Source organism: Plutella xylostella, chromosome 9, assembly GCF_932276165.1.
Source record: "Plutella xylostella chromosome 9, ilPluXylo3.1, whole genome shotgun sequence".
NCBI lineage: Eukaryota > Metazoa > Arthropoda > Insecta > Lepidoptera > Plutellidae > Plutella > Plutella xylostella.
The window spans coordinates 6,114,103-6,248,321 of NC_063989.1; the positions used below are offsets into that span (position 1 = coordinate 6,114,103).

Here is a 134,219-nt window from a genome sequence, read left to right on the forward strand (position 1 = left end):
AATGATAGTATTACATTTACAATGGGTTTTGGTCTAGGTTGTTACAAAAACTCTTTATAAAAACCATTACCGGATCACATCTAGTATAAAAAATATAGGATTATACCGTTACGATATTTATTACGAATCGCTGTTCAAATATCAATAGCGTATCCCCCAACAAATACAGTGCGAAATATATTTTTTTCTCTTTGAAAGATTAAATATTGGGGCGGTTTCATAGATTAACTGCGATTTTGGGAAACAAGAAACCAAGTTTACCGATATTTGACGACCTGTCAGTTGGTCCGCGCATAAGTTTAGAAATAACAGAGGGATGATGGGAAGATGATTTTGATTCTGTTGAGTTTTGTTCAACAAAAGTTTCAATAGACTCCGCCGGGTTCAGTTTGTTGTTTATCGCTAATACAATAACTTCAAACTTGGCGGTGTGTGCCAGAGAAGTTGTAACAGTTATAGTCGTGTGAACGAAATTTAATTATCGTCAACGATATTCGTCAGTTTTGCTGTTCAAGTCTGCACTACATTATTCCGTCATTCTTTCGTCATTATGAGTGCATTTCGGCCTTCAATGTTTTGAGTGACGTGCCATGACGACTTGTCAGGGTCTCACAATGCTCGTATTGTCCAGACACAAGTCATGTTAAAGGGTTACGGACGCTACGGTACCCTAAAGGTTAAAATCACAATGCAATTTTCGCAATCTTATTTTGTAACAATATCCTTACGGTTGAAGCGTTTAGCTAAAACTTGCACACAATGCAAGCGTTTCAGGTTCTAATCTTAACATTCTTAACACTTGTTAATTCAAATATTACTGTCACATTTTTCAACTTCATAACTATTATCGATAATCAGATTACTTATGGTCAAAGTTTATCCAAGAAAATATCGGAGAACGCACAACTACAAATGTTTAAAGAATTATCACTTAATCCTTTAATCCGTTTCAATTCACATGACATTATACTATGTATTTATTATTATTTTAAGCACTAACGATACTACACTAGCGTTTTATCAGCTACGTAGTTGACCTTTGGCCAGACCGTCGCATTCCCATGAACTTGACAATAGTATTCTTCGGACGGAACTGGTTTTAAACGCGGAAGTTCAATCTCACGCAATTCCAGTTTTCGTCAAAAGGTTGCGTCTAACACTGCTAGTTCTTGTTAAATCTCAACATCTGTCGCTCTGACTGCGTCTTTCACTCTTTGTCGCACATATTTGTCACTAAGGTCTTTTGTCAGCATTTTCGCTGGTAGCTCAGTGGTGGCACTCGGTTGCATCCGAGTCTTGTAATTATTTAACACCTGATAGTGCCAGGAGTTCTTCCGTGTAAATTAATATTTATATCCTTTAGATTATTTTGGATTTCGATGCATGATACATGAAAATGATGATAATATGCATATAATTGTATAATAATAAAATACTTTGTTGTTTTTATTTTTCACACAGGGGAACGAATCTTGAGGCGCAAAACTTAACAGCCTCTACCACCGCACTGAAACTGTACGGACTAATATGATTTATGAATTCAAATGTGGTGATACGGCTCGTAAATTTGTTCAACAGCCATTGATATTGCTGAGCTAGTATCAAATACAATAGAAACGGACTTTTGTTCGAGTGCACAAGCGTATGCCGTAAAGACATTAACGTGTTGAAAATTTGATTTATGTCTGCATTTGTTTTGCCGACTTTGTCTTTCGATGTCGGATTGGCTTAGTTACCTTTTTTAAACTTTCTTTTAGCTGATATGAAGCTATTAGGTACAATTTAGGTGCAAAATATAATGTTGTTATTTATTTATTTGCTACAATTAGGTTCGTAAAATCTATGTACAATTACAATTTAATATTTATATATATTTTCTTTTCACTTTCTTATGTAACATACTCGTACCGCTCGTACGTAAGTATATGAAAAATGAAATTGAGAGTGGTTCTTAAAAATTCAACTTCTTCAACAGGTTTTATTGGTATTTTTTTCTGTGAGTGTTGCAGGGCGTATCATAAGTAACACTGGGTGTCACCCTTGCGAATACCACCCAATGGCAGAGTCTTAAATTCTCATCTTTATTTTGGATCCCCCGTTCATCCCTTAGGTTCCGTTACAAAAAAAAACACAATTCGGGGTCTTGCGAAAGGGTCGCGAATTATAGTCCTAGCTTTCTTAACCAATGTAAAGTATTCTCAATGGATATTGCGAGAGCTTTAACACGAAGATAAGATATTTTAATGCCGAAAAATATACCTATAATTATTTTATAATAATCATAATATACATTACAGCTACTTACTACCGCTTTATCGTTATATCGGACATCATACAGAAAATCTCAATATGTAGATATTTAACAAACATTTAAGAATGTTTATTTCCAACTATGTAAATCATTATTTAAAATATATTTTAAATATTTATCCGTAGCGTGATAAAAAAAATACATTCTCACGAGCAATAATGCCTTGTAAGCAGATACCTTTTGCCCTCAAGTGTTGTTGCATAAAGGGATATGTCTTGTTCAATTAGTTAAAATTGCAAGTAAAATTATTCTAATGCCTTTTGACGTTTTGTTTATGCACTTCTTTGTCCCTTTGACAGGAACGTTGCCTACGGTATCATCTAGTAAAGGACCATTTAATTGTAGACTCTACTACCTTAAGAGGAGAATCTATTTCCAGTGTTCCAATTGTATCTATATCTATGTTACCTATTGTTGTATCTATTTTGAATTCTCTTTGTATTTCCGGCACGACTTTTTTAAATATATTTTAATTGGGTCCCTTCTGGTAAGGATTTGGTCTTGGTCTGCGCAGAGCAGTAGTTTTTTTTGTTAAATCCGACACGCGGTTTTGGCTGAATTGATCCGTAAAGAGCTCCCGCTGGTGATCCATCACGGTGACGGATGGCAAATATTTTGATGTTGCGCTTCCTACAGCCGCAGTTAACACCGCATATCCGCTTATACTATTGTTAGCTGTCATACTATCTTGTATTACTTTCAACTAGTGTACCTATCGTGAACTTGTTTTGAGAATGATTATCGGAATCAAAATTTGATGCACCTAATGCGTTTTCGTTCGCGTTTCGTTTTGACTTCGCGATAGGACCTCAGCATTGCTTTAAGGTGGACATGGAGCCGACTATTATTTTCTTGCCTTGCTTTTCCTGCTGCTATAAGGACCCCAAACTAGTTTTATTTTATATTTTTACTGGAGTATCATTAATCTATAATGTGCCAGTCATAGTTCTCATAAAAGTCAACGGTGACGTAAATGGGGCGAAATGGGAGTCTGATGATGTTAGTTTTTAGTTCAGTTGTACGCATTATTGTAGCAATTCCATCCATTAATTTTAGTCGTCGATCGTTGAGTGTCGGTTATTGAATTTACGCCCTATATAATTTAATGAATGTAAAAAGTGACAGATTCAATTTCACATTGACAACACTATCAAGCTGACACGGCACGATACCATTATCGGAGAAACAAAAAAATACCGATAGGTGTGAAATAATTATATATAATATTTTATAAAATGAAGCCAAATTAATTAACCTAATTAATTAGATAGGTATGTTAAACAAAAGAATGTCTGCAGAAGTTAAAATCAGACATTATAGTAGGTACATAACATCTGTAGGTTTTTTTTAATTTAAACAATCAATAAAGCTTTATTTTACTGAATATCGCATTTTATACTTCACTCGTGATCTCATAACACGTGCTTCTAACAACGCATTCGTCGCTCTCCTGCCATTTCCATTGAACAATAGCATAGCAAGGGTCCGAACAGAAAGCACAAATCATGAATAAGGAACGGTCCATATCTTACCTACTTATAAATAATGTTTTTTAAATCGAAAAGTTTGAATTTATTTTATTTCATGCCTGTTTCACAAAGCCTGGATGAAATTCCGTTCATAGATAAATATCCTGGAGATAAAACTTACGATATGACGGCCATACGGATCGCGACCTATCATGTGATATGTATATTGGAAAGTATAACTGACTGGTTAATTCGCCTTACCTCGACTAGGTCAATAAAGAAAAGACTGAAACAGTAGAAAAGCGCCCTATTCATTTTGAAATCCATAAATAAGGTTACGCACACACTGCGGCATATTTAAAATGCACTTGAGGCGCAGGGGTTGTCACCCACGCATGAAGCCAGTTGCAGTCACCCCCTCTGTCGCAACCTACATCGTGAGGGACTACCCTTGCTCCTAATCACTGCACTTTATTGATCCGTGAACACTTACTTGTACTTACTGTAGCTAGCCTACCGCGTTTAGAGAGAAATCCTAACACGGACTCGGGGCCTTACACAATTTAGGTCCTTTAGAATTTAGAGTCTGTATCATATAATAATAATAATAATTTTATTTATTTTTCAACCAACATTGATCATATGACTATGCGATTGAAATTCAGGTGTTTCTAATACAGATGGTTTTGGTTCTCTCTCACGTATCGATTGATTTCTTTTTACTCTAGCGAGCGTAAAGAAACGTCATCCAGATACGTCAAAGTGCAATCATAAAGTGCAAGATATATTCCCGTGCCAAATCGATTGATCAGTTCCTATCGTAATTCTAAATGTACGACGACAACCGTAGCAAGATCTCGTCACTATGGATGTCGCTCAATAAAGAATATCATAATTCTATTGCGTACCGCGTATCATCACTCTTTGATTTATATTCGTAGAAAGAAGATATAATTGTGATTGAAAGTTGAAAAAAACTTACGGAGGGAGCTGCGAACATAGCAATTACAAGCACATGTAATACGAAGGGAGTATGCAATCAAGTAGTTTCATTGAGGAGGGTTCTATTCTCTCTATTCTAGAGGGTTTTCTAGTCCCTCTGCACTTGAATATGTGGGGTGAATAATGTCTTTAGTAAATTGTAATGAACTGCATCGTCATGATTTGATTTGGCTGTAGGTATGTGATTACTGTGGGCTTCAAGCCTGACTTATTTGTATTACCAACATGAGAAAGTACCCAGCCAGGGTAAAATTATTTATTGGCCCAAAGACAGATCAATGTACCTACTCAACATACCTATCTAATCTATAAGACAATCTGTATACTTACTCGTAAGATTTTACAATGTAGTACATACATATCTAAATTTATTTGATCTAATTTAAATTTCAGAACTATAAAATAAAATGTACAAACGTATTTCTCAAAATCGTCTTGGCAGCCTTGGCACTTCTGTTTGATCACCTGATAAATCGTGTGACATTATTAGTACGCATATCGTTAAATTATATTTTTGGCGCAATATATACGCTTCTGCCAAAAATCACATAGGCGCTGTTTACTGGTAAATATGAGGGTTGTGATATTTATCGTCAGACAGACACTCCATGATTATTTTGCTGTGATGGCCTTATTATGTACTATGTAGTACATATTTCTACTCATATTTTTCATTTTGTTACATAATTTGTTGCTCACGTTTCTGTATAAAATAGTATTGTCGCGTGCGTATCTAATATCTTGCCACTATCATCATGTAAATCTTGTATAACATTAGCAATTAGTTTAAAGACCTCACTTGATGTTTCGTTGGTGGCCACTAACCGCGACTCGTGACAGTTTTTACACGCCACTGCGCCCGGAACCACAGAAATTGAATAACCACGTTTTAAAAAGCCAGATGTTACGAAACTGTTAAGGAACACTGTGTCCTACCCCCAAATTAGATTTTAATTGATTGTAATATTGTACTGCATTAGCATTTAATAATCCATCAGTCTGTCAAGGTTGAAGGGGTATGTTGATATTAACGGAATCGTTTTCTATTCGGTAAAATTTATAAGACCCTGCAAACGCAGAAATTATGTATAGCAAGCCCACTGGAACTAAAGTATGTGTTTTGGCTGTAGTAAGTACCTGTGGTGCATCTTTGAACTATTGACCTTAGCTTTACCTGACTTCATTATTTCTATCGATATGTCAGAGTCTCGTGAAGTGACAGATGGTGTTTTCTCCGTAATTTCCTTCATTAATCGTAGAATAATAGCACACTATGACCTCGCGGAACTCGCGCCGACGAAGGGAAAATCAAGGCGTTTTCGCTTTTACCATAATTGCAGATTGAATCGCAAGTTCCTTGCCTGCGAATAGTACCTTATGGGAAATTATTTAGTTTATAGAAATCACTTGTTCTTAATTTTATTCCATTTCTTTGGTTATTCATATATCTACCTAGGTAGTTTCTTTCTATTCTAATCTCTAATTGTTCATAAATACAACAAGCAATTCGGTATGTTAAGTAATTTTATGGTGATTGTTTTTATAATTTTAAATTGAAGTATGTTGGAATTTGAGACACTAATTTGAATATTTTTTATTTTACTGCTCTCGTTAATTTAATAAAAAATAATTAAAGATCGGTTCTTCGACGATTTTATGACGTCATTCGCTACCATGCAGCGGCTGACGTCATCAAGATCGTAACTCTGTGAATATTTACACTTTAGATTGACAGAAGTGACATTTAACAATTGAACATTTTCATTCTCTTTGGTTGTCAAAGTCAAAGTCAAGTCAAAGTCAAATTTTTTTATTCATCGTACAAATATAAAATTTTCTGATGAACGTCAATTTTTACAAATTACTCTCCGTTCGGATAAGGGGGGGCTCTTTCTGTCTAAGGAGAAGAACGGAGGCAAGAAACTCCTGAGCCATCTTTTCAAAAAAAGACTTAAAACTAGTTGGTATACAATACATATAAGCTTAATAATTATTATTATAATAATATGAGCAGAGCTAACTACTTATCACAGCCATGCATTAACGTCCTCTAAGTAATCATCAATTTTATAATAAGCTTTTTTACTGAGTTTCTCTTTAATGTAACACTTAAACTTATTCTCTGGCATTTGAGCAACTTCTGTTGGAAGCTTATTATAAAATCTAATGCAGTATCCTAAAAACGATTTATTAACTTTCGCCAGACGCATCGCTGGAAAAGCCAGCTTATGCTTGTTCCTAGTATTAATGTCATGATTACTGCCAATTGTATCAAAAGTTGAAATATTCTTTCGTACATACATTAAATTGGCAAAAATGAACTGACATGGAACTGTAAGGATGTTAATTTCTTTAAATAGTTCTCTCAATGAATCCCTGGAACCAAGTTTGTATATAGAGCGGATGGCTCTTTTCTGTAATACAAATATAGTTTCAATATCAGCGGCTCTACCCCAAAGCAAAATGCCATACGACAATAAGCTGTGGAAATAACTAAAGTAAACTAATCTGGCGGTTTCAACGTCGGTCAGTTGTCTAATTTTCCGTACAGCAAAAGCTGCGGAGCTCAACCTTCCAGCCAATTTGGCAATGTGAGGTCCCCACTGCAACTTTGAATCTATAGTCATACCAAGAAAGACAGTATCATTAACTAGGTCCAATTTATTCCCATCTAGAATAATGTTAGTATCGCATTGTCTAACATTCGGCAGTGTAAATTTAATACATTTCGTTTTCTTAGAATTCAATAAAAGATTATTTACGGTAAACCAATCGTGTATGTCAGATAGAATAGAATTAATTTCATAAAAATTATTTTCACTTCTTTTAACTTTAAAAAGCAAAGAAGTATCGTCAGCAAATAAAACTATATTAGTCAATTTTTCAACCATAAAAGGCAAGTCATTAATATAAATGAGGAATAAAAATGGTCCTAGAATAGATCCTTGAGGGACGCCTATCTTTACATGAGCCCCCTGTGATTTAGTATTGTTAATATCGACCCTTTGTTGCCTCTTGTCTAAATATGAAGCTATCAAATCTAAAGCCTTTCCTCCTATTCCATAGTATCTCAGTTTCGAAATTAAAGTCTGATGGTCTACACAATCAAACGCCTTCGACAGATCACAGAAGACTCCAATAGCATCGTGATGGTCTTCCCAGGCGTCAAATATGTGCTTAATTAACGCAGTACCGGCATCGGTTGTTGATTTGCCTTTTGTAAAACCATACTGCTGGCTATGAAACAATCGCGCTTCATTGAAATGCAAAAGCATCTGATTGAGTATGACCCTCTCAAATATTTTACTCAAAACTGGAAGAACCGAGACAGGTCTGAAATTTGCAGGGTCCTCCATATCCCCACTCTTGAACAAAGGTATAATTTTACTCAATTTCATAAGATCTGGGAACACACCTTCAGCGATACATTTATTAAAGATGTTAGCCAAAATTGGGGCGATTTTATTAATAATAGAAAGAACAAATTTAACTGACATTCCCCACAAGTCTTCAGTTTTCTTCATATTTAAGGACTTAAATGTTTTTATAATAGTTAATGTATTAATATATCTGAATTTAAATTCCTTATCGGTTGAAGGTGCGTTCTCCTTCATCAGGGTTTCAGCTAATGTAGCTGAAGAATCTAGGTTGCAAGTAGTCTCTAAAGGAATGTTCGTAAAAAACTCTTCAAAGACTCTCGCCACCTCGTCATTTGATGTTATTATGTCATTGCCTACCTTTAAAGATAAATTAGTCTCGCGTGTTCGATTCTTCCCCGTTTCGTTATTAATAATATTCCAAATGGCCTTAGATTTGTTAGCCGAGTCTTTAATCTTGTTATTAATAAAAATTGTCTTCGCACAGTGACAGACACATTTGTACATTTTGCTATATTTCTTCACATAAGATTGAAAGTCAGGGCGGAGTATGAATGTTTTCATCTCATACAGATCATATAATGTCGCCCTGCTTTTGCGAATACCATCTGTAGCCCAGTCACAAAATTTAATTTTATTGTCTATCAAAACTTCCTTCGTTTCAAAATTACTCTCAAACTCATCAGCTATTATCTTAAATAAGTTAGTATACATCTCATTAGAATTGCAATCTACTTTAACCTTCGGAAGTTTTTCGTCTAGTTTCTTCAAGTAATTGTCAATTTTCTTTGTAGTAATCGGTCTGCATCTCACCTTAGTTTTATTTGTCTTGTCAGTGTTTACTAAGGTAATGGTCTGCCCACTGTGGTCTGACCTCAGACAATTTATCACACTACTGTCTTTAAACTCACAGTTACAGAATATGTTATCTAGACAAGTGGCCGACGTGGATGTAATTCTAGTTGGTTCCAGAAAGACATTAAAAAGATTAAATGATTTAAAAAGTAACAGTAATTTCGACCTATTAGGAGAGTCACCTAATAGGTCAACATTAAAGTCACCACACACTATTACTTCCTTTTTACTGTTGGAAGCTAACCTTAGAACATCCTCCATGACAGTCTCAAAGGTAATGAAATCACCAGTAGGTGGCCTGTAGGTACATACTATTATATACTTGTTTAGCTCTGCACATGAAATTTCTATATGGTGTTTAACAGAAAGAGCAACTATGTCCTTTCGTTCTTTACATTTACAATTTTCTTTAAGAAATATAAGTGACCCGCCATGCTCGTTGCACTTTCTGTTAAAACAGCTTATAAGTTTGTAATTTTTCAATTGGAACATCATTTTATTCTCGTCTAACCAATGTTCTGTGATACATAAACAATCAATGTTAAATTTTTCCGAAAATAGTTCTATTTCTAACAATTTAGAAGAAAGACTCTGAATATTCTGATGTACTAATTTAAATTCATTCTTAAATGTCTTGTCCTTTAATAGTTTTGAGCCGAGAGAGCAGTGAACTGAATCAATCTTTATATCAACGCTATGATGCTCTCCCGTTGTCTGAGAATCTAATTTAAATCTACTGTACTATTACTATTATCAGTATTACTACTGACGGTGTCAATAGGGACACAAGTTTTCTTCGTTATAATGCTTATAACTGAGTTAATAAGATGAGCTACTTCTGTAGCTAGACGTCGTTTCTGATTTGAGGACAAAAATAAACTGTTCCAAGTCAACTTAAAATTATCTACGTACAAATTAGTATCAAAGAAATTGATACAATCAGATTTACAACATGCATTGTACATTGTTTTATTTAGGCTACATGTCATATAATTGCATTTGTCAGGCAGTGTGCATGAGTAAGGAAATGCACAAACAAATACATGTTTTGTAGGAAGGCCTTCTAATATAGCAAAACTTCTATGTATGTCAGACTTTGACACCCCTAAACTATTTCCCACCATAATAAATATAGTTGTTTTGTCAGTGTGTGACCTCTCTGAAATCAATTCAACTATTTGTCCGAATGTAAGTTCTGGGTAACAATAATTAACAACTTTTCCATTTACATGATTACCCAACATGTGCCCGAAATCCTTGCCAAGCCTATCGGAATATATAACTGTGCTGTAATCCTCGCTTGAATTGATACTACTTGTAGTAAGCCTTGTCAAGGAAGTGGGTGACATCTTAGGTAACTGCTTATTACCTACTATTCTACTAGCTGCCTGAGCATAGGTGGGTTTCCTATGAAATTTCTTAGTGGAGGCCTGAAAAACATCTGCTGCCGCCGATCCGCTCTGGATGACCTCTGAGGATGGCGCGGCCGTCGGGAGGCTGGTGGTGGCCGCCAGGAGTCTGGTAGTGGCCCTCGGGAGAATGGTGGTGGTCCCCGAGAGTCCGGTGGTGGTCCTCGAGAGACCAGTGGTGAGTCCAGTGGTGGCCAACGGGATGCTGGTGGTGGCCGCCAGGAGTCTGGTGGTGGCCCCCGGGAGGATGGTGGTGGTCCCCGAGAGTCCGGTGGTGGTCCTCGAGAGACCAGTGGTGAGTTCAGTGGTGGCCAACGGGATGCTATTTGTGGCCTCCGAGGTGGTGGTGGTGGCCTCCGGAGATGCGGTGGAGGCTTCAGCAGGTGAAGACTTCTCCGGCAGCATCTCAACCCGAACTAAGCCCACACTTCTCAGCACCAGCAGCTGGTTTTCATACTCCACAGTTCTCTGGTCTAGGGCAGACTTCAATGTGGCCAGCCTAGACTGTAGCATAGCCATGTTGAACTCGCACTCTTGGTTGTTGTCTGCGAGTTTCTGGTTGTAGTCCGACATCTCTTCTTCATATTTATTCACCAGTAGTTGTAGTCTCACTCTATCCTTTTTCAATGGAAGGTACGTCTTATGCTTTTTCAATGCTCGCTCAGACTTCCTAATATATTTATTTATTTTTATATATTTTTTAAGCCTGTTTGCACCTTTGATATTGATTGATTTTCTTGGAGTGGTGAGGTCTATTGTTGGCATAGGGGTGTGATGTAGGGTGACTAATTCATCGTACAATGCCATTGTCTTATTTGTTTCTTCGCTTGCATGTGCTTCATTTATTTGCTGGATTTCTGTGTGTGCTTCAGCCAGTTGATGCTCCAGGCTGCAGATCTTTGTCAAGGCAGCTTCATATAAATCCTGACACTCTGTGTTTGATCTCAGTACAATCTCCAGCTCATCACATTTGCCTTGTAAGTCTTGGTATTGGATGTCCATTTCAGCGATGACATTCTTTAAGTCGGTGTTCTTTTTCAAAAGGGAATCAAATTCCTTTTCGTTGTCCTCCCGCTCTGCCATCAGTTGGCTTGAGAGGTCACGAGACGCCTTGAGATCCTCCAAAGCTGTCCTCAGCTGGATCTCCAGGTCACGGCTCTGCACCTTCCGGGTTGTCATCCTCGACATATCTGAAACCACCCGGGGTTACCCGTTAGTATCTTGATAGGTAGAACCGAGAAGATGATTATCCAAGACACAAAATAACCCTCTTTAGGTATAACTTGATCAAACCAGATACCAATAGGTTATAATAATTATTAAGTAAGTATATTGTAAGTCTATGTAAAAATGATCAAAAGGTAACTTATTTGTTAGTTATCATAAACAATGTAGTCATGAACACAAACTATAGGTGGGGAGGGAGTAATATGCATAATATGTTACTTAAATGAATAGGTACTCAGTGGTATTATTGACTTAGAATTATGTAAACTTTCAACCAAAAAACTTTCAGCCAAAACACAATCACTTGATCATTATTCAATGAAGTACTAATAGCAATTAAGTAGGTGGAGACTATGATATAGTAAGAATAGGGAATAAGGGATACAAAAGCTAATAGAAAGTTTGAAAATTAGAAATGTGTACGGAACGACTGAAGACGTTATAGTTTATAGTTAGTCTTCATTGTAAATAGTTCATTTTATTTGTAAACAGTTCATAGAAATAACTAGATCAAGTAGTTAGTTCAATTACGCTCGCGAAGGTTCTGGGCGCTAAATACTTATAGTTAAGTAGTTAAGTACTTATTGTTGTTCGACTACCTGCCTACCTTTGTAATAATAATAAATGGTAACCTCGAGTATCTCTGGAACTTACGGGAAGATCGCTCGCCCGGCCTATATAAAGAGACGTGTCCGGCGAGTAAACATAGTCAGTCTTATAGTAACAGCAAAACAGTAAACAACATACAGTCCACTAGTAACAGCCTACAGTGAAGATCTCCAGAGACACTCGAAGTTAACAGTGAACAGCAATACCGGTGTTTTCTTTGGAAGACTCTACAGGCTAACAGCTACCTCAACAGTGGCATTTCCTCATCTTCTTCAAGAACCAACAGGTGCACCCGCCACTTCCTTCGAACCGTACAGTTATAGTTTCCCAACGGTCGAGGTGATCCGCACATTTGGTCCTTCGAGCCGGATTGAAGACACAGGAATGCCTGTAACGAGGTCCACGACAGGGAGGCTACAGCGCGGCGGCCTAGAACAGAGGCCTACAGAAGAATCGTCGGCCGCCGGCGCCACCGCCTCCACCGCCACCGCTACAGACTCCGACATGCACACGCCGTCAACCGCCGTGACAGCATCGACATCGACGGGTGTGTCCATCGGAGTAACGCCGCCGCCCTCCACTGCCGCGAGGGTGGTAACAGCTGCTGCCGGAACGCCCTCCCCACCGTCATGCATTCGGGCTACTCCGCCAGCGTCTACAGCAAGATCGAAGGCCAAGTCATTGAAGGCACGCCGCATCGCTGAAGCGAAGGAAGAATTAGCACGTCGTCGAGTTGAAATTGCCGAAGCGAAAGAAGAAATAGCACGTCGTAAAGCTGAACTCGCCGCCGCCCGGCTCGCAGTTATTGAAGCTGAATCCGACACCGACGACGACGACGGCAGCATCAGTACCGAGATGGGGAGTACACTCAAGGTCGACACGTGGCTCGAAACACAGCCGCACGACGTGGCCATCAAGAACGAGCCTCACTCCGCGTCAGCAGCACCACCGCCAACCGAAGCTGCTGCCACCACCTCCGTCGACCCTGCCTCCACTGCCACCGTCCCTGTCGCTCAGCTGCGGGAAAGCGACTCTGTGGGCCTCACCGCCCTCGCCGAGGCTATCGCTCTGGCTGCAAGAGCCGGGGCGACACCGCTACCGCCTCTGCGTCACATCAGCGAGCTACCGTACTTCAGCGGCGCACCGCACGAGTGGCTACAGTTCAAGACCGCCTACTATGAGTCTGCCGCTTCACTCGCGCCCTGCGACAACATGGGGCGCTTACGACGATGCCTGAAAGGAAGAGCGAAGGAAGCTGTCAGCCGCCTGCTCATCACCAGCACGACGCCCGAAAACGTGATGAAGTCACTTGAATTGTGCTTCGGGCGCCCAGACAGCATCGCGCTCGCCGAGCTCCAACGTCTGCGGGCACTACGCCGGCCTGTGGACAACGCTACAGAATTCTGCTTCTTTGCCAATGAAGTAAGCAACATCGTAACGGTACTGCAAGAGCTGCACCGCGACCGCTACCTCAACAATCCCGAGATCACGCAGCTCACAGTCGAGAAGCTCACCTCCGCTCACAAGCTTCGCTGGTACGACTTCTCCGCCGCACAGTCACCTGAGGAACCAGACCTGCTGAAGCTCAGTCGATTTCTCACTCGGGAAGCTTACATCTGCATGCCGCACGCACACGAGAAGACGCCAAGCAGTGCCTACGAATCGAAGAAACAGCAGCCGCCGCACCGCGCACAATGGACATATGCAACAACAGAACAGAAACCTACGTGTCCAGTGTGCTGCAACAGGGGCCACAGCCCAACAGAATGCCGCAAGTTCGTCGAGAGTGACGTCGACTCACGCTGGCACCTAGCGAAGCAGAGAAGGCTCTGCTTTAGCTGTCTACGCTACCGCAGCAAGACGCACCGATGCAGAAAGAAGAAATGTGATGTCGACGGCTGCGAGAGGTTACATCACCGACTGCTACACTTCGTGCGCAAAGAGCCAGAAGCCAATAAAACGGAAGCAGTCGCCTCTACGTGGACACCGAAGCGAACGAATGCGTATCGTAAAATAGTAAAGGTCCAAGTCTCCGGACCGGCGGGAGTGGTCGACACATGCGCGCTCTTAGACGACGGATCTACAGTAACGCTCATCGACAGTCAAATCGCACAGAAGATTGGAGCCAGGGGGCCCATAGACCCTCTCTACATAGAAGGAGTCTCCGACACAAGCGTCGACGAGTCCGCATCGCGTCGCGTCTCACTCACTGTCACGGGTGCGAGCGAGACGCACACAGTCAACGCACGCACAGTACAGAAGCTGCACCTCGCCGCACAGCGTGTCACCGAGCAAGACCTCGCCGGCTGCCCTCACCTGGAAGACATCAAGCACGAGCTGAAGGACACAGGCATGAAGCCAGGCCTGCTCATCGGACAAGACAACTGGCACCTGCTGATGGCGGCGGAAGTGCGAGCGGGACAGCGACACCAACCAGTGGCTTCACGCACACCACTGGGCTGGGTGTTACACGGTGCACACACACGCACACTGGGACAGCGTGTGCACTACGTCAACAACATCGTCAGCATCGAAGACAGAATGGATGAGCAGCCGAAGAGACACTTCGCGCTCGACTCACTGACGATCACACCGAAGATACTGAAGCTTGACACTGAACAGCGAAGACTCCAGGACCCCACTACCTGGCACGGCGGTCAAGGTCGGAAACGTCGTCATGGTGGCAGACGGCAACCTACCGCACAACACGTGGCCGAAAGACGTGGTCACAGTTGTCTACCTCAGAGAAGACATCGCACGAGCAGTCGACGTCCAGACCAACGGAAGGACCTTCAGAAGACCGACCAAGCAGCTGGTGATCCTGCCTACAGCTCCAGTCGTTCCGACCGATGATTTCAACGCCCTTCAGGCGATGACCGGCGGGAGAGATGTACGGAACGACTGAAGACGTTATAGTTTATAGTTAGTCTTCATTGTAAATAGTTCATTTTATTTGTAAACAGTTCATAGAAATAACTAGATCAAGTAGTTAGTTCAATTACGCTCGCGAAGGTTCTGGGCGCTAAATACTTATAGTTAAGTAGTTAAGTACTTATTGTTGTTCGACTACCTGCCTACCTTTGTAATAATAATAAATGGTAACCTCGAGTATCTCTGGAACTTACGGGAAGATCGCTCGCCCGGCCTATATAAAGAGACGTGTCCGGCGAGTAAACATAGTCAGTCTTATAGTAACAGCAAAACAGTAAACAACATACAGTCCACTAGTAACAGCCTACAGTGAAGATCTCCAGAGACACTCGAAGTTAACAGTGAACAGCAATACCGGTGTTTTCTTTGGAAGACTCTACAGGCTAACAGCTACCTCAACAGTGGCATTTCCTCATCTTCTTCAAGAACCAACAGGTGCACCCGCCACTTCCTTCGAACCGTACAGTTATAGTTTCCCAACGGTCGAGGTGATCCGCACAAAATGAAAACAACAAAGTTTGAAAATGACAAAGTCTAAAAGTGGGTTAAGGAAGTGTGAAAAACATTTCACGTATGCAGCAAACTAATGAATAATTATTAAATAATTTAGTGATTATGATTTTAAATGAGTAATACTAGTAAAAATATGTAATTTTAACAATACTCCCCTGATAGATATCCGTTGGCAAATTCGAACTTTGACAGGACGGTGCCGCTGCTTCAAATATCCGAGTCCCGTAAGTGTTTTATTTCAGGGTTTGAAGGCTTGTCTTCATTTGCACAGCTGTATAACACTATATTCTTTAAGTTAACACTAGTTTTATACGTAATTAGACATTAAATTTAGTAATATGAAAATAAATTAAATCAGCTGTTTTTTTGACACCCGGTTCGTAGGGTTGCCAGGGAGAAAAAATCCAAAAGTTGAAACTTTAACCTTGCGCAGCGTCTTGAAGGACAAATTATATTTTCATTTTTGATAAAATAATCGGAATCCTTGAATATTTTATATTTTTAAGAATGAGACACTAAGAAGATAATATCTCGAAACGGTTTTGGAATTAGCATCAATTTTTTTTACTTAACATACCGAATTGTTGATCTCCTATAAATTGATACCCCGGTAATAGATATCTTAAATAGACCATCCGGTAGAAGAGTTACGAATCTATGATTGACAAAGAGATACCTTGTGAAAAATTCCTCCACTTTGATCAAAAGAAATAATCAATTGAACAATAGTCGAATCGATAATCGCTGGAGTTTCTCCGCCTGAGTGATCCGCTTCCTCGTATAAATTATCAAGATAATCGGTATCCCTACACAGTTGGAGTTATTGACTCGTGACTAATATTTTTTTTAAAGAAAGTCGAAGAAAGGTCGTTCGATCGTAAATTGTAGTTAGTTTTGGGTCGTAAAGAAATCGGGCCCAATTTCAAATAGTAGCTATAAGTTATTTATGGTGCAACAATTGCGGTGTGTGATTGGGGGGTTTAGAAATGGTTGACGAAATTTTGGTTTGCTCTATTTTGAACACTACCCATCTTTACATCTTTGCTCGCTTTCAATTTGGTTCAAATGCATGCACGGGTGAATACGTTGCATAAGTATGAAATATATATTTTTTAACATAATTTGGGTTTTCAGTGACTGCTCTGAATCTTATATTTAATATTTATTTTTACATCGAAGAAAACGATGATTTCATGAGTGAATGAAAGTGAACATTAGTTACGATTATGAGGTCAGAGCCCTGAAATAAACTCTGACGCTATCATTAGTACCTATATTTTAATACACATTTACAAATATTTACAATTATAACCTGGTATGGGTATTTTTAAATGTACTGATTATTGGGTGGAATAAATTACAAAGGGACATCAATCTGAAGTCAGAAACAACAGCTAACGGACCCATATTGTAAGTAGCCTAACTAGTAAATATAAAATATTTAGTCCTAACTATTGGTATAGTTTAGTTTTTGTTTTATGTAATTATATAATAGCCACTTGATACATAGGTAGGTACATGAAATAAAACGCAGAAAACTACGAAGTGGAAGATGAAAAATCGCTAGCAAATATTGAAGAAACAAATAGGTCATAGTCATGCTAAAAATATGCAAGGTGAAGCATTTTCTTAGCGGATTATAAACAAGAACTATCATGTTTACTTTAAATCTAAGCGTTGAGAAAAATTTACATAGTTTTTTCAGTTTGTTTTTTTAAAGGCTAGAGGTTGAAAACTTTAAAACAGAAGCATAAAAACATGTCGCTTGAGTTAGTCTTCCTTTGTATAGAAAATATGAGTACTACATTGTTTATACAATTGTTATTTCTGTTCGCGAATATTGTAGCCTCTTACTTTTACTCGTCATTAATATATTTATTTGCTATGAGAAATATATAAAATATCTTCGTAATTAGGTACATGGGTGTCTTCACTCTTGCCTAAAGTAGGTACAATTAGGTACTTTTTATTTACATATGCCGATTTTCTTATAAAACTGATGTCGGCTTAATCGAACATGAATAGGTGACCAATACTCAAGAACATATTCGTTAGTTCAGCTCAACTCAATGGATGCAGCCGTAAAAGCTATCAACGAGCGCTTTTAAAATTGACCACAAGTTTTACAGCTCTTTCTGTAAAGGAACATCGCGCTTTCGGATTCTTTTGTACCAATTCTATCGGTTTTACGACGTCGTAAGATTGTCAGATGTGAGGTTAATAGTTTTCGTTATTTATTTTAACCACGGTATCTTTTAACCAATGTACATTATGTGTTTTGTAAAAATAATGAAAATAAGAACCAGTTTCATAAATTTTAAATAATTTTCTGTCAATTGATATTCATTGTTTCAAATACATTGATTACCTCTATAAAGTAGATGCAACGAAATTACTTATTCCAATAACCGGTATTCCGCAAGGATGCTGACTGGGTCCTGGTTTACTCCTACAGATTGATTGTTTGCTTGTCCTTCTCTCACCTAAGTTTTGCGAATACATAAGAAAGAGACCTAACTAAATGGATAAACTGTGGGTTGCCCGTGGGTGAAGATTCTAGTTAGGTCCAAAGACTCCAAAGTTAATAATATTATATTCAATGAGGTAACTAAAATACACTAACTTTTTGAAATAAGTATTTAAAACAATTACTTATCACAAACTTTCTAATAAAAAAATATTTGCATTGAATTCAAATTCGAAAAATTAATAATGTCTATCCTGTCACAAGGTACCTACATTGTATATTACAAGAGAAATCATGTTCCGATAAGAGACTATCATCAATGTAGTGCACCTGTCGTATTCGACGGGAAAAAAAAAAACTAGGGCCTATCTATAAGATGAATGTTAAGGAAGGCTAGTTATCTCGTTTGACGAGGTGCAAGGATCTACTATGGGGCAACCGGTTCCAGTTCCAGAGTTGGACTGGACCAGCCCAGGCGTGGGCGAAGTCCACATTTTCAAAATAGCCGGGTAATGTATGGGGAGACTAATTAAATTGTAAAGCTTGTTACGGTCTTAGCGTAGGATGTGAGATTATAGGGTAAAACGTTTTGTTCATGCGACGACTACCCAGCAGGCAGCAGCATAAGCAAGGTACTTTAACATCGAGGTAGAAATAATCTATGAAATAATTAAATTCTTTAGTTATAAAGTTATTTGTAGTAGTAATGTTATATAATATTTTAATTCGTTTTTTAATATTTACTGCACTTAAAAATGGACTAAAACATTTTATGGCTAACAATTTACAATCATTTTTAAAGTATAACGTTTCACATGATGTAACAGTGGAAGGATATACCTATGATATGAATACCACTTGAATACCGATACCCGGCTGTAAGATGCAACTGCTATCATCTATCTAGCGAGATACGGTGAACGGATAAAGTTGGTGAGCATTGAATCTAGGTCGACGAACTGAGAAAGCTATTTCGCAAATCTTATATACTTTCTGCGTGATACTGATAAGCTTTATTACAAATAATCTCTATGTAAATTATAGTAAGTATACAAAATTTCTAAGTAACTGTTATAAGCTCATAATAGTCATAATACTTAATGAAATAAACACAACCCGACATGGAGAGTATCATTGTAATAAAACCGAGTACGCTCATACAGATGCAATTCCAGCCCATTCTAATTTGACCTCTAGGTTTCTGTGTGGACCTCAAACAGTACTTACAAACCAAAGGGTGATAAAGACAAGATGATGGAGAGGGGTCAGGTAATTCTGGTTTTAGTTTCAAGCCGTGCCTTACTGCGATGTTACGATAAGAATTTGCACGACTCTTGAGTTCACGGTGAGCACTAGCTCCTAGAGTCTTTGGTGAATAAAATTCTCTAGTAAAATTAATTTAATTTAAGATGTTGGTACTTAGAGGATTATTTTTACTTGTTAGGTCAGGAATTTCCGTAAGCTAACACTTTGATATACTCACTAAAGACAAAATAATGTAAAGCTAAAATAGGAATAGCTTTGATGGATACAAAAAGACTAGAGAAATCTTAAACAAAATGTAAAAAAAAGAAATGGCCCTGTAAATAAAGTATTTACTTCTGTAAATGTAAATAGGTACGCACGAGTCCGAGTTGTTCTGTGGTTCAATAATGTTCTTGCCCTCTTACCTCAAGTATATATTTATCTGTTCATATAGTATTTTCCCATTATAATGCTTCCTCAGTCCTTAATATAAGCAATGCAAGCCAGTAGGTTAATGGTAGGGAAAATGGTGCTCTAGATTGTTACTAAATGAAGCCGATGGGAAATGCAAATCGCCTCAGGGACTGCTTCCCTATATTCACTGCGCAGTGAATGAATGATCAATTTCTCCATAGCCTGTTTAAAGCAGAATTTTGTAGGTTAGTCATCGTGTACAATGGCAGCAAAATTATGGAAGAGAATACATAAAATCAGCACAACAACCTTAATTTATCACCAAAATTAACCTGAAAGCATCTGCACCGGCCGCACTCTTGATAACAGAGATAACGCTAGCACACGTTACCTGGCTTGTAAAAGAATATCGTTTCCCCTCCTCGATACTGTCGGCTTTATTCAGTCTGCTGCTCGGTACGACGCGGCCCGGTCGCGCCAGTTCGCCGCTCGCACGCACGAACGAACCCGAACTTGAAATCGAATTTCAAATTCATAATTGGAATATCTAGGACTGTGTTCCATAAGCGGACAGGATGCTTAATAGTGACATTTCGTGACCAGCATTGTGATTCTCAAGAACAATAGTGCGGTGATCGGTTATACTCATTCATCTTGTAAGGAAAAGCCGTGATATTTCTTATAAACAATAGCTTACTTAAGTTACCGATGTCTATCGATAGCTGTGAATGACTTGAGGAAGTCGTTTCTAGTTCCGATATGATATACCTGCTAAATTGAATTCTATTGTGAAGTAATTGTACTACGACGGAAATAATAGTTTTAATGGTTTTGCTAAATTCAGTGTAACAGACAATTATCTGGTAACCTTGCTTGAGGTTAAATGATCCGTAATCAAGACCTACCTACGTAGGTAATGTTTGTTGTACCTGCAAGCCAAATTATGGTGGCATTGATCCAAATTGCGCTGGACCGGATGGCATTATAGATGTGATACAAAATAAGCCATCAACGTTCAAGATCCACATTGAAGTTGATTTTCAGAAGTGCTCAACAGACACGATGACTCGTACCTCTATAAAATAGAAACAATGCAGTTATCCTAATGAACATACAGATTTGGAAATAGATAAAACAACAATTCTAAGTGATTGTAATAAAACTAATAAAGATGACGATGCTGGCCGTGAAAAACTTCTTCATGCCGGAGAAGAGGGTGGACTCCCCGAGGTTCTCGCGGATGCCGGAGGCTCTCATGAGGTCCATCCGGCGCCGGTCGCTGCGGGTCAAGAGGACCAAGTCCTTGGTCCTGGTCAGCGAGAAAAGGAAATCTGGTGAGTGGTAATGTATGACCAACCGACTAACGATTAAATTCATTATTCTTAACTACAATGTGGCAGATCCTAAAGGCATCAGATTTAAAACTTTTAGAATTTGACACTGGTATAAAGTAAAATTATTTATTAATTTTTTCAGTGTCACAATTAAAATTTGTGCCTTTTGATTCAGCTCTAATGCTTTGTTAATTCTAAATTTCTAGATTTTATTGACATTTCTATATAGGTATAGGTATAATATAATGCTGATTGCTCGTCGTCAACAACGAGGTAGATACCCAAAACTCAGATTTTTTTTAGATTTTAACAAAAAGTCGATTGCTAACATTGCTTAACAAGTTAATTATTTCATAATAGGCAATCAATGAAATCGATTTCGTGATTTACTCATTCCGCGAATTAACATTGACTGAATCAGTTAAGTGTACTTTACAGGCAAAAAATCTAAGATCTTTTAAAAAGTATTGTTTAAACAGTTTTTTTTTTTTATGAATAAAACATTATGAAAATGCAGTTTAAAGTTAGCAGTCTTTAACTTCTACACCACAATGCAGAAGTGTGGTGTAGAACTGAAAACGTATGTTTTGTAATTTTCGTAAATTACTCTTCCTATTTCTTTTGGGTATTTTTACGAATGTCGTAAAAAGTTACGACCTTATTAGCTACGCTACAATGTATGTTCTTCCATTTATCTACAGCCATTTCTGGCACCTGAGGCCAAACGGAACGACTCCGACTTACAAATTTATTGCTATGTACTTACTTATTTCTAAAGTAAACGGCATGCAAATTTTTCATGAAAACGTGAGTTAATCCTTGAATAAATTTTAAGTTTGAAGATGCTCTTTGTTTCATGGTCTAACTACTCGTTCATGTTATTGTTCTAACAAATGTTGTGTGGGAATCTCATTATGTTTACATTAAAGATCATGATCCGTCACTACCGCCATGCGCTTCTACTTATATATTATTAGAAAAAAATTTGTTTATCATAGTTCTGCTGGACGACCTACTAAAAGCATTGGTTTACGACAGATGCCCTAATTCCCATGCTGAAAATATGGGTACACCAAAAAATTCCGAACACTTTTATTCGAAAAATACTGAATTTGGAATACAATTTACGGAATATTGCAATTTGCGATAGTGATTATTTAAATACCGAAATTTTATTATAGGTACCTTTTTTATAAACAATTTGTTTCAATTAGTTTGCTATAAAAAGCTTAGCTGTCAACTAATTAATTATCGGGCCGGAAATGTAACGAATATTTTGCGGTCGCTTGACTCCACTTCACCTGGTGAATAAATAGTGATGGGAACATTCACTTTATGGAACATAATTATCAATTTATTTGTAAATAGTTTACGTCTATTAGGATGTATGTAAAAAAGCTGTGATAGACACAATCATTTAAGTGGTACATACAAAAAAAATATTTGAACTAAAAAGTTTCAAGCCCAAAATGTTATATTTAACTAAATCAAAATTATAATAATAATTATTAACAATCCTTACTTAAAAAAATAGCATCCTCTTTCTTCTAACTGCCTAAACCGACAATATTAGAATATCTGTTTCCAAAGCTAACAGCCACTGCTATGTCTGCTTCCTCCCACCCCACAGGTGTGCGGGGGCCCTAATTAGCCAGCACCTGGCGCGTGCCGTGCGCCTAAATGTCACACTTGACGTTACAATTACAATTAGAATCGGACCCTAGTTGCCGGACCATTCTCGGCTGACCTCCGTGAACTTAACGAATCGCGAGGAATTTTAATTGATTGGTATGAAGTCGCGTGGCGCGGCGAAAGGTGTAAGTGTAGCGGTTAGGAAGTTATTATACTTTAGTGCTAGTTGGTAGTCGGTTATCGTGGGTAAAAACGACAATAATTTAAATTAGATATGTTGTTTTGCCTGCCTTTCAGGTCTTCGGTGATAAGTTGCTTCATCCGCATGTGTATCCTCAACAAGAATAATCGATAGACCTCTGTGTGATCTTGCCATTAAATATTTTTTAACTTTCTTTGACTGCATCCTAATGTAAATGAATTATTATTTGTTTTAAAATAATAATTAATTAAGTATTTAATAGGTACTTTACTAATTTTATTTTATCAATAGGAACCTGTCATCAGAACTAATAGTTGAGGTCAGTCATAAATTCATAATCATTATCATAATTACCTGATAGTTAAATTTTATCTAAAAGATGCGATATGCACTAATTTGGTTACTACTCTTTCATAATACGTATTCTATTGTTTTATTATTATTATAGTCATATTATATCATTAGTGTTTCATTACATAAAAAAATCTCCGTATTCTTTAATAAAATATGTCTCGTGAGAAGTTCTTACATAAAAAAACAAACTAGTGCTACTAAAGCAGAAGAGCATTTGAAGTTCCTGAGAAGCGATATTTCTATTAATACTGTTTCCTCCTCAAAATTATGCGGTTTCCTCTATGAGTCCGGTCTGTAATTTTATACGACGTGCAGCTTCCCTTACACTCACATTAATTTTATGCAAACTCATAGTTTCAATCCCTGTATCCTTATTTCGCAATCTGCTTGTATTCATGAGGTACTTTGTCTCTACTATCTATGTGTAAAATATAACATGAAAACGAGTTTGTTTGCTGTGTATCTATAGATTATTTTTTTTATAAAATAAACAAATTCTGCATGAATTTAGAACATAGTTTTTTTCTTCAAGTTTTAAGACTCGGTACGTGAGTAACGGCGAGACTTGGCCATAGCTAATTCATAATACGCCATGACTGCAACTCTTACCTCCACCTACATAGCCTGCATTGTCATTGACATTGTTTTTTACAGATTTCCAAAAATGGGAGGTTCTGTATTGTAGTATGTTTTTATGTAAATGTTGTTTATTTAATTTTTCAGAGGTAGTCTCTTGATTATTTTATCTAAATTCCCGTTTCCTGAAAAAAACTATAAAAATATCGGATAGACGTGTACAATCTTTATAGCTAGCCGATGCAAGTTCTATAATTGCGTCCTGTTTTTGTGTATAGATAAAATATCTATCTATCTGTCTATATCTTTTTGTTCAAATTATAAAGAATTTAATTATACTTCAAACAGTCACTTTTTAATCTGAATATGTAAAAATTATACTGCTGTTAGAAACTGTTTTCGAAGTGACTAGCCAGTGGCCATGGGCCCGGAGGGATCCAGTTCATAACATTTGGCCACACTCCAAATGTGGAAAATTGCATAGGGACTTCACACAGCTTTTAATTTATATCATGCAGTACAGTTTTGACCTTCACATTGGAATAAAATTATTAAACAGTAGATTTAAGTAAAAGGTTTTCCCGTAGGGATTCTGAAATAAAAAAAATATGTTAATCGGGTATTTTCAAAAAAAGAATAAGTAATTGAATTATTCAAATAACAGTCTTCCAAGCCAAATGTCATTACATCAGTATCACTGACGTGACGAATATTCCAGAGTCAACTAAAGCTGACCCATTTCTCGACCGAATCAGGTCACTGCACAGATGCAATTGGATCCACTCCAGTACGTCCACATTATCGTAAACAGGCAACTCAGTAATAGTTTTTGAAGGCCCGTAATATTTTCACAGAAATAAAAAGAGTGTTTATATGAGAGTCGCTTTTATATCTTTCATGTCCTTTGAAGCCGTAGATTTAATAGAAAATATTTCACAGTGCTTATTTAGCTGCAAAGGAAGCATGAAAAGATGTTTTAACATATGCATGAAAGGTGAGGAATCGCGTCATGCATTATGTAGAGTTTAAGGTTCAAAACTAGACAAGTGAAGGCATCAGTTACAAGAAAAATACGACAGAATTCGCGTCGGAGGACCTTCTCTGCCTCTTTATTTTTTCATTTGGCACACCTCGATCCATTCCTCCCGAAGCAATCTAACTTGACCTAAAAGTGTACCCGAGAGCGTCATTCCCGCCCTAAGCTGGCAGCGACCGCAATATTTCTAGAACCTTTTCAATATCGCGGGAAGGCTTCCACCCAGCTTCAATAAATTATGGGCAGCTTGCGCCTTGGGAGTCTGAGCTGCATCGTAAAATCCTTGGACTTTAGCACCTGTGCGTTCCTCCATAAGGACTAAGGCATTCATGAACGATAAGTGTCAACTCTGATATTCCTGGACGGCTATGGGTTTAGTAGCTTCTTTTTTTGCAGTCTAATTATCGCTCCGTACATTTTTGAATAAACGATCGCCTCTGAATAGCCGCATAATTGCTTTGAGCTTAACCGCGTTTACATTAAATTGATTAAAAATTGTCTTCACAACGTATTTTAGTGTTTTTTTTTACTTTCAATAAAATATGCATTTACTTTGTTAACTTTATGACCTTCCTCATTTACATGAGCACCTTACGTTTTGATTACGCACACCTAAAAATAAATTTGTACGTAAATGTGATGTCAGCGATAAATGCAGTCTGCACTCTCACTGCTGGTTTACTAGTCATCAATATTATGCTGTAATTGACATTGAACAAGTGAATTTGGCTGTAAATGAGTCACGATTATAGATCAAGGTGGTTCATCGGAGGTTCAAGGGTAATGAGATTATAATGCAGTTGAAAAATATATTGAATAGCACTTATGTGAAAACATAAATAGGTATCATTTAATCGACGACGCTTGTTAATTCGTACCGTCACAAGTCAGTGCTTCTCTAAATACACATAGACAAAATTGCTCTAAAAAGCTCTTAAAATTCACAAAAAGCCTTTATTTCCGTTAGCACCGTTTCGTCCATTATCCACCGACTGGAGCCATTACAGCTGTATGTTCCAATTTTAAAACTTTAAAACCAGAGACAGCCGGAAGTGGTCCGTATTGTTCTAGAGGAAGTGCAGAGCTTTACTGCAAAAATGGGTCACCGGTACCAATCGGAAAGCCATTTGCGGAGGGCAGCAGGCGGCAGGGTAGTGACATCTGACCTATTTACTCAACTAGATGTTCCACGATTAGAATCAACAATCCAGACTGAAATTCTATGAACTGAATCTCTATATAAATCACTTGATACAGAACTAAATTTATCTCGGGTACATTTATTATATTTGCGAAACAAGCGTCACCGCCACCACATAACTATGTCCTTGACTTAGTATTATGTGAAATTTTCATAGGTACACCTTTTATCAAGATAATTTATATCTTAAGTCATGTATAAACATAAAACTTCTTGGTAAGCCAACATGGTTGTAAGTTGTTGTGATAAATGGCATAAATCGCAGCGTGCAATTTCAATTGGCAACCCTACCCAGCGATCCTAACAGGACGCGCTCCAATCAAGCGGAACGAGATATTATCGACCTCTGCGATCAGCGACGCCATCGCCCCAGCACTAGATCCCACTATCGGAACACTAGTGATGTGCACTGACCTAGACTCGATAATTATCGCTATTGTTCTAACCCCTATTCAATCGCGAGCGTTTGTTGACCGCTTATTGCTGTTGGATATCAATTGTTTGATGGTGTTTTGTTTTTTTGGTTCACTTTAGGGCTATAGTTTGATTTCAAGATTATTTAGTTATTAAAGTAATTAATTCTGCCGGTTTTACGTCATATAGCTATCTGCTTTCACATATTATTTTAACATTGCAAATAGAAATACACTTTGTGTGACCTTCAGACTGTTGATACTGATAACTGATAAGGTATAGAAAAACTCTTATGACAATGCTTTATAGCTTTATTTGTGGCTGTGCAAATATTACTATCTGCATCACAGTGTGTTTTAATTGCCTGTTGTCGTGTGTATAGTGATTTTATCTTACACCTGGATCCTGGAATACTAATTAATGATTCCTCTTATTTAAATTAAGTAATGAATATTTTAAATTAAATCTTTATTGTCGTAATTACAAAAATTTACAGTGTTAGGAATAAAAAAACAATAACCTAATCTAATATAACTATTTTTAATTGTATTTCTATTGCAAAAAGCTACTAAGTATAGGCCGCGAATGGCACGTGAGTATTTGAGGCAGCACCGCCGCCGCCGCCGCCGCCGCGGCAGGAAACGGAAGTCATTGTTTAGCTGCGCGCGCGCAACTCGAATCGTAAAATCTCACAAACCCATCGGGCACGTGCTCTCCACTTAATATCGATGAAATTATTTTTGAGTCATTGTTGTGAGCTATTTCCAATATCTACATATTGCACTGTTTATTTCAATTTGAACCTCTTTTGGTTCTCGGATTAACAGTCTATCCAAAATGATCAATGGTTTTTTTTTCAAGGTTTCGTGAATTGGTGGTTTTAAAAACTTATATACATATTTGATTACCCTGAACTCCCAATTCAAATGCAAATCAAATCAAACGTTACCGGCCTGTGGTAAAACAAGCAATGTTTTCATACAAATACAATAACATACATTTGACTAACAAAGCTTAGACAAATCGCTCCATTTCATCATTTTAATGGCGGCAAGGGCTTAGTGATGACAACATGGAATATTTCATCGTGTAATTAATTGAGCTCCCTGGGATCCAAATTAAAGCTAGTGTGAGTTTGTCATTATCATTATGATGTTAGATCGGGTTGCGCTATGAATTATCTGATAAGGGAAACATAAATGAGAAACAACATATTTCATTCAGGGTAGCACCGATATGAAATATGTATGTATGTGCTATGATGTGGTATGTAATTGAATATTAATTACTTTCCTGTCTTGAATCTTACCATGAAGTTTTTGTGTAGAATATAGTTAATTGTAAATTAAAGCTAAATCAGTTAGTATCTAGATTTTATGTTATTTACGATGCTTCAGCTTTTAATTTTGTAATTGTATACCTAATAAACTTCATTGAATTTAGTACGAGTACATTCAGTGGAAGAGTGAAACTAGCCAACGAACGAAACGAGCCAAAAAACAGAATCATTGTTTGTTTTTTAAATAAAATCTTACCCAACGGCTCGCGTGACAATTTTTTTGGCCGAAATTTCGAGTAATCTCTTGACAATTGCGGTCTTTCGTCTATGCCAGTCAACCTAACCACGAATTCAATAGCAGCAAACAAATTTAAGAACATATCATTAACCGTGCGAAAGAGTTCCCGCTGGTTCCACAAAAAATGTGGGCGTAGCCGTGGTTAGCGCAAAGAAACGCGCATAATGACTTAATAATGATCCTTCAAACCGACAAATTCACGTATCGGAAAACATGCAATTATGCCGATTAAAATATTATGCCGAAAAGGCGGTGCGAAAGGAGTGTGAGCGGCCTCCTGCATAGGGATGGGGGCAAATAGCATCGAGGTTTTAGTTCGGTGACTCTACACTCTATTTATTTATTTATTATAGATACACCAACAGCGTACATATATACTCTACTATACACGCTTAACATAAATTTGTGTTAGTGTAAAAACTGAAAGTCATTATAATACCACATATTAACTAATTATCATAGTTTTTTATCAATCTCTTAATATATTAATTTCTACGAATTGTTCGTATATTAATTCTGAAGTCCTAAAACAACATAATACGTATCAGTCAAATTATGAGTACTTTAATGGTTTATCTAATCTATAATTCCATGTAATGATAAAATCTTACAACAATTGATATTTAAATTTGAGGGTATCGAACCCAGGGCTTCTTGGTGGTGGTGGTGGTGCTCTACATGACAGAGGCAGCTATGGTTTCAAATAGCCACGTAATTATTTCTTATATCACTAACCAGCGGCTTTTCGTAGTTTGGTATCAGTAATGTATACAAAAGGGGAAAATTCAAATCTTTTAACAACTGTATAATGGATGGGATATCGATAAAATTACTATCGATTTCCAAGTCAACAGTATCGATACATTTCGCCCTAAGATTAGGCACGTCGCAAACTTCAGACGTTGATCTATTCGCAAGGCAAGGGGGTGTTCACAATGGAGCCGGCAGATGTTCAGCAGGTAAATCGGAGCAGAACAGCAGATGCAGGGGAACAATTGGCCGATTCTCCTTGGATTTTGTGATCGTTTTAATTTAATTATTTTTTCGCGTGCTTTAGTTTTCGTTCGCTGACGTCTTGGTTGGTAGTTTACATTTTAGTTGGTACTTAGTTGTTTTTTTCTAGATTTACTAACCATCCATTAATACTAAAAAAACATAGTGCACTCATATATATTGTGTGGTGTGGTGTATTTAGATCTATGTTATATCTATAATATCGCTATATGAGTATTACATTACACGCGGAACCAATTCTGTTAGATTTACAAATGAATTTACAGTATAACAAATTCTATTCGTTTAATTTATAAGAGTACCTAACTATATATAAAACTGTTCGGTACAAAATACTCAATACAGTATTATGAATCACATTTTATTCACAGGACATTGGTCAGCGAGGGTGTGTTTGTTTTATCGATCGAATGCCAGAAATGGCCTGATACGGCGTGGCGTGACCGTCACATTTGGCACGGCGATCTCTCACGTAAGGTCACACATTATGTCACGCGATTTTGTGGCAATGACTAGGTTTCATTTCCATTTGAGTTGGTAATTTATTATTATTATTAACTGTATTTTTGCTAGACAGATTTATTTGCATTATTTGTGTTGTACCTTTAAAACTGAAGAAGAAGAACCTATTATGATATGAACACATACAATACAATGTATGGTAGACTAGAAAGTGATTAGGTACCAAGATCGTAATTATAAATGCTTCAGGTGCTCTATAATGTAATTTAATTATGTATTATTTTGATAAAAGACAGATAAAATCTTACCAGCATTTTATCTTTTTCCTTCAAGATTTCAAAGAGACAATCTAAATTGTTTTGCGTAAGCTGAAAATACACAAGACAAGAAGTCAACAGTCCGTAAAATACAGTCTTCAGAATTGTTTAGAACGTCTACTACTACGGTACTTATATTTTTTCATTTATTTATCACTCTACTAATGTCAAATACTTGGCAAAGTTATGTAAACTATGTTCATGTGTGTTATTTTTAACTTAATACAGAGAAGCAAATAAGTACCATTATATACTAATTTTTATACTCCCGTGTATAGTTAATGATTAAATTTTATAAGTTCACTTTACTATTTTGCATAGACAACGTCATCTAAGTTAAGATATTTGGGTATGGAGATGTATAACATCTAGGTACATTGATGTTCTTATTTAAATGCTTTATTTTAGTAGTATAAATTATAAATACACTTTATAAATGACTCGTCGACAGTTAAATGCAACATTACACTAATTATCGTATTCGCCTTCTATTTTTAACATGACTTGTCTGACTGCATCAAATGAGCTTTGCTCATTCCAATTTAACCCTTTTTCTCTTTGATACAAGTTTCTTATTACAGTAAGTTTTCCAGAGTGCATATCTGCTGCCGTCTTGTCAGATGATGATGTCTCCAACCTAAGCTCTGCATTTAATTTAGCTTTTCTTGTTTATTAATAAAGATGATTTTCCAGTGTATGGAAAGCAACATTAAGTTTTGCAGGATGGCGCCTAAACTGTCTTGTTCAAGGAATCATGTCGGCCGAGCGAAGAACTTGATGGACTCGCGGTTAATTGGCACATTATCCAGCCGTTTTGATTGCGTTTATTTACGTAACATTACAGTTAGAATTTACACATTTACTAACTTATTTACGAATTACCTACAGCAAGCGGCAAAATTTTACTGAATATCAATAACAATGTCATATTTTTCTTATATTATGTGTCTTATAAACGTATGGGAAAACATGTAATTAAAATAACCTTTATCAGTAGAAGCATTCTCTATTGTGTCTCTTGCCACAAATAACTCTTATTCTATTCTGTTTCTCACAGCGATCTCTTCAAACAGTCATTCATATACAATGATTTCCTTTACATTGCACTCCAGAACGCAACTTTTATACGTTTTTCTATCATCCTTACAAAGCCTTCGGAGGTTGATCGTAATTATTTCGTACAGCCGTCGGCCTTCCCCGTATCCCCTAAACAATTTACGTCATCCGTGATTCAGTGCTGCCACCTACAATGCTTAATCCTATTATTCTTTACCCCTGACCTCTGGGTCTTTCATTCGCAAGGTCTTCTATTCAAGTGGGTGGACATTGTTATGCCAAAATCAGACAGCCTCTACGACTATTCCTAGTTTTAGAAATTGCACGCCATTCTGCGACTTTATTTAATGGTGGTTTTCAATTTACATATCATAGAATTTTGATGAATTTCTTAATTGTCATGTTTCTTACTTTAATTTTTTTATAATAGAAGTCTATCGTGCTGAATTCGTATATCGTGTATAAAATGATGATAGGGATGTATGTAAGTACAAGTATAAGTACATAAAGTTTAAGTATTGGTTATTCCAAATTCAACGAAATTAGGTAGGCACTTCGCAACTCAAAAAGGTAGCCATAACGGTCCACCCACGCGCGCGGACCACTCCAGAACCCAACAAAAAGAAATCATCTTTGTAAAGCAATTTGTACACAAATCCGAGCCAGATGCCCCGTCACGCTCCATATTATATTATTATACTGTATGTCTGTCTGTTTGTCCATGTCAATAGAGACCGATGGACGATTCATAGTTATGAATGGCGGATTATTTTGAAGGTATAAGAAGGAAGTTTTTTTGGCGCTCCCAATTTTCAGTGGCGCAATGGTCTTCAATATTTTTTTTCTCTATTCGTCTGACTACTGATATTTTTGTTCATACCGTAGGAACAGTACCCATTTCATCTAACTCATATTTTTTCCAGAATTTTAACATAAGCCAACCAAATTACTTATATTGGTACATACATATATCAGTAGTAGTAATTCTAGACGAAAACGTTACCGAAATTGTATATCCCACTAAAAGCTTTTCGCGGGGTCTTTCAAGAGCAAACAAAATCACAAAGGACAATCAGAACTAACTTGCGAAAAGTCTTTTGTTTGCGCCGACTATCAGGTTACAAACAAAACAGATGGTCTGATTAAACGGAATTAGGCTGGATATAAGGGGTCTTTCAAAATATTTCTAGATAAAGGTACATTTTAATCACATTCTTCAAAGAGAACCGTTTATTCTTATAGACCTCCAGTCACATTTTATCAAACTTAGCAAAAGCTACAATAATAATGACATTCGTTCTTACCAGCGCAACAATCGATTTCCTGAATCTCATGTTATTGTTTCTCTGACCTTACAACTTAATCCATGCTTGAAGGCAACGGCTAAGGCGGCAGAGCATGACCATTGATTGAGCACGCACAATGGGAAGTGGGGCTTCCTTCCTCCACAGACCATCGAGTCTTAGCTGGCTTCAGCTCGGGCTGGAGTAGTAACCTGGTCAAAGTGCATTAAAGTGCAGCCAAATGTAACCTGTTTTTGGAAATTGCGTTGTCTTTTAATCTATAGAGTTTAGAAGACCACAGAATGTGATGGTTTAATGGAGCTTGTATCTCACATTAATCATTTGAAGAAATTCCCGGCAATACCATGATAATGTTTACAATTTTATTCTACAAGTAAGTACATAGAATACTACCTGGAGACTGTGGAGACCATAAAATCTTCATAGGTATATCTTATTGTGGGAATACCAGAGACGAAAATTGCAAACCTAAGTACGGAAGAACATCGTAATCCCTTCCCGAATCCCAAGACAGGCTGGCTTGAGCCAACTCAGCTTCGCAGCCATTGTCCTGGCTAAGCCGCCTCGAGGTGGGATTATGTTTCCATTTCCCGCTTCCCGTGGGGATCCTGATATGATTTAATGTAATTGAACTGTGTTCTTCACTGCTGTTGTCCTATATCTTGAAAAAACAAAAACAAGAGGACGAAAAACACAATAACCTACTTCACATATACATTGCTTTTTGAAGAGCAATAAACACGATACACGCCACTTCGGGACAACCATTAAACACCTATTTGAAGTTTAACGACACCTATAAAAATCATAACACGCTCTCCTATGGGCGGTACTGGAGTCCCATGAATAAATACGATCTTATTAATAACCCTTGTGCGGTTCGCGATTAGCTGCGACTTGTAAAAGACCCTCAACCCTTACATTCTATTATCTGAATAGCCATAAAGTTAATTTACGACGGGAATCGAACGTGGATCTTGAATGGCTCATCCAGAATGGGCGCGGAGGCAAACAGTCGTTAAATTGGTCTTGAAAAAGTGGATGGAGCAAGCTTCAAAGCGTGTACAGTGGAGGACACCTTAAATGTCTAATGTGTCTCTTATGATGTTGGCGATGCTTGTTCAGGATGGTTTAAAAGAAAGTGGTAAGTGTTTTATTTAGAAACTGCCACTGTACCAAGCGAGGGATATTGTCATATTGAGTCGTGCGCTCAATACCTACCTAAATTGAATGTTGAAATACTTCTATTGCTTTGAGCCGGTAATGCAATTTTGTTTTTATCAACTATTTAAGAACTTTTACATAAGCATGTTACTGCTACTAATGCCTTAATATATTTCTAATTAATTTATATAAGTGATCTCGCCCATTCTGTTTAAGTAATAGTTTTTTTGATTTTCCAAATTTGCACTAGGTAAATTTGCTTCCGTCTTGACTGGGGCAATGAGAGAATCGCATTGCATTAACATTATTCAATCTACTTATAACATAATCATTAGCATTTATGCGTAAAGTGTCCTAATGTCTTCTTTTATGCATGACATAACATTCTTACGTGTCGTTTCGTTTCACTTGTGTAATAGTTTGCGAATATATAATTTAGACTTCCGTATTTGTGAATCTGTCTATCCTCGGTTACTAACTTAAGTATAGTGCAGGTCCGAATTTCGGGTAATTCCGATTTTTGCCAATTTCTTCCAAACGCAGCCATACTTTGAACCGTGGAACCATTCATCTTGATGGCAACTTAATCTTCTACCTTGCTTGGGTTGTTCCACGGTTCAAAGTATGGCTGCGTTTGGAAGAAATCGGAATTATCCGAAATTCGGAATAACCCATCTGCACCTTACTTACTAGTTATTTTGTTAAACTTGAACATCTTGATTCATGACGCTACGAACTGAAATTGAGAGTCGGTAGTGTACCTGTATGTCTAAAATGCAACTATAGGCGCGAAGACAGGAGGGTAGGATTTTTTAAATGTAATTATAATAAATATTTTTAACATAAGACTATATTGATGTCATGTATTGCCATCACTCGTTAATGTCTATCAAAATAAATAAAACTAATATCAATGCTGAATTCCTGAAGGCTTTAAATTGAATTTAAGCAATGTTAAGAAAGATAGTGGTAAATTTAAAGCCTTCAGAATCGCTACCAGTATACGTAATTAATTATTATAATTAATTAATGATAACTGATGAATCTGATGATGATAAACCTTAGTCATGAGAACGAGAGCAGAGAATTTACAAATAGCGCCAGCAGATGAATGTAGAGAAATCCATGTGAAGACTTCCAACTGTTATTTATTTGCACAAAACCTAGTTAATTATAAATAGGTACCAAAAGTGTGTTAATTAATTTGAAGAAACATTTGTCTTCAAACTCTTTAAGACGTCAATACGCGTACCTATAATGTATAATTAGTCAGCACTGTAAGATCATTAGTTTATTTTGATTGTAATTTATAAACTTCAGTCAATCGAAAATAGTTGAAATAAATGTCATAAATATAAGTAGTAAGTAGTTACATAATGTATATTATGAATATATGCCTAAATTTTCTAGGTAGTCTAGTACTAAGTACCTACATTAAGTCCGAAAATAGTTAGAAAGCCAACAAATGCTTCGAAACAATTTATTTTCTTTTGGAATTCCTAGATTTCTTTTGCCTTTTTCTTTAATAGTAAAGCGATGCTTTTTTCTCGTTTAGCCACTTTTTAAGCCCAACGGCAGCCAAGTTTCCTGAAGTTATGTAATATCGCTCACAATGACATCTAATGGGTATCTAGCTTGAGACGTGACCGATTTAAATTTCTTTATGGTACAATCGTGTACACAAGTATTTAAGGTTTTTGGTACTTCATCTAGATTCTAACTATTTTATTCTCGAGTCATTTCTAATTACTAAATTCTTAAATTATACCTGCTCTTCCGCGTATTTAGAGGAGTACTTTTTTCATGTTATGTATAAGTGACAGGTCGAGGAAAACAACGGTTTTCCGTACCCTAACCCTAGCTAGTACATGTCCGTACCCACACATTAAATCTGTCAATCTTCTCTTCCTCTGCCCAATAGTCAAAGGACCGAGGTAAAGCACATGACACTGACTTTGGTATTCAAGTTGATGTAGGTTGATATTGAATGATATACATAATATTTGATACGTTTTACTTAACTTTTCATACTTTTGAGAAAGTTTTCATAATTCCTTAAGTATTAAGTACTTACTTATTTTTCTTTTTATCTGTGCACAGATATGGATAGCAAAACCAAGTCTTGGTGACCATGATCAATCATGCTCAACGATTTTTCATGTTTTTGCAATATCTGGTCCCTCTTTTTCTGAACGTTAATGCTTTTTCTTATTAGGTACTTATACTTATTCTAAAAAGTTTATTCACCCTGTCAAAGTCGCAAAATGGTAACAATTTATAAAATATCGTAAGCTGCCATCTACACCACATTTTTGTAAACCTATTTTATACGCTAGATGGCGCAACCGACTCGCCAGTCGCCACTTAACAAAAATGTTGTATTAATTTGGTTTCTCATTTGTTTCAGATTCATTTGTTAACAGTCAAGAATGGACGGCTTCCCGAGGGGTCACAGAACTGCGGGTTGGTGTCCTGGGATCCCCGGACAGTGGCAAATCGGCGCTGGTACACCGATATCTGACGGGGGCATACATGCAAGAAGAAAGCCCAGAAGGTATAGAATTAACTGTAGGAATATATCGTAAAAAATAAGGGAACTTTATTATTATTAAATCTGTTGTCGATGTCATATTAGGTATATAAAATAAATTGTATTTCATAAAAACGTGTGAGCGTTTAGCGCACTATGCTTAGGTGTTAGTTCTGCTACTCGACAACAGATGTCGCTCTATAAGAATTGTAAATAGAGTACCTTCACTTCAGTGAAGATGGCGCCACCGGTTAAATATAAATAAATTCTCCTTTTCAGGTGGGCGATTCAAAAAAGAAGTTATTATCGACGGACACAGTTACCTGCTTCTAATAAGGGATGAGGGTGGATCACCTGAAATGCAGGTAAGATTTAAAACTGACTATCTTCATGAGTACTTACTTAACTATTTATTACTTCTGAGAAATTCTGTAAAAAGCTTATTATAAACAATAGTACCTACCTAAGTACCTATGTTATAGGTACTACTATGGTAGTCTACGCAACACACATAAAACGATTGACAAATAACAGACCTCGATAAGGAAAACAGGATAAAACCATTAGGTAGGCTGGTACGATGTGCAGGGGTGGATTAGATTAAGAGATAGGAAATACCTACATAGGTACGTACAGACATAAATAAAAAAACACATCAATACCTTATATTTACATGTCGGTAGAGGCAGGTAAATTGTACGGAGCGGAGTCGGAATAATTTATATTTCAAAATGCATTACTTAACGCATAGCATAATATCACTAAATCCTTATTCGGGCTGTCGATAAATATTTTTCATTGGTTCTGTTCAAAAAGATATTATTTATTTTGCTCAATTACCTAAGGGCAAGCCTTCAAATCCACCCACTCCCACCTAAAAGGACCTACCTAGGTCCTAACCTAACGACCTACTTTCAAAAACCTACATTCATACAATTTCAGCACTATCCTTCACAAATTGATTCATCATTCTGTCTGTACCAAATCAGTTATTTGAGATTTCTAGCTCTACGTTATTGGATGTCTGAACAAGGCTCTTCACCCCCGCTGTTCTTGTTTGCGCGGCAAACCACGGCATCGGATTACCAGTTCAATTATCGAACGAGAGCCTCCGAGTGACGGCAAGCTGTGCTGTGATTGGTCCGCGATGTCTGGCCGGCCGGCTGACAGTTTGAATTGCAAACGTTTGAAAGATATTCGATCTGCGTTCGAAAACGGATTGAAAGCGTCGTTCCGGGTGACCCCAGTGTACAGCTAGGGTTAACTAAACGGTTTAAAAATTTACTTAATCGCAATGGTAGGGTTGGTACTTGGTACTTACATTTTCTAAAGTGAGTCTACATTTTCAACTAAAACACAACGGTACGGTAGAGCATAGTGGTACGGTACACGATTAAGAAAGTTTTTAAACTGAGAACTATTCTCTAATGACCCGCGCACTTAGTCCCAAGACGTGAGGCTATTCCGACCTCCGACTCCACTAGTCACGTAACTTTAAGGTCGGGGAACCAGCTTGAGCGTCTTGCGTTTGCCTTGTGTTTCGCTATTCTACGCAATGTTTAGATGCACTTGCAGCCTATTCATTCATTCAAAGATTGACGGTATGTTAGGTAGTTTGACAAGGCACAAAAGTGTTCATAATATGTACCTATATAGCTTCACCTACTAATGAAACTGACCGTAACAAGCCATGATCTACTTAGTCAGGGTTTCTTCTCTTATCTTGCGCTTCCCAAAATTCGGTTAGATCTTAACCATCAAGGCAGCTGTCGCACAGTCGCATGCTACTACAAATCTAATAAAATAAAAGCCGCCCAAACAGACTATCATAGCAGGTAATCCAATAAACGATAATTTTCCCCATTTAACCCTATCAGAGTGACCTGGGGCCGCGTCAGGCCTATTTTTAGCCGACACGGGTGGGTCGGGGTCAATCTGTCCCAGCATTACGATTAACGAACCCCACACGATGTGGTTAGTTATGCAGACCACCATATACCACCTGACCTTATCAAAAGAGATATTTTTGGTTTTATGTTATGGCCTTATTCTTACTGAAATGTATTTTTGATAAATGGGAAAGATACACAGTCGATGGTAGACGCATGGTAGACGTTATAGTTCGATGTAATAGATAGTTCAAATTGAATATATTTCAATAGCGATTGCTATTATAGGGCCAGAGAATTACAAGACGAAAAGGTTTGTGAAGAAGTCTGAAATGTCACGATTCATAGGGGAGGTACCATGCCAATCTAATATACCTACATACTATACCTACATATATGTATTGTACACCCGACATTATACTTCCCACCTCGGGAAAACAGATGGGAAGCTATAATGTCAGAGGTAGCAGTGTCATTGTTTTGACTTCGATCATTGAAGCTTTGCTTTTGCACGTGCCGATATTCTGGTCAATACATTGGGTATATTGGGGAAATATGGACCTTTGACGTCATAAACACTTTAAAATGCTTGTGTCTGGCAAAATCATTGTTGAAAAAAGTTGTTAAGATAAGATAAGTACGATAAGAGTAGAGCAGACTAAGCTTGCCATTTGCGTGTTTTATAATGACCTATAACCTATAACATACAAGTTACATCCATTGAGGCATAAAAGCTTCCAACGGCCAGCTAAAACAACCCAAAAGCTGAAAAAACACACGCGATGGCGACCACTTTTTTTTAAACTCAACCCTTTCTGACCTTTTCCGGTTTAGTACTTTTTTCTGACGGCGCTGCTATTTTTGTATCGTAACCTTTAGTTTAAAACGATAAGTAATTTCGTAATTTCTAGAAAAACTATAATTCAGAACACTGCGTTATGCCTAGATTACATCAACATCCATAAGTAATTTATAACTGTACTGTACCTAATCCAAAAACATCTTATAAGTTACAATCCCTGAAAGCTCAATCTTTCGGTATGAATCTATTAATATTTTCATTTAAGTATAAATCACAATTCACAGCTCGTTTATCTCCGTTTTAATATTCCACTAGGAAACGCTTCACAAACAATGCAGAAATAGCTTGAATTTTAAATGCTTCGTACAAAAACTGGGAATTAGGTCAGAGAGCGTTGCAATTACTCGCCTCATCCTCATCATAGTGCAATATTGTTCGCGGCAGGACACCGGCCTGAAAGCGATGAATACGCTTTGAATGGAACCTGACGGTAGCTCACCCTGTACCACGGTATCCACACAATTTTCCTCAACGAGGATGAATATAGCGAAATGCGGCAGAGCGATAGGGATGGGTAGTATTTGAAATGCGTTTTTCGAATTCATAGTAGTAGGGTGATATTCTACTAGACGCGCTAGAATGGAATTGGATCTAAGTCACGCTTTTGTTGAAGCAATCGCATGATAAGTCGGATATGTATTACGTCTTTAGTTCTGATCATAGAATAGTGGCGGACTCGTGGTGCTTTGGAGATATTATCATGATTCTTAATGTTTAAATAAGATATTGTGCATTGATAAATAAGACAGTATACTTAATACTTCTGAAAAACAAAGCGATTTTCATAAGCGTCTTAAAGGACAACTTAATCTACGAAAGTAATAAAAGATAACACAAATCAAAGGCATCCCCCAAATGGAATGGCTGCAAAAGGTAATTAAGTGAAAGAACCTACCAATTTCACGAATCAACTACAAGCTACGTAAATGTGAAATATAGATGAGACGGTCCGTTTCTCCCCGCTCTCCCCTTTTGATGTAAGGAATATTCATGCATACTTCATGACATAATTCTAGTTGATTACCTAGGGTAGCCTCGGCTGTACGGATGCGTCACTGGAAAGCGTTTGAAATGTTCAGGATTTTACCTTATGCACAAAGAGCGGTGTTTACCATTTTTCATTGATGTTCAGAAAAAAATGTAGAGCCATTTTATCTGAATTCCATTAAATATTTTTCTGTCAAAAAAACATTAGTTTTTCGACATTACAGTGTAGCAGAATTAATAAAATATCCAATGCGTGTTACGTACCTATACTACGTACTTACATTGATCGACGCTTATAAAAACAAACTAGAAAAATGTAAACTGCGGAAATGTTCGATCAATTAATCCAGCCGCCTCTAATTGACGGAAGCTTGTAAAAACAAAACTACGAAGCTCGTTCGAGCTTTCACATAGATTTAGGAATTCAACCTTTTTATAGACACGGCAGCGCAGTCAGGTACTGGCAGCCTGACGATCGATGATGGGTGAAAATTTAGATGACCCATGCTCTTCGTGCATGTATTGTATGAGTAGGTAAAAGGTTATAGGTCGTTAATTCGAATAAAAGGCAATTTTTCGTCCATTGTCCAAATGTCCAGGTTATTTGGAAATATCAAGACAAAATTTGCCTTTTTAAAAAACGAGAAAATGTAGGTAGGTATTTGATTAGTACCTAAGTACCTTTAATTTTCCAAGGTAGGGTAAACGTGCAATTTGTGTACACGTTACGTTTATGTAGGGGTGAAGCGATCGCGTGTGGCGCCTATTTGGCGACACCTTAGTAGATGTACGCTCGATAAATATAATGTAGTACCTACGAGTGTTTTATTACGGGTAAATGGGTTTCCAAAGCAGTTTCTTTTCAATAATGACGTTGGAAAAATGTAGTTAAATAAACATGTAACGGCATTAGTTAGGGTGCACCAAGTCGGAAAAGAGACAGAGTAACGTATCAACTCAATTTCTGAAACATCTAATCTAAAAAATGTCAACGAATACGTTTTACGATTGAACTTTCCAACTCTTATTAAACTCTCATAACTTTGTTTTGTTATTTTATTATTTAAGTTTCTTTTGCTGCCGAGGGTCCAGAGTTTAATGATAAATTTATAAGATTTATTTTCAAATTAATTTATGGACTTCATTCCAGTGTCCAGATATACATATTTTGATTTACTTATTCAAAACCATAGAGTACCTACTGTTAAATTTATGTGTAGTGTAGTAGGACTTATTTGTAAAAAATATACATACCTACTCAATTCTCGTAACTTGGCATAAAGTTAAATCATTTTCCGACAACAAAATTATCTAGCTATCAAATTAGGTAAATCAAAATTTGTGTCACCTACCTACTGATATTAAGTCAGTAGTAACACACTTTGCAGTAATTTTACCGTAAAACAGTTAAACCTTAATTTCGAATGTAAACCTCATACTGCCTCTTCTATCGAGGTCGTTTTGTTTTGGTTCAGAACTGAGTGCGATGCCCTTTCAAATCGCAAAGTCATAGTTCCCCAATCCGAACGGGCTTAGACGAGAAGACGAGATGAGAAATCTTGTTACCTTACTCTGGCTTTACCTTTCTTTAAAGTGAACAAGTTCATGGCCTATGTTTCATTCCATGTTTCATTACATTAGTTAGAGAGATAGTTTAGGATTGGGCGAATGTACACATATAGGTAGATACCTACATATTTGTTACTTTTGTACTAACTGACTGACTGACGATAACAGATCAAAGTTGACCTAACTACTCGAGTCAATCTACGCATGTGCATAATGCAGGCAGTTTAAATGCTATGTTCCTACACTGCAGCAATAATTATTATAGGTACTTACTTAGGTATTTGTACATAAGTAAGAGGATCTTTGCGACTTATTCTTATAATAATATCAACTTTATAATCTGGTAAAAGTAATTAGTTTGTGGCCGCCGCTCTGCCCACTGGCGTCGTGGACGCGGCCATATGATTTGATGTTGATCTTGAATACCTACGTCACTCGGGGAGGATCATTTCCTGCACCCCTGATAATGTGGTTAAGTATTAATATTGCCGTAGTGGCTTCCGCAGCATATAAACTACTATCATGTTAATATTAGTTTCTCAAAACTCATTGCAAGTTGGGTAACTTCGATGCAGGTAAACCAATATCGAATGTACGATACACACCCACTTATAATATTTACTTCGTGAACGTGCCCTCATAACGTCCCAAGGTAATAAAGTTTGGTTGTATTCTACGTTCCTTCCTCATGTTATATCAAGAAGAGAACTCATGATAGGTAGATATAGAGGTTAGTATAATTTAATGTTGGTGTTAGATTAGGTTGTTTCAGTTTTAAATTTCGTAGCATCGTAACATTAAATTCTAAAATCTCTGAGTTATAAATCATACAGTTACTGCTATCTATTCAAACTTTCGAACCTAGAGGTTATATGAAGTACTTACCTATGTACCAACGAAGTACCTAGGTACCTACCTTACCTAACTACCTAGCTATTAGCTACCCACTTCTACTTCTAACTGTTTAAGTATACTTAACTAGTACCTACAAACTTATAAAAGTCACATTTCATGAAAGTGTGCTTTCTGGTTTCCTGTTAATAATTAACTAGCTTTGCCAACCACAAAGTTTCAGTAAAAATACTGAAATATTCATGACTCACGTCCATTTCTCGTCAATGTTTCTTCTACGGTATGTACCTACCCATATGTTGGTGTATGTTCTACGTAGGTAGGTACCTAAGTAAGTATTACGAATTACAATAGTAGAATACGTCAGTACCGTATTAGTCTAGGTCTATGCTATACATATAAAGCCGAATACTCGAAATAGGTACCCATATAAATAAATAGTATTTATTTATATGGGTACTACTATAAATAAATATAAATAAATATAAATAAAAAATAATATAAATACTAATAAGTTTACCATACTCCATACATATCGACTGCAGCATTTAACATAGTCGTAAGTGAAAAATCGCTACTTTTCAGTAGAGCCGTTTTAAGTTTTAAATATGACTAAAATAGTTCTAAAATTTACATTACTCTATCTATCTTAACCAAATTCGGCATGGTGACTTAGTTTTAAATGAGCCACAAGGTAGTAAGATAAAAAGTTAGTATTTTTGATAGGAAAGGTGAAAAAAGGCACATGTGACAATATTAACCGTCAAATCCCAGATTAACTTTGTCGGAAGAGTTAGATCCAACAATGTTAACTGGACTTAGTATTGTAAATTTTGTTGGTAGTGGTGTAACGGAACATAGTCCGTCCGTAGCAGACTTATACATTATTACAATATTTATGTATAGATGGGCGAAATTTTTATTATAAGCAAAATAAGACTATACGCTGGTTGGAAAACACAACCATACCGAGATGTAGAAATGCCACACTAGTGCCATCTATTGGGTTAGACTCGATGACGCATTTCCTTATATGGTAATGTTCGGGGGGTGTTGTGTCGTTCGAATCGACAGATACCTAGAATAAGTACAAGTCTTATTGTTGACGCTTAGAGTTTAAAGAGATATCATACTAGATTCGGTTATATTATGTTTCAACCGTTTATACGGCTCTGTTAATTATTGTTTGATTATTGAAATGAATGACGCCATAGTGATAAGTTATTATTATGAGGATCAGATTTGCACAACACTAATTTACGCGACACTTTACGTACTACGCCTCCTTGACGCTCAACTGAGTATCTTTTAGTTCTAATTAATCGAATCAGGACTTGAAATTAGTAAATACTAGTTAAATAATAATAATATTAATTATCAATAATTATAGAACAATAGTCCATCGGTTTATTACCTTAAAAATATTTAATAGTTGTGTTATTGTCTAGCTCAGTGGCGCCACCTGTAGTCTAGGATCTTGGGGATGGGGTTGAATCGATAAAGTTCGATGGATGAACCGGAAAAGAAAGAAAAAAAAAGAAAAGGGAGTCGATGGTCAGGAGAGGCTATAAATAGATTTCGGGAAGAAAACTCGCCCTTGGTCTTCCCGCGGGATTTCGTGTGATAACATCAAGCCTTTGCATTTTAGAGTTTTATTTAAAGGGAAAAGGGGATAGAGAATGTATTTTTATAAGTGTGTGGATACGGTGGATTGCAGCTTCGACCAGCCGGCGGCGGCGCAACAAGGAACCTCAGCTAAGTGTCGATTGGATTTTATAATAACCACTATTTCGAGGTATCACAGCATATTATTATCTATATTCCACTCCATTCATAATATCAAAATATCTATTTATTTTGTTCTGGTTTCAAAATTCGAATATTTCCATAACCTAAAAATCCACTTGTTCCCCATTATTAATTGTTCAGCATCTTGGCCATTTTGAAATTGAAGGCTGCTAGGGTACCTAGGTTTATTAGGAGAGACCCAAGGAAACCACCTTTTACTTCATCAATCAGCCTTAAAGATTCTATTACATAAAACAATCAATTTACAAGCATAAGTACATTCGACTATGGGAAAATTACCCCACTTGTTTCATCAAGCTATGTTTGTTTACCTGGAAGGAATAAACTTAGTTACTTATATCAATATAGTACAGATATTGAATAGTATGTTCTATTGAGATGATGGCTAATGAGTCAAGTATTTAAGTATGTTACTTTTACTCACAGCAATCTATCTACCTGAAATTGTTTCACCCAGCAGTCTTTGCATACCCAGTAAAGAACAGTAATTAGCATAATACAGACCATTAGGTGTACCTATGTTTCATTGTGGTGGATCATAACCTATGTTCCAACATATTTGGTTTACAACCTTACTAGGCTTGCACAACAATCTGAATAAGTACCTAAGTAATAATAATGGATGATTCATCAGATATATAACATAATTATGTGGAATCCTATTCAGTGATAAGTGCTTGCAATTTAAGTAAATCTATTAGGTAACATATTAGATCATTCTGAAATTGTTTAGGTTACAAGAAGATTCATATTCCTAGGTAGTCGGTACTTATTTACTTATCTCCTGAGATACACTATATAAACTTATTTCTACCAACTCCATCTAGTTCTCATGTAAGCATGTACTTATCTATTCAGTCTTGAAACCAGAATGAAGAATATGCTTCAGGTTATTCATATTAAGCTATGAATCTATTTAGCAAAATTATATTCTTATTTGAATCAGCATTCCTATTTAGTACTTAAGTAATTTAAAATCTACAGCTAGCTCAACCTACTTTGATTCTCTAAGAGTGGTTATTATAAACATTACTTATTACTTGTATTCTTAATATTTGAAATGATTTTAAACATTTTTCCACCGGGATGAAAATTGGCCGGACCATATTTTCATAAAATACTATGTTTCTACTTGAATAATTATTGTGTGTACTTGTGTGATTCACTAGTTTAATGATTCTCTATGGTTTTATTATGGGTTTAGCTACACTTGGTAAATTCAGGTATTTGAAGTATTGTTTATCATAAAAGAAAAAACCATACTTAACAATTAGGCAGCAACAAAACCAACAAACATTTAAGTGTTGTATTGTTTGCAAAATAAATCTACTTTCAAAACATTAGTTCAGAACTAAGAAACCCAGATTCTTAATTTATACTTACTTACTAGGTACTTGATACTAGGAACATTGTGTAAAATGTGGGGTTGTATAAAATGCATTTCATCTTCAAACCACTTAGATGCTAAGCAGTTAGGTTTAGACTGTGGGAGAGTAGGTTATTGAATTGAAAACATGCTATCCTTTTGTATCTCATGTGTGGTGAATGTTATTGATGTATAGTTAGTGGATCTAGGCCTCTTACTCATTGATGTGATAGATATGATTTTGGTATTTACTTACCCACCTAAGTATGTAAAGTTTGCTTTATTGGAATTCAATAGGTATTTACTTCAGTACCTCAATTACTAGTTATGTATCAGAAAACAGAATAGAATTCATGTAATTTAGTAAGTATTCCTTTTATTCAATGGTTATATTGGCCATAACTTGTACCTGACTGACTGTGACTAAGACAATTCTTATATATTCAGCAAGTTAATGATAATTTATAATACTTAAAAACCTGCATTATACCCTTTTATTAATATAAATAAAGATTGATTTTGCTTTGGAAAAGATGTTAAGAATATTAAACAAAATTAATAAATAATAGGGTCAATGAGTCAGTTGCCGACCTAGTTGAGCACCAACTTTACTTTTACTAAAGTGATCTACTTGTCTGATTAAATAAAATAAATACCTTCAATTAGATACTTATACCCGTAGGGTCAATGTGTTGGATGGCGGCCATAGGAGCACTAACACTATTTTAAGTTAACTGAAATATTTGGAAAAGATAAAATAAATATTTCCATAGTGAATATTCATGCAATTTTACTTTTGAAGGTTAAATGGATATCATTGGCTATATATTATTGACTGTGACCATGACAACTTTTACATATGAAGTGATTAGTAATAATTTATTATACTTATTATCCTTCTTTAATTCTGCTAATATTAATAATTATTGATTTGGGTTTGGATAAGATGTTGATAATATTAAACAAAATTTATAATTAGGGTCATTGAGGCGATTGGCGACCGTAAGAGTTTCAACTGTATTCTATTCTAAATAAAATTTACTAAGTTTGGAATAAGATAGGAAAATATTTTCATAGTACATGAGTTACTTACTACCGATAAATAAATTGAAATGACTTCTTATCAGCTTGGGTAAAGGAAAGCAGTTGCTGAATTGGATTCTTCTTACAAACTGACCAATATACATACCATATACAGGAGGAGATGATGACAGTTAGTTATTAATAAGTAATGTTGAGCTTGACTGTGATGAAGTTAATTAGAGGCAGGGAAACCACCTCGAACAACTTGTAGGTACCATGGTAGACACAAGCCAGCATCGATAAAATATTAATTGTCACATAACTCTGAGATCTACAATATAGAGATACATTTGAGTGATTGCTCTTGACACAAGCTGAAATGGGAGATAGTAATTATATTCTAATTATGTCATTATTGGAAGACATTGTACTGTGACGATACACATGAGTAGACTCAGGAAATATCCGTGTCGAATAAATGTATAAGTAGACTCAGGGAATATCCGTGTCGAAAATACAAGAGTAGGCTCAGGAAATATCCGTGCCGAATAACTATTACACATTATGGATACATAAGATATCCGTGCCAAATAACTATTACACATTATTAAGTAGACTCAGGAAATATCCGTGTCGAATAAATGTATAAGTAGACTCAGGGAATATCCGTGTCGAAAATACAAGAGTAGGCTCAGGAAATATCCGTGCCGAATAATTATTGCTTATTATGGATACAGAAGTAGGCTCAGGAACTATCCGTGCCGAATAACTATTACACATTATTGATACATTAAGTAGACTCAGGAAGTGTCCGTGTCGAATAAATGCATAAGTAGACTCAGGAAATATCCGTGTCGAATAAATACTTAAGTAGGCTCAGGAGATATCCGTGCTGAATTGTGAAGCTGAATAAAATATTATTAACATCATCTGGATCCCAATCAATAGATCCTTTCCTAGGCTTTGACTGACTGACAAAAAAAACAGTTTGAATAGAGCCAGTGGGCTAGAGAAGGTAGATGGGTCTGGTGGACAGATCTGGTCGTCCTTCATAGGGTGTGCGAGGCGGGGCGCACCTTCTATTCAAATTAAAAACCCCTTTTTTATAGATAATTTTGTATATATTTAAATTACTTTTGTTTAATTAAATCATGTATGTTTTAAGAAATAACTATTGCTTTAGCTTTGTTCTGTTGTCCTAACAAATAGATAAACTAGGGATTATGAACTAGGGTTCTAGGGATTAGTGCTAGGGTAGGGATTCTCTCAACCTCCTAAAAGAACTTGAGTTACTTCGGAAATGTAGAGTCCTAACCGCTAGACTAGACGATCACGTATTGGCCAAACGAATAATGCAAAACACGTATACCGTTACAAGACTTCTCTTCAGTTCGTTTCAGTTTAGTTAGGGCGAAAAATACGTCTCAAATAGGTAGGTTAGAGTCCGAAGCGTCACTACAGGGGGGGTATATTACAATTGATATGCCGTAGACCAGGATAGGGTGATCAGAATTATTAGAAACAGGATCGGGTTATTAGGAACGTTATTTTATTTGTGATTTGCATTATTCAAAAACTTAAAAGGCTTTTAGCCTACAATTGTTGCCGTGAAACGGAAGGAGATTGAGAGAAAACGTTAATAGGAAAATCATATGTGTAGGCGTACAATAAAATAGGCATTTAGAGAAAAAAAAAAACAATTAAAAAAAAAATATTATGTGTACACTTAGGTAATACATTTTGTTTGAACCATTTAAAAGGTCAATAACTGGTAACTTTACCCTTTACAAAAAAAAAAAAACTTAGCATAATATTTGTATACTTGTATACATTTTGCTTGAAACATTTGAAGTGCCGATATGTGGTACTTTTACCCTATTGTATACAAATTTGTTGCATTCAAACTTAGTGTGCTTAAAATACGTGTAGGTTGCCTACAAATGCATTAGTAAAACAATCAAATAGGTTATAGGTAGCGTCCTGTCATTATTATTTTGGTAAAGACATGACATTGTGATTTAGAAGCTGCGCACACTTTACATGGTTCATTTATACCGATCTTACCATGGTGCACTTGAAACTGGTAGGTTTGGCGCATGGATGTTGCGTCATTTTCTGTAATTATTTCATTAAATTAATAAAGGAAAAGGGGTACCTATAATAAAATAAAGTAGGTACCTACTAAGTAAACGAGAATAAACTAGTAAGGTCAAAGACCGTTCGAAGTTAGCGTGGTAGGTAGCTATAACTAACAGATGTTTTGGTGAATGCAAACTTTAGTAAGTACCTAAGTACTTGTTTACCTATTTTTTTTTTTCTACGACTACGATTGTTTAGGGAATAGATTTTTTGTTATTTATACATACATATACACATATTATAGGTAGATAGTAGACACATTTTAATAAGTGTCAGTTTCACAGCGGCGGATGAGATATATCTACTCATGGCAAATTTATTTTGATTGTGTGCATCCGATTTTAGGTTTAATTCCAAGTGTACTGTCTGTCTACTGTTATTTTATACTTCTACTTACCTTTAAATAAAAGGTAAATAAGGATACAACAGGAAGAAGTTAGCTAGCTGTATTTGATGTTCGAACCTGATTACCTGTAGATAATAGATATCAATGATTAATTGCAGTTCAAGAGTTTTAACACAGGTGGCGTTGGTATACATATTAAAATATTTTGCATTGTATAATTTTCTTACTCATTTATTTAGGTAGTCCGTTATGTGGGTTTAATTAAACCATAAAGGAAGAGTGTTGTTATAGGTTTGGTGTATGTTTATATGCTGATATATTTATACTTTCAACGCTAGAGAAAGGGGTGTAATGAGAATTAGTTATGTATGACAAATAAATTTTGCCAGCATAGAAAATATAGGATTAGTGTTGGGTCTTATGTCAAGGTGACTTTTACCCACGATAGAAGGGGATTGGTGTCATGAATTTGGTATGGATGTAGGTGAGTTCTAGGTACCTGACGTGTAGGTACCTTACGGACAAAGGAAAGGGCTGTTATAAGTTTAGCGAATATTATTGTTATGAGTTTTGTGGATTTTAGTAATAGTATATTCAGCTTTCGTGGGGTTAACTGAATATGTACCTATATGGTTACCGCATTCGTGTCGACAAAATTAAAGACTGTTTTGTACAGGTTCAATGACCTTCATGTATGTACCTATTTAATTAGGCAATGATAGGTAATGTTACTTCTTATTGTAGTGTCAGTGACAAACAGCTGTCCAGCTCCAGTGATTGTCACTAAGGTGTTTGTCACCGTGGTTAAAAGATTATGTAGTGGGATCAGTTGTCGGTGGCTGTTTGCCGATGCCGGAGGCACTGTTCGTGTGTTGGGTACAGTGGATATGTCACTCCTTTCGTTGTACCTACTTCAATGGCATGTATGTAGTAGGTATGCGTTTTGCTAATACGCAGGTATAGGTAATTAGGTATATAATTGGAACTAGGAGGGGGAAATCGATACCTAGCATGTGGAGAAAGAGAGGTTATGATATTATGATCTTATGTTTCTACATGTATGTAAATACTTAGCTGGCTACACTACCGAATGTTGTGGTGGATAGTGACCTTGACTACTGTCTCGAGTTCGATCCTCGGGTTTTTGGTGTTCAATGTGTGTTGTGGTGTTAAATTTATGTGCATGGAGATTGTGGAGGTGGCTCTCTGTTGTTGGGGAATTGGAGGAGGTTCGTGTCCTGCAGTGTATACCTAAATACAGGCTGCGCGTGAGTGCGTGCTAGCTACATATAGTATAGGTACTGGATTGCTAATTGCGTGTAGGTGCGATTGAGTATGGATTGATATTGTGAATAATGTGCACTACATTAGGGATATTATGAGATAGAGGAATGATAAGATTACGGTGTAAATAAAATGAGCTAGTGAAGGAAACTATGTTCGTATTTACATACTTACTTATATCTGATTTTATCAATGTGTTAAATTAGGGTGGCTTGGGTTCATCGTCATCATCGGCCGTAACATCATTAGATTAAAAGTTACACACAAATAGGTATTCATAGGGTTACTTCAATGTCGTCATCACATATAGGGGGTGTTTAGGACTGTTCCCAGGAGAGGAAGCTGGAAGGCATAAGATAGTGGGGGTGAGCCTAGTGAATGTATGTTACAGTTCCTTAAAAATTGCTTGATTAGAATGACAGCTGTCAAATCCATACATTTTATTTGTCACTTCTTCGCTTTCAAGGGAAACCCAACTTTATTTAGCAGGCATAAGTCAAAGTCAAAGTCAAATGGTTTCATCATCAGCCAATAATCGTCCACTGCTGGACATAGGCCTCTCCCAAGGAGCGCCACAACACTCGGTCCTCGGCCTTCCTCATCCAACCACTACCCGCCACCCGCCTAGGGTCGTCGGTCCGGCGGGCAGGAGGGCGTCCCACGCTGCGTTTGCCTGTTCGTGGTCTCCACTTGAGAACTCGTCTACCCCAACGGTTATCGGTTCTTCGGCAGATATGACCAGCCCACTGCCACTTCAGCTTGCATATTTTGACAGCTATGTCGGTAATCAAATGGTTTAGTCGACGTAAAATTTTACAATTATTTGTCGATAGTCATCTACCAGGAAGATCTGTCAATCAAACGTGGTATATTTTAAAGGGCTCATGCTATATTTTATAAACTATAATATGTGTATTAGATTATAATGATGTGTTAGATTATGATGGCCAAGATTCATAATCATCGGGCGGTTCAACATAATATTAGGTAAATGTCACAGAATAGGTATCCTTAGGGCTGCTCCGATTTTATAATCATCATCATCATCATCAGTAGGGGGTGTTTACGAATAGGTGACATAAGAGAGTGGGGGTGTCTCTTAAAGTGAGTAAATATGGGCTGCTCCAATTTTATAATCATCATCACCATCAGTAGGGTGTGTTTAGGAATATGTCACATAAGAGAGTAGGGGTGTCGCTTAAAGTGAGTAAATATGGACTGCTCCAATTTTATAATAATAATAATAATCATCATCATCATCAGTAGGGTGTGTTTAGGAATAGGTGACATATGAGAGTGGGGGTGTGTCTTAAAATTAGTAAATATGGTTTAAAAATGTAGGAATGTTTATGAATGAGAGTGTAGTGAGGTGATTGAATTGAGTCAATCAATACTATAAAATAGGAAAGACGGTCGTGATGTGAATGTGGGTTAAGTATTGTTCTGTTGTTACACACGTGGGGGTGAGAGTATTCATCTACAGGAATAGATAAGAGCTTAGGTTATTTGACAATTTGAATGCATTTCTCGACATCAGAACCAAGAGGGCCGATGTCCACTTTTTGCGAAAATCACTTTTTAAGAGATCTTTTATCAGTTTTTTGTCCTCTTTCTTTTAGTCTAACTGACATATCTCTATCTCTTTTCATTTAAAAGTTCAATTTCTTAAAAGTGGTCGCATATCCACAGTACACTGGAACCATACAGACTGTTTATACTTTCAGACGTTATGGCTGTACAAATATGAAAATAATGATATTTTTTACGGTCGGTTGTAAACAACAGTCCAGAAGTACTTGCAAATAGTTGATCTCATATCAATAACGTACCCTTTTGTCCAAATAAATATCACTTCTATGCGGTCACATTTTCACATCAGACCTTATGGTTCGAAACATATTCAGTTAAGTTCATAAAACCCCGAATTAAAAAGAGACAGCACTAGTTTTTTCACAGAGTATGAGCGAGACAAAGCATAATGCCATCAAAAACATAACTTGGAAAAAGCCTCGCAACCGTAAAAAAATTGTGCGTTTCACGTACTTAATACCAAGTAAGTTTATTTTATCAGTTTCTACTAAAGGGATCTCCTATTTTAAGTTATAAGCAAAAATCTTGTAAGTCTTAAATAATTAGATTGACTTGAAAATCGCATAAAAACACTATATACCTCACAACTAATACATAATTATGAGTTTATTAAATCACATTGCTTAGTGCGATTGCCAAGTCAATCTGGTAGCTAGGTGGAAAATCTCTCCACCTACCTACCTGATTGACTTACTTTAAGTAATAAGCCCACCGATTTTACTTATCCTTGTTGTGAGATATATAGAATTCATATCTTATCTATTCATTTAAGACATACAAGATTTTTATATTTAAATGGTCCCTACGGTACGATACTTTCAAAAAAGCCGTACGTTTCTGAGGTCTTGGGATACCTAAACATGCAGATAAGAAGGAGACAGGATAAATAATAAAGTTGCAATTTCCTTTTTCAAAATAGGCGGCAAAGGAAGGAGAAGTGTTCACAATTTCTATCTTTAAGGTTCGTCTGTCTGGCTGGTGAAGTAACTACGAATTCTACAAGCGAGTGAATTTTATTCTTCAGGGATTCACTCCTTGCCCGGGCCTTCAGCTCCTCAGCCTTCCGGGTGCCTATTCAGTCAGGTGGCATGCGGCCGCTTAATTCTTAGGACGCCGGCTAAGCTCCCGATGAATGTTGTCCGGTTCGGTGGATAGACTCAGGGAGCCGATTCGTCGGCTGGTGCCAACAGTAGGAGCTCGCAAGGATAGGGTCTGCCTTTGTGAGGCCGGACATAGGTGGGCTGAGGTAGTGAAGATGTTTGTGCGGCCTATTCTAGGCGGGATCTTACATGATACGCGGCAGACGGATCACAAACTCCTCTACCGATTTGATCTTGTGGTCGCGGGTGATGACGTCAATTCTAACGTACCATTCAGCCCCGACGATAGTCCTCAGAGTCAGGTTTTGCTGTACCTGGAGCCTCTTGCAGTTGGTCGTCGAGCATAGTAAGTACGCCGGAGCGGCGTAGTTAATACAGAAACGCATGTATGTTTTAAAGATCCCCAGCTTCGTGCGCAGAAGGAGTCGGGAAGCCAACATGGGACAGAGCATAGCCCATTCGGCCTTCGTCTGGTAGACTGTGTTGACCGCTTGCACACTCATGGTGAGCGTGCGCTCAATCGTCACCCTCATGTATACTTGACTGAGTTGATTAACTGAGGATTATCAGACGACGAAATTACTTCGGGGTTGCAGCTTCTTAGCCGGCGTGCAGGTGTGGCTGGACAACATCGCAGTGCCCACGTTGACCACCATGCACCACTTTTCCAGCCATTCCGGCAGGTGATTCAGTTTTTGATACGGTCAGGTTTGCTTTCTGAGATGAGACGAACTACACACTTTTAACCAATAAAACCACGTCGTCTCCAGACTTGCTCGCCAGTGTTAGGATATCATCTGTTTAGGCCACGTAGAGTCAGGCAGCTGCTCTGAGGAACTCTAGATCTTGCGCAGGGTGGAGTCGGCGTCCTAGACTAAAACGTAGAAACAGCGTTCGTCCACGAATGAAGCCGCTGTCTGCACAATTGCCAGCGACGTGGTCGTCTGAGACAACTTGTACAGCAGTTCTGCATGCCACACACGATCGAACGAATGTGTTCGGCCCTTGTAGCGTTCAAAACCATAAGATGCAGGAAGCGCTCAAGCTGCAGCGTTGTGGACTACTGTGGAAACCAAACTGCTCCGCACGATAGCGTGATGGAACGATAGCTTCGCGGGTATCGGCAGTCCTTTCTGGTTATCGGTAGGATGATGATTTTCCTCAGTTTCCAGTCCAGTTAGTCCGGGGAAATGTTCTAGGCCTTTACTAATGAATTTACAACAGCTTGTCGATAAAACCGTATTTTTTCTAAAGATTTCCTAGTGCAGTACGGTCATAAATATAACTAATTAATGCTGGCAATGATGCTACCTATTGCCCGTTTTCTTTTGGACCACGACTTACAGGGCCACCATTTGTTTTTGTCGTTTTATTATTTATACATACCTGTTTTACAATTTCTATTTTTTAAATAAAACCTTCAAACATTTCTAATTTCAGAACCAAAGAGTCGTATATAACACACATTTGGGTCTTTTGTTTAATTTTCTTGAATATAATAAATAATTTCAGAGCCAAAGAGTCGTATATTACACAAAATTTGGCCATTTGTTTCATTTTCTTGAGTATAATTTTATTTCAATTCGAACCAAATAGTTATAAATAAAGGTATACCGTAGTTATTTTTTATTTTTTAGAGCCATTGAATCTTATGTAGACATATGCAAGCCAAAATACAACTTAAATACTATTTTCCCCGAACCATACAGTCTGTTGTTATAATAGGTATAGGGATTTTTTTAAAGTGATGTTCTATTTTCTTGAACCAAAAGGTCCGATGTTAACAACGGCTTTGATTTTTAGTCTAGTGTTTTTAAAATCTATACAGCCGTAAGGTCTTTTATTGACGTGAGCCTTTAAGTTACTATTTACAGTCGAAAAATGGGGCTGATATCCATACTCAAAGACACAAAACTTGATTTTGTCGCTAATATAGCATAGGAATTGTTTTCAAATGAAACGCTTTTGTATTTTCATTAACTAGCCGAGCGAAATAATGTATTTGGACTCCAAAACAAACATCTGTATTTGTTTTATACTGATTTAAAAGTTTATTTTAGCTCTACTGAAAAGTTGCAAAAATGGACATCGGCCCTCTTGGTTCTGATGTCGAGATTTTAAATTTGACTGTCTTGGAGTGAACGAATGTGCCTAACTTACCTAAGTATTTCATCAACATAGATAAATATTTTAGAGTTGTTTAATTTTGGGGGTGATACACCATTTAAATCATTGGTACTCAACCTTTTTTATGTAAGGGCCACAAACACGTTTAAGTCATTGTACGCGGGCCGCAGGTTGAGTATAGCTGATTTAAATTCTCATTGCACTCCTTTAAATAACTAATTGATTTTGTAAAGGATTTTGGGTTAAACTAAAAGTTATGGATTGGAATAGGATTATTGTTATTATGATTAGTGATTAGGAGAGTGGATAAATTCTTAAATCAAGGGGGTGTGTTGTGTACTTACACAAGAGGGATAGTAAATAAGTTTCTACTTGGATTTAAGTTTAGGTACAGGTTATCTGAAGGTACAGTGATGATGGTCACACCGTGTAACCGTGTCATTTATTCATTGGCCCTGTAAATTTTATACTTTTGGGCGCGCTAATGTCGGTGACTATACTTTGGTATGGTAATGAAATGGAATGTAGTTTTGGAGTACTTCTTCCTATACTTAATAACTTTACCGTGATAGATTACATTTTATAATATATATTTTTTTGTGAAGGTGATAAGTGATGGTTTTTAAATACATACCTACTGCTGAACAGTTCGGATAAACTACTGATAGGCATATAAGACATTTGCCGAGCTTCTATAAGGGGGCTATCAAATGAGTTATCTAGTAGCATTGCTTATTGGATAATGATATCTTTGTCGTTTTTATTGTCTCGACCGACTAAGACTTTCTGCGATGGTCTACAGTGCGGGCTTTCAACGATCTCATATTTGAGAAGGGAATAGTGTGACTTTGGATCTCAACTCAAATATTTTTCATTAATGAGTTATTATTGATTTGCATAAATCACAAAGACATTGAGGAGGAACTAATTTAAATTTCACTCAATGCGCCGATCGTTCTAAGAAAGTACTGTGAGACATATAGAGCGTCTGGTGAGCTTCTATAAGGGGGCTATCAGATGAGTTATTCATTAGGCTAAAAATACAAGCCTCTTGAATAATGATACTTTTGTCGCCTTCGCGGGAGTGCTGGTTTGGTGGGGCGATATTAATCTGCAGTGGGGGATTCGAAGTTGTTCCGTGTTCGAGGTAGCGAAGGGCACAACGACTGTTATCTCGAATACTTTGTCTACGCTTACCACTGGTTACAATTTTAGTGTGCCGTAATTTATTAATTAATATTTACGTAACTAAGCTATAATTAAGAAGTACTTCCAGAGATGCATTTCTTTTCGTTAAAAGTTTCGTTCAGTTATTTGTTTTTCTTATAAACTTTTATCCTGTTGTCACTATAGCTTACAGGTTTACATAAAGCTAGGTAGGTTTAGTAAATGCTGAAGGTGATAAGACCCAGGGATTCTTAAATTTACCTTACAAAATTCTGTTGATAAAAGTGTTGTGAAGGTGTTGAAGTGGAGTTAATCCAAGTAGAAAAGTAAAACGATTCGGGTAAACCACTGATAGGCACATAGGGCATTTGGTGAGCTTCTATAAGGGGGCTATCGAATGAGTTGTTCAACAGGACTACTGATAGTGTAAGCCTATTGGATAATGATACCTGTGTCGTAGATGGTGTCTGCTTGACTGGACATTCGGTGAGGATCTACAGTGAGGGCTCTAATCGATCACATATTTGAGAGGGGATATGGGTCTCAACTCAAGTATTTAGTTTAACTTTGTTACTTAGGTTCTTTTCTTAATTGCAAAGACATTGGGAAGAAAACAGTAAGCAATTCACCCAATGCATCGATCGTATGGAGAAATCACTGAGAAACATATAAGGCGTTTGATGAATTCTTATAAGAGAGTTATCAAATGAGTTGCCTGATAGGATTGATTATGTGCACGCCTGTCGGGTAATGACACCTTTGTTGTCCTCATTGGGTGCGCTGGCCGAGTGGGTGGCATCTATCTGCAGTAGGGGGCCTCGAACTCGTTGCATATTCGAGATAGCGAAGGGTACAGCGACTGTTACCTCGAATATCCTAGTTTTAATATTACTAAGTGACAATAAAACACTGGTTACAATACTATGAATTAAGTAAATTTAATATGAGAGTATTGGGGTTTATCACCTTCACTAAGATATAGAGTTATCATTGTCTATCAAGTTAAGTAGGTAAATTTTTATCCAATTGCATTTCCTAAAAATTTAGGGGGTGGTTGTAACGAAACTTATTTGTATTGTAAGGTTCTGATATTAGTTTGTTATTTTCATGTACCGTTATTCATGTATAATGTATAAGTCTTAGATAGGTAAATTTTTATCCAATTGCATTTCCTAAAAATTTAGGGGGTGGTTGTAACGGAACATAGTCCGTCCGTAGCAGACTTATACATTATTACAATATTTATGTATAGATGGGCGAAATTTTTATTATAAGCAAAATAAGACTATACGCTGGTTGGAAAACACAACCATACCGAGATGTAGAAATGCCACACTAGTGCCATCTATTGGGTTAGACTCGATGACGCATTTCCTTATATGGTAATGTTCGGGGGGTGTTGTGTCGTTCGAATCGACAGATACCTAGAATAAGTACAAGTCTTATTGTTGACGCTTAGAGTTTAAAGAGATATCATACTAGATTCGGTTATATTATGTTTCAACCGTTTATACGGCTCTGTTAATTATTGTTTGATTATTGAAATGAATGACGCCATAGTGATAAGTTATTATTATGAGGATCAGATTTGCACAACACTAATTTACGCGACACTTTACGTACTACGCCTCCTTGACGCTCAACTGAGTATCTTTTAGTTCTAATTAATCGAATCAGGACTTGAAATTAGTAAATACTAGTTAAATAATAATAATATTAATTATCAATAATTATAGAACAATAGTCCATCGGTTTATTACCTTAAAAATATTTAATAGTTGTGTTATTGTCTAGCTCAGTGGCGCCACCTGTAGTCTAGGATCTTGGGGATGGGGTTGAATCGATAAAGTTCGATGGATGAACCGGAAAAGAAAGAAAAAAAAAGAAAAGGGAGTCGATGGTCAGGAGAGGCTATAAATAGATTTCGGGAAGAAAACTCGCCCTTGGTCTTCCCGCGGGATTTCGTGTGATAACATCAAGCCTTTGCATTTTAGAGTTTTATTTAAAGGGAAAAGGGGATAGAGAATGTATTTTTATAAGTGTGTGGATACGGTGGATTGCAGCTTCGACCAGCCGGCGGCGGCGCAACAAGGAACCTCAGCTAAGTGTCGATTGGATTTTATAATAACCACTATTTCGAGGTATCACAGCATATTATTATCTATATTCCACTCCATTCATAATATCAAAATATCTATTTATTTTGTTCTGGTTTCAAAATTCGAATATTTCCATAACCTAAAAATCCACTTGTTCCCCATTATTAATTGTTCAGCATCTTGGCCATTTTGAAATTGAAGGCTGCTAGGGTACCTAGGTTTATTAGGAGAGACCCAAGGAAACCACCTTTTACTTCATCAATCAGCCTTAAAGATTCTATTACATAAAACAATCAATTTACAAGCATAAGTACATTCGACTATGGGAAAATTACCCCACTTGTTTCATCAAGCTATGTTTGTTTACCTGGAAGGAATAAACTTAGTTACTTATATCAATATAGTACAGATATTGAATAGTATGTTCTATTGAGATGATGGCTAATGAGTCAAGTATTTAAGTATGTTACTTTTACTCACAGCAATCTATCTACCTGAAATTGTTTCACCCAGCAGTCTTTGCATACCCAGTAAAGAACAGTAATTAGCATAATACAGACCATTAGGTGTACCTATGTTTCATTGTGGTGGATCATAACCTATGTTCCAACATATTTGGTTTACAACCTTACTAGGCTTGCACAACAATCTGAATAAGTACCTAAGTAATAATAATGGATGATTCATCAGATATATAACATAATTATGTGGAATCCTATTCAGTGATAAGTGCTTGCAATTTAAGTAAATCTATTAGGTAACATATTAGATCATTCTGAAATTGTTTAGGTTACAAGAAGATTCATATTCCTAGGTAGTCGGTACTTATTTACTTATCTCCTGAGATACACTATATAAACTTATTTCTACCAACTCCATCTAGTTCTCATGTAAGCATGTACTTATCTATTCAGTCTTGAAACCAGAATGAAGAATATGCTTCAGGTTATTCATATTAAGCTATGAATCTATTTAGCAAAATTATATTCTTATTTGAATCAGCATTCCTATTTAGTACTTAAGTAATTTAAAATCTACAGCTAGCTCAACCTACTTTGATTCTCTAAGAGTGGTTATTATAAACATTACTTATTACTTGTATTCTTAATATTTGAAATGATTTTAAACATTTTTCCACCGGGATGAAAATTGGCCGGACCATATTTTCATAAAATACTATGTTTCTACTTGAATAATTATTGTGTGTACTTGTGTGATTCACTAGTTTAATGATTCTCTATGGTTTTATTATGGGTTTAGCTACACTTGGTAAATTCAGGTATTTGAAGTATTGTTTATCATAAAAGAAAAAACCATACTTAACAATTAGGCAGCAACAAAACCAACAAACATTTAAGTGTTGTATTGTTTGCAAAATAAATCTACTTTCAAAACATTAGTTCAGAACTAAGAAACCCAGATTCTTAATTTATACTTACTTACTAGGTACTTGATACTAGGAACATTGTGTAAAATGTGGGGTTGTATAAAATGCATTTCATCTTCAAACCACTTAGATGCTAAGCAGTTAGGTTTAGACTGTGGGAGAGTAGGTTATTGAATTGAAAACATGCTATCCTTTTGTATCTCATGTGTGGTGAATGTTATTGATGTATAGTTAGTGGATCTAGGCCTCTTACTCATTGATGTGATAGATATGATTTTGGTATTTACTTACCCACCTAAGTATGTAAAGTTTGCTTTATTGGAATTCAATAGGTATTTACTTCAGTACCTCAATTACTAGTTATGTATCAGAAAACAGAATAGAATTCATGTAATTTAGTAAGTATTCCTTTTATTCAATGGTTATATTGGCCATAACTTGTACCTGACTGACTGTGACTAAGACAATTCTTATATATTCAGCAAGTTAATGATAATTTATAATACTTAAAAACCTGCATTATACCCTTTTATTAATATAAATAAAGATTGATTTTGCTTTGGAAAAGATGTTAAGAATATTAAACAAAATTAATAAATAATAGGGTCAATGAGTCAGTTGCCGACCTAGTTGAGCACCAACTTTACTTTTACTAAAGTGATCTACTTGTCTGATTAAATAAAATAAATACCTTCAATTAGATACTTATACCCGTAGGGTCAATGTGTTGGATGGCGGCCATAGGAGCACTAACACTATTTTAAGTTAACTGAAATATTTGGAAAAGATAAAATAAATATTTCCATAGTGAATATTCATGCAATTTTACTTTTGAAGGTTAAATGGATATCATTGGCTATATATTATTGACTGTGACCATGACAACTTTTACATATGAAGTGATTAGTAATAATTTATTATACTTATTATCCTTCTTTAATTCTGCTAATATTAATAATTATTGATTTGGGTTTGGATAAGATGTTGATAATATTAAACAAAATTTATAATTAGGGTCATTGAGGCGATTGGCGACCGTAAGAGTTTCAACTGTATTCTATTCTAAATAAAATTTACTAAGTTTGGAATAAGATAGGAAAATATTTTCATAGTACATGAGTTACTTACTACCGATAAATAAATTGAAATGACTTCTTATCAGCTTGGGTAAAGGAAAGCAGTTGCTGAATTGGATTCTTCTTACAAACTGACCAATATACATACCATATACAGGAGGAGATGATGACAGTTAGTTATTAATAAGTAATGTTGAGCTTGACTGTGATGAAGTTAATTAGAGGCAGGGAAACCACCTCGAACAACTTGTAGGTACCATGGTAGACACAAGCCAGCATCGATAAAATATTAATTGTCACATAACTCTGAGATCTACAATATAGAGATACATTTGAGTGATTGCTCTTGACACAAGCTGAAATGGGAGATAGTAATTATATTCTAATTATGTCATTATTGGAAGACATTGTACTGTGACGATACACATGAGTAGACTCAGGAAATATCCGTGTCGAATAAATGTATAAGTAGACTCAGGGAATATCCGTGTCGAAAATACAAGAGTAGGCTCAGGAAATATCCGTGCCGAATAACTATTACACATTATGGATACATAAGATATCCGTGCCAAATAACTATTACACATTATTAAGTAGACTCAGGAAATATCCGTGTCGAATAAATGTATAAGTAGACTCAGGGAATATCCGTGTCGAAAATACAAGAGTAGGCTCAGGAAATATCCGTGCCGAATAATTATTGCTTATTATGGATACAGAAGTAGGCTCAGGAACTATCCGTGCCGAATAACTATTACACATTATTGATACATTAAGTAGACTCAGGAAGTGTCCGTGTCGAATAAATGCATAAGTAGACTCAGGAAATATCCGTGTCGAATAAATACTTAAGTAGGCTCAGGAGATATCCGTGCTGAATTGTGAAGCTGAATAAAATATTATTAACATCATCTGGATCCCAATCAATAGATCCTTTCCTAGGCTTTGACTGACTGACAAAAAAAACAGTTTGAATAGAGCCAGTGGGCTAGAGAAGGTAGATGGGTCTGGTGGACAGATCTGGTCGTCCTTCATAGGGTGTGCGAGGCGGGGCGCACCTTCTATTCAAATTAAAAACCCCTTTTTTATAGATAATTTTGTATATATTTAAATTACTTTTGTTTAATTAAATCATGTATGTTTTAAGAAATAACTATTGCTTTAGCTTTGTTCTGTTGTCCTAACAAATAGATAAACTAGGGATTATGAACTAGGGTTCTAGGGATTAGTGCTAGGGTAGGGATTCTCTCAACCTCCTAAAAGAACTTGAGTTACTTCGGAAATGTAGAGTCCTAACCGCTAGACTAGACGATCACGTATTGGCCAAACGAATAATGCAAAACACGTATACCGTTACAAGACTTCTCTTCAGTTCGTTTCAGTTTAGTTAGGGCGAAAAATACGTCTCAAATAGGTAGGTTAGAGTCCGAAGCGTCACTACAGGGGGGGTATATTACAGTGGGAGGTTCAACAATGTTCACTGAACTTAGTACTCTAGATTTTGTCGGAAGTGGGAAATCCTGCTATTTTAAGTGGACTTTATATTCTTTACGATGTCGGATTGATGCTTTCCTGAATCAATTTTTCTATGAACATTGTAGATTTCCATTATTTTGTTTCTATTTTCTAAGATAAATTTTAGTTATCAATTATAATAATGCAACGATAATCTGCTTATAGTCGCAGTTTTTTAAGGCATGCGAAGAACGGGAAATTCGGGAAACTTCGTCACATATTCTCCTCGGCCATTCCTCAGAGCCTGAAGACAAAAGTGTTCAGCCAGTGCGTCCTGCCAGTGAGGACGTATGGTGCAGAGACCTGGACACTGACGGTAGGACTGGTCCACCGATTTAAAGTCGCTCAGCGTGCTATGGAGAGAGCAATGCTTGGGGTTTCTTTGATAGATCGTATCAGAAATCAGGTTATCCGTCAGAGGACGGTTACCGACATAGCTGTCAAAATATGAAAGCTGAAGTGGCAGTGGGCTGGTCATATCTGGCGAAGAATCGATAACAGTTGGGGTAGACGAGTTCTCGAGTGGAGACCACAAACAGGCAGAGGGAGTGGGACGCCCTCCTGCCCGCTGGACCGTAGGCGGGTAGCCGGTAGTGGTTGGAGGAGGAAGTCCGAGGACCGAGTGTTGTGGCGCTCATTGGAAGAGGCTGCAACTGAGATTTACCAACTCCTCAATGAGTGGTAGTGTTGCGGTACAGTGCCAGGCAACTGGAGCGGAGCGGTCATAGTTTCTTTGCATAAAGACAAAGGCTCTCTCCAGATCCGCAACATTCACCGTGGCATCAGCCTCTTAAGTATCGTTGATTCTGTATGCAAAAATTTTAATTGAAAGGGAAGACAGGGAGACAGAGAATAAAAAATCTTGGATGTGTGGGCATGGTATTTGTAGAAAGGGAATGGGATTTGTGGATTAAGATCTTATCACTACGAAATATCACAGATAGGTCCTGGCTTAACAGAGTTCTGTGCCTTCTTAGATTTAGGGAAGGCTTTTATAGTAAGTAGGAATGATTTTGTGGGACACAATGTCCGTTTATGGAGTGGACAGCCAATTGACGCGGCACTGGGATCCCTTTAGGAACTTTGGCTTGCGTTAGGATAAATAGAGCCTTCACTGACTGGTTTAGCATCCACAGGGGTATTAAGCCCTGCTTAATGTGTGCTTCGCCTTGGCTGTTTAATCTATTTAAAGAAAGTTATCTTAGGGATATAAAAGATGATAAAGAGGATTGCGAATCGAAAAGTTACTTCTTAAGTGCACGCTGTATGCTGACAATTAAGTCTTACTATCATCGTCGGTAGAACAGCTGCAAAAATAAGTAACTTTCCGGTATGTTGTTGAAAAATGAAGGGAATGAAAGGCAAAAGTAATGATGTTTGAAAGAGATGAAACAGTGACTGAGTGTAAGATCACGATAGAGAATTAAAGAGTACAGCAAGAGAATGAGTTTGTATTGTTTGGGTAGCCTGTTAACGAGAGATGTAAGGGGGATATTGAAAGTGAAAGTGGGAAATCAGATAAATTTATTGGAGCCTGGAACTCTGTAATGAGGACTAGGAGGAGTAAGAAAGTGTCTCAAAAAGCTCGTTTGGATGTTCATGTGAGCGTTGTTCCCTACGTTGATGTAATTTATTATTGTTATCACTAAAGATCTAGCATATATTGCAGTTGTACAGTAAGAGGCTGAGAAACCTGCAGCTTACAGTGCACGTGACTGCACTAGTTCATCTTCAAATCCATTAGGAATTTTATTGACGGTTGTTATCCGAAAAACAACAAATAAAATAATAAAATATCGGTACCTATAAACATACAGAATGTAAAAGCAATGCTCCTGAAATCATGAACCACGTGGTCCTTCAGTCCAACTAAAAAAGTCTAAGGGACATAGGTACCTACGCAAATTATCATTTTTTTCAGTTTACCATACAGAATTACCTACTCTGGAATATTATGTATGGGATTTTGAAAGATGTGAGTGTTAAATTAAAGTAAAATATTTTTATAAATACCAGAGCTTTTAACTGTTTTTGAAAAATCTGCCCTTAAAAGAGGCCTTTCTTACTAGGCCATGGTCACATCAGCAACTACGTATCCAAGCAGTCTATGGAAATGTATGGTATTAGCGACGATGCCACACCGTCGCCAAGTGAGTTAGGTACCATACATTTCAATACTTACAGCTTGGACACGTTGCTGGTAACGCGGTCAATGAGGTTCTAGTGAGGCTGGGCTCTAACTTTTATAGAGAGCCGGTCGAGATTTTACAACGTTTACAGAAAATAATGGTACAATGTACCACATCCAACTCAATAGTTTAACATTATGTACAAATAACAAGGTTGGTTCTTCCATATCCAACAATCACAAGGGAAAGAAGAACAAATAATAAAGTCGGTAATACCATATACAACAGTAGTACTTGAAACGCAAGCAAGTAACAATGTGGGATGTGGTACATCCGACGCAAAATTAAAATGATGCGCAGTTAATACTGTTGGATGTGCCGTTTGCTACAATGTTACCTGTTCAGTACTGTTTATACAACTACCATGCGAAAATTTTAATAAAATATTAATTGTTAAAAAAAATACATTGTATTAAGCAAGCATGTTAATGTGAGATGCTATAAAAATATATATTTGTTTAATTGCATCCGTTTTAATGGAACATGTTTGTACACAAGTCTTCAATTTCTGTCATACATTGTCTTGAGATCTTTACCCGTTCCTTGATACACAAAGTCTGCCATTATTTAGAGCAAGACATTATAGTTTCATTTTTTTTATAAATTAATTGGTCTTAAAGACCACATAATAAAATTGTATCACGCAACTTGGGCTCATCCCGCTAACATGGCGGGAAGTGGTAGATACGACCGGCCGCCCCGCTTGCCCGCCCCGGGAACAGTGTCGCAACATACTTACCGACAGTGTTAAGCGGTCGCCATGAACAGATCCGACTTTTTTCCACAAGAAAAATCGGGAAATATTCATAATTAAGAGCTGAAACTTTCCTAACACCTTCCTTATTGATATAATGACCTTCTAGTGCAATAATCTGAAAAATGGCCAAAAGTCAGTTACGACATTGTTAATTGCTACAGTCGATATTATGTCAATGAAGTGAAGCATTCATTCATTCATGTCTTGTTGATAATATTCGCTAATTCATTCATTCAGTCATTTAGAGTTGCTATCATAAAACCTAATGTAAAATGTATTATTATAGAGTTGTTTGAAACGAACCCGGTGGATAATAGTGTACTTATTTGAAAAAAAGATGAATAAAATATGTTTTTAATTATATACCTACCTATAATATGCTCTTTCCGACGATAACCATAAGTAAAATATTTGTTGAACCATCCGGCCGCAGGGTAAAACAAATACGGGGGCTTTTCGTCTAGAATTAACTCGTAATTTGGAGCACCGGAACCGCGAGCTCGACAATTTAATTAGACCGGGCGTTATTAATTCCCTTTTCCTTATAAATGTAGCGTTTTCCTATCGTGTTTTATAGAAGAATATTTTGAGAAAAACATACGTAGGTATATGTTTATTTTTTTCTTATTCTTTTTTACACTGTATATAACTATGATATAAATAACAAGTTTATGAAGTAGTAACTCAACTATCTCGCAATATTTTCTCAGCTCACTATCAAAAGAATGACCAGATTTTAGTTAAAATATATCTGTCGGTCACGTTCTGAATGCTCGTTGAATAGGATCAAAGGCACGACTGGGGTCATGTTTCTAACTTAAAAAACACTACGGTGTCGTCAACCTCGTCTATGTTAGTACCTCAGTTTGCTAAAGTCTTATAAATAAAGATTCACCTGAAGAATATTGACGTAGTAAATGTTATTGTAAACTTAATGAAACACAGATAGGGTTCATTGCGGAAATGACGTGACGTGCGTGACCGCAACAAAGACAAAAAGCAGGATCTCTTATTCTGGGGTCCCGGGAAGGTATTGTATTTCTTTCGATAGAAACAAAAGAAAGCAGAGATAGTTGCAAGGGTCACGTTTCGGCTCGAGTTACCTGCTACTACGCTATTCCCGGAGGTACTGTTCGCTTCGGAGCTCAAAACACTAGTAACAATACACGCACAAGCGGTACAAGTCTTCGTATGTAGATGCGCCTTCCTTTGTTCAAAATAACTTACCCATTCTCCCATTCCCTATCATGCGTGGACTAAAAACCTGTTTCGAGTGCATATCTACACATATATAAACATTGGTACTTATTGTTGCAAGTATAGGTACTCTGTAGGCCACTTGGAGGTGTGTGGGTGGAATTAGTGTAGGATGGACATTTACGGCTTTTACAGTCAGTCTCCGAGAGGAACTTCAAAGTCAACATATTATTGACTATTAAGTGGCTTAAGCATATAGACCTACCGAAAAACACGGCACCGGGTAATGACCAACGCAATTTCAAACACAGGAAATACATTCATAATAGTTTCGTTAAAAATATTTAGTAAGTACTTACTGCAATGTACCGGACATGTTATCGAATCGTAATCGTCACGGATGTGCAAATCGTTTAACTGGTCCAATGTCCTCTAATGATACCCTAGTGCGAGATTGCAGGGGAAATTGGGATTATAATTTAATATCATGATTATTATTATTATGTCTTAGTAGGTATAGTGTGGTCAGGTAGATATTTTTCTATCGAAAAAATCTAGTCAAAATCTGTGCATCACATCGTTCCTAATTTTTTTATGTATAAAAATATATTAACAATAAAAAATGTATACTTAAATGTTATTTTTATTTTTTACAGTGAAATACAGAATTTTACACGCATTCTCGGGCAAACCGTCATAGTTGGTGAAACAGCAGCAGCTGCACGCATAATTTCTGGGTACATCGATTACTTCCCCGTTTCGCTTAGTACGAGCGGTGTTCATGCGTGGCGCGTGGCAATCGAAGATGAAAGTAGTTTTAAAAGCCGTGATTAGTAGCACAAGATGTATCATTGGTGAAAATTTATATCTTAGTAGCTCGTTCGATATTTTCTCTATGACGGTTATCGACCTTTATTTGAAATTTTGAAATGTCTCAGTTCATAAGTCGTCTGCGTTTCAAGGTCTTGAAAGCTCTACTGGTCGTACATTGCCCTTTGACCTAAAGTATACATATCTGTTATCATCATCTCCAAAGTTTTTGTTCAGGCAACTGAAGATAATGGGCAAGCAATTTACAATTTTTGCTTCTTACATATTTATAATTATTTGGAAAATACGATGTGCCCTTAGCTAGTAAATATATCTACCTACAGCTTAAAAACCTCCGAGTAATCTAAGCTCGCATATTTGCACCCTTTTGCAAGCGAGTAAAAATGCATTTGTTTCCATCTCACACAGTGTGCAGATAATCCCTTAGTAAGAGAGAAATAGATATACACGCAGGCTTCACTCACCTAAGCATTGAAATCGCCCGCCCGCCCAGTCGCTTTCAGAGTGCCGCCCTGAGCATACAACGCGTTTTTCAGCTTTATCAGTGCCCATATATTAAATTTCTGCTCAATTTGTAGTGCAATTTTTACCAAGTTAGTATAAACCCCTCCAATTGTGTTGGATTATATTAGATAGTGTCCTGAAATAATGGGTATGTTAATAATTGTCTCATTAAGTAATTGTTTATGCAAGTGTTACTATTTTTCTTGGGATAGAACAGTTAACAAAAACATAATCATATTTTAATGTATGTGAATTTTGTTAAACCCTATTTTCACGGTCATGAAATCTTCAGATTTGATAAAACCTATGTAATGAAAGGTAACAATAAACATTTATATTATCCTTACGGTTAACACAAATGGTCAATCGATGTCAATGTTGTTCGTGATGCTTTTATAGTATCAATCATATTGACTGTACAAAAGTTGGTCATTTTTGATTATACGGTCCCGTTGACTTGAACTTTCAATGACCCAAGGTAAGTATGAAATAGTAGGTTCCTAGCGGACTCACTCAGGTACCGTACCTGTTAGTAAATTTAAATTTTATATACACGGCCTTACCAATTATGTATCAATACATACAAGTGTATTCAGTGTACAGATAATTTATTAAGGCCTCTACGTTAACTGATTTTAAATTAATGTTTCATAACAATCATGTAAATGTGTTAAGTCATAATTTCTTCCGTAGCTTGATACTGATCAAAAATAAAAGTGTAAGTTACATCATAAAACCTGATTTTCTTGTTTACATGGAGTGATAAACATAGGTATCTAATGTTATGAAAAGGTTCACGTATTTGGACGCATTTGATCACTTATTGACGGGTGATGGTACATTGTACCTACCCGTCAATAAGTGATCAAATGCGTCAAAATGCATGAACCTTTTCATGTTGTTCGGTTACCAGCTTGCCGTATATGAGATGATGACGTATCCCCAGTAGGTACCTATCTCTACTCAACATGGCTATTGTTATTTAGAGGATGGGGTGACACCCGCCTACACACATCTCCTTCACTGAAGTGGAACCTTTGAAAAGAATATACATACCATACTACCTATTATAACATTCAGATGTACAGTCAGCTTCATTAGTAGCTATGCACTTTGATAACTCATCTAATATATTTTTTTTAAGTTCAGTTATGCTACAGTTTATCACTATTATGTAGATAGTAACTATATTATTATCAGTTAAACTCATCGCTCCTTTTGTACAGTATCAACATAACTCAAAAATCTGCTTTATGGGAAGTCGCCAATAACTAAAGTGGAGTAATAAATAAGCTATTTTAAAATCTATTTTTAGGTGTGTCGTTTAGTCGAAACGTACTAAAGGTGCGAGATATATTTTGTAGATTACAATTCAACCCCTTCATTGTAACCGCCATACCTGCAAATTCCCCGGACATACTGTAGTTTACAACTGTACTATAATATTATTATATAAACAAGGCTAACTATGACTTCTGACTGTGCATATTTCTTGAGCAATAAGAGTGAAATTCTAACTGAAACTGTTGTATTTAGGGTCTTTTCCAGTGTAGGCTTATGATATGCCATCGCTCTGCTGTCACTACCTGGGGGTGCTTCTTTCTTCACCCCTGTATTATTTTCCAATCTCAGTGTTACTACTTTAGGCGATTATAAAAACGTGTACAAATAATTGGTATATTTCTGGGCTACCATCTATTAACATATTTTTTCATTTGTTTCAGTTCACGGCTTGGGTGGATGCTGTAATCTTTGTTTTTAGTCTTGACAACGAGATCAGTTATAACACAGTCGCTAGCTACTTTAACAAAATGTCTCACTATCGAAATTCCTCTGAAATTCCCATCATATTGGTGGGAACACAAGGTGCGTATATGTATAGTGATAAATGCTATCTCTATGCTATCTCTAATAAATATTATGTTTACTGATTGACATCACTATTACATACTACTACCAAACCAGTCAAAATAAGATTGCATAAGATGGGGTTTTATTATGAATAATACATCTTATAAAATTACGCATGAGCTAGTTAGCAGATTATTTCCTGTCTAGTTTTAACGATCGGCTACACTCTTTCAGATTCCATAAGTGAAAGTAGTCCACGCGTCGTGGATGACAACCGAGCCCGCAAGCTGTCGAACGAACTGCGAAGATGTTCCTACTATGAAACATGTGCGACGTACGGCTTGAATGTCGAGCGTGTCTTCCAAGATGGTAAATAGCTGATTTATAATCCGATATTTTTTATTTACCTGACGTCATCGTGATCGTTATTTTCGATGAACACACGATAACAATTGGTACGATAGAATGCTGCTACATTCTGATTTGATTTAGGTACAATGTACCGGTTATCTTGATTGGAATCGACATGCCTGTTATCTTGAAATTATATCGACGGGCTTACTTTTCTCCGTACAGTTAGGAAGGTAGGAAGTAATACTATTTATCAATGATGTGCACAAATAGTATCGGTAAGTAGTTACCTATTTATAAAAGTTTAATTTATTCGTGGGCTTCTAAAATGTCTTTCTGTTATAAAAAAAAAACTTTATAAAATATACCTACGTTTGTCTATTTTAATTCCATTCAAGAATGTTGATAAAATTCTAATAATTTTATCAACATCTTTCAATGGAATTAAAACCAGACATAAGTATATTTTATAAAGCATTTTTCAGTATATCAGTAAAATTATAAATACTAGGTATAACTAGATAGCTACTATTTACAAAATAAATGAAATCTTAATCTTACTAGGTATGCTCTATTGGGAAATGGTTTTGTTCATCGCGGCATCCGATCGGCATATCGCGTGGCGTGGGGGATTGCTCGGCGCGCAGTGGCAACACCGCCATCTTGCCGGGTGGTCGTTCGTTTCGTTCATTCTTCCCCATTCCCGTTTTGTTTACAAATTTGACAGATGTGTTTTTCGTTGTTTGCTCACAACGACGCGTTGGATTTTTGCATTGCAAATAGTGTAATCGTAGTTTTGTGAATGGAATTATGGATAGAACACTTATTTTCAAGTCCAACCTATCGCCGATATCGAGTTTGAGGCGTCGAAGCTCGTGCTACAACATACAAAGAGCAGAGGAACGCGATCGAAGACAATCGGCAAAGTTCGAAATCGTGTCTAAAAACCAATATTCTAAATGTTAGTGCTGGTGTTATGGTGTTTACAGGGTGATAAATTAATAATTTATGAATAGTTAGTGGTTCTAAAGTGTGTGTGTTTGTTTGCAGCGTGCCAGAAGATAGTTGGTTCGAAGCTGTCGGCATCATCCCAGTGCTTGTCGGGAGGCTCCCGACCCGTCACCCCGCAGCCTCCCATCGCCAACTCCCCAAGTCACAACCACTCCACATTCCTCTATAAGGTAAGACACACTCTCGTTACATCATATTCACTTAAATACCATGCCACAAAGCCAATGATGAATAGCTACAATGTGTGTTGAATTCGGTGATGTTATGTGAAAATTGTTACCTAATTTGCATGTTTTGGTGATCAAGACCATTATAATAAATTGGTATTTCTGCCTTTGACCCCATAAATGCCAGAGTAGATAGGAATAAAAGTCCTTTTTAGTGTATAAGTAATGATTTGGGCAATGCTATGTGGGATGTCTTTAGCATTTGAAATGTGATGAAAATACTAGATATGAACTAGATTCTATCACTGTTGTGAATAGGTCAAATCATTTACAGTACAAGATACAGCCCATGCTCCTGAACTACTGTTTCTTGAAACTAAAAACCTGAATCCTCTGGATGTTTTTTGGCATATTTTGATTACAAACTATAACAAAACTGTCCCTCATCTGTTAAGCTTCTTTATAATATTGAAGTATTCTCAATAAAGCAGCAATAGAAACTCATGCTGTTTTCAGAAACTAAGTACATGGATTATAAATTAATTTTTGCCAATGTTATAAGAAAAACTGTGAAACTCTAGTAAACATGATATGAAATAGGATAGCCACCTTTCTCAAAATAATGCTGGGAATTTAGTTTTGATAACCATATCATGCATTGTTCAATTCATACAGTTTATAATTTATAAACTAAATAGGTTAGCACCTAATGTACTTTATGAGAATTTCTGAGTAATGCTTACTCTCTTAGAATTGGATATTCAATTCAGTTAACTGAAATTTTGTGAGATATCATTTTGATATCAATAGATATCAGATTTTGTAGAGTTTGATAACAATATAAATTTGTGACAGGCTGTCTAAAACACAGCAAGTTTTGCATGTGCCTCTGCACACTATCTGTAATTTTAAGTAAATGTTTATCCAGCATTATAAGTTCCTATATCATGCAGTTTGGAAGAAACCAAACCATCATTGGAATACATCTACACTACAATAGTGCAACAACTTGACTTTTTTTTTTTTTTTTTCACACACGGCCATCCAACCCAAGCTAGGCAGAGCCTGTGTTATGGGTATCGGACAGCTGATATATCTACACCAATACATAAATAGATACATATTAAATATAAATATCAACACCCAAGACCTGAGTACAAATATCTGTCTTTAAACAAATATCTGCCCCAGCCGGGAATCGAACCCGGGACCTTCGGCTCAGCAGTCAGAGTCACTAACCACTACACCAATCGGCCGTCAAACTATCTTTGTATGAAATTTACAAGTGAGAAAATAAATATAGCTTGTTGCATATTATAAGTCCTGAAAACAAGAAGAATCCCTTTAATAACTCTATAAAAGAAAGCAAATTAATTAATGTAGAGTTAGAATAGTATTGATATAATATTGACAAGTACAATTTCAATTGAAATATGAACAATTATCAATACCAATACCAATCTAAATCTTATGAGCTTAAAATATCAGAAACAAAATCAGATGTACTCAACCAACTTTATTTTATTACAGGATTCGCTACCGCGTGGACACCACACACTGTCATCATCATCACATCACCTGCACCGAGGCGCTCAGTCCTTCGACGCATCATCAAACAGCAGCGGCATCTCGTCCACACACGTCGTGGAAATACACAGCGCAAATGGATCGGACACATCATCAAGATGGGGCAACTCCCTCGGCAGCCATGGCTCTTCATCAGGGCTCGTGTCTATAGCCACCGAGAACAATAATGTTAAATTCACCGCACCCCACTGCCTCGATAACTTGCAGCCAGTTATCAAAGACCCTAAAGATCTGCCCACTCCATCGTCGACACCCACAACGTCACGGAAGTCTCGGCGGAGATCTAACCTCTTTACTCCATCAAAGAAAGGAGATGATAGACTGAAGAATGGGGAGCTGGGCTCAGGAAGGGCCATCCCGTTGAAACAGGGTTATCTGTACAAAAAGAGCAGTAAAGCATTGAATAAGGAATGGAAGAAGAAATATGTGACGCTATGTGATGACGGGAGACTGACGTATCATCCAAGTTTACATGTAAGTTGATTTCATATTTACAATTTTATATCGGAATCAGAGCCGTACTTTTACTATGTTGAAAATCTGCAATACACTGTATATGTTTATGTTTTTTAATGTCCACAAATTCACCATTTGATTATACCGGAAATGTAGATTATAATATAAAGCTTACCTGGAAAACTGTATGACATAATTAATAATACTGTTCTTTAATTTATGATTATAGCCAATTCACCTTAATCGCGTTCAGTATCTCGACCTGATAGCGTAATCATATTTAGTTTCTCTTTACTCGAGCTAGCTCAAGCCTTGTCAACTAAGTAAGATAAAACCCCGAAATAAAATCAAATTCTACGAAAAAAATTGAACCAACTTCTCGGATATTCATATTTCCGCTCTAGCCAGAAACGCCAAAAATGCAAAGTCTTATAACTTTGATCGTTTATTACAAACTAGCTGTTCCCGCGAGCTTCGCTTCGCCTTAAAAAGATTTCCCGTGGGAATTCCGGGATAAAAAGTACCTTATGTTCTCTCTCAGGGTCTAGACCATATGTATACCAAATTTCATTCAAATCCGTTCAGAAGGGCTAGTACGGGGCGCATTTCTTAATAGCGCCCTGGCCCTGTAGCACGGGGCGCTGTTAAGACGTGACAAGAGTTCTCCGTCGCGCTCGCTCTTGAGGCTGCGCGATGTGAGTGAGCGCGATGCAAAACTCTTGTCACGTCTTAAATGCGACCCGTACCAGCCCTTCTGTGCTACACTGGCAGTAGTTTTGGCGTGAAAGAGTAACAGAGAGACACAGTTACTTTCACATTTATAATATAAGTAAGGATGCTCATTTACTCCTACTCTAATTCCAGGACTACATGGAGGATGTGAACGGCAAGGAGATATCCCTGCAGTACGTGACAGTGAAGGTTCCTGGCCAGAAGCCGCGGGGGTCTAAGTCCATCATCACGACGGTGCCGGGGTACAACGGGTACAGCAGTCTCGATATACACGACAGCATTGGAGGACTTTCGCTAGGCAAGTGTTTTTAGTTGTGTATTTAAGGATAAGAATAGAAGAAATACATATAAACAGAATATGATAAGTTTAGTTACTGTAAGTCATGAAGGATCTTTGTGATGAAGACCGATTTCAGCTAAATAACAAATTACGTAAGAAATTAAATTCACGTGACCCACGTGAGACAATAAATAATAATTGTTTACTTAGTGAATTGTTAAAAGCTATTGTTACATTTAAATCACAATATTAAAACTAAGAGGTGCACATAAATATTTGCATCACTCATTGTTTGAATATTATGATGATGCTAGCTAGAATACAAAGGGGGAACTAATTGCTGCCATTTTAGGTACAATATTTTATACAGTACCATTTATGATTGTTATTGTAGTAATCATAAATCAGAAACTCACCTATGCAAAATAAAATAATGACAGCTGATGATCCCCATATCAAATTAATAGTACCATACTAGTCTTTCTCCCATTAAATTTCATAATAATCTATAATACACACCATACATAAACTCAAATTTTAATAATTTCTTATTTCTCCCATCCTCAGGATACAAAGACAAGCCAACCAGAGCAACTGACAAAGCGCTCATGTCAGCATTTGACGCTCTCAAGGAGCCCGGCACCCAGACTAGACAGACCCTTGGGCCTGAGGAGCTGACTTCCATGGTGGGGTCAACGAATGGCTCGGATAAAGACACACCGCATGTGAAGAAACGACACCGGAGAATGAAAAGCAGCGGGGTGAAGAATGGTGATGATGGTATGTGGTATTGATTATTCTATTTTATGTATTTGTGTACGCCATACGCATCAGCATACTGCCAAATTATCTCCATTGGTATCTGTTTTCTATCTCTATGGTCTCTATTTTATGGGCCATAAAGTAGATACCTCTAGAATCCTGAAAACGTTGTATTTGTTTTGATGATGATGATGATTGTTTTATCAAAATTTTAATACCAATTATTCTCACCAGATGGCGAGAGCGCGACGTCGTCAGAGTTCACGATAGTGAGCCTGGAGGGCAAGAGATGGCGCTGGGAGGTGGGGGGCGCGGGCGGCGCGGCGGCGGCCGAGCGCGACGCGTGGGTCGCCGCGGTGGAAGCACAAATACTAGCCTCGTTGCAGGGACGGGTGAGTGTTCATCTAGTTTGCTAGTGTACTAATGGATGGCGCTGATTATATTTTATTTTGTTACAAGCCCAAATACTCATGTGCTCATGGTTCCAGTTATCGTATGTTACAATTTATATAAATCTAATAGGTTTGAGAAAGGTAGTGCGGACGAAGCCAAAGAAGCGAACAACGATAGCGTTTAATAAAATATGTAACATGACCTATGTAATATCTAGTGACGAATCTAATGAGTTTTCGCCTTACAGACGTCCCGACAGCCGGCCCCGACCGGCGCGAACTCGACGGGCGACGTGCGCGCCACCTACTACATCCGGCGCGTGCGCGGCAACGACAAGTGCTGCGACTGTGGCGCCCCAGGTACGATATTTACATTTGAACTAAAGAGAATCAGTAGTGTAGTGGGTGTTTTGTTACCTATCGAGAAGTGAAATGGACAAGGCAAATTTGTATGGCGCGGTGCTAGTACACATACTTGCCGCTAGGCGGCGAAAAAGCTGGCTCTCGAGGCCCAGAACTATTCTTGAAATTAGACTGTTATAGTGAAAGCGGTTCCAGCTAAATTATGATAGTATGAATTTCTTCAAGTAAACATAAAATCACTTTTTGTAAAGTCCATGCCTAAGCCTCTGTCATTCTTTTAAAAATCATAATAGGTATAGTGCCACAAACTTATCTGTTCCGGTGAGAGCGAACTAAATTGGTCCATATAATCTATGTCAATATGAAATTCATTTAGTAAGTAATGAGGTATGGACCAATTTAGTTCGCTCTCACCGGAACAGATAAGTTTGTGGCACTATAACTATTTGTTTGTGGCGCACTCATATAAATTTAAACTTCACCTACGCTTATTGTCTATGATACGGAACAAAACATAGTCATTTAGTCATGTTCCGTTTCACCGAATAATTTATCCGTCACAACGATTATTAAAATGGAATAAGGTTAGATTTTGTTTGTTTCAATGTTTTATTTTATGAAACACTTAGGTAATATCAATAACATATGCTTGTCTTTTTTTTCATTACTTATGCGTGTTTTCTTGTCTTTCTTCAGACCCAGACTGGGCGAGCCTGAACCTGGGCGTGTTGATCTGCATCGAGTGTTCCGGGATACACCGCAACCTCGGCTCGCACATATCCAGGGTGCGCTCGCTCGACTTGGACGAGTGGCCGTAAGTTATTATACTGTTATTCTTTTGTATCTTTTCTTTCTTATTTGTTTAAAAAAAAAAGATGTCTGTCATGAAATGAAACGGAATGTTCTTTATTCTACGTTATTATGTATATTATTTGTCGATAGGTCATCATTATAGTCTACCACCTTCATTTCACACGTGACATTACATTACGGTTATGGATAATTGCAGCATTGATTTATCGACATATTTATGATTTTGGAATGATTACTATTGGGATATAAACTGACTGTACTGTTTTATATTTATAAAGAGCGCACAGCGCTATAATAGCCGCTTATAAAGTGCCATTTTCTTTACAGTGTGAATGAAACTTTTTCAATACAGTCATAGTTGCCTATCAGCACTTCTTATATTGCTGATAGAACATTAACCTTCCTATTCACCTATCTACATTAAGTACATCTATGTATAACTGGTATTTCTCTATTCCAGTCTAGGCTACGTGAGCGTGATGGTGTCGCTGGGCAACGCGCTGGCCAACTCGGTGTGGGAGGCGGACCCGCGCGGACACATCAAGCCCATCTCCAGCTCCGCCCGCGAGGAGAAGGAGCGGTATGTACATGTGCATAGAGGTGCTATTGTCTTGGCCAATGTGTGTACAGATAGTAAAAGAATGACATCAGTCACCCCAACGCAAACGCAAAAGCACCTTGTATAGTTAATTTAACTCCGCCGCCCCGATGGAAACGTAAAGTTTACGATCAATGTGTTTTCTTTGGGAAGTGACGTGACGTGATCAAAACTAAGCTACACTTAGCGATGTCTTATAAAATTTTATTCCGCGTAAGTAAAGTTCTGTGTAGTATTTAGTTAATCTAATTTATCAAGATTTTTATGGGTTTTTATCATGTGCTCTTGGTAATGCCATTTTATAAGAAAACTATTATCTTAACTTTACGTCATTATTGATAATAATCCTTTTATTCTGAAAACCAACAAACGTTATAGAACTACAGATAAGCACAAGCACAGTCAGAATTAAGATAGACAGTTTGGATAAGATTATAAAAATAATTCTTTGAAATAACCAACAAACGTCATTGGGTAGTTGAAGATTAAATTTCAGACTAAACAGACTTGACGTATGAAGCATTAATTAATGACGTAGGTTCTAAAGGTATAGGTTAAAACCACAGTCAACCAACATGTAGGTATTGTACAAGTTGTGATAGTTGGCATCTATATTATGAAATATGTTGTCTGGCATACAAAGTGGTGCCTCTAGCGGAAACGAAATAAAACTTGTCAAAGAACGCAGATGACTAGAAAATAACACTTTTTTCTTATAACTTCCCTTCCCTTCGCGGCCTGCGTCCCACGCCTAGGCATATAAGCTCTATAATGTAGCTTATCCTGCCAGGCGCGGATCCACCCATATGGGCAAGATGGGCATGCCCATCACCTAAATGACTTGCCATATCAAATCACGGGATTTTAATTTTATAAATTAGTTATTTTATCACTTTGGAGGTATGGCTGTTTTTTTTAGGGTTCCGTAGCCAAAATGGCAAAAAAACCGGCCAAGTGCGAGTCGGGCTCGCGCACAAAGGGTTCCGTAGTTAAATCAACCTATCTCAAAAACTATAAGAGATACTTTGATCAAACCAAAAATCGTTGAAAGAGTTAATTAGCATGCATCACCTCTATTTTTTTTAGAATTTTATACCCCGTAGTTATAAAAATAGAGGGGGGGGGACATACTTTTTACGACTTTGAGAGCTGATATCTCAAAAACCGTTCACTTTAAGAAAAATGTTTTTTAGAAAACTTTATATCATTTTAAAAGACCTTTCCATTGATACCCCACACGGGTATGTACATCGAAAAAAAAAAAGTTCATACAACACATATTCCCATCAAATTTCATCACTGTAGTACTTATAGTTTCCGAGTAAATCGGCTGTGACAGACGGACAGACGGACAGACGGACAGACGGACATGACGAAACTATAAGGGTTCCGTTTTTGCCATTTTGGCTACGGAACCCTTATAGTTTCGTCATGTCCGTCTGTCCGTCTGTCCGTCTGTCCGTCTGTCACAGCCGATTTACTCGGAAACTATAAGTACTACAGTGATGAAATTTGATGGGAATATGTGTTGTATGAACCGCTACAAAAATATGACACTAAATAGTAAAAAAAAGAATTGGGGGTGGGGCCCCCCATACATGTAACTGAGGGATGAAATTTTTTTTTTCGATGTACATACCCGTGTGGGGTATCAATGGAAAGGTCTTTTAAAATGATATAAAGTTTTCTAAAAAACATTTTTCTTAAAGTGAACGGTTTTTGAGATATCAGCTCTCAAAGTCGTAAAAAGTATGTCCCCCCCCCTCTATTTTTATAACTACGGGGTATAAAATTCTAAAAAAAATAGAGGTGATGCATGCTAATTAACTCTTTCAACGATTTTTGGTTTGATCAAAGTATCTCTTATAGTTTTTGAGATAGGTTGATTTAACTACGGAACCCTTTGTGCGCGAGCCCGACTCGCACTTGGCCGGTTTTTTTTATAGTTGTAATGAGATGATTTCGGGTTATGCTATATAAGTACTTAAATTTTTTTCCACCTGGAAAGCTCTCCGGATAGTCGTTAAAGAATTCAAAAACCATAAAATTTTCAGTAATGCCAAGAGTCTGTGTTACGGCTAATAAAAATAAAATTGTATAAGTGTTATTAAGTATGTATTGTATAGATACAACGAGACTATTTTGATCTCCATAAATCAATCTTTCAATTATTATTTAAAATATTTTATGGCAAAACGGACAGAATTTAAGTTTTTTTGAAATCCTTAATTTTGACCCCTAAGATGTGTGGAAAAATTACCCGAATAATTACTATAAAAATAACAAAATGATACGTGATATGTAATTATTCATTTTTAAAGTTTTTGGGGTTTTAACAATTTATAGGTAAGATGCTCCACATCATTAAAATTTCAAATTTTGCAGCCATTTTTAAATCACCGCTCGCTCTTTTGAGTTATGAATTTCTGAAAATCCAGCAGTTTTTTTTTATCTTTTTGTTTTGTATCTTAAATAGCTATGCAATGCAATAGGATCTGACAAAAAGTTATCTATGGCTTCTTTTAAGTAGACAAAATTTCCCAAATTTAAATATACAGTGTAAACTCTATATAACGACACTGAAAGGACTCTGCATTTTATGGCGTTATAGAGAGTTGTCGTTAAATAGAGAGGAGAATTTTTTCTTTGTTTTCCCATATTGTGGACATGGTAGAACGACAACATAAATTTTTGGCAACATCACTTATCTTATATTCTCTCCCGTTTCTATTGCGGGTATCAGTAAAACTTTTTCGTCAATACACAGTGATTTTCTTTTACTAGCCATGTTTACAGTTTGAAAGTTTGTGAGCAATTAAGAATATGATAACGTACTTATAGACAATCCATGATCCCTAATTCCCTACTTATTAGTCATGGTCAAGCAAGATCAGTCTACACGTGCAAGCAATCCCAATTTGTAAACAAAAGAACCAATTTCTTAGAAAGTTCGGTATGCGGGATGCCCACAGTCAAGTTTATTGCAGGCTAGGATAATGAAGTGACTAAAAAACGTACACAGCTGCGCAGTTTTAACTAAAATCAGCAACTTTATTTCTCAATTATTGTCGTTATTGAGAGTGGGTGTAACGCTATGTAGAGTGTATCATTGTATGGAAGACAAGCTAAACCAACCAAAACCAATTTATTTCGACGCTTTAGACTCTAAAGCGTCGAAATAAATTCTTAAAAGTTTAGAGAGTTTGTCGTTAAATCGAATGACGTTACTTGTAGTTTACACTGTATTTACAAAATTACTAGTTTTCCAGGTCTTATTAGAACACCCTGCCTCCGAAATACTCGTATTTGTTCACAATTTATGTTCCAAAAAGTTTAAAACTTGAACTTTTGCGTGTTTATCGTGTGGAATTATACAAGGTGGGCCAAAAGTTATCATCCTATGTTGTTTGGCTCTCTTTTTTTTCTAAATGAAAAACTTCGACGATGTTATTTTATTATGTTTATTAGAATTTTAGAATTGTATTGGTCAACTCGAAAATATGATATCGTTCAAATTAGCGCCATCACAACTGATTGCCATACGGTCTCGTTTTACGGCATTTTTAATCACTTCAGCGAGAACTTCGGGCGACAGATTTTCGCACTCGTGTCAAATGCTGTCCTTAAGGACTTCCAGAGAGTCGGGCTTATATTTTCACATAAACACAGGACTTTAAAAAAACCCAGAAAAATTGTCTGAAACGGTTAAATTGGGCGATATTGCAGTGAAAAATGACAGGAATTATAAAAATTTGGTAAAGTGAACTTGTTTTAAATTAATAACTCAATATTCCCGCTGCCTTAAAAAGTTTTCCTTGGGAAAATTGCAATAAAATGTAGCCTCAATTTAAGTTCAGGGTGTCAAATTTCTACATCCGTTTTCTCGTAAAAAATTTACAATACATCCATCGAAACTTATAAACTTTTGCCTTCTGTATTTAGATGAAAATTTAGGAAACCTGAAACTCTGTTTTGTCAAAAAAGGCTTTCTTTTAAAATAAACGTAGATAAGGCACCTTATTTTTTTTCCTATCGAGATAAAATCAGCCTCAATTAAATGCGATGTAGGTAGACAACTTGAAAGTGTCTACTTGTTTACGTTGTATTGTAACTTTTGCCATAACACAGACTTTTATCTGTTAAAATTCCAAAAACTGTTAATTTTACAGTTTTGAATCAAGTATTTGGAAAAATTGTACTTAGAACAACCATAATATCATCACTATTTAAAAAAAAACTGCTATCAATACCTCAAGGCGAGACAAAAACAAACATTTTTAGACTTGCCCATCACCTATTTTGAGGTCTGGATCCGCGCCTGTATCCTGCAGCTGTATACTAAACGGTCTACTTTCCCCATTTCAAAACCATAAACCAACCTGTAGCCATATACTAAAGCTCCTACTTATCCCCAGATGGATCCGCCTCAAGTACGAGCGCCGGGCCTTCCTCTCCGCCACGGACGTGGCCACCGGCGCCGACGCCCTGCGAGCCGCCTCTACCCGCGGCGATGTGGGCACTCTGGCCCGGATCCTGGCCGCGCCGCCGCCGCGCGCGCCCGCCCCGGTTGAGAGATCACTGGCGCTGAGGGCAGCGGCTGCTGCAGGGCACTTGGCCGCCGCTCAGCTGCTTATATGGGTATGTAATAAATCTCGCACATGGTTATAAAGTACGCAGAGCTGAGGGTTTTGGACAGCTGATATATGCACACAAAAACCTATTTAGATTGATAGATTGAACAAATCTCACACACGGCTACAAAAGTAGACGCAGCCTGGGTGCAAGATACACGCGTAACCTGAAACTAAGCAGAGCCACGCAGAGCCTGTGTGTAATATAGATAGTTAGATACACACGTGGTGACGTGGGCACTCTGGCCCGGATACTCGCCGCGCCGCCGCCGCGAGCGCCCGCCCCTGTAGAGCGGTCTCTGGCGTTGAGGGCAGCCGCTGCTGCAGGGCACTTGGCTGCCGCTCAGCTGCTTATATGGGTATGTTATTTATACTTATGATACGGCCATTCGAGCGAAAACTAGGCAGAGCATAGGTGTATCAAAGATAGATAGATACATGCATAACCTGAAACTAAGCAGAGCCACGCAGAGCGTAGGTTTAATATAGATAGTTAGATACACAAGCGGTGAAGTGGGCACCCTGGCCCGGATACTGTCCGCGCCGCCGCCGCGCGCGCCCGCTCCTGTTGAGAGATCACTGGCGTTGAGGGCAGCGGCTGCTACTGGGCATCTGGCTTCCGCTCAGCTGCTTATATGGGTATGTAGATGTACTAAATCTCACACACGGCTACAAAGTAAGCAGAGCTGAGGGTTTTAGACAGCTGATATATGCACACAAATACGTGTACATAGATAGATACACGTGTGGGCTTGTGAGCTCCATTATATGGATATGTATTTATGTTTATGGTGACATGAGAGATACGGCCATTAGACCCTAAACTAGGCAATGCCATAGGTGCCAGATATAGATAGATATACGAGTGGGGATGTGGGCACATTGGCCCGGATACTGGCCGCGCCGCCGCCGCGCGCGCCTGCCCCTGTTGAGAGATCTCTGGCGTTAAGGGCAGCGGCTGCTGCAGGGCATCTGGCCGCCGCTCAGCTGCTTATATGGGTATGTATTTAACTAATTATGTGTGATATGCTATGGTGACATGAGCGATACGGCCATTAGACCCTAAACTAGGCAATGTCATAGGTGCCAGACATAGATAAGGATACACGAGTGGGGATGTAAGCACCCTCGCCCGGATACTGGCCGCGCCGCCGCCGCGCGCGCCCGCCCCGGTTGAGAGATCTCTGGCGTTGCGAGCAGCTATTAGACCACAAAATAGGCAGAGCTTGGGGGTAACATAGATAGATAGTTACACGCGCGAAATGTGGGCACCCTCGTGCGCATCCCGGCCGCGCCGTCGCCGCGCGCGCCGCCTCTGTCGAGAGGTCTCTGGAGCTTCTTTAGCAAGATGCTGCTTCATGACGTATATGATAATTATGAACTGAACAATCCCACCATCCCTTTTACTTATAACAAACACTAACATTTTTTCATAAACAACCATCTTACAATGCCACTCCTTGTTCCAGCACAACGGCAACCCGAACTACCCGGACAACGACGGGCACACGTGCGTGTTCTACGCGCGCGCCGCCGCCAACCACCTGTCGGGCATCCCCACGCAGTACCCCAAGACGCTGCAGCTCACCTGCCCCCTGCACCCCGCGCCCCCGCCTCCCGCGGCCCCGCACTCGGGGACCAACTCAACCAGCTCCACATCGTCAACTAAGAGCAACATCAAGAACCCTGAACCGGAGTGCAATTGTATAATCTTTGAGCTGCTCAATGCACAGAGCGCGTCGAACGCCCTCGTTGAGCTACTCATTGGGCTGCAGAATAACCAGTACATGAATACCACGAATGGGTACGATTTGAGCCTCAATTCCGGTATCTCTAGCTCGTATAGCCACGGCACGTTGGGACGCGCCTCGCTCGGGCCGAGCCTGTCTTTGACCAACGGGAAATGCGGTAGCGGCAGCATTGTTTGAATACTGATAGAATAACAATATAAATTATGAATTTAGAATTTGACAGCTATTAAGTGTAAAATGATTTGGGACTCATACGAATGAAATTAAGGTAAAATATTGCGAAATTAAAATTTAAACGTTTTGACTGAAAGCGAGAGATAACTTCGATGTTATTGTAGTTACCACAATATAGTTTGAGCATTTTTAGCGTAGTAAGTTTGGTAAATAGTAATTAATTTATAATATTTATTATGCTGACTTATGTAATGCGTTCATTTTGATAAATGCATCTAGATAATTTTACACTTTGTTCGATTCATAAAGACAAGGGCAAACGTTGTTAGTTAAATTAAAATTCACACGTGTTTCAAAATGACTGTCAATTTAGAGAGTTAACTTTAGTAAATACATGATTCCTGGTTTAAACATATCCACAGTAAATAGTTCAAATGTTTTAGGAAAATGTGCTTTTTGTGTAGGCAATATAATAATAAACAAAGCTTGTAATAGCTTCTTATCGGACAAACCCCTTGTTTCCCCTAAACTGTAGTTGTAGACATGTGGAAAGTTCAATCTTCAGGCAGAGCGTTGTGCCAAATGTGTCTATCTCGTAGTACCAAGAGCCACCACAAGCAGTCACGCACGCAACGATTCAATGTTTGATTAGTTAAAATAAATTAATAAGTATACGTAAATTATCGACTTAGGTGCAAGATCTCAGCTCAAGGCTATTTTAGGGTAATTCTTAGTAGTGGTAATATTTAAGAGTTAATTTCGCTTGACCCACTTTCCCTTGGGTTGTTTAAAGTAATTGAAAATAATTTGAATTCAGTCTCTCTCAACATTCCACTGTATAAATGTTTAGTTATTTGAAACCCAAGGGTAATAGTTGATGTGATATTTGTAAGGTTTTCCCGTACGAAGCCAAATGTACTGAACCCTTCTGTGCCTACTGTAGTTAGTTTACGCTTTCCCCTCGACCACAGGCCGAAAGAATATGCACTCTAAAGTCTAAAATCTTATGGCCTATTGTCGAGTAATTACTTCGTGGTACAATATGCAACTATGTATTGTATTTAGGGTAGACGTTGTTCAGCAAGTTTAGAAATTAAAATATTGTGCAATTTCCCCTGAATTGTAATTTCAATTGGAATTCTCTTGAGTATCTCATTTCATTGATGTATTGTCATAATTACTAATTTCTCTATAATCAATAGATAGTTCAGTTTTAGATTCCATTTTTCTTGTATCGATTGTTTAATAAGTGTTTGTGTAAAATTTTAGTAATAAATCTTTTACCGGGATCAGTATTCAATTATTGATGTATAAACTGCACGAAAAAATTACTGCACATGTTTTTTCTGTAAGTATTTTAATTTTATTTTGACTATTTCTCTGAATAGTTTGCTGTTGAAATTTTATTAATATTTTTAAATTTTCGTTACACGTACATTGGTTTACGAGTTTATTTTGACTTTTTGAAAAGTTTCATTGTATATTTTTGTGTATATTTTGATTTATTGTAAAGATTACTTTGTACAGGCCAAAGAGCTTAAATTTTGTAAATACTTTATACTTGAAGCTGATGGGACTCAGCTGTTCTTTTAATTACTGTCTTTTCGTTAATGTATTTTTAAGAAATTTGTTGATGTTCTCGATCTTGTGAAAATAAAATAATGATAAATACATACGTGTGTTGTTTAATAAAAATCTTGTAAGCATAAACCTAACAGGTAGTTAGACTAGATTTTGTTTCCGTGGAGAAAGGATGATGTCGGTGCTAACTGCTGACCATTGCTGACTTACCATCATTCCTACATACCAGAGAAAATTTAAGCCCTATGTTTACTGCAGCATTGACAATACAGCAATGTAGTAAGTACATACTAACGTCACTAGGAAGGCCAATGTGGGGACACAATGAGGTCGATTCTGAAGGTACAAATTCTAATATAGGTGCTGTCAAAACCTTAAAGCTTTGTTTAAAAGTCTTATGGGCCTTACCATTAAAACTTCAACACATGCTAAACGCTGTCAGTTGGTCGTCAAACGCCTAATTAATATGTAAAATTTTGATTTAATCATTGATGAGGCATGCTTTTTATCCCACCGATACGATAACCTCCCTACTACATACATAGATGTTGTGAGAACAACACGGAATAAAAGCGTAATCTTACCTTCCTAACTAAATGACGCTCAGAATTTATCCCAAGTTACCTAAATGGCTGACTAAATGTAAATTAATGAGCAAACAAAACTTAATGATAACAAGGAAATTTTAATTACTTTATAGCTTCTTTATAGCTAGGTAGGCATGAACGTTATACAAGCGTCTACTTAATAAAGTATATAATATATACTTTATATAAAGTATATATTATAAATATCTCCATTAAACTTCTTGTTAGATATTAATTTATTGTTAAGTAAATGCTTACTTTAAACCTGTCTTTATAATATGGATTTTTTCCATACGAACGTTATACATAGAATAAATGTACTTTATGTAAGATCACTTCAATTTTATTTTAACTTACCTATGATGAACTGTATCCGCCGATTCTAATGTTTAGATATTGTAACTCATGTAGTTAACTATAACTACTTACATAATTATTTTCAAAACCATGAAGTTATGTAAAGTACCTATACCTTTTGCCAAAATATTGAGACAGGGGTTTTTTATTTCAAAACAAGCCGTTATTTAATAAAATTTTAATATTTTTAATTTTATCATAAATTTCTACACGGTTGAACCTACCGTCAAAATAAATAGGATTACATTTTGCCACCGCCCACACACATCGTAGACCCGATGGTGGGGTCCTCTATTAATAGTTTGTTGATACCTAGAGATAGGTACTTCCATATACGAAAAGGGCCTCCTCAAGTGTCGTGTCATCCTTTACTACGCAAGACTTAACTTGACACCGGCTAAGTACCTAATTACTTATATGCTATCGATAGTTTTCTATCGAGCGCCAACACAACTCTGCTGGGCAGTTAGCACAGAGAAATAAACACTAAGTTATTGGCAGTTAACAACTGAACCGCTAATCTGACGGACTAATCTGTCACCACGGTAGCTTGTCCAACTCATCCATTTTTGTGCCGAAAGTTTTGTATAGGAATGAAACCGAACTGTCCCGCCTTATACAAAAAAAAAAACAGCGCCGGCCGGTGATCGAACCGTGGACACTCGACACAGCAGTCAGAGTCACTTACCACTGTGCCATCCAGTCGTCACTGAGTCAGAGCGCCACCAGAACTGAAGCAATTTACTAAAACATTATGCAAATGGGAAATTTAAAGATCAAAGCACTACGTTTTGGGAAAATTCTAACGAAATTGCCTACAGTAAAGTTTTAGGTAGACGATGAATACATAATAAGTATTTAAATCCCTGTCGTAAAAGGTAATAATCATCTAAATACTAACTCCTAGAACAAGCACCTTCGTAATTAAGATTTATGTTAATTACGTAAAATGTTGATTACATCTGCATCTCGATAAGAGAGTGATAAGGTGGTATCTTCGTATAAAAGAGAAATAATTGTATTTATCTAAAATTATAATTAGCCTACAGCCGACAGAGACATTAGTTAAAAATTTATAAGTAGGCACTGTCATAATTGGTATACAAACAATATAAAAAATGTCTATCGAGCTAGAAGCACCGATCAGTGTTCAGCCAAATTCGATAGTATCAAAACGGATTAGCTCGGACGATGGACACAAAACAAAGGAAGAGAAGACGCTCGACTTCGATGACCTCCTGGTCCAAGCCGGGGAGTTTGGCCGCTACCAGCTGTACCTGTTCATCGCCACGATGCCCTACTACGTGTACGGAGTGTTCGTGTACTTCACCCAGATGTTCCTGACTGAAGTGCCGAGCCAGCACTGGTGCTGGATACCCGAGTTAGAGAATCTCACGGCGACTGAACGCAGGAGCCTCGCCATACCGCCCGACGACCATGCCCGCTTCGGGTACTCACACTGCATCTCGTACGTGGCCAACTGGAGTGATGTGTTACGAACTGGGGACAAGCCCAACCCTAGCTGGGAGACCGCCAAGTGCCAGAATGGATGGGAGTTTGACACTAGCGAAATACCGTATCCAACGATTTCAACCGAATTAGGATGGGTTTGTGACAGACGCAGCTACCAGGCCTCGGCGCAGGCCATCTTCTTCTTCGGCTCCGTGTTCGGAGGATTCCTCATCGGATGGGTCGCTGACAGATTCGGACGGATACCAGCCATCGTGGCGAGCAATGTGATTGGATGCGTCGGAGGCATCGCCAGCATATTTGTTCACGATTTCACCGAGTTCGCTATCTGCCGTTTCTTTATGGGCATGAGTTATGACAACACAATGATGATGGCCTACCTCCTCGTATTAGAATATATAGCACCGAAATACAGGACGTTGATCGCTAATTTATCTTTCGCCGTCTTCTACTCATTGGCCGCCATAGCTCTGCCGTGGATAGCACTCGCTTGTGGGCACTGGAAGATTACTTCTGTGGCCACAAGTCTTCCACTAATCCTAGCGTTGTCTGCTCCTCTTTTATTACTAGAAAGCCCAAGATGGCTGCTCACTAAAGGCCGTGTCGATGACGCAGTAAACAAAGTACTTCACTTAGGGAAAGTGAACCGAAAAGATATTCCGTCCAAAATGATACAAAAATTCAAAGAAGATTTCTCAAACAAAAAGAACACAGAGAAAGGAAACATGTATGAAATTTTGAAAAACCCTGTGCTAAGGAAGATGTTTGTATTGATATGTGTAGAGTACATGTGCTGTGTGATAGTGTTTGATGCGCTAGTGAGAAGTCTCGGGATGCTAGACTTTGACTTTTTCGTTTCATTCTCTGTGGTGTCTGCGACGGAGTTTCCCTCGATATTGATCCTGGCATTCGTGATGGACTGGGTGGGGAGGCGCTGGTTGATCTGCAGCATGTCCGCAATTTCCTTTGTCTTCTGTATTTTGATAGCGTTTGTTGGAAGCGGGACAGGCGCTGTTGTGTGCGCGGTCGTGGCGAGATTTGCCATCAACATGAGCTACAACACAGCCATCCAGTGGGGAGCCGAGTTGTTCCCGACTTCAGTTAGGGGGTCAGCCTTAAGTGCTATCCATATACTCGGGTATATAGCAACGATGGTTTCCCCTTATATCGTGTACTTGGAGGTATACGTCACGTGGCTGCCGATGGTTTTGAGTGGGTTAATTGGTTTCCTTAGTGCCGTGATTGCCCTCACTTTGCCAGAAACCGCCAGAAAAGATATGCCGCAAACGTTTGAAGACGCTGAAGTGTTAGCAAACAGCCAGAGGTTTTTCGAATTACCGACCTTTGCCAAGAAGGAAATTAAGGGTCACGAAGGAAAAGATAACTGTTCATTTGAACCGTAGGTTATGTGACTAGGTCTGAATCACTGGAATATTTTTATACAGTTCCTAATAAAAAAATTAAACTATTATCTATAGCATCTTTTATTGCCATCATAAAGCGTTTATGTGTTTAGTTCAAGAGAAAATTAGTTTAACAACATGTGATCACGATATATTTACATTACTGTAAAGTACGCTCTTTTATTTAATCACGTAAATGACGTCTAAACTCTAAACCTGCGTTTAACTATGCCAAGTGAAACTACCTACCTAGTCGTATGTAGGTACATGTACATACTTCCTTACATGACAAGCAAGACAATGACGAAGCAGTTTAGCCCATGACATATTAAAACTAGAGCTATTACGACCATAATCAAAACATTAACATCAGATAGATACATAGTTTATTCACCAATAACGTAATAACATCTTATTATACTACCTATAAGGCAGCGTTCCCACTACGCCGGACCGGCAGATCTGCCGAAAACCGGACACCGGACAGCATTGACATATATATTACTAGCGTAAGGACAGGGCCTCCCACTCAAAAAAATGGCACCCGCGCGTTGGCCCTAAAATCGTAATTTTAGGGCCAACGCTCCTCAGTCGACAGTTGTCTGTGGCCGAGAGATGGTCTTGTGAATCTTGTGATAAATATGTAGTTGTGTTGTGAAAGGCTGCAAAAACCATTATACGAAGGTCGAAAAGAAACATCGAATATCGTATCATCAGTAATTACCATTAAATTAAGTAATAAACACATTATAAAGTGATAATTATTTTACTACCAAAGTCTACAATGGCCGCGCGCTGTAACCTTGTGCGGACGTCATTTTTTGTTGACTATCCTCCGAGAACATTTTCTTGTTGCACAGACTTACGTTTTGGAGCGTGATTTTTGTCCATTTGTACGGGACGCTCTACAGGTCTACAGCCCAAAACAGTTTTAATTTTAGTAGTTGGATTTGTCTTAAATTAATGATATGGCGCCTGCAAATAATAAAACAATGTCCGGGATGGTAAATTATTAACGCACGTACAAGGTTACGTCGTCAAGATAGTTGCTAGGCACTGACATAGTTCAAACAAATTATGACAGATAACAGTTATTTTGCTTGTATGAAGAAGGTTTGAGTAAAATGTTCTGAAGGGCCTATCCTTCCTTTTGAAATCATTGCCGGACAGAGTGTTCATATTACATCGGATCCCGGAAGAAATTCAGACAGTCCTCAGTTGAATTTGGACCTGCGCGCACAATGGACGACGAAATTGTTGTGTTGTGGTGGTATCTTAATAGAAGGCAAAATAAAAGAAAACATTGGGTACACCCTATTTTACGGGAAAGATTTTCCATGCTTTTCATTTTACATCCAGGGGCGAGGGGAGCACGAGCGGGGCGAGCGGGGGACAGATACCGGCACAAACTCGTTCACATTACTCCGGGCCCGGTCGTTCTACCGGCAATTCGTAGTGACAAAACGTTCGGTAGAAATGCCGGGCTCGGCAAAAATGCCGGACCCGGGATAGTGTGAATAGCTTCATATAAATTGTATTGTACAGCCACTAGCTCTTCCGGCAGATTTACCGGCGCGGCAGATCTGCCGGTCCGGCGTAGTGGGAACGCTGCCTAAGTAAACATATTATAGCAAAGTTTGAATATGCACTGCCTCATAATTGCCATTCGTAATTAAGTATTTGTTTTACATAATGTATTATTAATTTATTAGTACTCAGGTACAATAATGGTATGTCTTAGATTGGAATAAATTTATAATTTCGTCTCAAATATCCAACACGATACCTATTTAAATATTTTATACTGGCTAAACGGATTCATTTCGTTTAAATCTGTGAGGCGGGCACCATCAGGCACTTAATGCGTCACGAGTCATGTCGTTAGACGGGAGTAGAATGGCAATTTCCGCCCAATTCTGTAGCGCTTCGTTTAATATTTCACACATCGTGGTAACATAGAGGCTAGCGGCTAGAGGTATAGTTTCAGCCGCGTCTTATTTTATGTTTGAATAGTCACGAAAAAGGCTCAGATACATGCATAAAACTATGTATATGTATAGTGCAGCCGCTTTATAGCCTAAGGGAAGGATACTTAGGATAGCCTATCGATAGTTGAAGGAAACACGATAGTATTGCTGTTTATCGATTGTATGGCAATATGATGAGGTATGGATACTAAGGATAAAGCCTATCGATTGGCTACATGTTTATGGTTTCGAACATTCGATTGCAAAACTTTCAGTTTTTTGGTGACACTGCTGAAACAATAGCGTTTGAGAGTTGAATCACTTTTTGAACAGCACCCTAACTTCCGTTTCCGAATCCACTGATTGACGCTCGCATTTTATCGAAACCCATTGAGTTCAGAAATCGGCTATTTAGTCCAGAATCGTCATTCACGATATCAGCGTCATTGTTTTAATAAGCTGTTTTAAAAAAAAGCAAAATATCAGCTTATCTACTGCACGTATTCTATCTTTTCACGATTTCACGGTGATAAACCTAGCCTAGCACTTTTTATGTTTATCATATACACTATCACCATTCTCGACCAGTCAAGTGTCCTACCCACTCACTCCCTTTCATTTATACTATACAAAGAGGAATTTAAAACATTGAATCATCGAATGGTCATTCAGAGTTCCTCATCCAGCCACTACCTAAATCCGTGGGTAATTAGAATAGGACTCTACTTATTTTAAGCTTTAAGCCTACATAGCAAGAGTTACTATTAAAACAAATCCTCATCCCCAGAAACACATGAAAAGTTCCGGTAAAATTCAGGGTCAATGGAGGCTTTCGATCCAATTTCACGCCTCTTTAGACTTGGCTTTTCTAAGCTGACTCGGTCGCCCAGGTTTTCCAGCCAGAATATGTATGGCTATTTTTAAAGTGGTTGTTTTATTTCGATTTACTTTAAGAGACAATACAATTTTTCTAAGAATTAGGTATGCAGTTAGTTACACATTTTGCGATGTTGGTAGAAAATTATTTAATTATTACTTATAGGTACATAGGAATAGATTTTTAATTCATGATAAAATATAGTATACCTACTGCATATTATAATCGTATGTATACTATACATTTTTTTCTATCAATAAAGTACATTGATTCATTATACTAGGAAGGGAAACCTGTAATGAAGTTTGCATCGATTTCGTCCTAAATACGTCTAACGAAGCCTCCGAATTAACGAGATGTGTGGAACATGAGTGGAGGCGCCGACCGCCCTAATTACGAATCACTCACTCTGCCCAGAGCCACGCCATGTCGCGTATTGATAAACTCTGTTTTAATGTCACAGCCACTGTCGAGTCAGAATACACTACATACGCCTAAGGTTAACTGGAAGAGAATGCTAGCATTAAGTTCGTCTAGGTACAAATTTAATTAGTTATGTGCCATAAGGAATTTAATAATAATAATAGAGGATAAGGATAAAAAATCATGAACGAAATCTTTGGTCTACTATTTTATAATCACTCTATCTTGTTCGTTTATTGTTTATCAAAACCCACCACTAAGCTTTACGAAGAAACTGAACTTCTTTTCATTTTAAAGGTAGTTACATAATAATATATTTAACTTATCACCCTTTTACGGGACACGAGTTAGAACGTAACTAAGTTTGCGTCGAATAATGTGGCCATGTGTACGTGCGAAAGTTGTCATGTTTATTGATGGCGCAGTCAAGTAGGGTTGCCAAAATTAATGGAGTTAATGTATTAACCAGATAGTATTTAGGGGATAGCTCGAAATAGCTCTACTAGTGCCTCTGCCTTAACTACACTTGTTATTTACTTATAGAAGTTTTTTTTACAAATAGTTAAATGTATAATAATACAAAGACGTAAACTTATTGCTGACATAATTTTATAGCAAACAGAAACATCGTACAGGAAGTAGGTACAGGATTTGTATCAATTTCACTGTGAAATAAAACCACCAGTTTCATCAAATCTACGATTCTTAACTACGAATATACACTCACGAGCTATGAAAAAGCTCCACCTGCCATTGACATTCCATTATACAATACAATACAATAGGTATAATTTATTTTCAACCAACATGGATCAAAGTGTTAGTAATACATGTACAAAAACATTATGTCACTGCTGGAACTTTTTCATTGCTCTCGAGAGATATTCGAGACTTATCAGCTTGCTTGTTATTTTTAATTAAATTAGGTGTTATGTGAACTCGTAGAACAATTAACTATTGGAAATAAAAATTCTAACTCGGTATTCTATAGAATCGGGTACATACACCTATTTTATTAGTTTTATATTCAATTCCATACATTGGCAGCTTTCCAACTATTCATATTATGCGTATTGGCAATTAAGCATAAATATTACATTTCATTCTATTGAAATGCTACGCTGCCATGTTAAAAAAAGTTAGAAATCAAAAATAGCTTCGGTCACAATTAAGTTTAGACGGCTATAGATAGAAATACGAATCCAGAATGGACCTAAGTTTAGCCAGCTAATCTAGTTTCGCTAGAAATAAACACTAACAGGCAGTTTCCAAAAATAGAAGTACCTATCTATATTTTTTACAGTGAGTTTATTTTGTAACCGTCCAATGGTCTTACCTGTCCCCTGAGTCATCCCCTTTCTGCTTAATTTAAAAAAAACTGCAAAGATAACTTTGTCATACAAATGAAAAAAAAAACAGTTTTTCTGATCTCAGTAAGGAAACCTTCGTGTGTTAGTTCAAATACCTACCACCATTAGGTATGTATTAAATTTACGGTGACTATTTTATGTTTGAATTGAATAGTCAGTAAATTTCAGTTTTCGTGATTAGTTAATTCCAACATTCAGGAGGCATTGCGTCTAGTTTTCAGCAGCTACCAGCAACCCTCTTAACAATTCTCGATCGAATTCCCGCTTATAAAGTATTCAGTGGGTAGATCGGTAAATACCCAAGTAGAGCTCTTTCATCAGGTTTATCCGAGTGTAGCGTTCTATTAGTATTTAACACAGTAAGTATTCAATAATAATTAAAAAAAACTTACATAATAAAGCATAAAAAGCGCAAACTATTCATTCTAATTTATTTGAGTTCAAATTTTTTTATTTCGAAATTTAATATTTTATACGCAGGCATCTGGTTTAATCTTCTGTTTGATTGAACCGCTAGCCCGTTCATTGGATGACGCTATTCAGTTGTATGACTAGGCCGAACGTTGATTGTACAAGCGTCACAAAACGTCCAACTAGTTAGCGGACTTAAAATCAGTCAGGTGGTGAATAAAACAAATATGGCGTCTAACAGCGAACAGCTGACACTTACTTATGTTAAAATAGTGTGACAACATGGATTTACCTATTATTACACCGCCTGCGGATAGTTTCAAAGAAAAAAATGTGCTGAAACTCGATAATTATGAACAACAATATCAAGGTACGTTTATTGTTATTGTTTAGTTAATTTGTGAGATGAGAGCTTTGTAACATAGTCTTTTTGTTGACACTTGTCTGGTCATGTTCATCCTAACCAGACATTAAAAAGTTGCTATACTATATCCCATTTAACGACTTCGCTGAATAACGTTCAGTCAAGACGTTGGACGTTACAGTCAACCACTTGACGAGTTGTTCTTTAGTCATTCAACTGAGTAGCGTCATCCAATGAACGGGCTAGCGGTTCAATCAAACAGGAGATTAAACCAGATGCCTGCGACAGATACACCATTTCTAAACTACCATCTTATCGACATCAGCTTTTCGTGGAAGAGCCCCTATGTTCACCATAACATAATACCTTCTCAAGAGGTAGAGTCAGAGCTAAGTATCTTAAGTTAGCTCTTGTATCTCTCTTGGCCTATAAACAGAAATGGCGTTCCATGTTGCATCGGTGCACAATTAGAAGCGGAACTCAATAAGATCATGTCAAAGGTATTTCGAATATCGCGATCGATAGATGTTAACTTGCTGTTGTGGTTAGATGGATTCTATGATTGAGCTTGAATAATGCAATAAAGCAAATTTGTAGGAGTTTACTGCCTACATTTACTACCTAACTAACATAAGGTTAGGTATATTTATTATAATAAGTAGTGACAGGTTTCCTAGAGTGTATCTTGTCCTTAAATGTCCTTTAATAGTAGGTACCTACCAGGGAAATCCAGGTAGAAAAGTCGATGCTATCAGAGAAATTTAGGTAACCTAAAATAAATATAAGTAAAATACATACCATACCATTTTGCATTGCATCAAAGACGTACAACGTAGGTAACAACAAAGTAATAGAATCCTAAATAAGATTTATCGGCAGAGAGAACCTTTCAGAGTCAATATAGTTCACTTCTTGGCGGATTTTCTAACCCTATTGTTTTTAACCCAGATAGCCGAGACAGCTGCCTCCTTTGAAGCAATCTTGGCAGAAAATGCAAAGATAATATTGCGCTAAGTGTGTTGCTGTTCTATTTGGGATCTCGGTAAGAAAATCTCGAGAGAAAAACATATTTTAGATGCGCTTACGATTGATAGAGAATATCTATGTGTACATAATTAATGTGTGTAATTGACTCATATTACATAAGTACATTAATGTAAGTATAAGTAAGTAGGTACTTAATTTATCTCAAAACGTAGGTATACTTCCAGTCTAGGTACGAAGAAAGCTGGAAACTTATAAGAGCTTACTTTTTCGAACCTGCGCTGATATGAGCGAGATGAATATCCGTAGTAAAGTTATTAAAGCTAGTAAGTTAGTAATACTTGTAAGCTAACCCTCAAATTTATATAACGTCTTGTAAATTTACAACAACGTTAAAATTGACTTTGATTCACTCACAGGACTTTCAACTCTGTACGTCAGTGAAAAGGTTGAAATTCGTATATGACCACGTCATTTTTAAACCTATTGTAAAGTGTTAAAAAGCTCTATGAATTTGCAGCATTCTTTCTGTATACGGCAATGTCTAAGGGCAAAAGGCAATAGCAACATATAAATCATTAACGAGCTTATTCCGTGAGTTTAGTTTGACCTCAGAAAGTTTTTCCATGGGTTTCCCGAGATAAAAGGAATTCTGCCTGCTTATTCTGATGTACAATCAGATCAATCTGTATTACTTACTGATTTTTATTGTCTAAATCTGAGCGATTTCATTGTCATATAAAAGTGTAAATACAAAACAAAATACTTTCTTACCATCCCAAATACATAAGTAGTCACAAACTTTAGCATTAGTTACGATATTAGGTAGGTATATTAAGAAATAACACATATAATAGTAACTCAGCGAATATTCCTGGTAAAACAGTCGGTTGCATAATGAGGAAAATACTTACCTTCATAGACAAACACTCGTTTCAATCATAGAAATTCCTCCTACCTTTGGCCTCAAATCTTGCAATTGTTATGGTAATGGCTTCCTATGAAAGGATCTCGTAATGTTTGGATCTCAGTAAGAAATATGGACGGTTGCGGGACGACTGGAATTTTCCTTTTTCATCGACACCCGGGCCGCGCCGGGCTTTGAGAATTAATGCCTCATATTCATGCTTCTTATGCTATATGAACTTCACACGTTTAATTCATTGAAATATTTTGATATAGAACCTTATTCGTATAAGGTTCTATATCAAAATAAGTGCCTATTTATAAAGTGGAATCTCCTGATTTACTTACAGTTGTATTTACCTGTAGAGTTATTCACCATTATTTCATTATTGGGTATCTAGCTACTTACTAAGACATTAATTGTAATTACCTACGGTTAATAAAATCTCGCAAACTAGTTTATTTCCTTATAAAAAAAGAAAGAGTCACAGTATGTTATGTATGTTAAATAAGTTTATTTGTACAAAGTATTTTTTTACACCGGTAAACGAATCATTATACTGTTGTACGTTAGTAAAAAAAAACAAAATGTTGAAATAAATCTTCTGAATAGCAAAGGAAAACATCAAGTCTTCTTGGATCATAAATTCAAAGCTTCACAACTCTACGGTTCAAACGGAAACTTTTCCTGTCCGCAATTATCTGCTTCAGTTTTCCTCGGAAAACAAGGTATTTCGAAAAATCTTTGACTTCGAGCCAGAGTCTCCGCTTCAGCGAAGGTTTGCGGCATATCTTTCTTAGCAGTTTCTGGTAGAGTGAGCGCGACCACGGCGCTGCACGCCGCCACGACGCCCGCCGCCACCAGCGGCAGCCAGCTGATGTAGATCTCCAAGTACACAATGTATGGCGATATCATAGTCCCAATGTAGCCAAGTATATGTATTACACCGAGCGCTGACCCTCTCACTGACGTCGGGAACAGCTCGGCTCCCCACTGTATCGCGGCAGTGTAAGACATGTTGATGGCAAACCTCGCCACCACCGCGCACACTAGAGCTGGTATCCCTCCACCTATCAACGCAGTTAGTACACAAAATATACACGATACAGTAGACATAAGGCTTACTAGCCACCTTCTTCCAGTCCAGTCCATTATGATGGCAAGAATTAAAAGCGATGGAAACTCAGTAAATGACACAACTGAGAAAGATAAGAAGAAATCAAATTGAAGTTGCCCCAAACTTCTGACCAAGGCGTCAAACACAATCACACAGCACATGTATTCTATGCATATTAATATGAGCATTTTGCGAACCAGGGGCCTTTTTAGAATTTCCAAAACAGTTCCTTGTTCTTCGCCATTGTTGTCTGTAAATTCTTCCTTGAATTGTTTTATTAACTTCGATGGTATTTCTTTCCTATTTACCTTACCTATCATCTTTAATTTTTGTATAGCGTCATCTATTCTGCCTCTTGTTAATAGCCACCTCGGACTTTCAAACAATATAAATGGTGCAAAAATAGCTAAAGCCATCGGTAGACTTGTTGCTAAGGAAGTTACTTTCCAATGCCCACACGCTAAAGCTATCCATGGCAATGCCACAGAACCAAGAGTGTAGAAGAGAGCAAAAGATAAATTCGAGATTAATGTTCTATATTTGGGTGCTATGTATTCTAAAAGAAGTAGGTACGCTATCATGACTGAGTTGTCGTAAGCCATTCCCATGATAAATCGACAGATAGCAAACTCAATAAAGCTACTTACAAATATACTTGCTGTGCCACCAATACAACCGATAAGGTTGCTTGCTATTATTGCGGGAAGTCTTCCGTACCTATCTGCAAGCCATCCAATTAAAAATCCTCCAAATATTGAACCAAAAAAGAAAATGGACTGGGCTGATGCTTGATAACTGCGCTTATCACACACCCAGCCTAATTCACTTGAAATTGTTGGATATGGGATTTCACTCGGCTCAAATTCCCATCCGTATTGACAAGGCTCGGTATCCCAGGTAGAATCTGGTCCTTTTCCACTTAGTAACACTTCAGTCCAGTTGGCAACGTAAGCTTTACATTGATCATATCCATATCGCCCAGATTCATCAAGAGGTATGGCTAATCTTCTTCGATCCACTGCGGTAAGGTTTTCCAATTCTGGAACCCAGCACCAATGTTGCGTTGATACCTCGGTTATAAACAGCTGCGTGTAATAAACAAATACTCCATAAATGTAGAAAGGCATCGTCGCGAGGATGAGAATTATTTGATAGAGTCCAAACTGACCAGCTTGTATCAGTAAATCATCAAAATCAAGCTTCTGCGCTGTAGCTGCATTATTATTTTTGTCATTTTCTGCTTGTTTAGGCGGATCCGTTCCATTTTTAGCCACATCTATTTTTAATTCCACTGCTTTAGACATTTCTGATAGCACCGCAGACATTTTATTTAATTATAGTTGAGTGTTTTGTTGTTCTGTTTGGTCTGGCTGATGTCTTTGAACTGTTCAATAGTTTCCACATCCGAGACTTATGTATTTATATCATTATCCAAACAACAAACTGTCGGCGCCACGATAAGTCTTGTAATCTTAACATCATGTTTGCTTGTTTATTATTAAATTAACAAATACGATGTAGGCACTACTTAGTATTTGTATTAAAATGGATTTAGGGCTTCCATTATGAAGTTTGGTAAACTGATTGTATGTATATTTCCTTTTAGAATACTTTCCATTACCAAGACTAGGGTGCTTCTAAGTTGTGTTGCAATTTATGATGTTCTCGTAAAGATAAAACATCTAAAATTTGATATTATTGCTAGGTATTTTGAAGTAATATAGCGCATATGTTCACATATTGTTATATGCATGACCTGTTATTTATTTGTATAATGCTTACGGGTTGGGTTGTATTGGATAATAATATGAATAACATTATATGTATTCCAACAGTTACTACACTAGGCAGTTATTCTTAAACGTATTATTGAAGAAGTTTTACTCTTGAAGTTCGTAAACATTGTTTACCTTTCACCAAATTTCTGGCAAATCTGACTTGCACTTTGGAACGAGGTTACCGCCGAAGTTTCTTCGAAATGTAATGTTAACAAGAAAAGTTTTTATTGTCACAGAAATGAACGCAGGGAGGCGAGCGGAGGCCCATTGAATACAATTTTGTGAAAGAAAGACTGTCAATATTAAATAGTTAAGTATTTTTGAAATGTACGTAGGTATGTTAGTATTATGCTCACGACTGTAATCCCCGAAGGGGTAGCTAGAAGTGACTCGCAAGCGAGTCGCCCGCTTTTCGCTGTACATTTGTACTCACGTGATAGGTCGCGAGACGTATCGCTGTTTTTTAATTAAAGTATGTTAGTAATTGAAGTTAAAATAAAAAAAAACATAAGTAGTAAAAATCTCTATTATCCGTCTAAACCTTTCCAAATAAGTATTTTGGTGAGACATAGAGTTTTAGATTTAGATTTTGGTATACATATATGAAGAGTGATGTGACCACAAATCTACTTACACTACGTATGTATGAGTAAAATTTACAACCTTCCTTTTTTAGGTCCTGGGCTAAAAATAAGCTTTATAAATGACGGTAGCTTAATTCACGTCATTTTTACGTGCCGTGATGCTCAGTTATTATTCATAACCACGCAACGGTGGAATAAAAATACTTAAAAAGTTAAGTACTTTATTATTATGTACAAGTCCTAAGTACTTAGGAATTTGGATTAATAAAATCAGAATATGGTTAGATTACAGCTAGGTTTGTAACGCTTTCCGTCTTGGGTCGACTCCCAGCTGAAGTGGAGATAAGTAGTTAATATTAGTGATTTGTTCTGATACATAATTATCTTGGTTACCAAATTGAAAATGCATAATTTATTAATGTAATTTTATGACATAGAGACAAAGACGAATGGACTTGGCATTTACGATTCTCTTTCGTGTTCATTATAATTAATTTATCAAAATGTAAGTTCTACATTTTGTATGTACATAAGCTAACTATGTACCTAACTAGCAATCACCAAACCATTCTATTCACAGGCTTGCTCAAATCTTATTGTTCTAGTGGCTGAACGAAATTACGTACGTTATACAGGTGAAACGTCTGTCTTAACTCTTAGATATACGTTTTCACTCGAGAATTCATCTCTCGAAAGATTTTTTTTTTATACTTACTTGAGATTTAAGGTCTTGATATAAACTACCGAGATGCATAGGACATTTGTCTGATTTATATCCGTATGTAGGTCAGGTCTATATTGATTTAAATCTCTTCAAGATGAACGGCCTGATGAGACTATCCGCCTAATCCTGGAGCTTTAGAGCGAGATTCTAAAAGCAGTTTCATGAAGACTTAAATATAGATAGATAGATATTCTTTATTTGTACACAAAAACATTGACAACATTACAAAAAAAATATCTAACACATTTGTACAAATGGCGGTCTTATCGCTTAAAGCGATTTCTTCCAGACAACTTTTGGGTGCAAGGATATTTAGATATAAAGGTACGATATTATATACGATATTTAGATGTAAAGGTATGATATATATATATAGGTACTTATTTATACCTAATATTTATTAAAACAGATAACTATGTATAGCTGTATGATCGCCGAAAAGTTTATAACTTGCTAAAATATTTTCTTTACCTCCAAAATTAAGAGCTAACCTTATACGTTGCTTTTGGAAAAGTTAAAGAGCCGAACTTAAAATTCATGCTTTACCTAGCGTTCCTAAACAATTCGTATCATTCCCAATACCTAGACTACTTAAATTTTCCTTTCATTATTTTGTTATAAATCTTATATTTTTATATTTTCTTTACTCCCAAAAGTAAGAGCGAACGTTATACGTTAGTTTTGGAATAGAAAAAGAGCCCAACATAAAATTTATGCTTTACCTAGCGTTCCTAATCAATTCGTATCACTCCCAATACCTTGACTACTTAAATTTTCCTTTCATTATTTTTTATCTTGTTTTCCCGTTATTTTCCCGGCTCAGTCGTGTAAAAATAAATATAACACAAACGAGTTAGGAAACTAATTTACCGACGCAATTTGCTTATGCATGACGCATTTGTTTTTCTGAGATAAAAATGGTTTATGCCCGCGATTCGTGTTAAGCTGCCGTTATACCAATGACTATAACGTTGGTTATTATTATTTATAAAGTGTCCCGCTCTGAGCCGGATTCTTCTATTCTTTTTTGGGGAGTTAATAATCCCAGCACCTGGCTTACTCGAACGGCATTTAGTCTGGAAATTAACAAAATTTATAAAGAGGTAGATAGATAGAGTACTCTTTATTTATACACAAAGAAATAATAACAAATTTACATAACGACTTAATTACAGTACAAAAGACGGTGGTCTTATCTCTATAGAGATCTCTTCCAGACAACCTTTGGATGGCTGGACTGAAAGAGATAGAAATAGGGTGGGTGATTCTTCAGGGACCGTATTTTCGAGTTGATAAAAAAGAGTGCCTTTTCCAATTATATGTTATTTGCTGTATCGATTTTCATATAAACATATGTTATAGAGCTTAAAATGAAATAAAAAAGTGGCCATATAAATCAGACGAAGAATTGAATTTCGAAGAATCACCCGGGTACAGTATTATTACTACACCATGATCAAGTAAAGCTTTGGCCACGTGGTATGACTGCCGATGCCATGACACTCATATGCCACTGGAGTACTAGGGATTAGCGTCTCGCTGACTGTCCATTGGGGTCACACTTCAAGTTTCGGAGCGCTGCGCGCTGCTGCGCGAGCCTTGACTCCATCTGGACGACACAGCTCTCGTTCATTCATTTTTATTCAGTATAGATTAACCCTCCTGGTGTTGATACGTCGGAGGAGGAGGCACACGAGATGATGTATGCAGTAGGCAGACGGAAACGCAAACATATCACTTGCGTATATACATAATGAGACTAATATAACTATCAATTCAGGAATTGTATTAATGCACTTGTGAACGAAGTGCCTGAAATCCACAAACAGGTACATTTTAGGCCGAAGTCAGACTACATACTAGTATTAAAAAATAATGTAGAAAGCGGAAGACAAAATCTAAGACGCCATTCTAATCACAAACTTGAAATCAAACACCCGAAAAAAATATTATGTGAGTAGAGTAAAAATGGGTGTTATAAGAAATAAATGCGCTATAAATACTATCAGCCCAAACTCCAAACCAAACCCAACACATTATGGTAGGGTATTTCTAAGACTAAGAGGGTGCCATTAACCTGAAACTGGACTCCTGAACTAACATAGTACGCATAGATACATCATCGGCCATCGCATGAAAACACGTGTTAATTAAATTACTTAGTGCGATGACCAAGTCAATGTATTTATATAAAACATTAAAGATTTTTAAGATTGAGATGCGTGCGTCGATAAAACTTGGTATTACATGGATCTCACAACTTTTTACCGTAGAACAACTGAGTTACGAGAATTGTTTTTTTTGACAAGTATTTTTTTTGACGGGATCTCATTTCTTTTTGTATTGTGTAGACAGTTCTACTTTTTTTTCTTTTCGGTATCTTCTAGTACCGAAAGTAGTACTAGTAGGTGCTTACTTGAGGTAAGAATCAAGAATCTTTATTTTTGGCTACGTAATGTAAAGGTAATGAATAAACGTATCTTTGATACTTCGTACTGCATCAAATTTCCCTAATTAAATTTCAACCTTATTTTCCAACACACAAAGTTCATTGTAGTTACATTAAGAAAATTTGACTATAAGTGGTAGCACTGCTAGCCTGATGTGCTTTGTCCTACTACGTAGCTACGTACCTACCTACGTAGGTAATCCATCCTTTGCAGATTTAATTTGCATGACGGGAATTTTTTGCTCGATTTGGCAGGGGCACTACCGTGCGCCTATATTTACTTGGTGGGGGCACTGCCGTGCCCCCAGATATGTGATTATGAAATTATTTAAGAAGTTATGTACCTATCTAGACCAAAATTGAAAAAAATTACTCGAGTTAACTACCGTGCCCCCAAATATTTTAGTTTTTCCTTGATTCATACACCAAACACTACTTATATTCCAAATTTGAAGCTTCTAGGTCTGCTAGAAGTGCCTTAGAATTTTTATCATCGGTGAGTGAGTGAGTGAGTGAGTCAGTGACAAAATTAAGAAACTTTGACCCGTTATAATTCTTAAACTACTGGTTCAAATTGAATGAAATTTGAAATATACCGTGTCATTACAATGCCTGCATGGATACTGAAAATTCAGTCTTCTAGTTTTATCCACAACGAAGTTACAGGGGGTCGAAAATGGCCTGAATTGCTTCGAGAAAAGGATGGTACGGCCGTGCCGCTTTTTTGCTCGACTTGGTGGGGGCACTGGAAATGCTGTGTTGATGTACCTATAAAAATAATACTTTTACCCTAAAATTTAACCTTATCATACTAAATTAAGAGGATTGAAGTGCTTAAAAGTCAACCTCCCCAAGAAACGAGCGGTCTTGTTGATAGACTAAATTAATAGGTAGTTACAAATATCTTTTAGAAAATCTATCATATTATGTAATAATAATAATCGGAACGTAAAATCGTTAATTTTTATTATACTCGTATCACTACACATTTTCGTAGAAGGCGCGTGGCTTACCAACAAATTGCTCGCGTAGGTACTGTAACGAAAGTGAGAGAAGGACCCTTTATACTAAACTGTCCTAAGAGCGAAAACGGTAATAATATATCATGTCTATGGTTTAGTGCCATATTTCGATGTAACTGCTATAAGCTCTGTATTTTTCACTTCACTCAAGTTATACGTATTTATTTAGTACTTACCTCGAGTTACTTTAATAAATATGAATGGAGACAAAACAAGGGCGAAATAATATGTATATTTATGTTTTGTAATTATACTATAATATCTTCAGCACCACCCAGATTACCGACATAAGCGAGAATTTTAGTTGGATGAGTAATTAAATTCGATTAATTAACAGCTGTGAAAGCTGTCGTCACGTCAGCAACTTCAAATAGATGGATCAGGATTTCTCAGATTGACTAAATTTAATTTAATATTTGAATTTGTAGGTATGACGGCAGAGATCAGAGATTTCTCCAAGTACCTACTTGCCTATAGAATAGGGGAATACATAAGAAGCAAAGGCATTGAACTTGGACACAATTTTTTACTTCCTTATTGATTTGGTTCGTATTTTTTTCGTCGGTCATCCAGGAAACCTTTAAATTCCATAGACCTATATATACCTACGACCTAATAATTCTTTAAATCTCTATAGATTTAAAGAATTATTATGCTCTATAGCCAGAATAAGTTATGTAAGTATTTGATTTAGTTGTTCAACTGGGCATATTATTGAGTTACAAAAGGTAGTATTTTTATTTGGAAAATGAGCGTATAAGCAGCCCTTTTCTCCTTTAGAAATAGCAGAGATTTCGTCCCAATACACCTTTATACTCTGTCATGTTCCATTAGCGTTGCTTTCTTTGTATTATTGGACATAGCGGAGCGTAACTATGTTTGGATTTATTTATTTGTGGAATCTCAAGATTAACTACTTACAAAGGATAGGATAGACGGGACGCCCTACAATAAGCCGAGTGAGTATAATGAGATTAAAGAGTGTTATTAGTAAAGTAAGGGTGGGTTGCACAATTTAACTTTAACTATTACAGACGTCAAATCTCTTGAAGATTGATCTGTCTCGAAAAGAGATTTGACGTTTGTAATCGTTAAAGTTAAATGGTGCAACCCACCCTAAGACATTTTTACTGATTTGCAAAATTTGACATTTCGTCTGAAATTTACACATAACGCCCCGTATACGCAGTTTTCGGCGAACACTACCCTTTTTGCAACACCTGTAGGGATCTTATGGCCGCATAAATTAAATACTGTTTCTATGATGTAATTAAGTACATTAGGTCTATGCTTTGTGTCCATATCATATCACATGCTCACATGTCATTTCCTTATTCTTGCACACTGCCTGACAAATACAATTATATGACATGTAGCCTAAATAAAAATATGTACAATGCGTGTTATAAATCTGACTGTATCAATTTCTTTGATACTAATTTGTATGTAGATAATTTTAAGTTGACCTGGGACAGTTTATTTCTGTCCTTAAATCAGAAACGACGTTTAGCTACAGAAGTAGCTCCTCTTATTAACTCAGTTATAAGCATTATAACGAAGAAAACTTGTGTCCCTATTGACACCGTCAGTAGTAATACTGAAAATAGTACAGTAGATTTAAATTAGATTTTCAGACAACGGGAGAGCATCATAGCGTTGATATAAAGATTGATTCAGTTCACTGCTCTCTCGGCTCAAAACTATCGAAGGACAAGACATTTAAGAATGAATTTAAATTGGTACATCAGAATATTCAGAGTATTTCTTCTAAATTGTTAGAAATAGAACTATTTTCGGAAAAATTTAACATTGATTGTTTATGTATCACAGAACATTGGTTAGACGAGAATAAAATGATGTTCCAATTAAAAAATTACAAACTTATAAGCTGTTTTAACAGAAATATCAACGAGCATGGTGGGTCACTTATATTTCTTAAAGAAAATTGTAAATGTAAAGAACGAAAGGATATAGTTGCTCTTTCTGTTAAACACCATATAGAAATTTCATGTGCAGAGCTTAATAAGTATATAATAGTATGTACCTACAGGCCACCTACTGGTGATTTTATTACCTTTGAGACTGTCATGGAGGATGTTCTAAGGTTAGCTTCCAATAGTAAAAAGGAAGTAATAGTGTGTGGTGACTTTAATGTTGACCTATTAGGTGACTCTCCTAATAGGTCGAAATTGTTGTTACTTTTTAAATCATTTAATCTTTTTAATGTTTTTCTGGAACCAACTAGAATTACACCCACGTCAGCCACTTGTCTAGATAACATATTCTGTAACTGTGAGTTTAAAGACAGTAGTGTGATTAATTGTCTGAGGTCAGACCACAGTGGGCAGACCATTACCTTAGTAAACACTGACAAGACAAATAAAACTAAGGTGAGATGCAGACCGATTACTACAAAGAAAATTGACAATTACTTGAAGAAACTAGACGAAAAACTTCCGAATGTTAAATTAGATTGCAATTCTAATGAGATGTATAGTAACTTGTTTAAGATAATAGCTGATGAGTTTGAGAGTAATTTTGAAACGAAGGAAGTTTTGATTGACAATAAAATTAAATTTTGTGACTGGGCTACAGAGGGTATTCGCAAAAGCAGGGCGACATTATATGATCTGTATGAGATGAAAACATTCATACTCCGACCTGACTTTCAATCTTATGTGAAGAAATATAGCAAGATGTATAAATGTGTCTGTCACTGTGCGAAGACAATTTTTATTAATAACAAGATTAAAGACTCTGCTAACAAATCTAAGGCCGTTTGGACTATTATTAATAACGAAACGGGGAAGAATCGAACACGCGAGACAAATTTATCTTTGAAGGTAGGCAATGACATTATAACATCGAATGATGCGGTGGCGAGGGTCTTTGAAGAGTTTTTTACGAACATTCCTTTAGAGACTACGTGTAACCTGGATTCTTCGGCTGCAGCAGCTGAAACCCTGACGAAGGAGAACGCACCTTCAACCGATAAGGAATTTAAATTCAGATATATTAATACATTAACTATTATAAAAACATTTAAGTCATTAAATATGAAGAAAACTGAAGACTTGTGGGGAATGTCAGTTAAATTTGTTCTTTCTATTATTAATAAAATCGCCCCAATTTTGGCTAACATCTTTAATAAATGTATCGCTGAAGGTGTGTTCCCAGATCTTATGAAATTTAGTAAAATTATACCTCTGTTCAAAAGTGGGGATATGGAGGACCCTGCAAATTTCAGGCCTGTCTCGGTTCTTCCAGTTTTGAGTAAAATATTTGAGAGGGTCATACTCAGTCAGATGCTTTTGCATTTCAATGATGCTCGATTGTTTCATAGCCAGCAGTATGGTTTTACAAAAGGCAAATCAACAGCCGATGCCGGTACTGCGTTGATTAAGCACATATTTGACGCCTGGGAAGACCATCACGATGCTATTGGAGTCTTCTGTGATCTGTCGAAGGCGTTTGATTGTGTAGACCATCAGACTTTAATTTCGAAACTTAGATACTATGGAATAGGAGGAAAGGCTTTAGATTTGATATCTTCATATTTAGACAAGAGACAACAAAGGGTCGATATTAACAATACTAAATCACAGGGGGCTCATGTAAAAATAGGCGTCCCTCAAGGATCTATTCTAGGACCATTTTTATTCCTCATTTATATTAATGACTTGCCTTTTATGGTTGAAAAATTGACTAATATAGTTTTATTTGCTGACGATACTTCTTTGCTTTTTAAAGTTAAAAGAAGAGAAAATAATTTTAATGAAATTAATTCAATTCTATCTGACATACACGATTGGTTTACCGTTAATAATCTTCTATTGAATTCTAAGAAAACGAAATGTATTAAATTTACACTGCCGAATGTTAGACAATGCGATACTAACATTATTCTAGATGGGAATAAATTGGACCTAGTTAATGATACTGTCTTTCTTGGGATGACTATAGATTCAAAGTTACAGTGGGGACCTCACATTGAAAAATTGTCTGGAAGGTTGAGCTCCGCAGCTTTTGCTGTACGGAAAATTAGACAGCTGACCGACGTTGAAACCGCCAGATTAGTTTACTTTAGTTATTTCCACAGCTTATTATCGTATGGCATTTTGCTTTGGGGTAGAGCAGCTGATATTGAAACTATATTTGTATTACAGAAAAGAGCCATCCGCTCTATATACAAACTTGGTTCCAGGGATTCATTGAGAGAACTATTTAAAGAAATTAACATCCTTACAGTTCCATGTCAGTTCATTTTTTCCAATTTAATGTATGTACGAAAGAATATTTCAACTTTTGATACAATTGGCAGTAATCATGACATTAATACTAGGAACAAGCATAAGCTGGCTTTTCCAGCGATGCGTCTGGCGAAAGTTAATAAATCGTTTTTAGGGTACTGTATTAGATTTTATAATAAGCTTCCAGCAGAAGTTGCTCAAATGCCAGAGAATAAGTTTAAGTGTTACATTAAAGAGAAACTCAGTAAAAAAGCTTATTATAAAATTGATGATTACTTAGAGGACGTTAATGCATGGCTGTGATAAGTAGTTAGCTCTGCTCATATTATTATAATAATAATTATTAAGCTTATATGTATTGTATACCAACTAGTTTTAAGTCTTTTTTTGAAAAGATGGCTCAGGAGTTTCTTGCCTCCGTTCTTCTCCTTAGACAGAAAGAGCCCCCCCTTATCCGAACGGAGAGTAATTTGTAAAAATTGACGTTCATCAGAAAATTTTATATTTGTACGATGAATAAAAAAATTTGAGTTTGAGTTTGAGTTTTGAACTAAATCCAATACTTTAATCTCTACATGCATATAAAGCACAGTTTTAGAGCTGTGACCTAGTTTGCAGACGGACTTTGTGATACAGTGTGGAGGACTTGAGAAGCGTAATTCATTACATTTCGCAAGGTTACTAATTCTTGCGTTATTAAAGGTAAAAGGCACTTAAAAGTAAGCGTCCACCTGACGCATCGCATTCCCGATTATTTGTATAGAAATTCACAGAAGTGCGTCCACTTCATCTGCATTACCGATGCTGTTTCTCCATACATTTAATGAAGATTTGACTATACGTACTAACCTTAAGGGGTTACATGAAAGGAGCCGTATCAGGTGCTGCATTATACGTGCTGATATATAGATAGAGGTATATACGTATAGTGCCACAAACTTATCTGTTCCGGTGAGAGCGAACTAAATTGATCCATATCTCATAAATTACCAATGAATTATACATTCATATAGATTAGATGGGTTTATTAAAACCGCAAGGGTGAATTACCACTACAGGGTAACTTAAAATCTTATAGAATCAATAAATATTTGACATTTACGTGAGCTCTCACCGGAACAGATAAGTTTGTGGCACTATACAGCACCGAAGCACCAGTCTGCTAGACAGCTACTGACATCTATTTTGACTGGCTCTAATACATGTCATAGACACGCACTTATTTCAATCCCATTTTACAGATTTTATCTTGGAAATTATATACTAACATATTTATTTACAACTAGCTGTTCCCGCGCGCTTCGCTTCGCCTTGCCGTGGGAATTCCGGGATAAAAAGTAGCCTATGTTCTTTCCCAGGGTCTAGACCGTATGTATACCAAATTTCATTCAAATCCGTTCAGTAGTTTTGGCGTGAAAGAGTAACAGACAGACAGACAGACAGACAGACACAGTTACTTTCGCATTTATAATATTAGTTAGGATTAGGATACTTACTAGTGAGAGGGGGGATCAGGTTTCTCTGCCACCGACTGTAGTTTAAAAATAGATACTACTCAATAAACGCACGAGGCGTCAGTATTCCACAGGATTTCCCAGGGACCCCTGCGGTGTGAGTGGGAGCGTATTACCTTACCTTACATAATATACTTATAGGGTGGAAATTTATCAGTGGAATTTCTGTCGCAAGAGAATGTGCCCGACAAAACATACTGAGTAACTTTTACTATGGGACCAACTCAGAGTTTAATATAATACATAACTGGTCGATAAATATTGACTGGTTAAGTATTTTCGAAACAGTTGTTTGATTTCGTGATTTCAGAGATGGTCACACGATAACACTGTGTTGGGTAGATTGTCCTGCTGGTGGCATGTTCACTAATAAAATTACACTCTGTATTCACACTATGCCTACTTAACTACAATACGTATATTTTCGCATCCATCACTCGCCTTCCGTAGGGTGAGTAATTCTTATAACATTTTACCAATAAAAATACGTGTACTTACTCAGCATTTCTTTTCAGAAGCTTCATTCATGGTGTAAATTAACTTTTTTTTTGATAATTTTATACAACATTCCACAGTAAATATCAAAGTTTGTATGAAAGATCTAAAACGTATATAGGATACCTATACATACATAATAATGTTATGATTAATATACATATTACATATTACGCTCTTATGGGGTTCGCAACGGTACATCGCTACTCCCACTTTACGAGGGAAAACTCGTCAATATAAACGGAAATGTAAATTGAAATAACTTCACGTCTTTGTTCAACTTTAGATCAGTTGGGAAAACAAGTTAATTTAGTTCCATGCAATCCCCGCGGTGTCTATGCCATGAATCTTTCTTAGCGAATACCAACTTTTCTTCATCTTAGAGGTAATATAACCAAGTATTAAGATTGAGTGGTTTTACAAGTGTTTTTTCCGTTAAAGATGGGAAATGGGAATACCTATAGTTTTACTGGTATCATTATACATGTATTTAAGTTCATGACTATAAATAATCCTCAAAGGGGTAGTCAGAGGTGACTCGCAAGTGAGCCACCCGTTTTTCGCTGTACATTTTGTACTGACGTGATAGTTCGTGAGCCGTATCGCTCTTTTTAATGAGTACGGAATTATCATGATATTTCATATTATTATTCATAAAGGCTTTGTGCATTATAGTTTATTATGTTTAATTAGGCATATCAGGTAAACAGAATTTAATGAAAATCGGTAAGTATAGTAGGTAGCATGTAATATCACTTTTCATTTTGAACGATATATGTTTAATAATTTTGTATTTTTTCTGGAATTTTATTTATTCTATCATGTGTAGAAGTTTTAGAAATAATACAGCACTTATATTTGCAACTGTTTATTTATAATTTGCCAATTTTGTGTGGGATTCAGGATTCAGTAAGTATGAAGGAGTGTGATTCGTTTTACATAACTAGGTATTAGCGTCAATTCACACGTACCACAACTACACCACGTTGCAGCGACATAATGTGGTCAAGCTGTGGTTACGTGTGAATAGTGTGACAGCGGCTTTTTGCAGTTGCGTTGTTGCAGCGACAAAATGTCGATGTGGTTGTGTTGTCGCTGTCGTTGCGATGTGGTAACCACGTGGTCGTATGCAGTTAATAGGGAGAGGAGGTGGCCGCCGTGCCGCCACCGCGTGGCGGCGTTGTCGACGCGATGTGGTTGCGATGTGGTTGCAATGTGGTCGTATTACACAGGTGGTCGATAACAACTGCAAAATGTGGCACGTGTGAATTGTATTATTCATTTTCAATACAAAATATACGCCTGACCACACGGCGTGGTTGTGGTGTGGTTGTGGCTGTGGTGTGGTTGTGGTACGTCTGAATTGACCCTTAGCCTGAAACTGAAACTATCAGACCTAAGAAAGTGAAAAGGGAATGACACGTTAGTTTTAAGGTTTTATAATTTTAGGTTTCTTTCTCAACAAAAGTCTCAGTGATATTAAAAGGACGAATAGGCAATGTTTACTGTTTAAGGGAAGCACGCACGTCTATGTGCCGGTGTGTGCATTTCTTGTGATTCTTCTGCCATTACTCCCTCAGTCATTTTAATTAATATCAACATCATGACCGCAAAATTCTTCCATCACAAGAGATTGTTAAAATAAATGGAAGTTGAAAAATAACAGCTTCAATTTCCATAAGCCGTAATTAATATAGTGGTCGGGCAACGCGTGCTGAGTAAATTAATTGCGTTTTTCAGAGAAATTTCAGTACCAACTGTAAGCGGAGGGGAGCTCGAATGAACGAGGTAGATAATATGGGACCATAATATTATGTACATACCTTAAATGTTTAGGGTGTAAATTTCAACCTCCCGGAAAATCAACCACATATTATCTATCGTCAATCTTACAACCACATTACAGAATAATTATTTTATGATGATGATTACATCGTACCTGTGTACCTACTTTAAATTTTGAGTTTTAAGAGGGTAATTGTCTAAAAGACGACAAATAGATCTGAATTCTGAAATGATAACGTTTAATAAATAATAAAATTTCGTTAGGTATGTACTTAATTTAATGAAACGTGCAATTTACCTGTTTGATATTTACAACACAAGTCACAAGTAGTCACAACAACACGTATTCCTATCATCTAAGTTAGTAGTGTATTTACCAGATAGACTAGACTAAACAATCCTGCTGCTATGAAAATATTTATTTACACAATAAATAACTTTTCTTCTGAATTAACTGGCCAGTTCATAAGAAATCCTTTTTAACCCACCTTCAATCCAATCCAATGTTCACACTTCACCACATGCTACACAACGTCATAAAATCGCGTAATCACTGTGACAGGTCACTGCACTTATATCAGCCACGCGACCCTGGTGCCCTTCCCTCGCTCCACTCTGACGCTGTCGCAGGGTGCGACCACGGTGGCATCGGCGACAGCGGGGGCGGGCGCGGGCGTGAGCGGCCGCGGGGCCTCCTGTCAGGCTTGACTGCGAGTCCAGAAGTCTATGCGGAAGCAAAAAGCTGCACTGACAAGGGTCGCTGCTGATAAAACTATCTGGATGCTAGCGATGATTATTAGGTCGCGCGGCGACGGCCTCAGGTCTTCTTCTAGTTCTTCCCTGTAATGGAATGAAAAAATATTAATCTGGGAAGCCACTTGTGTTTGTACCTTCGCCCCATCCCACGTGGCCTCCACAGCTCTAGTGGCAGGAGCTGCGGCCGAGGCGGCTGAAAGACTGAAGACGGGAAAATACAGTCAACTCTCGTAGTCATAATATAATTGTTCCCGTAGCTGTGGAGACCACTGGTGTTTGGGGTAATGAAGGCCTGATCTTGAGAATTAGGGTGTTGAATGGGAGACTGAATCACTCTGGCGAATTTCTTATGCAAAGGATCTAGTGTAGTAATAATTTTAATATTGCTATAAGTAATTTAACCGATTTTCACTTATGCAATAATTGTAATGTTCTTGTCCATATATTCAACACAAACAATATACGTACTCTTCAGTCGGCCCAGTGGGGTCGACTATAGTCTTGCAGCACTGCACTATAAGCGTGAGCAGGAAGCAGGCAGCCGCGAGCCACGCGCAGGCGGCCGCCGCGCGCACGCCCGCCCCGCTCGTCACCGGGCCCAGACCACGCATCGTGTGGATTGATATCGCTGTTGGGAAAAAGTTGTGACAAAAAGACGCCTGTAGAGCAGGGAAGGATGAGGTGTATGTGGATGACTTTTTTCATCTGTTGTGTTTTGTTATTTGCGTGCTGTTGCGATCTTTTGTAGTCACAGACTTGCTGTACAAGCCTAGGTTTTCCGTACAAAAATATTCTGAAATATTTTTAACCTTTGTATAAAATACAACAACCACAAAAACAAAGATGCCGGGGCTGATTTACCAGAAAATAATATGGTCATATATGAAATTTCACCATAGGTAATTTACTTTATGCATAGGTACAAATAGGTAAAATAGTTATAAGGTTATTACTTAACATTAATTTAACTAAGTAAATCGTTAATGAAATTATGAAGGCTAACTACCTATTTGCCTTTCTAAGTAGCTTTGATTATCATTAGATAGCTAATCTTCATTCGGCTACATCAAACCGAAATACAGTGCCCAGAATTCTAAGAGAATAATTTAAAGACACAAACAAAATAAACGGGCTTATTTCTTATCCTGACTTTATCTCATCTTAAGCTGACTTTGAGTCTCCATTTCATTGCTGCGGGTAGTTGATGAGATTCATTTTCATCTATACCCAGTGAGTTTTTTTTTAAGAATTCGGTTACATGTTATTTTAAATCAAGCGTTAACAGTAGGTATATTCCTACAGATAAATGAAAACGGGACGTAAAAGATCCTGCCAAAAGGTTTACAGCCCGAAAGATATTATCTCAAAATCTAATTCCAATAACTGCCCATCCATAGGACTATTCTATCTCAAGCTAAAAATAAAAATCTAAATCAATGTGCCTATACATACAAGGTTGCGTGACCAGAAAATAACGAAAGTCCAAAAGTTGATATATTATGTATGTAAGTCAATCGCTGATTTTATCAATGAGCTCGTATTTTTATTCCTTTGTTACTATGGTTTTAGGTATAGGGTAGGTACATACTTAGGAACCTGCTAAGTGGCAATTCCAGGATTCTGACTGAAAAATATTTTCAGACCAAACAAAGCTTTACTAAAAGTACAGTTTAAAAAACGATTGCTATAAATCCGTAAAGTCCTTAGGCACTCGACCAATACAATTTCATTGTCTGGTTCCGGGGATTTTCAGTCAAAAGCGAAGCAACGGCAATTTTGTCCAATTAACTGCAATGGCAATTAGCAATAATAGTCTCCTGATTGTGCTAAAATTGCAGCACACAAAGCCGTTTTATTTCTGGTATGTGATTTAAAATTGAAAACACTCACAATACTATTATATTATGTATGATATATTTAATATAATAATAATAACTATGTGGGGACATCACACACACGACGACCCGACCCCAAGCCAGTCAGGCCTGATCGGACAGCTGATATATCTACACATATACATATATAGATACATATTAATAGTGTATTGTGTTGAGAGTTATATTGTACGCGAACAATACCTTTATATTCACTACTCAGCCCTAAGGTGGATCTTGAAACAACCCTAACTCGTAACGACTAGTGCTAAAATTTTATGTAAGTAGCTATTTCCACAGTTAATCTGGCTATCCGGCCATTCCACTAGATGCTTGAAACTTTGCTCTACAAGCACTTTGGTACCAATAAAGTACGTAGACGATGAAAACTAAATATCTTGTCAGATAGTTTGATCTCAAAATTACCTAAATTTATCATGATCAGCTTAGGCAGGTTTCACATTTGAACAGATTAATAATATTGTATCATTAATTTCTTATTATCCTCGGCGCGTACCTGGTAGCTAGTTTGACGTAATTTTTAAGAAAAGATTTAAATAAGTTACCTAAATATTTTTTAACAAAATATTTGTGTTTAAAGTAGTTCAAACTCATCATCATCGCGCATCGATCAAGATACTCGCTGAAGTATGATAATATAGGAAGGCACAGTTTCACAATGTCTGGGAAATGGGCTTGATAAAAGACATGCTATCACTGTCTCAAACAGAATTAAAGAGAGTGTCAGCATATCTTTTATCCAACAGGCAGCCATTATCTAGAGATAGTGAAACAGGCCATAAATAAAGTATCATCATATACCGGCAGCTATAACGCTGATGCCGCCGGCGGGGATGCCGAGGCCCATGTTGAGCTTCTGCCGCTCCTCGATGAACGCCACCGTGCCCATCACCATGGCCGCGATGCCGCACACTATCTGTGGACGGGAAGAAGACAGGTCAAAGACAAAAATTCAATCCAACTAATACACTCACGGGTCATGAAAAGGTTCCACTGAGAAAAACACCAAATTACTCCTAAACGGAAAAAGCTAGCTTTATCACGCCTTCTGCAACATTCAAGTAGGTACGGTGGCCTGCGCCTAAAAGTATACAGGCGGGGTTTTTAAAATAGCGATCTTAAGCTCCACATAAACACCACTGCTACACACATCACACACAACACGTCCCCGGATTTATAGCAGATGTAGCTGGTCCCTTCATCATTTATTTTAAAAACTCCGCCTGTATACTTTTAGGCGCAGGCCACCATACATAAAACGGAACATAAGAATATTACCAACTAAAAACAATAATATTTTTTTCAAATTAAATGTTGGAAAAAATTGGGGTCGTTTGGTGTTGAATTTTTGTGAGTGGAACTATTTCATTTGTAGAAGAGAATAGAATACTCTTTATTTCACACCATTATAAATGCGTAAGTTTAAGAGTATGTATGTATGTGTGTATGTTTGTTACTTCTTCACGTCAGTACGGCAGAACCGTTTTTAATAAAATTTGGTATGAATTTTGCTGAGACCCTGGATTAACACATATGCTACTTTATATCCCGGTATTTCCACGGGAAAACTTTTTAAGGCGAAGTAGCTAGCACGAACAGGGGATATCTCACACACGGCCATCCGACCCCAAGCTAGGGTACGAGTACCTGTAATATCAGTATCGGATAGTTGTTATTTTTACACAGATACCAAATCAATAATTTAAAAAAAATGAGGACTTCTTAGTGAATTTTAGAATAAAAAAAAGTGTCTATCACCGATATACACGAGTCTGAAACGATTCCTCAGCAATCGATTGTTAAAAGAATGTTACGACCAGCTAAATGCAACATTTTGGTTTCAAACTACGTGCAAAGTGGGCTAATCGTTGGTGGGAAGAAAAAATCATGGAGGTTTCCGTTGATAGGTGAATGAACTGTTCATAAACCGGAACATTCATTGGAAAAACAGTTCATGGGTCATGGGTAAATTGACTGCAGAGGAATCTATTCAGACTCTTGTATCGTCACTTGGTACGTCAAGGCCTCAGATCATAAAAACTAGTCCACACGCAACTCACACCTCATATTCTGTAGCACCATACACACACACACACACACACACACACACACACACACACACACACGCACTCACGCCTTGTACTAATGTACTCCCTTGCGGGGTAGGCAGAGGTGCATTGCTGCACCCACTTTTCGCCAGAGTGTTATGTTAGCACCATACAATTCCGTACATATAATACATCCCCGCTTAACATTTTCCACTGAGAATAAACAAAGGCTTTTGTACTTTTTAAGATTTGTGAATAACGATTTTCTACAGCTACCTACTTAATTGATTAAAAAAAAACTTCTTTCCGTACGTCTTTTCTCCTAATTAGTAAAGCGTGGGCCTCAAGATGTCAAAGGAAGTTAGAGATTTTACTAATTAATATAATTTGTTAATTAAGCTCCTCTATAGATGAATATCCTATACGTACAAATTTTCCGCTGCGAAAAGGTATACGCTGCATAATATTATTGTATTAGCGTAAATATTATTAAGTTATTTCTATCGGTGGAAACTTGTAAAAGGCCTTTTACTGCTCATTCTATTGTTATACCTTCAAATTGTGCTGTAAGTTTTCCTAAAATAAAATAAATAAATAAATACTGTGGTAAAAAATATGTTCTGTAAATCCATAAAGCCCCGGTGCATACAGAGAAGTTTTCACAGAACGACTAGCATTAAAAGTAGCAGCTTACCCAGGTTTTTCATCTATATTCAGTTGAGGTTCGTTAGCAGGAATTAAGCTTGCGGCATTTATTTTTATTTCCTGAATTTTCTCCGGATGTGCATACGTGATCCAACTACGGTGTCTGTTAAAGTATGGTTTAAACAAAACAACCGTTCTACGAATTTGGACATCTCAACAAAATAAAACTATTCAGTTAGGACTCAGACCCTTAGTAATTTTCATGTGTCGTGCGTATAATAAAATAAATAAAACTCATTCCATAAACCAACGACGAAGTAGAAAAACGCAATTTCGCCAATACCATCTGCGTCTAGAAGCCACAATTCAATCATATCCTATCATCCGATGCCAGATTAACAACTATGAATATGGATCCGGCGTTTATTCCGTCTACCCCGATAAGTAATTTATGCAAATATATTACCGCTATGCTACCCCTCCGTCGGAACCGGAAACCATTTAGTACGCGGATATGGTAACAAGTTAAAATTATTATAATAAAATACAACGACTCCAAAAACACTAAAAAGTCAGAAATAATTTAATGAAATTTTTATTTTACTGTTTTAAGTTTGTTTGCAAAATATTACCATCGATGCTTTTTTCATCGATTGGTGAAAAATCGCACACTCAACGTCACGCTCTCTCTTGGAACACCTGCAAGTTGGAGGGAGTCGTTTTTGCGATGCGATGTGAATTCGCAGTTATATGTACAAGCTAGTTCTACAAAATATAGTTTAAATCGTGTGTACGATTTTTCACCAATGGTGGAGTCAACTACGGATCAAAAACAGACATATTATCTGACCTGCAGCACCCTGAGCCGCAGCATCAGCACGAGCGGGTAGCCGTGGAAGAAGATGACGTCATCGCGCTCCGTGAGGTGCGCCGCCGACTCCTTGCGGGACTTGCGTTGGGAGAGCGCCGCCTGAAAGTCATATTATAGGTTTTATTTACATAATTATAAAGGGTGATTTTCTATCAAAGATGTGCTGGCTACGTTGCTATGGATGCGTTTAGCCGCGTATCCACCTGTCGGACGCCTCGGGTTTGCTAGAACGCGATCCAATGCTCGATTTGAAAGTACCTTCGGTAATGACCATACATACCGAGGCGTGCGACAGGTGGATACGCGGCTTTTGATATCCAGTAATAATATCCATTGGTCTATAAAGCATACTATTGATGGGAACGGATATCTTTCACAGATGATCGCAGTATATCTGCACTCTGCACAGCACATCTCTGGTGGAAAGGCACCCTTATGGTCAATCCGTGAACTCGAGTCCTACCTCTCCTGGTCAATGGCAGTTCTGCCAATCTTATATATAGCGCTGCATGTTATGCTTAACTTGAAGATCTCAGTTGTGAAACTGACCTATATTTATACTTCTGAGATTATTTGTCAGTTTCTTACTTCTCAAATGGTACGATGGACAAGGTTTCAGCATTCTTCGTAAATATTTAATAATGTTTCGTATAATGTGCTCTTATGACTAATGCCTAAAGTGGTTGTAACAATCCGTATCAAGCACTGTGGTCGGCGTGGAAGTGAGCCCACAGCGCATGCGTTAAAACGCGGTTCCCCTCGCAAAAGTTTTATTTATCATAACTTAGCAACTCATTCGTATACCAACACCGACATTCCACACTTTATTTGTTGAGTTTTGTAACATTTGTAATAAAAATGAGTGATTCTGGCAGCGAGAACGACGGGAAAGAAGTACAAGTAAATAGTTCGTCTGAATCCAGTTATGATGAAGAAGAGACGGGTCAGACGGAGACCGAACCCCATGAGACTGAAGAGAGGACGCTGGTCCAGAGTATGTTATGTTACTTGTTACTCCAGTCAGTTTAATCATACTATATCGCTCATGTATTTTAATTTTTATATAATATTGTTAGGTTCCCTAAAAGAAGTTTATTCTGAAATTTTCAACCCTATTTCTATTCTATTCTCTGTGGGGGTGACAGTACCTGCACCTGGCTCTCTTTAGTGGAACCTTTGTGCATATCCCCAGGGTCTAAACTACCTTCTTAAGTTTGGACCATTTCCCACCACGCTGGTCCACTGCGGGTTAGTGGATTCACATAATCTAGAAGTGCTAAATCTAAATATGCAGGTTTCCCCACGATGTTTTCGTTCACCGTAAGAGCGATGTTATGTTAAACATTGTACTTAAATTCAAAAAATCTTTGGTACATGTCGGCGCCGGGATTCGAACCCGCATCTCTGGCGTGAGAAGCGAGCGCTTACCCGACTGAGCTACCACCGCTCTCCGACTGAGCTACCACCGCTCTCGCTACAACCCTAAAAACCTTGTGCATGCATGGTACAGCTGAACATAAAAGAGTAGAGAATCATTGAGGGCAATCTAAGAAAGTGGCCACACTATTATAGTATAGAAAACGGACAAAAGTATCACGATACTTTAGCAGAAAAAACGAGAAATGTTTCAAATATTTACCAATGATAAAATGCCACTTTTTGGGGAGGTTTATGTTACGAGAAGAAATTAGTAGCGGAGAGGGGAGCAGTTTTGAATGAATTTCATTAAATCAACTGTAACTTTTATTTCATTGTGTATTTCATTATTTTTTGCACTGAAACACGTTTTGGTTATCCCATTATGTAATTACGATAGGAGAAAAGTGCTAGTATCGATCGATACATCGATATTTTATTACAGTTTTTTCTTGCTCAGGAAAAAGTTCAAATGTGCCCCGGCAATTCTTCTAAAAATGTGTTTACCGATTTTCCTGCAACAAATTATTTAATTGGTCAGAAAAGCAGTGACTTGCAAATTATTATGTCTGGTTAATTTATACCGTCTCTTACATATTCTTACACATATTTTTACAATAGGTACTCTAACACGGAGAGACCGACACACATACACACCTACAGCTGTAAAACTTATCGATACCCTTTTTGAGTCGGGGGTTAGTAAAAAAGTATCTAGACCTGATGTTTTAACAACATTAGCATCCAGACCCTGATGTCATGTAACGTTTGACACTAGTATTTTCTTACCTCTATAAGAATAACAAATACACATTGGGAGGCATTCTATTACATCAAAATAGTACTTTTTTACAAGAAATATAAGCAATGTATGTTGATGGTTAGAAATTAAGTAACTACTCACCAGTATAAAACGCTGCTCTTTCATAAACATCGTATATATTGACTAATACTTCTCCAGCCTCATTCCCCGCCAAAAATCTAGCTTCGCTGCGAATGGTTTTATTCATTTTCACCTCGTGAACAAACTCAACAATCCACAAAACCCCAAAATTAAGCAAAATCCGATTTGTTTACACAGGAACAGGGCGAGTTTGACATTCAAACCATAGAAACAGACCACAAATCACAATTTTTTTTATTGCCACGTTTAAATCTGTTTAGTTCGAAAAACATTAATCTCTACTCTTTTATGTTCAGCTGTATCTACCCGAAAAACTGTAAAGTTTTGGCTCCTGTTTCACACGCTAGTGGGAGTAGCACAAGGTTTTCACGGTTGCAAATTTCACAATAAATTACTCTCAGGGTACCTAACAATATATTATGCGATGTTCAATTTTTCTAGCAATCGTAAGCTAAAATTACCGTAGGTACAGCTGAACTATAAAGTCCTGAAATTAAATGAGGGCGCAGCTATCTTTCATGTAGCAACCCTATATAGCGAAACAAAAATGCTTATTTGAAACTACCCTTAAGTTAAGTAAAACAGAGTTACGGAATAAGAATTTAGTAAGTAAACAAAAAATATAACTTCAAGTATCAAAATCTTATGGTTTGACTCAACTTAAACCAGCTCAAACCTACAACCAGCGGTATGTAAACAATGATCGACTTGGGCTCTAAACCTAGGTTTATCGATAAATGAAGCGTTAGTACTGATAAAAAATGAATTATTACAATTTGTACAATGTTACATACCCGTCATAGACGCTGTACGAGCGTAAACATCCTCCAAATTCGACAAAATGTGTCCAGCTTCATGTTCCGCTAAACATTGTATATAAACTCGATAAATAACTTCCCTAGCTTGACTACGAATATTTTTCTTCTTCTTCCTAATTGCAAACAAGCGTAAATAGTTGTTTTTATCTAGATTATCCTAATAATTAATAAGAAAATTGAAAAAACAGCCAACCACCAATTGCCATAAACAATTGATATGACTTTTATGTTTCTTTTCTAATGGTGCCAGGCTCCTGAAAATTTTAGTTCCTCAAACATTAATTTCATGAATTAATAGTTTCACTGTACATGTTCCATTTTACCGATGCGCCGTATTCATAGAAAAGTTTTCGTGGAACCTTATTCTAAGTATCGGAAGGTATTTGTAATGGTCAGAACTGTCAGTGTCAATGGAGATAATTGTTATTATTTGTTATTATTAATTTGTGTTGTCAATGAAATAACATATTCTCGTACCTTACAATATCTTATAATTGCAGCTTACGCGAAAGAAATGGCTGCTTCAGAGACATCACCTGAAGCACCCCCTCTACCTCGACGAAAGAAGTTCATACCCAAATATGAAGTGGAAGGAGTACACAAAGTAATACTCACTGAAGACACACAAACACTCATCGGTATGTTTGTTGGAACTGATATCATTGCTCAATACCCGTGGAAGATGGTACCAAAAGAAAGAATTATGGACAGTATTGACCTCTCACATGAAAATTCTGAGTTTTATCACCTGAAAGCAGACCTAGAAGCCTATGAGGATGAAGAGATACTGATGGGTTACATTGTCGATGACTCTAGAAATAATGATGAGTTTTATATCTGTGTTACTTTAGAGGCAAGAGATCATTGTCAAGAACAATCCGATCGATTTATAAGACGCCAAGAGAAGAAACTTGAAAAAGCAATTCAAAAGAAACCTCGACCGTGGGTAAGCTTAGGAAGTGAGCTTGAATTGACTGAGCTTATTCCGATAAATACACGATCTTTAATAGAGGTTGAAATTAAAAGCAAATTTCCTACTACATATGACCCTGCAATGTTTTCTGTGCGAGATACGCACTCAGTTAGGGATGGTTGTATAGAATTGACACCTTATAGAGAAAAATACAATCTTGTAAATCGTAGGCGAATAGACACAGAAACACAAGCGGCAGCTTCCAAATGTGATAGAGAGGCTCAAACTGAATTAAGATACCCACAAAATATGTGGACCCAATCTATTGCAGATGCACTAGGAAGTGTTACAGAGGATGAAGCTGGAGGAGATACAGCAAAAATTGATGATGAAATCGTTGACAAAGAAGATGATGGTAGTAGCTCAGAAGATGAAGCGAAACCACAAGTTGATGAAGTAGGTATAGTTGCCTATAAATCTGCGTTGAAACGTATTCGTAGACCTTCCCATATGAAACTTTTAAACGAGTTTATTTCATCAAATGTTAATGAAATGGACAACGTCATAGAATTGAATACCGTGATGGATATATATAGGAATGATTATCTCCTTTTGTCTAACGAGGAAAACAATAGTTTATTTGATACAATGGCTTTTGAAGAATATATTTGTTTTACAGATGTAAGAGCAAAAGATAAGTATATTTCATCCACTGTATTTCACCCTATGTGGGCAGGGATTGTTGCAATATCTTACGCTGATGCATGCCCTGCAATCATGAAATATTCAGGGACAAGACCAAATCCTATTCAGAGAGCAGTTTACGGTTTAAACCCTGTAATGATTTGGAGTCACACTGATAGTCTTTTACCAAAGCTATATTTAGAAGCACCCAGAGAAGTCAAAGTTTTATCGTTTTGTCCTTTCGATGAAAATATTCTGATTGGTGGATGTGTAAATGGGCAATTAGTTATATGGGATCTAAAAAATAAATTAGATATGGTTGAAAATATTGAAATATTAAGTGAACGAAGAGAAAAATATCGCATAGCAATGAGCGCACATATGGCCTGGATTAAACCAGTACATGAAACAAATGTAGTGCCGGCAACAGCAGTAAGCAGTCTTATTACGAGTCACTATGGACCGATAACAGACATACAGTGGCTTTCTCCTAATTTTAACGTCACTCCAACTGGAAAGGTTGTGATTTCACCAAATGGTGAAAAAAATATGACAGTGTTAACCGGCAGTGAAGATGGTACTATTTTAATCTGGAATTTATCACTTGAAAATGTTATTATGTCTACGGAGAGTAAAAAAGTAAAAAAATCAAAAAGAGTATTAGTAAAACCAGCAGGTCTAACTACAGATGTATCTCCATACAAGGTATTAGATCGTAATCTTCAGCCACACTTTAAAGTAATTTTGGGGATAGCTGGTTCTCCTGACATATTGCCACTTCAAAATTTTGCACTCAATAAACCCGAAATTAAATACATTCATGTTCCATCAAAAAAAGGAACAGGGAGGAAATATTTTGAATGTGAAGTGCTTAGTCAAACAGAGGAAGATATTTCTAGGACATTGTACTGTGGATCGGTGCATGGTGAATTACGGAGAATAACATGGGCGGGTCATGATTTTAACACAGGAGAAGTGGTCAATGCTGAGTTTGCTGATATTGATTACAGTTGCAAATTACACGATGGGGTGATAACAACAGTTATAAAAAGTCCATTTGTTGATCATGTGACATTGACTGTAGGTGGTAAAATTTTTGCAATTTGGTCTGATAAATTATTAGGCAGGCCATTAATTTGGAAAAAGCGCCCATACCGATTGACCGATGCAGATTGGTCGGTGTATAAGCCCAGTATTATTTTCTTAACAACAGTTGAAGGGACTTTGGAGGTATGGGACTTGTTTTTAAGAAGCGACCAACCGATATCTGTACAAACACTCTCAGGAGCAGCACTTACTGGCATTATTTCGCACACACTGCCACTTACTAAAAATATAACTGGGGTAAGTGATGTTAATGGTTCCTTTAAATTGTGTTTTAATCCACAAATATTTATGTTAAATAAAACATCTTATCTTGGACGATTAGAACATATGATTAATCGAGAGTTGAATGTGATGCAATCATTTATAGCATGGCAAGACAATTGGTTAGAGACGAATCCTCACATTTTGCTAGAAATAAAGCAGAAAGAAGCTCTTTTGCTAGCTGAAAAGGAGGCAGAAAAACTGTTGTTAAGAGAACAAGAGGAAAAAAGAATTGAAGATGCAGCAGAAGCTAAACGGCTGGAAAAACTAAAAGTTGTTGGACCAGAAGAAAAATGGCAGCAAATTATTCAAAAACTAATTGAAAGAACTATAGCTGTGAAAAAAAGAATAAACAGAGCAGAACTTATTGAACAAGAGAAACCATTGCGAGATTTAGAAGCACAGAGATTGGAAAAAGAACGACGTATGCATGATATAATGAAAAATCAAAAAAATATTTTTAATGATACGGTAGCAATACTGTTCCCTGAAGCAATTAAAAAAAAAGAAAAACCAAAAAAAACTTATTTGGTGGATGACAAAGATAAACTCAAAAGAGATTATTTAGAAACCTACAGCATTTTAAAAAGTGACGCATTACAAACCGTACACAATAATCCTTATGTGGTTGAATTTTCATGGGAAGCTACCCTTGCCGAAGGCAAAGATAGAAGAGAAGCTCTTACCGCATCAAATGAAATAATAAAAATTCATAAAACAAGAATAGAAATTGACGGTGGTATATCATTAAATGAACAATCTCTTCAATCAGTAAAAGACGATGGAAGCCTTTATGGTGAAGATGTTCAAGAACAAGATGTTACTAGTAATGAAATTAAAGTCGAAAAAGAAACGAGTGAGCTAAAAGATGTTGAAAAAAAGTCTAAGAAAGGAAAAGGAGTAAAAGTAAAGCTCGATAAAGTAAAAACTAAGAAAGTAGAAAGTGAACTAATTAAAGATGAACAGATGGATGCAGAAACAAAAGAAGAACCAACTTTATTGTAAAATACTTATTGGTAATAAAAAAATATTGTGAAAATATCGTATAACTAGTAACCGACAACGCTAACTTTGCAACAGAAATCAGTGTCAATCATTTTATTATTCTTTGCAATTTCTGATACGAACGAGGTACGTCTTACTCATATTTATTCATTTAGGGCTTCTCCCGGTCAAACAAATATAATCTCTTATGTCTTATCCATTGCAACAATAGCGTTGTGGGGCAATTTTTTTAATTTATAGACATAGACATAATCGTGTTGTAATAATGAGGCGTTTGTTAAAAAAAAAAAAAAGTTCCTTTTTGGAGAAATAGATGGCATTGTCTAGGGTTGTTCCAACTGTCAAACCCTCAGAACACACTCAGATCACATGTTATTCTGTGAGGCTAACGAAATGTGAAAGTGACGTAGGTAGGTAGTATTGTAGTATTATTTTCTCTATGATGATAATATATCATGTTATGTAACAATAGTTAATTTACATTACCGCGAATGATTTAACTTACTTACGTGAATGAAAATCACTTGGTATGAAATGATCCGAACACAACCATGATTCTTTTCGCAGTTTCCAATCAATTTTTCGCACATTTATCCGAGTCGCCTTAATCCATTGTTGCGCCTGGCTTTCATCATTTGGAAAATTATGATGTCCTTTATTTTTACAAGTTGCGACGGCACACATTCTCATCTTGTCTTGTAAGTATTTCTTTGGGATCTTATTTAGGATCATACAATAAATAAAAATAGAAAATCAGTTCTCGCACGCAGCACCCGTTCAAACGGCGCGGGTAGAACTATTCACAGAATACTTAGCACTATCCCAAGCCACATGCAGTCTGAGCCTCGGAAGGATGGCTCGCGCTACCACCCGACATTTAATCACAACTAGTGAGTTCTTATTCTGAGTTTAGTACTCTTTGCTCTCTATGTAATTTTTGACAGTTGGTACACTGCGTTTTCACGCCATCTATCGGCATACCCAAAAGCTCAACTGACAGCTGTCAAGGAAAACGGCTCATAGGCCGCGCGAATAAATACACAATAATGAAGATGAAGGCCGGACTCATGCCTTATTAGTAGGCTTTTAAAATACTCTCATCCATGAGTTTGATAGCTTTAGATGTATGTAATGTATAGGTACCTGTAGCGGCGGTAGCTCAGTCGGGTAAGCGGCCGCCTCTCACTCCATAGATACGGGTTCGTTGAAATTTAAGTACAATGTTACCATCGCTCTTACGGTGAAGGAAAACATCTTGAGGAAACCTGCATATAGTCTATAGCTGTTCCTGCGAACTTCGCTTCGCCTTAAAAAGTTTTCCAGTGGGAATTCCGGGATAAAAAGTAGCCCATGTTCTTTCTCAGGGTTAGGATGTACATACTCGTATTGTACATTCACATTGTACATGTGTACCCTAAGTGCAACTCATTCAAAAACGGCGATACGGCTCGCGACTTATTTTCAATCTAAGCCGCTCTACTATATCTATACAGTGTGTTTCAAAACGGGTATACTAACGAAATTATTTTCGCAATTTTTTTAAACTCGTAGAACAAAATTTATCCGAATGACCCCCTAAGTCACATTCTTTCGGCTTAGTATACACTTTTTGCAACACCCTGTACTTACATAAAAAAGATAGTAGGCATTTTTAGTTACGGCCTTACCACATTTAGCTCCTCCATGTCGTCGTCACAAAGTAACGATTTGGATTTACATAGTTTACGCCTCATGGGTGACGGGTGTGCGAGTCACTTAGCAGGCACAGGACAGATGCGCGGCACAAGACATCATACACTGAAAAAAAAACGCTGAAATTAATACATTGATTTAGTTCTAATTTTGTTTTGCGGTCTCTGACTCATTCCAATAGAAGTTTTGTATACAGGCGGTTGCAAAGGTGGTGAAGTAAGCCGAAAAGGGTCACTTAGGGGGGGTTTTATGAACAACTTTTGTTCTATGACTTTTGATAATGCCGAAAAAAGAAAATCCTCTATAGAAGCCTTAGGGCCACGCGTTTTTGGCTTAAAACTTTTGCAACAGCCTGTATACTGTAAATGGTTTGGACATCTTATTTCCTTTTCCAGTTGATATAATAATCAGATGTATGGGGTCGTGAACGGCTTGGTACATTTACCAAGTCAACCCATATTAGTTTGATTGACCGGTTTTACTGAAATATTTTTTTTTGTGTCTGAAAAAAGTTCTTGCGTACACATTTTTACGAATTTCTCAGTACATAGATTTAGATGGGGAACGGAAATAAGCTGAATATACAGGTAGGCACATATAAAAAATGATCAGTGGGATAAACGACTTCTCGAGGGGAGACCACGAACAGACAAGATGATTCCTGGTTGATGATTATGAAAACCTGGTATATTTCTATTAGTCTGTAGTCTTTCTATTAATGTAAGTTTATAAAAAAGTTATAGCACCTTCAAAAGTTGTGTTAAGTAAATAAATAACTTATCTATCTATCAAAAAATTGTATATTATTGTCTATCTATCCCACTTGTATACCAAGCTATGTAAGTTAGAAGCGTTCAAATAATGGTTGTAGGTACAATACGTTGTTACTAATTAGTATCAAACCACCTTCGTATACCCTCGGGCATCACAATGGGCACTACACTACTACATATTACCATAGAATCTATTGTCATTGTCATACGGCTGTCGAGTACTTCATTAACTAATTGGTTTGCTCAAGAAATATAGCCCCAACGCCGAACTACGCACATTATTAACTCTGCAATTTGAGCTCTAAAGGAAAGCTAGCTCAGAACCAAATTTAGGTTGTGATACTACTAGAGTTTACTAGACTATGCAGGTAATTATTTTGTATAAAAAAGTAATCGGAAAAAAACTAGACGGTAGGAGAAACGTTCTCGTTCAGAATCAGAAATTAATTACATAATGTAGGTTCTAATATTTTACTTTTTTAGGTCGGTAGGTACTAATGTTTTAGGTCTATAGTATACTATTCAAATCTAACCATTACGACCTAAAACCAAAAACCGTAATGCACACACCACGCACATGGAACATTATAATATTATCTATGTAGAAAAAATACTATGTCAGAAAAGGGAAGGTCCGGTTAAATATAAAATGAAACATCTAAAATTACAAAACCTACACGATTTCTGTACCTAGTTTCTAAGAATCGTTGGGGCAGAAGCTCCCTCTCCATATAGTGATGCGTCACTCGAATGAACATACAAGAGAACTTCAGATGACTACACGATCAGTTTTATGTACTTATATATTTGTTCCTTGCAAATGGGTAACGTAACGTAATTAATTTGGTATTTATACATATAATTATCTCGTTTAAAGTATTTTGAGAGGTCCTTTAAACGAGGTTTGTACACATTGGACTATGTGAGTAAAGTTCGTGGCTGACTAGGGAAGCCACAGTTTATCATAATTTTATCACTTTGCAGTGTAACCAACTTTTAATTAAAACTGACAAAATTAAATTTTGTTTTCCTATACGGATGCGGTGTCAGGTTTTTGTTTGAAAAATTAGTTATGAACGTTATAATTTTAAGGATTCCATTCCTTAGAAGTATATAATAATTTACTAATAGGAAAAATATAAAGTTTTGACGCTCTCAAGCATGCACCTTATTCAAAATGATTCAATCTATGAAAATTGTTACCTTAGAAGTATAAAAATTTGAATATTATAAAGGGGGAAATTTGTGAGATCACATATCATTGGTGGAATCCATAGAACAACTCGGACTCGGGTGTAGAATGTATACAACTTCTACATTTTATCTTACGGTAAGCGAAACCATAGTGAATAAACCTGCACCGACACTCAGAATTAATTGATATTATGCAAAGAGGATTAATGATCACATAATAAACTCTATACGGCTTAGCCTTATTGGTTTATACTGCCTTTATTTCATCCCAACGTCCCGGATCCATAATATTATTTCAGCGCGATAAAATAGGTTCTGTTGGCTATAAATTCACCCTCATAAACAAATTTATATGGGGCTAATATCTTAAAGACAATTTCGTCGCCCTAGGGGCCAATGGTATTAAGTTGTTACTTATTTTATAAGTAACATTTTTAACCCGAAATGTAAGCCATTATGATGTTTGATCCTAAAGCACTATTCTTCATCAATATGAAAATTTCATGTAACTAACTAACTCTGTACCTACTTATTTTCTATATACTACACCCACAAGCAAAGAAAATATTTCAGTGAATTATGGAACGGCAATGGCAGGTGATTTTTTTTAAACTAGCAAGTGTATTACTTAAGTATATTGTATGTTTGTATCGTGTAGGCCTCCAAATTCAATACTACTCCAAAAAAAAGTTTGCCATTACAAGGCTGTATAATCCCTGTGCCCTAAGTGCAAGACTCTACTTTTTATCTGGCACGGTGCCCGTCTGCGGGATGGTGAGTTCGCACATCTCTATATGTACAGGTTTCATCACGGGGCTACGAAATTCCGTTTTATTTGCATTATAAAGGCACTGTAAAAGTACAATAGGCATGTTAGAAAACGATATTTAAGAATTAATAACATTTTGAAATTCTGTAACCATAATAATGAACGTAAATAAAGATATTTTATTGTAATTTCACTCTTACAAATGTAGAGAAATAATTCGATCAAAAATATCAGTTGTAACCTTTGAATCTAAGGTGACGAGACGATTTAATCTTGGCATAAGCAACATAAAATTTATAGTGCTGATGCGGTTTAGGACTTCTAAGAGGCAATTGTATCTTGTTTAGTTAATTTACTTAACTTTGTAAATACGTTTCTGGTAAGTAAATATTCTATCAAGGGTATGTTTCACAATGTCTGATTAAAGTTTCGTGTAAGCATATTATTATTAACTGGTATTATTTAAATACTGGAGGATTTTTTAAGTAATTAATATTTTATATATTCAGACTTTTATTTAAATTTGACAATCGAGACAATCAGAAAAAAACATCATACTCAGCATATACTTAGGTATAGTGGGTTTTGAAGAGTAGAGAATATCACTATTTATAAAGTTTCTTCAACTACCTAGTTAGCATAGTGTGACACGGTTGGATCGTTCACCCATACCCGAAAACCAAAGTCACATACCTACGCCACACGCACAAGCAGCGTAGATTTACCACGTTTCAATTACAAAAAAAACCCGACGTAATCACTTTAACGTTTCAATTTAACCCTAAAAGAGAGACAAAAAGCCTGAAAATGCCTGAAAATCTCTTTTAATTTGTCAAACTCTAATGAGCGTTTTGATAAAAGGGATTCTTTAGAATTTTTTTCTGTGACATTTAATCAAGAAAGGACAGATAATGAGATTTTAAAGACAGGCTGACTGTTTTTATTGTAAACCTGTAAGGGTCTCAGCACATATAAATAAACGTAATGTAAAGGGATCGCCATTTTTCTTATGTCAACGAGGCGTTCGCAAGCTCGTGTTCTACTGGTTGATAGAAGAAAAAGAGGCGATCCCGATCTGGAGCCGGATCCAGACATGTGTCCTTTGCCCGATCCTATCACCGTATCCGATCACTGTACCGTATCTGGGTATTGGTTCAAGCGCCGTATCAAGTTGTGGACGATTTGCTCTGTATCCGTATCTTCATAATAGTCAGAATTCCTTTGATGATAGAACAAAAACCAACAAGACATGGGACGGGCCGTATCATAACGGCATATCGAGATCGCGTATCATTAACATAAAATGATACGTGTATCATTAACCGTCCCCATATGCGATCATGATACGCGTTGACGATACGGATACGGTGATCGGATCGAGCAAATCATACATGTCTGGACCCGGCATCAAACGCCTGGTAGACAGAAGAAAAAAGGTGATTATATCTATTTATCCCTAAGGGTCACAGCACATATAAGTTGGGGCACATATAAGCTGACCATTAACCTGAAAGCATTGGCACAGTTTTAAAAGGTTTTACTCTGGCATTGTTTTAAAGTATAAACTTATATGTAGTTTGCTCCTGTCCCTGGGCTCGTGCCTATGAGTCATTCGTCAACTAGCGAGCCTCGGACTGCGGGCTGGCGCGTTGGCACCCTCTGTTTTTTATATCGTCAACTCGCAAGCCCATGTAAAGTACGGTCAGATGCAAACGGATTGAAACTAACAAATCGTGGCACCTAGATATTAGATGTAAATGCTAGCTATTAGTTATTTCATGTACCCCATGAAAGAAGCCAGTCAGTCTTGTTAGTGGCACCCAAGTGAGTCTCAATATACGATTCGTGAGTTTGACAAGGTACAAAGCTGTGTAGCAACTTATGAACTCCAATAGTTACTGCGGGGACTTTCGTCTGGTTGTTTTATTTTATGCCTTTTATTTATGACATACATACTACGGATTCAATTTTGAAAGAGACTTCGATAGGAATAAAGAACACTATAGATAGACACATAATATGCACCTGTGCACTGTTCGAAAACACCTGACAAAGTTTTATAGATAATTTAGTTACGCAAAATTTCACAGATGGCCAAGTTTAATGATTGGCGGACGATAAAACGGAGGAAAAAAAGTTGTATTACTCTCGAAATAACAATAGATAATAGGAACTCGGGCCCATTATTATTCTTTTTATGTATTATGTCATGTCTTTATACCTACCAATATCTGAAGATTTTTGTCACAATGGTAACATTGGAAGGATAAGTAATAGCAAGAACTATGCATCAAGCTTTACATCGCCTTAGAATGGGAAAATCTTCCTTATTTAGGTACTCAATTTTCTCCGATAATATGATGGTATGTAATCTTCTAAATTTATAAAATCCTTCGGTCTGAATGATTGAGATGAGAATCAATGCACAGGCGAAACTACTATGTATCTTCCTGAAACTTTCACGGATTGTTTTTTTTGGAACCCGCTAAGTGACGATTTTCCGAAATTCGTCCCATATTACCATTAAATTTTATTGCGACAAGTCACAAGCGTAAGTAAAGCAAAAGAGTAAGTATATATATATTTTAATTCACATGACTGTCCAATAGTTTGTTAACATAACTGTACTTATGGTATTTTCCATAACATCGTCATAGTTACTTCAACAATACGAGTTTATGATCTCGCTCAATACACGCCTGCATCCAGTTCGACCTTATTATGGCAATAACAATAAAATAGCCCAGCAAATACTGTTGGCTGGCAATTTGTGTTATGTTTTCACGTGATGGGGACATGTAGAGGCTAATGAAGTAATCATGTGAAGCCATAGGGTGTGGCCGATTGCATCAAGCCCACGTTTAGCCGGCTTGTTTCGACTGTGACCTTTGTCTTCTTATATTATATGCCTATGAAATCACATATACAAAAAGTAATTTTGTTGTAACACGAAAGTCAAAATTAAACTACTCTACTTCTCCTAAAAAGGTTATAATATTCTACGGAGAAGAATAGGGACAAGAAACTCCAGAGATATTAATATTTTCAAACATAGAACTTAAAATTACATAGGTAAAAAGATGTCCATAGTTATAGTTAGCTAACTAATAGAGGAAGGCCGAGGGCAGTGTTGTGGTACTCCTTGGAACTGGCGTGGCTGATGATGTTACTAATTTAATGAATCACGGGCTGATGATGATGACAATGGAAACCTTGCGCCGTAAATAAACTTAGTAACAATAATCGAAAAATTGACAAACTTTGGTAATATCAAAAGAAGCTGTTATTATTACAGATTGGTTATTATTGTTTGAATAATTAAAATCGAACTGATTCAAAAGTAGGTGATCTTCGGTAAAAATAAATTCCGTAAAAGGGGCAAAGTTATAAAGGTTGTCTACTATTTTAATATAAGTTTAACATTTATGTAGTCATGAATACCTGATTAAGTAGGCACATTGTTATTTATTACATTATCGTTTAAAATGTATTCATAATGTAAACAGTAAATACCTGAGGTAATTTTGAATTATTTTCCAAATATATTTTAGATCATAAACAATATTATAATAGTCCCACTAAACAATATTCGGTACTACAAACACTAAACGATATATTATGTACTTGAGTAGATTATGAATAAATAACGCAACCAACCGATTTATAAATCATGTACATAAACATAATAAATGGTGATGCTTTTAAAACAATATCTGACACCTATCTAGAGATTTTTAATTAAGTATGTTGCTAAGGTGGTCTGGTAAAGATTGCTTAAAGTCACGAGGGAGTTTTTTTTGTTCTTTTTTTCATTTATAAGTTGTCATTTTGTAATATTTTCTTTCATAGTGCAAAATAGAGAGACTATGGGCTGGCACGGAACTCTTCGAGCGACAGTCAAACTCGAAATTGGCCGCTTTTTTTAACTGTGGAATTGTGGATGCATTCAATCCCGGAAAATTTACAAGAAATATGCTCGTATAACTCAATAAAATATATCAAAAATACAGGAAACAATCATACGTAGGTAAGGTACCAGTGTGTAGTTAGTTTAACCTGTTAGACTTAACAGATTCAATCTTAAAGTTTGTTGTTTCACGAAATATAATCTGGTGCAAATAGGGTTACGTCTGAAAAGTTTGTTCTAGCTTCAGTTGAAACTAAAACGATAGCTATTCTTGGCACCAAAGCGTAGGAAATCTCAGAAACTCTGTAGGTACAGTATTTGTAAACATATTTATTTATTTTTATTTAATACTTTATTGCACAAATATAACATAAGTGTACAAAAGGTGGACTTAATGCTAAAAGCATTTTCTACCAGCCAACCTACAGGAGGTACAAGAAAACAAGTAGAAAGGTGCAAAAAAAGAAAAAAAAATTGAACAGGAAAAACTAAATATAGTCACTAGATAATTAAATTAATAGAAATACATAAAATATACTTACATATTATACTATAA

At 36.9% G+C, this 134,219-nt stretch overlaps 6 protein-coding genes across 8 annotated transcripts; 4 read left to right on the top strand and 2 right to left on the bottom strand.

Moving 5' to 3' along the window:
• The first annotated feature begins 12,643 nt into the window (after positions 1-12,643).
• LOC119693174 lies at positions 12,644-15,112 on the top strand. The gene has a single exon (XM_038115906.2). It carries the CDS (start codon positions 12,644-12,646, stop codon positions 15,110-15,112), a length of 2,469 nt encoding a protein of 822 aa, XP_037971834.2.
• Positions 15,113-20,055: 4,943 nt separating this feature from the next.
• On the top strand, positions 20,056-85,259 carry LOC105384884 (centaurin-gamma-1A). 3 transcript variants are annotated; one of them, XM_038108195.2, is made up of 15 exons: positions 20,056-21,163; positions 35,880-36,026; positions 36,282-36,367; positions 69,392-69,533; positions 69,753-69,887; positions 70,920-71,050; positions 72,578-73,108; positions 73,955-74,120; positions 74,670-74,882; positions 75,099-75,256; positions 75,505-75,616; positions 76,316-76,433; positions 76,893-77,012; positions 81,446-81,668; positions 83,131-85,259. In XM_038108195.2, the coding sequence occupies exons 1-15, from the start codon at positions 21,001-21,003 to the stop codon at positions 83,587-83,589; spliced, it is 2,904 nt and encodes a 967-aa protein (XP_037964123.1). In that variant the 5' UTR covers positions 20,056-21,000; the 3' UTR covers positions 83,590-85,259. The 3 variants fall into 3 exon arrangements, with proteins under 3 accessions (XP_037964123.1, XP_048478991.1, XP_048478992.1); XM_048623034.1 differs by lacking the exons at positions 20,056-21,163; positions 35,880-36,026; positions 36,282-36,367 and adding an exon at positions 67,638-67,815; XM_048623035.1 differs by lacking the exons at positions 20,056-21,163; positions 35,880-36,026; positions 36,282-36,367; positions 69,392-69,533; positions 69,753-69,887 and adding an exon at positions 70,505-70,830.
• Positions 85,260-87,134: 1,875 nt separating this feature from the next.
• Positions 87,135-89,052, top strand: LOC119691313 (carcinine transporter). The gene has a single exon (XM_038108586.2). The coding sequence runs from the start codon at positions 87,230-87,232 to the stop codon at positions 88,982-88,984; it is 1,755 nt and encodes a 584-aa protein (XP_037964514.2). The 5' UTR covers positions 87,135-87,229; the 3' UTR covers positions 88,985-89,052.
• Positions 89,053-96,779: 7,727 nt separating this feature from the next.
• On the bottom strand, positions 96,780-98,804 carry LOC119691454 (solute carrier family 22 member 13). Its single transcript, XM_038108950.2, has one exon. It carries the CDS (start codon positions 98,727-98,729, stop codon positions 96,951-96,953), a length of 1,779 nt encoding a protein of 592 aa, XP_037964878.2. The 5' UTR covers positions 98,730-98,804; the 3' UTR covers positions 96,780-96,950.
• A 13,461-nt stretch (positions 98,805-112,265) lies between these two features.
• LOC119691110 lies at positions 112,266-127,145 on the bottom strand. The gene is made up of 5 exons (XM_038107673.2): positions 126,996-127,145; positions 118,200-118,319; positions 115,458-115,572; positions 113,230-113,389; positions 112,266-112,845 (listed from the first exon to the last, which is right to left on the bottom strand). Exons 1-5 carry the CDS (start codon positions 127,059-127,061, stop codon positions 112,704-112,706), a joined length of 603 nt encoding a protein of 200 aa, XP_037963601.1. The 5' UTR covers positions 127,062-127,145; the 3' UTR covers positions 112,266-112,703.
• Positions 121,779-125,357, top strand: LOC119691101 (dynein axonemal intermediate chain 3). Its single transcript, XM_038107658.2, has one exon. It carries the CDS (start codon positions 121,873-121,875, stop codon positions 125,326-125,328), a length of 3,456 nt encoding a protein of 1,151 aa, XP_037963586.2. The 5' UTR covers positions 121,779-121,872; the 3' UTR covers positions 125,329-125,357.
• Positions 127,146-134,219: the final 7,074 nt, after the last annotated feature.

Coding starts and splice junctions, on each gene's coding strand:
- LOC119693174 (XM_038115906.2), top strand. CDS start 12,644: ATGCCTGTAACGAGGTCCACGACAGGGAGGCTACAGCGCGGCGGCCTA.
- LOC105384884 (XM_038108195.2), top strand. CDS start 21,001: ATGACGATGCTGGCCGTGAAAAACTTCTTCATGCCGGAGAAGAGGGTG. Junction 69,888..70,919: donor CGAGCGTGTCTTCCAAGATG/GTAAATAGCTGA, acceptor GTTTGTTTGCAG/CGTGCCAGAAGATAGTTGGT. Junction 74,883..75,098: donor GGTGAAGAATGGTGATGATG/GTATGTGGTATT, acceptor TATTCTCACCAG/ATGGCGAGAGCGCGACGTCG.
- LOC119691313 (XM_038108586.2), top strand. CDS start 87,230: ATGTCTATCGAGCTAGAAGCACCGATCAGTGTTCAGCCAAATTCGATA.
- LOC119691454 (XM_038108950.2), bottom strand. CDS start 98,729: ATGTCTGCGGTGCTATCAGAAATGTCTAAAGCAGTGGAATTAAAAATA.
- LOC119691101 (XM_038107658.2), top strand. CDS start 121,873: ATGGCTGCTTCAGAGACATCACCTGAAGCACCCCCTCTACCTCGACGA.
- LOC119691110 (XM_038107673.2), bottom strand. CDS start 127,061: ATGAGGCGTAAACTATGTAAATCCAAATCGTTACTTTGTGACGACGAC. Junction 115,573..118,199: donor TGCGGCTCAGGGTGCTGCAG/GTCAGATAATAT, acceptor TCCCGTCCACAG/ATAGTGTGCGGCATCGCGGC. Junction 113,390..115,457: donor CATCAGCGTTATAGCTGCCG/GTATATGATGAT, acceptor TTTTCCCAACAG/CGATATCAATCCACACGATG.